At 41.0% G+C, this 121,977-nt stretch overlaps 2 protein-coding genes and 1 non-coding gene across 9 annotated transcripts in view; 1 reads left to right on the forward strand and 2 right to left on the reverse strand.

Moving 5' to 3' along the window:
• Ccnb2 (cyclin B2) overlaps nucleotides 1-6,498 on the reverse strand; it is a 16,402-nt gene extending 9,904 nt beyond the window's left edge. Inside the window, exons 1-3 of the mRNA XM_027411239.2 lie at nucleotides 6,344-6,498; nucleotides 3,802-3,930; nucleotides 3,600-3,713 (exon numbers count right to left, since the gene is read on the reverse strand). Coding sequence (XP_027267040.1) covers nucleotides 3,600-3,713; nucleotides 3,802-3,930; nucleotides 6,344-6,367 — 267 coding nt within the window. The 5' untranslated portion in view covers nucleotides 6,368-6,498. The remainder of the gene's footprint in view (nucleotides 1-3,599; nucleotides 3,714-3,801; nucleotides 3,931-6,343) is intronic.
• A 4,830-nt stretch (nucleotides 6,499-11,328) lies between these two features.
• On the reverse strand, nucleotides 11,329-84,439 carry Rnf111 (ring finger protein 111). 7 transcript variants are annotated; one of them, XM_027411234.2, is made up of 14 exons: nucleotides 84,229-84,439; nucleotides 56,466-57,358; nucleotides 40,305-40,431; nucleotides 37,316-37,479; nucleotides 36,138-36,332; nucleotides 30,719-31,038; nucleotides 27,384-27,636; nucleotides 23,870-24,218; nucleotides 21,520-21,672; nucleotides 19,833-19,959; nucleotides 18,527-18,619; nucleotides 17,087-17,182; nucleotides 15,580-15,707; nucleotides 11,329-12,983 (listed from the first exon to the last, which is right to left on the reverse strand). In XM_027411234.2, the coding sequence occupies exons 2-14, from the start codon at nucleotides 57,337-57,339 to the stop codon at nucleotides 12,866-12,868; spliced, it is 2,997 nt and encodes a 998-aa protein (XP_027267035.1). In that variant the 5' UTR covers nucleotides 57,340-57,358; nucleotides 84,229-84,439; the 3' UTR covers nucleotides 11,329-12,865. The 7 variants fall into 7 exon arrangements, with proteins under 7 accessions (XP_027267035.1, XP_027267033.1, XP_027267036.1 ...); XM_027411232.2 differs by having other exon boundaries at nucleotides 27,384-27,639; XM_027411235.2 differs by having other exon boundaries at nucleotides 15,580-15,683; nucleotides 27,384-27,639; nucleotides 84,229-84,437.
• A 16,649-nt stretch (nucleotides 84,440-101,088) lies between these two features.
• On the forward strand, nucleotides 101,089-101,195 carry LOC113835239. The gene has a single exon (XR_003484615.1). It is a non-coding gene; the product is annotated as a U6 spliceosomal RNA (small nuclear RNA).
• Nucleotides 101,196-121,977: the final 20,782 nt, after the last annotated feature.

Below are 121,977 nucleotides of genomic sequence, written 5' to 3' on the forward strand. Positions count from 1 at the left end.
AGGAAACCAGAAAGAGGGGAGCATTTCTTTCTTCTTTTTAAAAGCTCTTATTTTTCAATGCTGAGGACTGAACCCTGGGCCTCTTACATGCTAAGCACAGTTTCTACATCTGAGCTACTGCAATCTTGATTGATACAGATGCCTTTCTCTTTTGCTTCAGTTTTATGTAAAAGCCTAAATCATTTATTTGGTTATATAGTTTGAGATAAAGCCATTATGTCCTGGGGCTGGCCTTGAATTTTGATCCTGTTAGGATTACAGATGGTCACCACCATGACTAGTTCATACAGTGTTGGGCATTGACCCTAGGGCTTCGTGTATAAAAGCAAACACTACCAACTGAGCTACTTGCCTTGCCCCCGGAGCCTGAAATTCTTAAAGTCAATATTCAAAAATAAAACTACCATTAATATTTTACATAAATGCATGCTTTTAAGAGCAAATCTGAGGCAGGTGTGGTACGCACCTTTAATCCCAGCACTTGGAAGGTAGAGGCAGGTGGATCTCTGAGTTCCAGGACAGCCAGGGCTACACAGAAAACCCTGTCTTGAAACACCACCTCCAACCAAAAAAGAGCAAATCTGATTTTACACAGTACATAATGTTATAATCTGATTTTGTCACTTAATGTTCCAAACATTTCAACATCTTTAAATGCTATACTAATTCATATTTATGGCTGCATAGTATCTCATTAAATATATTGAATGGCTCTCCCAGTTAAGATCATTTCTGTCCCACAGATATTCATTGGCCAGGCATGATGGTGACACACGTCTATAATTCCAGCACTTGTGAGGCAATAGCAGGGAGAATACTGAGTTTGAGGTCTGCCTGAGCTACAGTGAAGGACCCTGAAAGAGGATGGAAGAGGGAGGACAGAGACAGCTCCTATAAGATGGTTCAGTGGGAGCTGAGTGGTGGTGGTGCACACCTTTAATCCCAGCACTCAGGAGGCAGAGGCAGGCGGATCTCTGTGAGTTTGAGACCAGCCTGGTCTACAAGCGCTAGTTCCAGGACAGCCTCCAAAGCCACAGAGAAACCCTGTTTCAAAAAACAAACAAACAAACAAAACAAACAAAAAACAACAAAAAAAAGATGGTTCAGTGGGTAAAGGCACTTGCTGCCATCCTAACCCTGGGACTCATATGAGAAAAGGAGAAAAGCAACTCTGTAAAGTTGTTCTGTGATCTCCAAATGCCCACATGCATGCATACACACACACACACACACACACACACACACACACACACACACACACACTAAATGCAACATTTTTAAAAAGTAAGGGGGAGCCTAGAGACGTGGCTCAGAGGGTAGACATTAGCCTAGTATGCTTGAGGTCCTAGGTTTGATCCTCAGCACCACAAAATGTGCATGGTAGTATTCATTGTGATCCCAGGACTTGCCAAGGCAGAGAGAAGTAAGAGGGTCAGAAGTTCAAGGTTACCCTAGGATACTCAGAGTTTGAGGCCAGCTTAGGCTACATGAGATCTTGCATCAAAACAGACACATGCACACAGAGGAGAGAGATAAAATCCAGACCCTAACGCCTACTATTACAACTGCAATTTTCTTCCCAACTTCATCTCCTGCTTCCTCAGACAAGCCTCTGACTAGCGTGGACCTGAAGACTCCTTGACCACAGGATTATGTCTGATTATATACAAGTCTATGCATCTTTGTGCCACGATGTTATTGCTGCCCTTTATCACTAAAAAGGCACTGTCTTTTGCTATTGCTATGATAAGACACCACGACCAAGGCAACTTACAGAAAAAAACATTAATTTGGGTCTCACAGTTACAGAGGGTTAGAGCCTATGACCATCATGTTAACAGGCAGGCAAGCATGGTGCTAGTAGCTGAGAATTTACATGTTGGTCCACAAACACAAGGCAAAGAGAGCTAAATGGGAATGGTGTGAACTTCTGCAATCTTAAGGCCCACCCCTAGTTACAAGCCTCCTTCAGCAAGGTCACACCTCCTAATCCTTCACAAACAGTTCCACCAACTGGGAACTAAGTATTCAAATATATGAGCCTATGGGGCCTGTCAAGTTTTTTCAGAATCAGCACTGAAGCTGGGGAGATGGCTCAGTTGGTAAAGTGCTGGTCCAAGTTTGATTCCCAGAATCCAAATCAGTATAAAAAAGAGCAGAAGGGCATTTGCTAGGGAGTCTGAGACACACAAATCTTAGCGGGCTTACTAGCCAGCCAGCATTGCCTACTGGGTGAGTTCCTACCCAGTGAGAGACCTTGTACGGAAGAAAAGGAAAATAAATAAATAAATAAATACATAAATAAATAAATAAATAAATAAATAAATAAATAAAAAAGTCAGGCGCAGGCCTTAAATACCAGCTCTCGAGAGGCAGAGGCAGGCAGATCTATGAACTCCAGGCTAGCTGGGGCTATATAGTGAGACTTTAAACTCAAAAAAAAAAAAAAAGGCCCATGCTACCTGAGAAACAGCATATAAGATTATCCTCTGTCCACACACACACACACACACACCTACCTCTGAGGACCAAGTAGCCTCAGAATCAGACCAAGTAGCCTCAGGACCACTGAATCCCTTAGAATCGGTGCCCTCCTTGAGGTGTCTTCGGCAGACTGAGGGATACATCAACCATCAGGTACTGCAATGCCTGAAGTCATTAGTGACATTTCCTAAGATTGCTAACTTTGTTTCTTGGAACATATGTCCCTCCTAGATATGTTTCCTGAGGCAAGAGATCTCTAGAACCTTAACACAACTGGATGTGGATAGTAATCGCTCAACCTAAGTATCTCTCCAATATGTGTGAAGTTTCACTTTGGAGTTTCAATCATGCCACAACACACACACACACACACACACACACACACACACACACACACACACACAGAGAGAGAGAGAGAGAGAGAGAGAGAGAGAGAGACAGAAAGACAGAGAGACAGAGACAGAGACAGAGAGATGAGAGAATGAAGTACTTATTGCTCTATCTTGGCACTCAGACAATGTCTTTCTCATAGTAATTATATATGAGAACATACATACACTTGAACTTACGGGAAACAGGTAAGCCACTGGATCCCATAGTATTCTTAAGTCCAGCTGAACTGCTCAGTTACAGAGACCACCATTAAGCAATGTAGAATTATGGGATTACTGCCTGGTGGTGGTATAGCACTCGGGAGGCAGAAACAGGTGGATCTCTGAGTTCAAGGCCAGCCACTGTCTACAAATCCAATTGTAGGACAGTCATGGCTACACAGAGAAATCCTCTCAAAACAACAAAAAGAATTATGGGATTACCTTATTTTTATGTGAGTTTCAGACTTCAGAGTGGTAGGCTTCCAGTTGTTAGAAAGGTCATTCCTACTATGTAGTATTTTAATAAAATCCACCAAGTTGCAGGCTGGAAAGAGGACTCAGTGGTTACCAGCACTGGCTGCTCTTCCAGAGGGCCCTGGTTTGTTCCCAGCACCCACATGCCAGCTTACAACCATCCCTAACTTCAGTTCAGGGGATCCTATGTCTTCTTTTTGCCCTTTAGGGCACCAGACTCAAAGTTGGTGCACAAACATGCATGCAGGCAAGTTCAGGGCCTCCTACCTTTGGAGCCAGTGTCTCCATTTGTACAGGTTTCACAGAGGCTGTAGGTTTTGGCTGTTTGTTGACATTTGTCACTTTGGTGGGCTGAACTGGTATTTTGGTGTTCTGAGGTTTCTATAAGGGAAAAGAACAGTGAGCAGGGTGACAACCAGTACAGCCTGTGTAGTGTGGCTCTCCATACATGCCACTCTGCCCTTCTTACCTTAGCCACTGGAGCTGCTCTGGTTCTAACTTTATTTCCAATTTCTTCTAAAACTGCCCGCCGGATAGTCACATGGCTCTTAGCTTTAGGATTAACTCCTGTGTCAATAGTCTTCAAATCACTGGACACCTTAAAACAAAACAAAAACAAAAACCCACAGCCCGACAACAAATAAGCACACAAACAAAAAAGTTTAAACAGAGAAAATGAAAAATACCTCCCTACCTAATGTAAGATACTCCAACTCAGAACTACCCTGGAAAAGGCGAATATACTGAAATCTATTTATAAAGGGGAAAGTGGGGCAGGCGATGGCTCTCACCAGTTAAGAGCATTGGCTGCTCCTGCAGTGGACAACTCCAGCATCCACAGGGCAGCTTACAACTGCCTGTAATGCCAGTTCCAGGGGATCTGACGCTCCTGAGAGTACTGCACATATATAGTACACTTTATTCATGCACATAAAATGAAAGCTTTTTTTTTTTTTTAAACCTTTTTGGTTTTTTGAGACAGGGTTTCTTTTTGTAACAGCCTTAGCTGTCCTGGAACTCTCTCTGTAGACCAGGCTAGCCTGGAACTCACAGAGATCGCCTGCCTCTGCCTCCCGAGTGGTGGGACTAAGGGCATGCTCTATCACTACCCAGGCAAAAGCTTAATTTTTGTTTGATTTGAAACAGTGTTTCTCTGTATAACTGCCCTGGCTGTCCTGGAACTCACTCTGCAGACCAGGCTGGTCTTGAACTCAGAGATCTGCCTATCTCTGCCTCCTGAGTGTGTGTCACCACATCTGGTGTGTGTGCACTGGTGTTTTGCATGCATTGGTATTTTGTCTGCATGTATGTCTGTGTCTAATCTTGGAATTACAAACAGTTGTGAAGTCCCATGTGGGTGCCAGGAATTGAACCCCAGTCCTCTGGAAGAGCAAAGAGTGCTTTCAACCACTGTGCCATCTCTCCAGCCCCCCAGAAGTTTAATTTTTTTAAGGGCAAAGATACATCTTAGGGAAATCTAAAAATGCTACTTGAAGTATCACCCTAAAATTAGGTAAATCACCCACTTACTTTACCTATATAACAAAGATCTCCCTAGTGATTTTATGCTTTGTTTTGCATATTCAAGCAGTCTTTAAGAGATGTCAAAGTTTCTTTCTTCTCAGTGATTATTTCTCATAAACACCTGTGTCTCTTGTTAAGAGTTCCTTGTAGGTTAAGTCATTTAGTAAGAAACCTCCCTTCACAGAGTATATCCATAATGATAAAGAACGTTGATGACAATAGCTAATAATAGGTCAGGTTGTTTAAAACTGTTGAGTCTCAGACCCACAGTAGCTTCCCTTATAATATCAAAGAATAAGAAATGGCACCTACAAAAACGGACCTTCAGAAAACAATTTTTGATAGCACAGACTCTCTCAAATTAAGGATACTTAGAATGAAAACAGGAAGCATAAAATAATTTTACCTCTTAAGTTTTAGAAGAGTTAGAATTGTATGAAAAAGAAAAAAAAAAAACTTAGTGTCAGTTGGCCATAATCGGCTTTAATAGAACACAGTTTAAAAAAAAAAAAAATCAACAAGACTTGCTATTCATAGCCCAAAGTTTACAGTGTTGTAGAAGTAATAAATATTTCATGAGAAAAACAGTTAATTCCCCGAGAGGCAGGTGGTCCCTAATTCTAAAATACCTCCCAACTGGGGGGGGGGGGGCGGTTGTTAAGCTGACTTATCAGGATAAGCCAGGCAAATCCGTAGCCTACCACAAGAGAAAGAGTTTAAGTATTAAATAACTTGAAAGGACCAACTAGACAAAAATTACATATTAGTAGGAGTTAGATCTACAAGACCTGATCCCTGACTGTATATTCATTATTGTTTAGATTTGGATTCAACAAGCCAAGATGTTAAATCTTTCTTGTCAGCACTCCACTGCTAATTTCAAAATGTGTTTGAAAGTTCAAGGTTTTATTAGTTAAAGCCTGGTAATGAAGACTACGTTTAAATTTATGTGGAAGAGGAATTGGCAGCTTTTGACTAGCCAGGACAACGGCGGCCAGCTGTGCCAGGGCCCTCTAGTTTTCAACAAAGGGAAAGTAGTCCAGGTACAATTCCAGCCTAAAAGCTAGTAATATTTCCATTCTCAAAAAACCAATTTGGACGTTCCTTCCACCATCTGCAATACTGAGGTCCAAGTTTTGTACTTTTCCTATTACACTTGGGTGGGTTTCTTGTTTTTATTCTGTTAGTGTTTTGTTTTTTTAAGAGGACAAACCCACATTTTCATGAACGTGGCCTGGAAGGGAGTGTGCAGACGCTAATGGTAAGTTCACACAAAGCAAACTGTGAAAAATATGAAAAGTAGAGCAATGGTACTGGACGGCTTCCCGGTTCCTCCTGGTCCTCATCCCCAGAGCAGCGCAGCGCAGCGCAGTGAGTGACAGGATAGGGACCCCAGGCCTTTGCTTTTAGACAGCTCTGTCCGGGCCGTACCGGCAGCCTCTCGGGCCGCCGGGAAGGGCAGGGCACCGTAGCCCGGGCGCACTCACCGTCGGGCGTCGGAGCAGCGCCATGAGGGCCGCGCTGGGACGTACGGACTCAGCGCTGCCACCTGAGTCCGTGGCGCCGTTGGGAGACTCAGGATCTCGCTGCTTCCCCACTCCACGGCCGGGTCGCCGATTCAAATACCGCGCCGCTCGCGCCCCATTGGGTAGCCGCTCGCACGGCGCGCTCTCCCCATTGGCTAGGCCGGGAGGCCTTTCTGCACCCTGATTGGCTGGATTCTATTTGCTTGTCATGGCAACCAGCGAGGCGGCAGGACTTTGTTGTTTCCTTGCCTACAGTTTTATTTTTAAATCCTAGTTCCTGAGATAAACAAAATAATTTTTCCTCCCACTGGAAAAGCTAATCTGAATTTTAACAAAAAACTTCACCTCCGGACAGATGTCTTTAGAAAGTATGTTCTGGGTGGGTAGAAGTGGGCTCTAGGTAACATCCTGGAAATGCTACTTCTGACCTTGCTTCCTCTTCCGGAAACCTCTACTTGGGAATTTGGATTGGGTTCGTCTGGGGAATAGAGCCTTCGTCTCCAGGTCGTTCAGGGCTACACGAAGACTGAGAATCGAACGTGTGCAACATTATAGCCTTCCTAAAACAACGGATCCCCAGCAGAGGCACGAATCAAACTAAAAGTGATTTGTGTGAGCCCCAGCACGCTGAAAGCAGCCGGACTCAGAAGTATTTGTCGAATGACAGGGTCATGTGTACAAGGTTTGAACAAGGAAACAAGGTGTAGCTCGAGTTGTGAACAGTGAGAGAAGAGGCTAAAGAACAGAATGTTATCCTGGGGGGAAGAAGGAGGTCAAGACAGAGAAAAAAGACTTCAGTGGGGAGCCCTTTCTCAGTAGTATGATGCATGTGCAAAGCTCTGAAGATATTTTCAGCACAGAGCAAAGAAAACAAAACAAAACAGAAGCCAGGCCAGGCGTTGGTGGCGCATGCCTTTAATCCCAGCACTCGGGAGACAGAGGCAGGTGGATCTCTGTGAGTTCGAAGCCAGCCTGGTCTTCAGATCGAGTGCCAGGATAGGCTCCAAAGCTACATAAAGAAACCCTGTCACGAAAAAACAAAACAAAAAGAAGCCAGGTAGTGCTAGTGCACACCTTTAATCCCAGAGGCAAAGGCAGTCGGATCTCTGTGAGTTCGAGGCTAGCTTGGTCTACAAAGTGAGTTCTAGGTCAGCCAGAACTACACACACAGAGATCCCTGTCTCGAAAAATAAAACAAAACAAACACAAAAAATGGTCTAGTGCCCAGATAGCAGAATGATGGGAGGACAGGCTCTATGTGACACTTGACTCACCCTCATCACTCTGTTGTTTTAATTCAAGTCTCTTCTGCTTGGGAAATAAAAAACACTGATTGGAGAGCCTTAAATAAGGATAACTGATCAGGATAGACCCCCCCCCCCCGACTTTTACCCAAATCCGTTGTAGCAGATCTGACATTTCCAATCTGAGTCTAAAGGCAGGAAGAACCAGTGTCTCTCCCACCTGGAAAACAGGCTGGTGAAATTGTCCCTCACTCTAAATTACACAAGGATGTGGAGAAATCAAAGGAACAGAAATAACTATTTATATTCTATTAATTTCTTTCTGTTAAATACCTGGTTCCGGAAATGCAAGTTTTGTGGCTGCTGACTCCTCTGGCCATCATGCTTGACATCAAAGATATCACAAACAGCCTTCTCTTCCTGCCAAGTTTTGGGTTGGGGAAGAAAATGTGCACAGTAGTTTGAACTATGGTTCATGCCTGTAATTCCAGCTTCTTGGGAGGGCTAAAACCCCTTAAGCTCATGATTTCAGTACTGGCTTGGCAACACAGTGAGCCCCCCCCCCTCAATGAAATGAGTCATTTTAAGAAAACAATGGGCTTTGCCTTAAATACTGTGATCAACTTTAAACAGGGTTTCATGTATCTCAGGTTGGCTTACAACTTTCTATGTAGAGGGTGACCATGAATTCTAATCCTCCTGCCTCTGCCTCCGGGATGGATTACTACTACACCTAGTTTACATGGCACAGGTCAGAACCCAGGGCTTCCTGAGTGCTAGGGACTGTACCATCTGAGCTACATGGATGGCCAGCCTCTACTGTGTTAGATTTAAAGTGGCCAAATTGTGTTGGGGGCCTTCAACACCCTCCCACACTCCCCCACCTTAGCTAGCCTTGATAATCTCTTGGCCAACAGGATGACAAAATAGATGGCACTTCAGCTCCAGACTTAAGTCTAAGGAGGCCTGGCAGTTTCAGGATTCCTAACCCCACTGTGTAAGAGTCTGTTCCAGCAGGGCGTTGGCGTTGCACGCCTTTAATCCCAGCACTCTGGAGGCAGAGGCAGGCAGATTTCTGTGAGTTCGAGGCCAGCCTGATCTCCAGAGTGCCAGGATAGGCTCCAAAGCTACACAGAGAAACCCTGTCTCAAAACAAAACAAAACAAAAAAAAAAAACAAAAAAAAAAAAAAAAAAAAAGAAAGAAAAAGTCTGTTCCAGTAGCACTCCCAAGTTGAATGCAGCCACAGGAAGGCCACAGTGATTCCATTATCCCTACTCAAATTGAGTGCTTGAATGATGGGGGATGTCCTTCTATGTACTGTGAATGTATGTTTCTCTTACTAGTTGGTGAATAAATGCTGATTGACCAGTAATCAGGCAGGAAGTATAGGTAGGGCTACCAGACTAGGAATGCTAGGTAGAGGAACACAGTTCTATTCTAGTTTAATAGAAATGTATTAAGAGAGAGCTAGCAAATAAGAAGCCTGAGCCATTGGCCAAACAGTTTATAATTAATATAAGCCCTTGTGTTTTTACTTGGAACTAAACAGCTGCAAGACCTGGTGGGAAAGAAACTCCCTCTTCATCTGAACCCACATATTGTGGTGGTTTGTTACAAAACACTAACATATACTTATTTGGGGTATTTCTATGACCTACAGTAGCCTTTTGTTTCAGGCCATCTATATGTTCTTGTTCTTCTCATAGGGCCACAATTTAGCAAATGAACATACTCTAGTGGTTGGGACATGGGATCTCTTTAAAATATGAATTCTCAATGTTGTCTTGGTATGTGATTTGAATGGAAAAACTGAGCACATTCGCATTTCCAGATGACTCTTGAGGGTATGTTTGTCCAACATGGAAGCAATAATCAGACGCAACTGGGAACACTGAGAAGTCCTGACACCAGCTAGAGGGAATGTTTACCTACAAAAGATAGTATGTCCAGAGCAAGGTCTTGGTAAGAAACCTACATTTAAAACACTATATACACAAAATGGCATGGCTCTGGCCAACAGGAAGCAACTGGAGAGGGTGCCCAATGGTCACCTCTATACACTCATGCATACCACCACATACCAAATATAATTTTGCAGCAGAGGACATCAATTCTCACCTTTGGCAGTAGCTGACTATGACATAGTATTAAACAGTGCCTCTGCACACTGCTGCTGTGCAGTGTGAGGCAAAAGACACATGGACTAGAATCTTCTGTGGCCATAGTCAAAAGGAAACTAATGCCCTTGTGAATGCCAAAGAGGATTGTTTCTGCTCATTTAGTGACTAGTTGCTTGGACACAATGAAGGAGAAATGTTAGCAGCATCTCATGATATTGTATTTGCTTTGAAAGACCAAACATTTTGGGATTAAAGCAATCATTTATATTATCTTTTTAAGATTTATTTTTATCACTGTGTTCTTCTATCTCTGTATGGTATAGTAGAAAATTCCAGCATTATAGAGGCAGAGAGCAGATGCATGTCTGTGGGTTTGAGGCCTGCCTGATCGGCATGAGTTCCAAGTCAGGGCTTATATAGTGAGACCCTGTCTCCAAATAAACAAACAAAAACCAAGAATGAATCAGTATCAATTATAAAACAGGGCAACAAGTATGTAGCTAAACCACATATAATGTGTGTGTGAGAGAAATCTAAGCTTTTATTATGTTCTGAAAAACACTAGAGGATCCCACAGCATGAAATTCTCTCCATTTTAACTTTTGAAAAAAATGTGTATGGCAGTGGTGGTGTATGCCTTTAATCCTAGCACTCAGTGGGCCAGCCTGGTCTACAGAGCAAGTTCCAGTATAGCCAAGCTTCACAGAGAAATCCTGTCTTCAAAAAAAACAAATAAAATATGCATGCATATATGTATGTATGTATGTATGTATGTATGTATGTATGTTCATGTAGGAATATACACAAGTATGGGTTCCTGCAGAGGCCAAAGGTGTGGAACTCAAGGCCCTCTGGAAGACAGTGTCCAATCTTAACTGCTGAGTCATCTCTCCACACACCCCTCCTCTTTTTTCACTTCTATGTTCTCATGGCCTTGTACAGACCTTGTACAGACTCTCTAATGACAGTCTTATATGCATTAGTACACTTTTTGGCTTTTCCCCAGTGAGGAGGCAGACCTGGGTAACTGTTCCACTCTTTCCTGACCTTCTATAATGTAGACTGGTAATTAAATATACTTTTTAAAAAAGATTTATTTATTATATATACAATGTTCTGCCTGCATGTATCCCTGCACGCCAGAAGAGGGCACCAAATCTCATTACAGATGGTTGTGAGTCACCACGTGGTTACTGGGAACTGAACTCAGGCCCTCTGGAAGAGCAGCCAATGCTCTTAACCGCTGAGCCATCTCTCCAGTCCTTAAATATACTTCTTTTGTCCTCTTTTTGCAGTGTCAGTCATGGAACTCAGGATGCCTGGAGTTTGGAAATGTTTCAACATCAGGCTACACTCTGGCTCACAAGTATACTTCTAACTCTATCAACCCTCCATCAGCACGTATACTCTGTAGACACATATTGACAATGAAATCACTCTATTGTGACATTGACTAATATAAAAGGCAAAACTGAATGAAACAAGCACCAGATAATGCAAATACCAGTTAGGTGGATCTCATCTGAACTCCAAAATGGCCAATGTAAACCATTTTATAAACACTAATTATGAAACACAAAGACAATAGAAATATAAGTTATTTATTAATCAATCCACTTACAAAGCAGGTGGCTTAATGCAAGCTTATTGACATCTTCACATATGATCCATGGGAACATGTCTTCCACATACAGACAGTGGTATTACTGACTGGATGCATTTGCAATCTTGGGCATATTAAGCATATTTAAACAAATAAAATTAGGCTATCCTGTATATGAAAGTATCTTGATAATATGCATCCTGAAGTGGATTAAAACTTCCTCCAAAGGAGAAATGTTAGTATGTTAACTTTTATTACTCTATATTATGTTGTAAATCTTAACTATAGAAATTAAAAATTTTTAATCAGTGATCGACTCTTGGTAATGTCTGAAGTGGGTGTCTATAACCATAGCCAACAGTAGCCTGACAATATAATCTGTGCCTCACAGTATCTGCAGATTTATTATTTTCAAGTTTAGAGAGAAATAAAACAAGAGACATGTAGATTCAGCTGACTTTATTTAAACTATAAAAAAATCCCTTAAAAGTGAACCTGGGAGGGACCCTTAGAAGTTCTATGAATGCATAGATACCTGCCAATGACTGAATCCTAAATCCTGACTGAATGATTTTATAAAATTAATAAGCAGATATCTTAATTATTCGTGCTTAGCAGAAGACCTAACAAAATTCTACATGTCTTTTTCAATTTCCCTATTTTTTTTAAATCTGCAAGTATATACAATCCAGCTAACTCAAATTAATATTTAGTGTTCATCAAAGCTGTTTCACAGCAGCAAAAACTGGATTAGGGAATAAAGTTCCAAATGGCATAGAGAAAGATAAATAGGGTCAGAACAGCAGTCTAAACATACGGCATCAATAGCATCTCTATCTTGCACTGTGCTGGAAGAAAGGATACACCAAGAAAATTCCTATTGATCACTCTGGTCATGTGAGTACCACCTGCATCTGATTGACATGGGTTGCATTCTGTTCCCAATATTAAAGGTGGTACTTAACTCAGAACTCCATATTGTAAATATACAGCAGCCATTTTGTCCTAATTTAATTAAGGAATGTCTTAATACACAATATTATCATTTTCTAGAGGATCTTTATACATTAAACTAAAGTACATGATTGATTAAATTAAAGGTTAGTAATGGATAAAAAAAAATTCATAATTCTCAAGGTACTATGTAAAAAAAAAAAACAAAAAGACCACAAAATACTACTTACTAAAGCAGCTAATCTTGCCTGCAAGTTTAGGGTCACAAGCCCATAATATGTGCAAAGAAATGCAATACAAGGAATCATGCAAAAATACAGTAAAATGATACAGGAAGAAATGTCAAATCTAGGAAAAAAAACCAAAAAGCTTTTATAAATACATCAAAATCAACTGTGTACATAAGTTGTAGGTCTAGCGGTAGCTGTACCATGTAGCAGAGTCAGCACTCCGAGTTCAAGGCTTCCAGATCTGCGCAGGTAAGTCATGCCATCTTTGGTTGACTGCAGTACCAGGAAGGATGGGAATGAGAGGGACAGCAAGAGTTCTAAAATATGGTGTCAACTTTCACTTGGCAGCTGGGCCTCGATGTCCACTCTACATATGGGGCACTTCTTATTGGTGATCAACCATTGATCAACACACACTTGGTGGAAAAGGTGCATACACGGGAGGCGCCTATCATTGATGAAGAAAACAAACAGCAAAAATTAATTTCATGACAATTCTATGGGGCATTGATTTGCAAATAAATGAAATAAAGTGTTTTGAAGTAACTAAGCAATTTTGTTACAAACACAGACTAGGGTTGGCAGGATGGCTCCATAGGCAAAGTAATTGCTAAAAGCCTGACAACCTGAACTCAGATCCTCAAAATCCACATAAAAAGCAGCATGCAGTAGCATGCCACATCTGTAATCCAGGATATGGGATGAATAGCCAGCTAGCCTGGTGCATACCACAGTGAACATAAATGGAGACCCTGTTTCAAACAAGATTTCTGTTTTAAAGATGAGGACCAACACTACAAGTTGTCCTCTGTGGTACTCCAATGTGCACACACACATCCCTATCTTCTCTATGAAGAATTGCTTATTATAAAATGGTACTTTAGACAACATAATATCTGAGTTACCAAGATAGATAATTGACATGTCTATGGAGGCAAACTATATGAAACTCTGAACTGTCAAATCAAGAATCACACTGGCAATTAGTTTTTGTCTTTTCCTTGAGCAGCCAAGGCACTGGAGATGAAAATACCCTGTTGTATGATGCTGCAAACACTTTTAAATATCAAATCATTATGATGCTTGTCAAGATTCTTTGAAACACATATTGTCTTGCAAAAGCTTTGGAGACTGCTGTAGCCATTGCTGTGCTGTAGAATTAAAGAATGCAGTAATATGTAACATTATCTCAACCCTGAGGATCTTTTACGTTAAGCTGAAGCACGTGCACGAGGTAAGGAATACTGTTTTCATAGGACAATCACCACACCTGGAAAATGTTCACTTCAGAATATCACACCAAGTTGCCAATCAAAACTGAAATAACACTAAACCTAAATTTAAGAGTAGGATGAAAGTTGCTGCTTAATAATATATCTACTTACTATGAAAAGCTGCTTTTCATAGCCCCATAGCCTAATATTTCCCACAGATAATACCTAGAAGTGCTCTCTTCCTTCATGGACACTGTCAGTAGCATTATAAAGAGACTGACACAATAGCTACATGCCTTCACTGGAAACAGAATGTTAAAAAAAAAAATTCACAGGTGCTGCAGAGATGGCTCAATAGTTAAAAGAGACCTGGCTGATCTTCCAGAGGACCATGATTAGATTCCCAGCACCCAGTTTCAGGGGATCCAATGCCTTCTTCTGGCCTCCTTGAACATCTGTATGTACATGATACACAAACTTATATGTAGGCAAAATACTCATACATATAAGAAAAGTAATAATACATTTTTAAGGACTTTAAAAAACCCCTTATCACATGGTGTAATGGACAATATGTATCTTTTTCCTCTCTCAGCCACTAGTTGAAGAGGTATGATGAGCCAAGGGGAGATTTACAGGTTTCAGGATGGCCAGGGCTACATAGAGAAATCCTATCTCAAAGAAAAACAAACAATTTTTGATAACAGTATCCTTAGAAACAAAAAAAATCACTACCCATAGCTGTTATGTCTGATATGATACTAAATTATTATTTTAAAAATCAAAATGGTTATGAATAGAGACTCCATGCCCTACGGATCTCTGGACTACCAATGCTGGCTAGAAGTTGACCTAGTACAGAGGACTCTGTTCAGTGCTTGAAGGCACAAAGGGGTATGTACAGGCAGCATCTGGTGTACTGCTCCCACATGTTCAGTTCTCTGACCCTAACTCCCACCCCAAACTCGTTTTTAACTAATTAAACTTTATTGCTTTTACTTAAAAAGAAAAAAAAAATCAAGATGTTAAACAGGGAACTGGAGGCATAAGCCTTTAAGCCTAGCACTCGGGAGGCAGAGGCAGGCAGATTTCTGTGAGTTTAAGGCCAGCCTGATCTACAGAGTGAGTTCCATGACAGGCTCCAAAGCTACAGAGAAATCGTATTTCCAAACATCCCCCCCTCAAAAAAAATCAAGATGGTAACAAACAATTATCTTAGAAATTATACAAAAAACAAAAAACAACAAAAAAGGCCTTCATATGATACTTGGTAAGGATGAGAACATTTGCCAAATCACAAAAATATGGTTATGTGGGCATAGGAGCACATGCCTGTAATCCCAGCACTTGGGAGGCAGAGGCAAATGGAGCTCTGTGAGTCTAAGGCCAGCCAGGGATATAAAACAAGACCCTGTCTCAGAAAACCCAAAAGAGGGGGAAAAAGTGTGGTCAACAGAATGCAGAGATGACCTTGACCCTATGTACTCTAGACACCAAAATCCTCTCAAACTCTCATTCCTGAAATACTTACAGAAGACGTTCCCCCATGCAGCCTCTAGTAGAGTTCACAGTACATGGCTTTGACCCTTTTATTCTTTTGCATACAGGGAACATAAGTAATAATCTTTATTTAGATTCCAAATTACTTTTAAATAATGCCCTTTTCAAACCTACTGATCGAACTACTTGTGAATCAATCATTTATCTGTGCAATCTGTGGTGTGGAGGCACAAAGCCATGGCTGTGCAATTAGACAAGGACTCTGGCACTGAGCCACAATCCAGTCCTGTCTATTTAAGAGTGGACTTTAAATAAGAAATATCTAGTTACCTCACATCTTCACCTTCCTCTAAAACAGACAAACAGATAGTACATTTTTCCTCTGTGTCTTCCTCAGTCCCTTCTTCCCCATCTTGTTTGCAGTGCAGTTTCCTCTGTGAGAACCAATCAGTTGTTACCTTATTAGCAGAGATGACATTATTGAACAACTTAGTAAAGTCTGTGTTTATTTAAAACAAACAAAAGCAGAACAAGACCACATATTCATATGTAAGTTATTTCCTATACAACACTGTCATGAATTAACAGATGAATTAAGTGACTACCAATTAATTATTGACTCCTGAAAGTCAATAATTTGAAAAGCAAAGTCACAATGGAACAGATTCTCTAGGCTAACCCCTATTACTGTTAATTCATGACGATGATAATCAGCAATAATTACTATTGGGAAACAGTTAAGTAAATTATTCCTCAAATGACTATTCCAAACATCTTTATAATTCCAATTATAGCATTTAGTTTAAACGAGATACATAGTTAGTGGTAATGCCTGACTAACACTCTTAGAATACATGAAAAATACCAACAGTAACTTCCACGTTCATTATTTCCTGTACAGCACTGAGCATTATCTGTTCACTATGAGCAACTATGAGCAACTTACTTTACACCTACTTTGGAATTTCCACATATAATACTACAGAAATATGAACTAAACATTGGTGAAAAAGAACTGCTAGGTGTTTTAGTTGTATTGGTTTTTCAAGGCAGGGTTCCAGCTGTGCTGGGACTCATTCTGTAGACCAGGCTGGCTTAGGAATTCACAAAGATATACCTGCCTCTGCCTCCCAAGTGCTAAGATTAAAGGTGTGTACCAGCACCAGCACCAGCCTTTGTTTTTTTTTTTTTTTTAAATCATTGTTTTTCTTATTATTGGTTTATTTTATAGCCCAAGGATGCCTAAAACTCACAGCAATCTCTGTGCCTCAGGTTCTCTATTGCTGGGAGCAGAGGTGTGGCCACTACATTACATGTAAAAGGATAGCTTAAAAATTGTAGATTACCATATGATAGAATTTTGCACAAGATACTAAAAAGAGGATGGAAGCTCAGCATGGCAGCCACATCTATAATGCCAGCACTGGAGGCTGAGGCAGAGGAAGCTCAAATGTTAAGGCTAGCCTAGGCTACACAATACTTTCTCACCAGACCCCCCCCCAAAAAAAGAGCTGAAAGCTAGTAAACAATAAAAAGATGATGCACAAAGCTTCCTATCTGTCACCTTTTAGGTTTCTTTTTCTATCTGGAAGGAAACAGTATACATGTATAAATATTATAAAAGTGAGTATTATAAAATACACTAAAGAATCTTGATGAACACATAAGAAATCTATGATTTCCCATCTGAAATGGAAGACCATAGTATGGGAAGAGATTTCAGAGAATATATTTTAGGTAATTGTTATCATGGGAATCACTTAAATACAGTTGCTATACCTTTACTCAACCAAGAGTTATAACATTCCATTTTATGCATTATTGTAGCAATCCTCACCTTTTTGTATTTATGTGGATATGTGCATCTTTCAATTGTCCCCTGGGATGCTCCACGATTGACATTTCCTAGTCTTTCTTCCAGATGAATCAGTTCCTGAAAGTGAAGAATAACTAGTATTAAAACCACAATGACTATTCTTTTCAGAGTATTGTCAATACTGTAAATGCAACAAACTTAGATATCCATAACCCTGTAATATAAATACTACGAATGCTGGTATTGCAGCACTATCCTGTAAATCAGGACATGACCATGTGGCATTGCTGAAGTCTAGATGTGCACATGGTGCAGAAACTGAATTCCTTCCATTTTATCAAGGAAATAAGAGCAATTCTAACTTATACCAACCACAAATGAGATCTTCAGCTGCACACAAACTGGCTTTCCTTTCTTTCTCCAAACTGCTTCTCTACAAGAAAGCTCAGTGAGAAAAACTACGATTTTCCTCCCATATCCAAATGGTTCTTTATTGGATGTTTAGACTGATTTGGTTTTTAAATTTTTTATTTTATTTTATAGGGTGTTTTGCCTGTAATATGTTTTTGTACTACATGCCTACCTGTTGTCTGTGGAGGCCAGAAGAGGGTATTGAATCCTCTAGAACCAGAGTTATAGACAGTTGTGATCCACCATGTGGCTACTGGGAACTGAACCTGGGTCCTCTAGGACAGACAGTGATATCAAGCCATCTCTTCAGCCCCCACCCCCTTTTTTGGTTTTTCAAGATAGGATCTCTTTGTATAGCTTTGGCTGTCCTGGAACTCGCTCTGTGGACCAGGCTGGCTTTGAACTCAGGGAGATCCACCTACTATGCCCCCCCACCCCATGCCAGAATTAAAAGGTGTGTGCCACCACCACCCTACTATTCAGTTCCCCCTTTTTTTGTGTTCTTATAAGACAGGACCTTACTATGCAAGGTCCTTACTATCCAGGACCTTACTATACTGGAACTCATTAGGTAGACCAGGCTTGCATAAAACTCACAGGGTTATGCCTGCCTTTGCATCTCAAGTCCTTGCTTAATAAAAAAATATATTCTTTGTTTGGTTTGGTTTTTTGAGACAGGGTTTCTCTGTATTGCTTTGGAGCCTATCCTGGAACTCCCTCTATAGATCAGGCTGGCTTCAAACTCACAGTGATCTGCCTGCTTCTGCCTCCCGAGTGCTAGGATTAAAGGTGTGCACCACCAACGCCTGGCTAAAAAATATATTCTTTTATGGTAGATATTCACACTCAGTTTCTTTAAACAGCTCATTTTTTACCTTAAGATACTGTTCATCAATCTTTGTGAAAGTCCCAGAAGCAATACCAGAAAATCAGACATTTGCTTTCTGATTCCCAGCCACAGTAGACATCTTATTTAACCATAAACACAAAATAAATTAACTCTGCACTAAAAATGCCATGGCAAATATCTTCATTTATTTTATTTCATACCTCAAAATTGCCCCTGAAAGGACCTCTGAATGATGTTCCATCCAGCCCTGAAGAAATGTAACGAATGTGAGGATAGCCTGCCATGTCAGGAACCTGTTTTTAATACAAGAGATAGATGAAGTCATTAAGATTTGTATTTTACTGCCAACACTGAAGATATTCAACCTCCAGTCACCTCATGTACTCAACTCAAAAGACAAACATGACTCCAACTACACATTCTATTAAGAGGGACAACTAGGTTCCCCTTAAAATACAAGCTCTCACCTCTGAAAGTATGTTCGGAAGAAACAAGGAAAACAGCTGTTTCATGAGGTAACAAAATTCAGAACTCTGAATATAGGATGTGGCAGAAATCACCGTCCTACTGAAGTAAACTGAGGTAGTCTGAGGCTAACTCTAGTTTCAAGGTCAGCATGGGCAACAGCAAAATACACTCTGCCCACCCCACCAGAAGAGCACTGAGCTGTCCCAGCTGGTACATCTGGAAACACAAGCTTTAGGTGGATTCCTAGTGCTTGTTGCTGTTTCACAGCTCTTGACCAGTATAAACCTCTGCAAATGCAGTGCCCCAAAGTCCAAACCTGCCTAGGACAAGGGCCAATGAGGACTCTGTGCAGTACCTCCTCTATAACACAGAATACGCCCTTTTCTTCTCACGTCTATAGTTAGCATTGTAGTGGTTTTTTTTGTTTTTTTTTTTTTTTTTTTTTTCAACACTGTAGCAACAAAATCTGCATCTGTCATTCAGAAGCAGCAATAGTATGATGGTATCAAGCCAGACCCAATCCAGTGATCGGGATTCATAGGTACGTGCCTCTTGGAGACAGCAGATCATGTTTATCTTTTTTTTTCCTTTTTAAGATTTTATTTATTTATTTGTTTGTTTGTTTATTATGTATACAGTCTTCTGCCTGCAAGCCAGCAGAGGGCACCAGATCTCATTCAAGGTGGTTGTGAGCCACCATATAGTTGCTGGGAATTGAACTCAGGACCTCTGGAAGAACAGTCAGTGCTCTTAACCACTGAGCCATCTCTCCAGCCCCCCATGTTTACCTTAGTGTGCAGAAAAGTCTGCTTCTCAGCATTTTGTATACCAAGAGTACATTTTACAATTCAAATTACAAACTGAGATTTTAATATATCTAATATCTATGAAAATAGTACAATATCTAATTAGGGGAATTATTCCTAAATTCTAGTAAAATGTCTACTATACCAAAATATTTTAATACAGTATTTAATTCAGAAAAGGAATGTTACTTTTAGAAGGCAAATGTATCAGAATTAAAAATTCCATTTTTACCATTAATGGAAGTGTTCCTAACTGTAGGTGATGAAGTCGAGGGGGGGCATGATAATGGGCCAAGTGAGGGTGCAGTGCGCCAGGTGTGTAGGTAGCTGCAGTCACTCCAGCTTCAATCCCCAGTTCCCTAAGAAAGAGGGAGAGCAGTTTAACTTTGTGTCTTCCTTACAGTCTCTTTATTGCCAACAGAAATGGAAAGCTGAAATTCAAAACTCCTGTAATGTTTAACTTACAAAGCTAAGGCACTTAGCCCTCTCCAAATTTTACTTATAATTTCAAGTATATTTCAGAAATAAATGTTCACAAAGCTTCATTTTGTGAGCACAAGCAGAAAAACATTCCAACTCAGTTTCACTTGGTCATAAACGCAAGACAGATGGAGTGGTTCGTAGGGTCCCTTCCAACCAAAGACCTGGCTCTCCTCAAGGAGCACACCAAGTAGAGCTGACTTTGTTGGGTCATCTGAATGTGACACATGCTCCCCAAGCCTGTGTTTGCTGGGTTCTTGGTATCAGTGACAATTAAAAGAGATTCTACACTTAAACACTTGAGCTATAACCCCCACTAGAAGAGTAGAAGTGGCAAGCTCCACTTGCTTACTCTCACTATGCTCTGCTGCAATGACTCAAGTGGATTAAAAAGAAAATGTAATGCAACCCATTTCATTTCTCCAGAACAAACTACATTTCTCTTTTCAATGGATACTGCAGGTGGGGCAAACATAACCATGACCAGGGAGGTGGATAAAGAAAATAGGCAAGCAGGGTCTCATCAGGAATCTGACAGTAGTGGCAGATACTCAAGAAAACAGAAAAATACTCTACTCCTTACTGTGGAATAATCCTTCTGAACACTGTGAAGATATGATGCCCTCGTTATTAATAAAAAATCTGACTGTTCAATGGCTAGGCAGAATTTTGGGGGCAGAGAGAATAGTAGGAAGAAGGTTGGAGTCACAGGAGAGACCAGGATGGGAAGTAAACAGATGAGGTAAAACGAGCCTTCGGGCAGCACATAGATTAATAGAAATAGGTTAATTTAAGTTATAGCAGTTAGCTAAAAGACAAACTAAGCTATCTATTAAATCTGTGTGGTTATTTGGGAGCAGCTGGCGGGATAGAAAAGATCGAAGTCTAGACGGAAAACTGCCTACAAAACTCCACTTCTTATCTATATATGGAATTTGTCAAGGTCAAAGTTGTAGTGAACTGAAGAGTGGGGCTAGGAAAGAGGCACATGGAGAACACAGGCTGTGGTCAACAGATGCAAACATTCACTTCAATAGGACTAAGTTCTGGGTTTCTACAGTGTTTCCACATGGTTGAGCGGGGAGCAATAAATAATCAAAACTGCTTAAAGGGAGATTTTAAATACCATCACAGAAAAATGATAAATATTGACCTATGGATATATTAATTAACCCAAGTTATCATTCTACAATGTCCTAGCCCAATGCAATTATTATCTGACACAAAAGTCAACAAAACCAACAGCTGTTTTCCTGCTTCAGGTGGCACTTGCCCCAGAACTCAGGGTACCGCTCTTTCTTTCCAGGCTTCATGCCCAGAGATAGCTCCTCCCAGCAGAACTGTCTCTCCACATAGTTGTTCTTTGTCATATGTACTCCACTAAAAGGGATTTCTCCCCAATTTTCCCAGAAGCTGCTTGAAATAAGTAAGGTACTGACCAGGCAGATCTCTCTGGAGCCTGGCGAGGATGCGAGGACATGGTTTGAGGCACATGAATATGATGCCCATGGCCATAGTTTGGGTGCATCCTATGTGGATGGGGTGGGGGACGTTCATGTGCCCGCCTGGAAACACAGAACACAAAAAGACCACTGGAAATAATTGAATAATTGGTTATTTCTTAATGTAGAAACAAATCCTGTTAATATTATGAAAAACTATAATCATGATGAAATTAATTCATACTAAGAAACATGTATTATAAAACTATTAAATAAAAAAAAGCACATGAAATTCTCTACACAAACTTACTGCTCATTTATTCTATCACCAATTAATATCTCAGAAACCAGGCATGGTGGTGGAAGCATTTAATCCCAGCATTTGGGAGCCAGAGTAAGTTCGGGCAAATCTGTTCTATGTAGTAAGCTGACGGCCAGCCAAAGCTACACAATAAGATCCTGCCTCAAAAACAAAAAGAAATTCCACAAAAAAGGTAATTGTGGCTTGAAACTTCTGTAGGATATATTTTAATTTGGAGAACAGAATGAAAACAAAACTTTAAAAAGTTAAAAAGAAAAAGACATGTTCAAACTAGTTAGTTACTTCACATAAACTTACAAAGCAGGATAATGGAAATTTTTATTTTGCCAGTCATTAAAAAAATGCAAAGCAGGGCGGTGGTGGCAGAGGCAGGCAGATCTTTATGAGTTCAAGGCCAGCCTGGTCTTCAAACAGACAGTCTCCAAACCTACAGGAAAACCTTGTCTTGAAAAATCCAAAAAAAAAAAAAAAAATCATTTCAGTAGATAAGAATATGAGGGCTTTTGTTTTGTTTCCCCCTTGGAGACAAGTCGAGAACTGTTTGCAGGAATCTGTTTTCTCATTCCACATGTCCACATGTAGCCTTGGGGATTGAACTCAAGTTGTCAGGCTTGGCAGCAAGCATCTTTACCCACTGAGACATCTTGCTGGTTCCATAGACATTTTCTATATAGGCTAACTATTAAACATCAAGCCTGTAGTCATATGATTTCTGAAAAAATTAACCAGCTAAGTCTTTATCATGCCAAAAGATGTGAGACAATGTAAATGAAAAAATTAAGCTGTCTTCTAATAAAACTTTATTTACAGAAACTGACAATCAGATGATTAAAATATCAAATCCTGAATTGTCAAAAGAAAAAGTTTACTTAGTCTTATTATAAACATGGGGAAACTACACTATTAGAAGGTTAATAAGACTTTGTTAAGACTGGATCTCCACTGGGTGTTGGTGGCTCACACCTAAAGGCGTGATTAAAATCCCTGGTCTACAAGGACTAGTTCCAGGACAGCCTCAAAAGCCACTGAGAAACCCTGTCTCCAAAATAACAAAAAAAAAAAAAAAAAAAAAAAAAAAAAAAGTGTGTGTGTGTGTGTGTGTGTGTGTGTGTGAGAGAGAGAGAGAGAGAGAGAGAGAGAGAGAGAGAGAGAGAGAGAGAGAGAGAGTGTCTCATGTGGCCCAAGATGGTCTTGAATAGAATTCCGATCCTCTTCTACTTTTCACCTCCCAAGAATGACACCATGCCTGGTCCTTATGCAATGCATGCTAGGGAAGCACCCTACCCTCTATGCCAATTTTTAAGACTTTTTGTTTGTTGGTTTTTTGAAACAGGGTTTCCCTGGGTAGCCATAGCTGTCCTGGAACTTGCTCTGTAGATCAGGCTGGACTTGAACTCATAGAGATCCACTTGCCTCTGCTCCCAAGTGCTGGGATTAAAGGCATCTGTCCCCATTGCCTGACCAGTTTTAGAAACTTCTATTGCTATTCTTTCCTCTTGTAAATAACATGATAAATCAAATTAGATATTGGACATCTTTCAATCTTGTTCTTCAGGATCAATGTTGGTATCAATCATTACGGAGAAACAGTTATTTGCTTGAAGACACACTGTCAACAGCTACAATGCAGAGTAGGACACAATAAAGTTATTTAATGGTTGATAACTCTCCAGCTGGAGATAAAGCTCAGCCAGTAATAGAACACTTCTCTAACAGGTGCAAGGTGCCATGGATTCAATGCCCATCATCAAAACAACAAAAAGGTAATGTCCTACTACACTAAGGATTTACAATTGCACTGCTTTGTTTTCCTGTGTCCACAACCCCTACTAGGTGTAAAGGTGTACATCTGTTACCTTAGCACTGTGTGGCTGAGGAAGGTGGTTTATGAATTAAAGGACAATCTGGTCTGTACAGTGAAACCTTGTTTCAAAACATGAAAGATTTCATATATAAAAGACCAATTTCATATATAAAAGACCAATGGAACATGAAGGAAAGCAAGCACAATTTCCTTAAACCTACGTTGGGTGCTGCATCATCCTTCTCCTCTGAACTTCCATCCTCTGCATCACTTCATGAGGGTGCAGTCTCTGGGCAGGAGGTGCCGGGGCTGGGATATGGTGTGAAATTGGCTGGTGAGCTGGAGGAAGATGCTGTGGGATGGGTGCAGCTGTACTGCCTAAATGAGTTGGGGGCGGGGGCGCCACAGGGTGAGATGCTGCATGTGAAGATATCTGAGAATGGAAAGCATGTACAGGATGAGGAATAACATAATCCACTTGAGGGGGAGGCTGAGTCTGAGGAGCAGCAGTTCCATGAGAGTGAGGGCAACCCGAGGCTTGATGGTGCAGCGTTCTTGTCAAGGATGCATCTGCAAGAAAAGTGTTTTCTGTCAATACATATAAATATACTTCATTCACAGTGTTACAACCTAAAACAACCTATTATGAGACTGTACCAAAATTTCTGGAAAAGCACCCCAATAAAAACTGGTAAACGCGATGGGCCCTGGCTGAGCAGGGTAGGCCTATGTGTGTGTGTGGCATACACCTTTAATCTCAGCAAAGGAGGCAGACCAGGCAGATCTCTGAATGAGTTCAAGGCTAGCCTCATCTACAGACCAGACCAGGCTACAAAGACAGACCCTGTTAAAAAACAAAAATCACCAGGCATTGGTGGCGCATGCCTTTAATCCCAGCACTCGATTGGTGGCGCATGCCTTTAATCCCAGCACTCGGGAGGCAGAGGCAGGCGGATCTCTGTGAGTTTGAGGCCAGCCTGGTCTCCAGAGCAAGTGCCAGGATAGGCTCCAAAGCTACACAGAGAAACCCTGTCTCGAAAAAACAAACAAACAAAAAAGGAACAGTACACATTCTTAACCACCACTCCAGCAACCTAAATTTTTTGTTTGTTTTTCAAGACAGGGTTTCTTTGCATGGGCCTGGCTGTGCTAGAACTTGCTCTGCAGACCAGGCTAACCTCTAACTCAGAGATCCACCTGCCTCTGATCCCTGAGTGCTAGGATTAAAGATGTGCACCACCAACACCTGCCTTAAACTTTTTAAGTAAATGTGAAGGGCTGGAGAGATGGTTCAGTGGCTGAGACATTACCTTTCCAGCACTACATTCACAAGTTTTACAAAGTCAAAAAGTTCTGTTTTAGAATGGGTCCACTTAACTCTTCAGAAAGCATTCTATGCTGCCATATAGGCCACCTACTCTTTATTCCCATTCCTTTTCAGTTACTTTTAAAAATTGTTTTGGTTTGATTTCTCATCACAAGGTCTCACTAGGTAGCCCAGACTGCCCTCAAACCTTGCAAGTGTTGGGATTACAGGCATGTGCCACCATATCCAGCAGTTTTTGTTCTTTTTGAAGCAAAGTTTTGCTCTGAAGCCCAGGCTGACCTTAACCTCTCAATTACCCTGCCTCTAAACTCTAAGTACTGGTTTTTCCAGCATGAACCACCATATCCATCTTCTTTTGGAAGTTTATGGATGTTCTTACCAAGTTAGAAAAATCTGTTTAAATATATAGACGCTTATCAATTATACATAAAATAAAATTTACAATAATTCCTTTTGAAATTGCTTCCTAAAAAGCTCTACTTGTCATAGAGAAGTTTCAAGCTGTGGAAGCACTAACCATGAACACCTAAAAAGACATTCAACCCCCCAAAACAGAGGCTGATAATATGCATTTGTAGAGACTGTCACACTGAAAATGAAATAAAATCCAAGGAAATGAAAAGGGGGGTACTAGAATCGCATGTGTTGTACATAAACTAAGCATACTAGAAATGCTTTTAAAGGGAAGTGGGGAAAGTAGTAACATACACATATGACAAATACAATCCCCAGAGGAAAAGCAGGCTGGAGCAGGGTAACCAAAACACCTCTCACATGGGAATACAATTCAAATTCCTATCTTCGCTCATAGAGCTCCCCCACTGACAAGTATAAACTGGTACAAATTTTTTGAGAGATATTTAACAATACTGACTTGAAAGTATATTTTTTTGGTTACAGAAAGACTCAATCAGCTACAAAACAACTTAAATATTTATCAAGAGGGCTGACAATATAATGGAATGTTCTGAAGGGTTTTAAAAATAAAATACAGGAGAGGAAGTGAAAAAAAACCACAAATACTCCTGAGGTTTTTTTGGGGTTTGGTTTTTGTTTTATTTTTCAAGACAGGGTTTCTCTGTGCAACAGCTCCAGCTGTCCTGAAACTCTACTTGTAGACCAAGCTGGCCTCAAAGTCACAGAGATTCACCTGCCTCTGCCTCGGAGTGCTAAGATTAAAGGTATACAACACCACTGCCCAGTTCTAAGCTCCAGTTTTGTGAGTTAATCATGGTGACAAAAAACCCCAATGTATTATTAAATCAAATAAAAATGCAGAACGTTATGTAATGAAATGGCTTATTGTTTTTTTAACTATTTACTTTTATGTTCACTGGTGTTTTGCCTACATGTATCTCTGTATGAAGGTGTCAGAAGCCCAGGACTAGAGTTACAGACAGGTGTGAGCTGCCACACGGGTACTGGGAATTGAACCTGGGTCTTCTGCAAGAGCAGCAAGTGTTCTTAACTGCTAAGCCATCTATCCATGCCTATGGCCCAAGGGTTTGTTTTTGTTGTTGTTTTTTAGGATTCATTTATTCATTATGTATACAGTGTTCTACCTGCATGTGTGCTTGCATGCCAGAAGAGGGCACCAGATCTCATTATAGACAGTTGTGAGACATCATGTGGTTGGTAGGAATTAAACTCAGGACCTCTGGAAGAACAGCCAGTGCTCTAATCCTCTTTGCCATCTCTCCAGCCCTCAAAGGTTTACTCGTAGCAGAAGTTATTATCAAAATGTTTGATAAGCTTCCATTTTATAATTAGATAAGACCTGTCAGGTGGTGGTGGTACACGCTTTTAATCACAGCACTTGGGAAGTAAAGGCAGGTAGATCTCTGTGACTTCGAGACCAGTCTGGTCTACAGAGTTAGTTCCAGGATGGCCAGAGCTGTTACACAGAGAAACCCTGCCTGGAAAAATCAATCAATCAATCATTAGCTAAGACGCAAAGGACTATGTTACATAGTCCAAGGATAGTTATCAATTTTAAGCTATCTAGTGGATTCCAATTTCCTTATAGCTACCATGCCTGGATCTGTTGTAGTTGCCCACACCAAATGACTATACAACTGTTTTTCCAAATGGCAAGCCATTCTGTCAAAGCCCTCTCTCAGAATTCTTTGAATAAAAACGGAGAATTCTTGAATAAAATTCCCTTTATTGTGCCTAGAAATACTACAAAACTTTCACATTTCTTCAGTTATTCCTAAATACTAAAGCCAAATCCCTCAAAATTTCCTGGCCTAAAAATATAAGGTGCCACTTTCAATAAATCTCAATTTCACAAATAGTTGTATGAGAAAAAAATCCCATTCTTAAGTCAAATAAAACTTATGAACTACTCTAATTCCATGGGGGGAATTACAATGCTCTTGTTTTTTTCCCATTAAATTCATACTTACAAGGAGGTGGCATATAATGCCGACATGATGAGAGAGAAGGCTGTGGAGGTGGCTGGGGCTGGGGCTGCGCAACCATGCTTGAACCATAGCCATCTATTGCTAATGGCTGAGTCGGGGCAGCAGCAGCCTGGTGGCCAAAGACTGCAGCTCGGGAAGAGGAGACAGGACAGCAGGGGTCAAAGGCAGATGCACCATGGAAACCCCCACTTCCATGAGTCCTGAGAGCACTGTTGCTCAGATCAACTGGCAATGCCTGCTGGGTAAAGAACAATTAAAGGTTACCTTTCTCAAGTGTCAAGAAAACATCATTTCTTGTCACTAGTTAAAAACATTTGATTCTTTTCCAGAAGACCTAGGTTCAATTCCCAGCACCCATAGTAGGTAACTCCAACTACCTGAAATCTAGTTCCAGGGGATCTGATGCCCTTTTCTGGCCTCCTGAAAACCTGCATGAATGTGGTGCATTGAAACAAGCAGGGTTATATAAACACACATAAAATAATCTGAAAAAATGTAAAGATTTATTTCTCTAACATTATGTACAACTGAGACCAGAAGAAAAAAGAGGGTTTGAAAGCAGACACGTTTTCCTCTGAAATTCTGATCAGGACTTCAGGACTCCTCAAACAGTATGCTATCACAGCACTGAAAACAGAATTCTAGTCATGATCTGTCTGTCTAAACTCTACATTTTTTTTTAATAACATTCAACTAAAATTCTAACAGTACCAAAACAAACAGCAGAGCATAGTGGCACACAGCTTTAAGTCTAGCTCTTAGGAGGCAGAGGCAGGAGGCTCTCTGTGAGTTAGAACCGAGCCTGATCTACACAGTGAGTTAGGAAAAGTTTACATTTTCTCTCCTCAAAGCATGTGACTTGAAAAGTCCAAAGTACACAGTAGGATAACTACGGTCAACAATGAGTATCTCAGAGTCTCCATGTTCTTTTCATGGAAATGATGACTGTGATAGACACGGAGGCTATTTTGTTGAACATCATGCATTTTAAACATATACCAAATTACTGGAATATATACAACTATGTGCTAGTCACTTAAAACCCTAAGTAAACACTGAGCATTAGTGGCACATGCCTTTAATCCCAGCACTCGGGAGCCAGAGGCAGGCAGAGCTCTGAGATCAAGGCCAGCCTAGTTTACAAAGCAGTTCCAGGATAGCCAAGGGTACACAAAGAAAGCCCCAACCCCACAAAAATCCTAAGTAAACACTTGGAACTTATTCTAAGAGCAAATTATAAAGCAAAAATTGCCTTCTTTTTTATTTTTTGGATTGTTAAGTAATTTAAGCACATTGACTACCAATTAGGTTCAGTACACTTATAGCTTTCTTTCCAAAGAAAGTAAAAGCCAGGTGTGGTTAATATACCTTTCACTCTAGCCCTCAGGCAAAGCCAACCTAGCCTACACACTGAAGATTTTATCTCAAAGAGTCACATGTGGCTAGAAAGATGTCTCAGCATGAAGGTTTATGTTTGATTTCTCCAGAAACCACATGACAAGCTAAGTGAACACCTATAACCTCAAGCCTGGGGAGCTAGAGAAGGTGATTCCTGGGACTCATCCCAATTAGCAGTCTGTTACACATAAGAAAACTGTGAGCTAAGCCACCCTTTCCTTTGAAACAGTGATTCTCACCTCCTAATGCTGCAACCCTTTAATACAGTTCCCTCATGTTGTGGTAACTCCAAACCACAAAACTATTTTCATTGCTACTTCATAAGTGTAATTCTGCTACTGTTAGACATCATAATATAAAAACCTGTGTTTTCCTGTAAAAGGGTCATCTACTAATGCTACACACACACACACACACCTTTACCTGCACAAGGGTCATGACACACAAGATGAGAACCATTGCTCTAAGGTGAACAGAATTGGCCAAAAACCAAAAGGAAACATTGTTTATATAAATGATCAGTTTCTTTTCTTTTCTTTTCTTTTTTTTTTTTTTTTGAGCAAGGTGTCTATTCCTAGATATCTCTCTCTCCCTCCTCCCTCCCTGCCTCCACCCCACCCCCCTCCTTTTTTGAGATAGCCCTGGCTGTCCTGGAACTCACTCTGTAGACCAGGCTGGCCTCAAACTCAGCCTGCCTCTACCTGAGTGCTAGGGTTATCTCTTAATCAGCTATATTTTTTATCAACTCAACAACAGAACATTCCATGATGAACTCATCTGTTAGCAGCTCTCTCATGAACAGGGAAGCTGGTGGAGCTACCTCACCATTGCCTACAACTTAAGTTAAGCCTACTCTTTTTTTTTTTTCAACTCCCATTGTAAGTAAGAGGAAGCTTTCCTTTATGGTAGGGCATTCCAAATACCTCCTTCCCAAGAGGCACAATGACTTCAGACAACCCTGAACTGTTACCAGAAGCAAAACATCTGAAATCTTGGTTGTATATTAAACTAACTCTTCAAATTCCCTCCTCGTGGCAGCAGCTAGCTTCACCTTTTTTTTTATTCATGCATTTTATGAATGTGTATTTATGAATGTCTTCATGCACACCAGAAGAAGGAATTGATCCCATTACAGATGGTTGTGAACCACCATGTGGTTGCTGGGAATTGAACTCAGGACCTCTGGAAGAGCAGTCAAGTGCCCTTAACCACTAAGCCATCTTTCCAGCTCCTAGCTTCATCTTTTAAAGAGAAGACTTCTCCATTATTTCTAAGTGGCCAGAACCCAAGTCAGCAAAATTAGAAAGGCAAAACTGAGTGCTTTATAAAAGGTCATGAAAGAACAGAAAGGTAGCCTTCCTCAGCTCCTCCTCTGCTTTGTTCAGCCAGTTACATTACGTCCCTGGAGTAACATCTTCTGGGTTTTTGTTTCTAATTGCATTTGGTATATGGGTGTGCGTGCATGTGTGTGTTTAAGTGCACACACGTGTAAGTCAAAGAAAATCTTAAAAGGATTGGCTCACTCTTTTCACTACATGGGTTCCAGGGACTGAACTAGGATCAGGACTGGTAACATGTACCTTTACTCACCACCTCCCATGACCCCAAAAGTGAACTTTACAATAAATACCATGTTCACTTTTTAGTACTATTGTCCTCCTTAATTGTTTACAATAATTTAAACCTTCTCTAAACCAAGAATTTAAAAATTCACAGTTCACCAAATTAGGCCCTTTCTGCATTCAAGAATATGGTTTAGTTTACAGACACATTCACTTTGACAGCACCACATACACTAAAACACATTGAGGTTTTCCACTCTTTCTGAAGGCAAAACAAGTCAAAAATAAATAAATAAATAAAATGGGGGGGGGTTAGGAAAGAGAGAAGAGAAGAAATTATTTGTGAAAACCACACACCTGGTCGTGGTAGCTGGAACCAGAGCTGCTATTTGCACCACAAGGAGCCTGTACTTGAGGAGGTCTTTCCACAGGACAAGCAGGATCACTGAAGGAAGGAGAAACTGGGACCGCTGGGTGGGGAGTATGGTGGTGGTGGTGATGATGCTGAAAATGGTGGCCATGCTGCTGAAAACAACTTGAGTGTGGATGTGCTAATGCATGGTGACTCTGTGATGTCCCTCCGCAAGGTGAGTGCTGGGGACAGCAGGAAGGTAGCCTTGGCATTGCAGGAGGGCCCGTTTCCGGGACAGCACTAGATGCAGTTCTTCTCGAGTCATCTTGAAACAGAAACAAATGGAAAGAATGATCAAATACCACTTTGAAAAAATAAGTACTGTATTAATCTGTAAATAAGAATTTAATGTGATAGTGGCTAGTGAGATTCGTAACAGACTTGTTGATTGAGTCTGCCCATCTGAGTTAGATGCCTGGGACCTACACGATGAAAGGAGAAAAATGACTACCTTAAGGTGTATCTGAACTGCAACACACACCACATACATACATACATACATACATACACACACACACACACACACACAATCAATTGAAGTAATTTTAAAATAAATGTGAATGTGATAATGCCAAACGTTTAACACACACAGTATGCAATGTTAATGTTGTGCAGTGTCTCCACTATGACTTTTCTGAAATTATAAATTCTTCAGGGGGTTCACATGTAGCATGTTGAGTAAGTCTGACAAGAGATTATCTTTTCTTAGTATTTGTTACCAATAAAATTTCAGAAATAACATGTGAATTCTTCCACTTTATGTGGAGGGACACGTGTCATATAGAATGTTAAATGAAGATCTGTCTCATGCCAGTGGAAAAAAAATACCTGACAACACAGTATCAACTCAATGACTATTTGCTGAACATATAAATAACAGCAGATGGGAAGCATAATTCAAACAAATGCACAGGCTACAAAAGTGAGCTGTGTTGAACATGATAAGGTGACTCCCGAATGGTCCAGGGGAGATGTGCAAGGATAGTTAGATATAAAGTTTAAAACAAGGAGAATGGTGCAAAAACCACAAAGTGAAAGTCAGCTTCCTGTTGATGGGTGAAAACAATGCAATTATAAAACAGGAAGGCCAAGGAAAGATCTGGGAAGAAGACAAGAAGATTGTCATCAGAAATATAGTGTATGTCTAGTCACTCTGAAAGAAGTCAGAAGCACGTTAAAGAAAGAATGGGCCAGACAGTAGGTGAAAGCAGTTGCCACTGAGCCTGATGTCCTGTGTTTAATTCCTGGACCCCATACTGCAGAGAGAATTGACTTCTCCAAGTTGCCACATGACCTCCACACTGCACACGCACACACAACACACACACTATAAAAAAGCAAATATTTTAATAATAAAGGAAAAACAGAGTGGAAACAACCCACATTAAGTATATAGACAACCCAGAGTACCTGTACATGTACTAGGAAATGAAACTGAAGATACCAAAGACAGAGAGAACACAATGTTATGGCTAAAGACAGATCACAGACTCAGGATTCTGAATAGACAGTGGGTTAGTAGTCGATCAGGCATTTGGAAAGAACTGCAGGCATAAACACACAAAGGCTTTTACAAAGACTAACAACAGGTGCTGTAGGAGCATATGCCTGAGGATTTTAATTCTTTAATTTCCTGCACATAGGGGATGAAAGCCCTGAGGAAAAGAGAGTTTTAGAAAATCGTGGAGGGGAAAGAGGACCAACGTGACACTGAGGTGGGTTATTACTGAAAGCTACTATGAGGTACTCAGCACTTGTGGAGGCAGCAGCCTTCATGGCACCTGGTCATTACCTGCACAATTTAGTAATTTGGATATGAGTGTAGTTAACTGGCTTAAATGACTCAAGGTTGAAAATCTATATAAAATAGGGAAATACATGACAGGTAGAAGCTGAACTAAAATTCCTATCAGGTTTCTGTAGAACAGTTTGGCCTGGGACAAGAATCTATCTCAAAGATGGCAGGCATAGTCTAACATTGTATGAAATGTTTTTTTTCCAATGTATGAAAGAATGAACTTTCAGAGACTATAGTGAAGTTAATACCTAAGAAATGAAACATTTAGAAAGTACTAAAATAAACAGTCATATATAATACATGAATAAAAGCTTTAGCCTATCGTGGTGGTGATGAACACCTTTAATCCCAGAGTTTAGGAGGCAAAGGCAGGCGGATCTCTTTGAGTTCAAGGCCAGCCTAATTATAAAGTGAGTTCTAGGACAGCCAAGGTTGTTGAGAAATCCTGCTTTTGAAAACCTAAACAAATAAATAAACTGAAACTCTAAGGTAATAATGAAATGTAGGTAGGAATATAACTACTAACACTACTGGAAGAGAAGAGAATGAAGAGTTGAAATCCTTACTACAAAGGTGCTAATGACCCCAATCAAGATATTTAATTTTTGCCCAGTGATAGGGGCGCACACCTTTGATCCCAGCGCTTGGGAAGCAGAGATAGGTGGATCTCTGTGAGTTCCAAGCCAACCTGGTCTACAAAGCATGTTCCAAGACAGCCAAGGCTGTTACATAGAGAAACTCTCTCTCTCTCTCAAAAAAAAAAAATAACTTTTGAGATTTTACATAAAGTGGGAAGTACAATGTCAACACCAAGGCATTTTAAACCATTAAATAGCATAAAATCACATAAGATAAAAGAAAAAAAATCACATAAGAGTGGCCAAAGCAATAGCTTAAGGGTTAAGAGCTCTGGCTGGTCTTCCAGAAGACCTAGGTACAGTTTCCAGTATCCACATGGTGGCTCACAACTGCCTATAACTCCAGTTCCAAGGGATCTAATGCCCTCTTCTGGCCTCCATGGGTACCAGGTAAACACATGGTAACAGGCATACTTGCAGGCAAAACACTCATACACATTTTTAAAAACATTGTTTCAATAAAAAAAATGAAATAAAATAAAATCATATAAAATACCAAGTGCCAAGAAAAAATATGCATTCAGCAGGGCGGTAGTGGCGCTCACCTTTAGTCCTAGCACTCAGGAGGCAGAGGCAGGAAGATCTTTGTGAGTTCCAGGACAGCCTTGTCTACAGAGCAACCCTTCTGGACAAACAAAGAGGACAGCCTCCAAAGCCACAGAGAAACAAACAAAACAAAAAAGAAGGAGAAGGAGAAAGAGAAGGAGAAAGAGAAGGAGGAGAAGAAGCAGCAGCAGCAGCAGCAGCCGCCGCCAATAAATTAAAGTACATTTTGCTTCTGCCTACATTTCTTTTCAGAGAACATGATTTGAAAGACGGCCTTGGGAAATCTCTCCATGGATAGTTTTTAATTCTCTCTTTAGTTTTCCAGAAAAGAAAGTCTTACTGAATCCAGACGTTAAGTAATTTTCCAATCTGCCCAATGAAAGTCACAGAGGTGTTATCAGAATTAAAAGCAAAATGTATTTTAGACCACAAAGTGCTTCCATTAAAAATGGTGATATAAGGGTCTGGAGAGATGGTTCAGAGATTAAGAGCACTGGCTGCTCTCCCAGAGGTCCTGAGTGAAATTCCCAGCAACCACATGGTGGCTCACAACCATCTCTAATGTGATCTGGCCTGCAGGTATACATGCAGACACAGACATTGTATAATTTATATATGTATATATATATATATATATATATATATATATATATATATATATATAATGAAAAAAAAAGACAAAAATATTTTTTAAAAAAATGGTGATATAAACTGGTTGGTGGTGGCGCATGCCTTTAATCCCAGCACTTGTGAGGCAGAGGTAGGCAGATCTCTGACTTCCAGACCAGCCTAGTCTACAAGGGCTAGTTCTGGGACAGGCTCCAAAGCTACACAAGAAAACCCTGCCTCGAAAAACTGAAGGAAAAAAAAGGAAGGAAGAAAGAAAGGAAGGAAGGAAGGAAGGAAGGAAGGAAGGAAGGAAGGAAGGAAACACGGTGATATAGGGCTCAGAGGTTAAGAGCACAGATTGCTCTTCCAGAGGTCCTGAGTGGTTCAATTCCCAGCAACCACATGGTGGCTCACAACCATCTATAATGAGATCTTGTGCCCTCTTCTAGCATGCAGGGATACATACAGACAGAACACTGTATACATAATAGATAAGCAAACCTTAAAAAAAAATGGTGATAGTCAATTTATGAGCTATATAGCAACTACTGATATGCCTTGTTATTAAGTTTCTGTCTGCACCACTGTCCATGACAGACATTAAGCTGCCTTAAGCTAGCAGGAGAAACATAACACAAAACATAAGAAATAATGTGACCAGAGCCGAAATACAAAAATCTTTAGTCTGGCTATGTAGCTAAGTGATAGAAAACACACTCAGCACATATGAAGGCCTGGGCTCAAGTCAAACAAACAAACGGAAGAAAGTTCTGACCGTGGGTCTTTCTTATCTATGATGCCATAAGAACAAGGGGCAACAAAAGCAGAATAAATGACATCAATGAAACCTTTAAAACTCCTATCCCCATCTTAATTAATTTCAAAATATGCTTAGGAGTGTAACTGGTGGGCCATAAAGGAACCTGAATCACTTCATGAGGAGCAGCCAGTGTTTTTCTCAGCAGCTGTACCTTTTTGCATTCTACCAGCATGCCACTAGAGTTCCAATTTCTCTACCTATGACCAATTCTGGTGACTGCTTCTGTTTTTTTTTCTTTTTAGATTAAGGACACCTGTGCAGTTGTGACATAACCATGTATCTCAACATGGTTTTAATTTCATTTATCAACAGTGATCCAGAGCATGGAATTCATTGTTCATTGGCCTTTGGAAAGTGTTCAAATCCTTTGTCTATTTTTAAATTAGGTTGTTGTGTTTTTATTATTTTAGAGTTCTTTATATTTTCTGGGCACTAGAACCCTTATCAGATAGGACTTACAAATAATATTTTTTACACTCTATGGACTGTCTTCCACTTTCCTGATATTACTTTGATACACAAAAGTTTTTAACTCGATGAAATCAACTTATCTACTTTCTGCTTTGCTGTCCATGAATTCACTATCAGCCACCTGGTTTCCCTCAAGTTCTCTTAGTTGAGTTAAAATATTTTGGTTATATACAACACATATATTTCAAGTATTAAGGGGCTTGAGAGATGGCTCAGTGGTTAAGAGTAGTGGCTGCTCTTCCAGAGGACCCGGGTTCTATTTTCAGCACCCACATGGCAGCTCACATCTGTCTGTAACTCCAGTACCAGAAGATCTTGTATCCTTACACCAATGCACATAAAATAAAGTATTAAAAAAAATTCAAGTATTAAATCATAGTGTAATTACAATACACAAAGATTTGCTCATAGGAAGTACCTCATGGTATAAGAATACACCTCTCAGCAACACTGCGAAAGAGTACCCCAACATTCTTACGTACCGCCCACAGAAGAACCAGCCGCACTATTGCTTGTAAGAGTAGCTGCAGTCTCTGATGCTGTGGAAGGCTGGCTACTGGCCACAGCTGAAGTAGCATCAGAGGCTTGCTCAGAGGTAGATGGATTTGAATTGTTAATGGAAGCGCTAGGAGTTTGTGATTCCATTCTAGCAGAAGTGGTTGGTACTACAGTAGGTTCTACAAAACACAAAACATCAATTTAGCATTTCACAGCAGATTAAAGATGGGCTTTATTTTAATTAGAATTAGCGATTTATTTTTCCTCTTGGAGACAGTCTCTTGCTATATATAGCTAGGCTGGTCTTAGAATTCCCCTTAGAATGTGCTTATAGGCACATTCTCCACACCTGGAAAAGTTAAAAAAATGTCACTATGATAATGACTAAAATAAAGAAACAAGCATTAAAAACAAACTTCCTAGTAAGTATAAGTAATGGTAAAGAACGATTTCATGAAACTTCACTGCAACATCAAACTGTCAGTGAAAGATAAGAACTATATTTAAAAACTGCAACATGTTCTTGTACAATCTAGTTAAATAGATGTTGAAGGTTTTCCAGTAGGACTAGGTGTGTACATCAGTGGTAAAGTGTATGCCTAGCAGGTACGAGGCCCTAGGTTTGATCCCTGAACCAAGAGAAAAAAGTTTCCAGAACCTACTAAGTTTTCTGGTCTATTGATTACAAAGAAGAGAGCAAAGTTCAAGTTCTGCTGCTGGGCCACATGGTCAGACTATCAAACCACAAACTGCACTCTCTGGCATAGCATAATCCCAAGACAGGCTGCCCAGCCAGAGCTTCTGATTTTATCACAATATGACAATGCTATGAACCACTCTCCATGTCCTCACCAGGAAAACTAAGATGATAACAGATTCTTGTGCAAAGAACCATTAGGACAAAATGTGACCATTTAGAATGCACGGTAACATCACCCTTTACACACAGCAACCATTTCACAACATTAGCTATGACTTTTAATATTTATGTTAATGCCTTTGTTTTTGAAAGTTTGTATAAATGTTAAGTGAACACAAATATGAAGATTTTAAGAGTAGTAACACTCATAAATACTTCCCAATACAAATTATGAATGAGGTAAATTTCAAACATCTAATATCAAATTTTCTTCATAGTACAACAGCTCTAACTCCGACTTACCATCTTCATCAACAGTGAGGTCCACAACTTCTGCTGCATTCTGCCTCAGGGGCTGTATAACAGTAGAGATCCTACTGCGGTTTCGAGGCTCCTGTGGCCGACCTGTATGTGAACTTGAACCTTGGCTCCAATGAGATCTGGAGTGGCCAAGGGTTGATCGAGACCTTAAATGATATCAACATCAAGTTGGTAAATATAAATGAAGGATGGATTTTTTTCAGTCACTCTAAAACTCCACAAGCTTTTCTGATAAAACACTTAAGTTCTTCATGCAAGACTTTTCCCAAGAAGGATAAAAACAATGTCAGGCACTCAATAAACTGCTGAATGAAGGCGTCACCAACCAGAGGACCAAAGCAGACATGAGATGTTGCTATCATATCAACCACTCAAGTATATAAAAAGACAGAACGCTGCTCTTGGTAACTACTGTTTTGAATATTTACTTGGATTGTAGGTAATATTACCATACTTTGTAAAGAATGTCCCAAGTTCTTCACTATAATAAAGGAACACACACAAATCTCAAATACTATACAGTCATGTCTGTATAATCATGTCCCAGGCTATGTTTGCAGAATTTAACTTTGGGAACCCTATCCCAAGTCAAACTTCTGGTCCTACCCTAACATAATACTTATAAATCTTTACCTTTTTCTGGCCATGCAGTCTTTTAACTGTTAAACAACACCACCAAAATTAAAGTGGCAACTTTCTTAGCCACTGTTTTCCAAGGAGCATGCTGCCAACTTGGAGATGTGGTCATTGCCATTGCCAGCTGTGTGGGGCATGAACCCACATCAAAGTCTCATGCTCTACCTACTTAGCTAGCCGGGTCTTTTTCCGCTTAGGCTGAGTCAGAAAACCTCTCTGCTCGTCTCTAGCAAAACAAAGACCACCCAAGAAAATGTTGATAACAAGAAGTCGTGCTTGTCTCTGTTCTTTTGCTTCTAAAATCCCTTTTTAAGCTTGACTAGTCGCGGTAAGGCAACTCGCTGTGCCTGGCAGCTTGTAGTGGCAGGTTCCCCTCTTCCTCTGTGAACCTCAGGGCATGGGTGATCCCACTCACTGACACCAAGTTCCGCCCACCACCACACCTTATGGTCCCAAGTAACACAGAGAGACTTATATTAGGTACAAGTCTGCTTGGCTAATGACTAGGATTTCTCATCTGCTAGCTCAGTCTTAATTATCATAAATCTATATATTTTATAAGACTTATCGGAAGCCAGCAGAAGCGTCCTGTCTTCCCGGACTCACATGGTGACCCTGTGCTTTCTCTACCTTTCTCAGAATCCTCCTTGACTCCTAGTCCCATCTATCTTGTTTTCCTATTGGCCAACAGTACTTTATTTATCAACCAATAAGACAACCATATACACAGAAGGACCTCCCCATCATAATACAGAGAAGTAAAGAGACAGCAGAGAAAGAGTTCCTGGAGTTGGCAGAGATAAAGACATTGGCTAGTCTATGAGTTTGTGAGTCATAAAAATCATTACCTGCTTGAACTCCTTTAAGCATTGAATCACAACCTTAAATACCTTAAATGAATGGCACTACACTCTTCTCAATCACTCGCAAGCATTTAGGATTTTATGTTTTTTAAGGATTCAAAATAATGATTAAAGAGTATTTAGGGATAGTGTGATAATATTCTTATCCTACCTAAGACTTCAAGAGAACAACTAAATCTATTTTTGAAAAACGAGGCAAATCATTGTGTATTGGTGGCACAAGTCTTTAACCGAAGCAGTTGGGAGGCAGAGGTAGGCAGATCTCTCCATGAGTTAGAGGACTTGGGTTGTTCTAGTGGCTCTCTGTAACTACAGTTTCAGGGGATCAAATGACATCTTCTGACCTTGATTGGCACAGCACATATACGATACACATACACACATGTAGACAAAACCCACACAAATAAATAACCTCTGCTTTTTTTTTTTTTTTTAATTCTTGAGGGAGGAGGGAGGGGAGGGAGGGAGGAGAGGAGAGGAGGGAGGGAGGGAGGGAGGAGGGAGGAGGGAAAGGAAACAACTTCCTGGTCATGAGAAGCCACATTCTAACGGGAAAGTAGCAAGTAGAAAATCATACACAATCCTCAAATGTACTTCTACAGGTACTCTAACATGAAAGTTAATATTCATCTACAGTCTAGTTTGGTGCATAAAACAAGCAACTCATTACAACTAATATCAATATTTATCATCATCTTAAGCACAGGGTAAGTAAAATATTAATTTTTTATATCAGGCAAGAGGCCATGGTGTCAGAAGTAATTCCAGCTATCTATCTAAACAAGTGAGATCTTTCTACCCACTTATTAGTTCAAAACTTAGCATGATCAAATGAAGAATGATATCATAAACATCCTTAAACTTGACTCCCATAACATAATAGTACAATTTTCATGCGTATCAATGAAGCAAGTGACAAGGGTTGTTTTTATATCAATAAGTGAATTCAGAATTATACCCAGTATTTATATATCACTCACAGCAAAACCTCATAGTTCATGAATTCTGACATTACAAATTAAACACCATTTTAAGAAATATTAAGTTAAGCCAGGCAGTGGTGATGCACAGCTTTGATCCCAGGTGGAATTCTGTGAGTTTGAGGCCAGCCTGATCTACAGAGTTAGTTCCAGGTCAGAGAGGGCTGTTATATAGAGAAACTCATTTTTAAACCACGCCCCAAAAAAAGGTTAAAAAAAAACAAAAAAAGTAAAACTGCTAGAGCAAGTGGGATGATGATAAAAATACTATATATCCCCTAAGATTCTAGCTCTGCTGGTCTGAGACAGAATGTTTGCAACAGTGAACTTTACTTTCTTCTCCAAGTGAATCTAATGTGCTCTGGCTTTAAAACTACTACTCTAGTACAATTATAATCAAATAGAGAATATGGAGTAACAGGTAGCAAATACGTTAAAGTATCTACATTTAAAAGTTCAAGTATACTATACAACTAGGAAATAAAACCTCACCGATAGCTTTCTCCAACTGTAACAATCTCCACTTCACTGTCAGTTGAGGTAACATTAATTTCTTCATTGGCAGTGACCTGGGGAGTGAAGGAAGCTTCTATCACCACAACATCTTCATCAATACTTCCTGAAAACAAAAAGCAAACCCATTTATGTAAGCTAACTACTAGGCAAAAGTTTTATTTTGACCTTGAAGACTATTAAATTATTATGAGAATAATGGAGTTATATATACAGCATCTCTTTTTTGTTGTTGAAGAGTCAACAGATGAGACTAAAGAGTCAAAAACTGTTACAACTTCAGAAATGTTAAGTGAAGAGAAAAAGACAGGGGAAGGAATAAAAGCACCTGGTAGTAGAGGGTACTTTGGGTGGGAATGAGTACCAAAGGTAAAGAGCATACGCTTAGGAACTGGAATCACACTGCAAGAGCTCTCACTCTGTGTTTGATGTGCCTTCTATAGTTCTAAAGGTCTCACTCAGGACAATGCACACAGCAGCAATGAATAACTCACAAGTAGAAAATGTTCATTTCTTACTCCCATGAAAATGAGAAACCTTACTATCCACACAGCCTATAGTTTTTAGCCAACATCTGTACTGGTAGGTGATTAAAATTAAGGCAGAGGGTGTTTTATTGTGACGGCTGAGACATGGAGTGTGGCTTTTTAAGAGTCATAGTCACTATGAGCAAGCTCATCTGCACTGGGTAGGATCAAACTGCTGTGGTCTCCTGCTCACCCTGCAATCCAAAAGCATCCCTCCCAACACCCCAGTTATCACCATTCTACTGTGTTTAAGAACTTGACTGTGTCAGATGACTCACGTAATTACATGGCAACATGTTTTTTTTAGATTTATTTATTTACTATGTATACAGTGTTCTGCATGCATGTATGCCAGCAGGTCAGAAGAGGGTACCAGATCTCATTATACAAAATCATGAGTCACCATGTGGTTGCTGGGAATAGAACTCAGAACCTCTGGAAGAGCTGCCAGTGCTCTTAACCTCTGAGCCATCTCTCCAGCCCATGGCACAGTATTTTGACTGTGCATGATCAGCTTATTTCACTTTACAAATAGCTAACAGAAATCAAGAACTGCCCACACAGAGAGATTTTTATCCAGTTGTTCATGACAACATATTCACAACAGCCAACTATGAGAAACAATTCAAATTTCATCAGCTGGGTAAGATAACTATGTATGAAAAAACTAACGAGGAGAAACTAACTGCTGGTCCATTTATTTATTTATTTATTTATTTATTTATTTATTTATTTTTGAGACAGGGTTTCTTTGTGTAGCTTTGGAGCCTATCCTGACACTCACTCTGTAGACCAGGCTGGCCTCCAACTCACAGAGATCCACCTGCCTCTGCCTCCTGAGTGCTGGGATTAAAGGCGTGCGCCATCAATGCCCGGCTCTGCTGATCCATTTATAAACCTTGAAACTTTATACTGAAGCAGACAGCACATAGGAAGGGCCACATATAGTTCGTTTATACAAAAAGCCCAAGCAAGGTAAACCATATTCGGCAAACAGATGAAAGGCTGCATGAGACTGAAGGGAAAGCAGAAACAGAAAGTAAAAACAGGAGGCAGATAAGAGTTCTGAAATTGCACTGTGGTCATAGTTTTACAGATTAAGATTACAAAAAAAAAAAAAAAAAATCCCAAACTGGGTGGTGGTGGCACACACCTTTAATCCCAACACTTGGGAGGCAGAGGTAAGAGGATCTCTATGAGTTCGAGGCCAGCCTGGTCTACAGAGCAAGTGCAAGAATAGGCTCCATAGCCACACTGAGAAACCCTGTCTCAAATACAAAACAAACAAAAAACAAAAAGAAAAAAAAAATCCCATAATTTAATCTGTATACTACCCCCAGAAAAACATGATGACCACATGTGTTCCCACTATTATCCACAGATAAGCAAACTGATTAAGTGCATTTGGAAGAATAAGCATAAAATATTGACAAAAATAGTAAAGATTCTATAATCAAAGAGTGTTCTTCTGCAGAAATACATGGACAAATGAAATTAAAAAAATCTCAGAGGAGCTGAAGAGATGGCTCTGCAGGTAAAGGCACTTTGATACCAAGACTGCTGTTCTGAGTTCTACCTGTGGGATCCACATAACGGAAGGAGAGAACTAACTTCCTCAAGTTGTCCTGTGACCTTGACACTCACAACCCACCCCCACACATACAATATAATAAATAAATTTAAAAAAATTCCAATAGTAAATCTAAATGCACAGGGAACATATGGCAATGATAACATCTCAAATCCATAGGGGGAAATGTTAAGGGTGATTGGGGACAGCTGGATAGCTACATAAATTCAGATCCCCTGAATCTATGTAAAAAGCTGAATGTGGCAGAGCATGCCTGTCACCATAGTACTGTAGGAACTGTAGAGAGAAGTCTTGGTGCTCAATGGTCAGCCAGCTTAGCCAAAAATATGAGCTGAAGTTTCAGTAAGAGACCAACTGTTTCAGTAAGTGAATAAATGAGTGAATGAATGGTTAAATATAAGAGAGGAACCAAACACACACACACACACACACACACACACACACACACCTTATAAGAAAGTCTCATATCCATAACTAACTGGAAACTCCAAAGTTTTAGTGGTATAAAACAGTAAGTTTAAAAAATAAAGAGGGGCCAGGTGTTGGTGGTGCACGCCTTTAATCCCAGCACTCAGGAGGCAGAGGCAGGTGGATCTCTGTGAGTTCGAGGCCAGCCTGGTCTCCAGAGCAAGTGCCAGGATAGGCTCCAAAGCTACACAGAGAAACTCTGTTTCGAAAAACCAATAATAATAATAATAATAATAATAATAATAACAACAACAACAACAATAGAGAGGGGTTGGAGAGATGTCTCGGTGGTTAAGATCACTGGCTGCTCTTACAGAGGATCTGTATCAATTTCCAGCATCCACATGATGGCTCACAGTCTGTAACTCTGGTTCTAGGAGATTCGATGCTCTTTTCTGGCCTCTGCAGACACTATATTACACACACAGTACATGACATATATGCAAGCAAAACATACACATAGCAGAATAAATGAAATGAGAATTCTCTAAAACAAAATAAATTAAAATGAGCAAAAATTAACAAGTAAATCAGTGGGTCAGGTATGGTTCATTGAGGAATCACAGAAATTAAACAATAAAATGAGCCCAAGTTTATTAGATTATCTTAAAATACCTGAATTTTGCTGCACATACTGGTACATGCCTTTAATCCCAGCACTTGGGAGGCAGAAGCAGGAGGATCTATGTGAGTTTGAGGCCAGCCTGGTCTACCAAGAGAGTTCCAGGACAGCCAGGGCTACACGGTGAGATCCTGCCTCAAAATAATTTAACAAACCTGAATTTCTTGACAAATACTACATGGATCAAAATATAGATAACAGCCTCACTATAAGTTAGGATAACTCAATCAATGTGCAATCAGGTTGCTATTAACCCAATTGACACTTCATTCTGGCTTTCAGTTTACAAGCAGAAATGTTAATAAACTTTAGAAGCCAATTAATAAATATACATCAAGAGAGAACTATTTCTCAGAATTCTGGTTAATCTGACACACGAGCTGATGATTGTAAAATATCATCCAACACTAAGTTCAACTAGTTTATTGTAGGTGAATTGACAAAAATAGTGAATAATGTAAAATTGCTGTCTCTTAGAGTTTAAAAGCACTATAAAATGCTCAAATTTCTATCAGGCACCACAACAAACCCACAAATGTTAATGCACACTGATATACCCAAGTATAAAACAACACTGACACTGACACTGACAAACAAAAGTAGTTAAAAATTGACATCCTGACCAAAATATACTTGACTTAGTTACTAGGCCTGGATTCAAAGTCAAATTTTTAAGCGCTCTAAGGCTTTTGCCAGTCACTAAATATGAGATGCTTTTAATAATGGCAGTATTCATATATGTCTAGGGAAAAAGAAAACTGTTTCCAAAAATTCAAGAAACTCAATTGAAAGAGTAGAATATTTTTTAGAAAAACAGAACTAAGTCCCATCAATATTTCAATTTCTTCTGAATTACAACCCATTCAAAAATGATTCTCCAAATGCACAGCTATAATCAGAAAAGCACAGGGAGGATTAAATGAGACACACTCGAAACTCTCAGAACTGCACTGTGGCATCATCCACTTTTGAGAGCAGAGGAACTGTACACAAATTCCTTGGACATTCTAGTACAGCACCTGGTAACATTTTAGTATATATAAACTATGGCACACTTTCAGATGTTATTCAGATATATTTACACAGGTGTATAAGCTTATGTAAGAAATATTCATCAGAAAGAGCTGGATGAATTATGATGGAACATTCAAGCAGAGGAACTGCACAACTGTTGAATAAGTAATTGTGCAGGCTAATCCAAAAAGTCCTTTATTATTTATCTCTCCATATTTTCTGTTGGAGAGAAACTATTAACAGTTATTACTTCTGGGCAATAAGAATGAACTCTCTAAGAAGGAAATTTATCTTGTGTTTTTTTGGTGCTTTTATAATTCTGTATCTTGTGCATTAAACTGCTATTTTATTTTACAGGTAGGGGTGTTTTGCCTGTGTGTATGTGTGCACTGTGCATGTAGTGCCTGCAGGGGCCAGAAGAGGGCATCTAATCCCATGGGACTATGTAGGGAGCTGCAGAATACCGCACCCAAAAGATGGCGCCGGTTTCCGCCCTCCGCCAGCCCGACGGCGAGCGCTCTGTGGTAAACAACTCCAAATTTGGTTAAGGTCATGTATCCTCTTAATTCTGCTTGGAGACAACCTATCCTGGCGCGCCACGTAGGGTTAGGTGATTGGTAGATGTAGACTATATCAGGCCCCGTCTCCCTCGACCCAGGGCCGCCGCCATTATACACTGTAAAAGCAAAGAGGTTCCCGATTAAACTGTGTTGAAGAAGATTCCTCGGTGTGGCGTCGTTCTTGCTGGTCAAGGGTGGACGCCGCAAGTGGTGGCCCATACGGGGAATTCAGAACTTCTCACAGTCGGGGCAGCGCCGGTAAGTTCCCAAGGTAAGTGGAACTGTAAAGTCCGAGGTGAATGCGGAGATAGGTCTCCAGTAAAGGAGCACCAAGGTCCTCAGGAAAGAGGAATTAGGTCTCCAGTAAAGGAGCACCAAAGCCCTTGGGGAAGAGGCAGTAAAGTCTCCGAAAAGGAGCAACACTGTTCGCAACAAAAGCGAACCGAAAGTAAAAAACCTCGCTTCTGCTTTAACTTGCAGAGTGAGAGTAAGTTAATGGACCCCGCTATTATAGTGGTGATTTGGCTGCTTTTTAACATCGCAGTGTGGGCTTTTGTTTTCTGGTGGTGTTATCCGACTTGCACACCTTCGGAGCGCGCTAACTAAGACAAAAGCACAATGGGATCGTCACAATCACATCCAATTTTTCTGGCTCTTCAAGAGCTGCTTCATTCTAAAAATTTAAGGTTAACTAAAGCCACATTACAGAGGTTCATGAATGAATGCGACACCATTGCAACCTGGTTCGCAGCCTCGGGCAATCTCACTGTGGATAGTTGGGATAAATTAGGGAAAGACCTGGATTTTGCCTGGGAGCAAGGAACGTTGAAGCCGAGTGTTCGCCCAGTTTGGCATCTGGTGCGCAGCTGTTTAGAGGACAAAGGGGGAAATAAGAAAGGTATAGCGAATGGACAGGCTGCCCTTGAAATGCTCCAAGAAGAAAGATCAGAACGGTCAGAAAGTGAGAAAACAAAGGAGAAACCGAAAAGGGATAAGAAGCGAGTCTATCCTTCTCTAGGAAGGTTGAGGAAGGAATTAAAAGAACCAGGAGAGGATTCAGAATCAGAGCAGGATATATGTGAGGATGAGGACATCATGGAGGAAGAGGAGGAAGAGATTATTGAGCTCATGGAAAAACATTCTTTATAAGTATCAGAAAAACAGCGTCCTAAAATGGTGACTGTAAAACAAGGGCACCGCCCTATCGCTCCTCCCCCCTACTGCTCGAAAGAGGAAGTAGGAGATCCTGGTTGCTCCACCTTCTGTCCGGAAGTGTGGCGTACGGTTCGTACTGAGCTTCGGGTTACTCGACCACTGGCTTATCCAGTTTTTACAGATGGTAACCAACAGAGATATCATGAACCAATAGACTTTAAAATAGTCAAAGCTCTGGCAGAATCGGTACGCACCTATGGGGTGACGGCAGCTTTTACAATTACCCAGGTAGAAGCACTCGGTCGCTTCTGTATGACACCCAGTGATTGGACGAATTTGGTAAGAGCTTGCTCATCACCAGGACAATATTTGGATCGGAGAGCTTTCCAAATTGAGTTTGCCAATGATCAAAGTGCGATTAATCATGCAGCTGGTGATCAATATTGGGATGTGGACATGCTTCTTGGTCAAGGACGTTTTGCACAGCAACAGACAGGATATCCTCCTCAAGTGTATGATCAGATTAATCAAATAGCCATTAGGGCTTGGAGGTCTCTGCCTAACAAAGGTGAGGTCAGTGGAAATCTTACAAAGATTTCCTACAAGGTCCTATGGAACCCTTTTCAGACTTTGTGGCAAGAATGGTAGAAGCTGCAGGAACAGTGTTTGGGGATCCAGATGCTGCTATGCCTTTGATCAAACAGCTGATTTATGAACAGTGTACAAAAGAGTGTAGGGTTGCAATAACTCCATATAAGGGTAAAGGCCTTGAAGTCTGGATGAAAGTCTGTAGGGAGTTAGGGGGTCAGCTGACTAATGCTGGCCTAGCAGCTGCTGTGATGCAATTAACTAAGAAAGGAGCTTGCTTTAAATGCGGCAAGCAAGGGCATTTGAGAAAGCAATGCCCCGAAGGAGGAAACACTAAAGTCAATAACTCTGCTCCGCGCCCTAAGCAACCTGGCTTATGTCCTAGATGTAGAAAAGGAAATCATTGGGCTAAGGATTGTAGATCAGTAAAAGACATCAGTGGACAGCCTCTTGTTCAGGGGTATGGAGGAGCCCATCCAAAAAACGGACGACGGGGCCCACGACCCCAGGGCCCACAAATATATGGGGCCATGGAGGATCAGAACCAGGAGCAGAGTCCCGAAACCTGGCCCTCTCTTCGTCATCCGAGGGACCGAGGAGAGCCACTACAGGCTCCTCGGGGCTGGACTTCCGCTCCACCACCAGACTCGTATTAACTCCCAGAATGGGGGTCCAGCTTGTTGATACTGATTTTAAGGGACCCCTTGAGCCTGGCACAGTAGGTTTGCTTATAGGAAGATCATCTGCAGCATTGAAAGGTTTACGAGTACATCCTGGAGTTATAGATCCTGATTACATGGGTGTAGTAAAGATCATGGTAGAATCTCCTAGAGGGATTACAGCCATTTCTCCTGGAGACAGGATAGCACAGCTACTGCTTTTGCCAAGTTTGCATGACAAGTTTCCAGCACAAGCCAGAGAGAGAGGAGAGGGAAACTTTGGCTCCACTGGATCAAACTTAACTTTCCTAGCTTTAGACCTTGATCAACGTCCAACCCTTGAGTTAATAGTGAATGGTAAGAAAATCTTAGGCTTACTAGATTCTGGAGCTGATAAGAGCATCATAGCCACTAAAGATTGGCCCTCTGGCTGGCCTATACAGGTTTCTTCTCAAACTTTACAAGGTTTAGGCTATGCTAAGGCTCCTGATATGAGTGCTAGACAATTGCCTTGGAAAGATCAGGAAGGGCATTCAGGGACCATGCAACCTTATGTGTTAGACTTACCAATTTCATTATGGGGAAGAGATTTGTTAAAGGATATGGGTTTTAAACTCACAAATGAATACTCAGAAACATCTCAAGGTATCATGAAACGAATGGGATACGTCCCAGGCCGAGGCCTCGGGAAACATCTGCAGGGTCGTACCAGTCCTATTATCCCACAACCAAGACCAAAGAATCTAGGTCTGGGTTTTTCCTAGGGGCCACTGAGGGAGGTATTCCTATTACCTGGAAAACAGAGGAGCCGGTATGGGTTCCTCAGTGGCCACTTTCCTCTGAAAAACTGGAAGCTGCTAAGACTCTAGTGCAGGAGCAGCTGGATCTGGGGCATATAAAAGCCTCTGTATCTCCATGGAATACTCCTATTTTTGTCATTAAGAAAAAATCTGGTAAATGGAGACTGCTTCACGATCTTAGAGCTATTAATCAGCAGATGCAAATTATGGGCCCTGTACAACGTGGTCTTCCACTTTTACTTCTTTACCTGCATCATGGCCTATCATCTCTATAGATATTAAAGATTGTTTCTTTTCCATACCTTTGTGTGCCAAAGACTCAGGGCATTTTGCTTTTACGCTGCCCTCTTGTAATCATGAACAACCTGATCTAAGGTATGAATGGATAGTGTTGCCACAGGGGATGGCCAATAGTCCTACTATGTGTCAGTTGTTTGTAGCAGAAGCAATTTCTCCTATGAGAGTCGACTTTCCAAAGATTAGATGTGTTCATTATATGGATGATATTTTATTGGCTGCTAAAGATGATAGAACACTCAATAAGGCATATACAAAATTGGTAAAATTGCTTGAGATGCATAATTTAGTCATAGCCTCAGAAAAGGTACAAAAAGACACTTTGTTAACTATCTAGGGGCTAAGATTCTCCCTCATACAATTATTCCACAAAAGATAGAGATTAGAAAAGATAATTTAAAAACTCTTAATGATTTTCAAAAGTTGTTGGGAGATATAAATTGGATAAGGTGTTATTTAAAATTACCTAATTATGAGTTGAAGCCATTGTATAATATTCTCAATGGTGATTCAGCGTTAGATTCACCTAGGCAGTTAACTGCTGAAGCCAGAGAAGCTTTAAAGAAAGTGGAGACAGAATTACAAAATGCCAGCCTTAAACGGCTAATAGAAAATATGGATATTCTTTTGTGTGTGCTTCCAACATTCTCCCAGCCTACAGCTTTGCTATGGCAAGATGGTCCGTTACTATGGATTTATTCTAAATCCTCCCCAGGAAAAACTATTGAATACTATCCTGCAGCGGTTGCTGACTTGGCTCAAAATGGGATACAGCAATGTATTCAATATTTTGGGAGACTACCAATTAAGATTATAATCCCTTATACTGCTCAACAAGTTAAGATACTTTGTGGAACTGTGGATGATTGGGCAATTCTTCGATGTGGATTTTCAGGAGAAATAGATAATCATTATCCAAAACACCCTCTAATGTCATTTTTTAAAGAACATCCAGTCATTTTTCCTAAAATGACTGCAGCAGCTCCTATTGCTGGAGCCACAAACATTTTCACTGATGGATCCAAGACGGGCTGTGGAGCCTATATGATAGAGCATCAGGATCCAGTGCAATTTCAATATCAGCCTGGCTCCCCCCAGATTATTGAATGTAAAATTGTTCTTGAAGTGTTTAGAAATTGCCCGTTCTCCTTTAATCTGATTTCTGATTCGGCATATGTTGTGAATGCTGTTAAGGCCCTGGAGGTTGCAGGACCTATCAAACCTAACAGTACAGTTTGCAAACTCTTACAGGAGTTGCAAAAGTTGATCTGGCATCGCAATCAGAAATTTTTTATACAACATATTAGAGCTCATACCAAATTGCCTGGACCTCTATCAAAAGGCAATGAGATCGTAGATCTCTGTACTAGAGGGGAATATGTATTTTTCACTTCCTCTATGGAACGAGCACAGCAATTTCACAAACAATTCCATGTATCTGCAAAAACTTTACAGCAAAGGTTTCAGCTATCTCGAGCAGAAGCTAGACAGATAGTATTGAATTGTCAACAGTGTATAACCTTTTTACACCCCCCTAGCCTGGGGGTCAATCCCAGAGGGCTATTGCCCTTGAAGATCTGGCAAATGGATGTAACTCATTTTTCAGGATTTGGAACTCTTAAATATATCCATGTGTCTGTGGATACCTGTTCAGGCATCATCCATGCCACCCCTATGAGTGGGGAAAAGGCTCGCAATGTCATTGGACATTGCCTTGAGGCGTGGGCTGCCTGGGGAAAACCTCAGCAATTAAAGACTGACAATGGTCCTGCTTATACAGCTCAATCTTTTACCTCCTTCTGTAAACAGATGGAAGTCCAATTAAACCATGGCCTGCCTTATAATCCCCAAGGACAAGGAATAGTTGAAAGAGCCCATCGCACATTGAAAGAATGTTTATTAAAACAAAAAGGGGGAATAGGCCATGGTAGAACACCAAAGGAACAACTATCTTTGGCTCTCTTTACTCTGAATTTTTAAAATTTGGATTCTCAAGGCCTTTCTGCTGCCGATAGGCACCAGACTCAGGCACCTGCTCAGAAGGGCTATGTAAAATGGAAAGATATCCTTACGGGTCTGTGGCATGGACTGGACCCAGTGTTAGCATGGGCGAGAGGTTCTGTTTGTGTTTTCCCTCAGGATCAGCAAGACCTGGTGTGGATTCCAGAGAGACTAACGAGGAGGTGCAACAAACAAGATGAAGCCTCCGATATTGATCCTGCTGCTGACCTTGACAACATCATGGCTGATCCAGGCCAGAGAACAAATCCTGTGGGCCATAGCGAAAGCATGGCCAATTCCCTTGCCTGTTCATAGCACATCTAAAGTTTTGCCTGTCTTCTTTTCCACTAGTTGTGAATTGGGCTTGCCTTGTGTCAATTTAGACCCTGACACTGCCCAGTATTTAGCCACTAATATTTCTCTCCATGGAGCATTATGCTTCTCCCTTCTTAATAATTCTAACCCATGCATTTGGTTGAAGAATGGTTCTATTGGCAATTGGCTTGATCCCCTTACTAATAACCAAATCTCGAGTGCTATGCTCACTGAAGCCCTGACTCAGTTTGGTACAGGCGCTAGTTCTGGCTCCGGCACTGGTACAAATGGGAACAAGGATGTAAATATCACTACATTTCTGATGCTGATGGAGGGGCTCCGACCCTCAAATTCAAGCTTTAGTCAAGAGAACTCCACTGCTCGACAAGTCTTGCCTTATTGTGCACCCAATCGAGGCTATCCTCCTCATTGGACGCCTTGTCAGAGTCCGGACCACAAACTTAAACAGATAGCTCCAGGTTTTGAATTTACTCCCCCTCTTGGCAAGTATCAGTATAACCTAACTCAGGGAGGTTCCCAAAGAACAGGCAGTAAAAATACCTGGCCATGGTTTCAATGGGTACTCTCCAACGAGCGTGGAGCATTTACTTCCCTTGAACCTTTTGCGGTTCTCCAGAATCTCTGCATAAGACTTCTTAATGTTTCTGGTACAAGGGATGAGAAGGGACCTTCTCTTAAGAATCTATCAATACATAAAACTTTGAATAATCTCACTGTTCCAGCTAGCCCAGTATGTTTGAAAGCTCCTTTTTTCTTTCTGCTCTCTAATGCTACTGATGTTACCAAAGAAGTGATCTCATGCAATTAGACTGATGTCTCCTGCATTGCTAGCCAATGTTGGAATGGTTCTGCTAATACAGCAGTAGTGATGAGGATTCCTATGTATGTTCCTATTCCGGTCAAAGTGGATACAGGAACGTTTCCCATTACGGAAATCATCAGAACCAAACGGGATTTTGGCATAACTGCAGCACTGGTTACTGCCATTACCCTTTCTGCAGCAGCGGCTACGACTGCCGCAGTTGCCATGGCTGCTCAGGTCCAATCAGCTGAGACAGTCAATGACATTGTGGAAGAAACAGCTACAACATTGACTACCTTGAGATCTATTGATGGCCACTTAAAAGCTGGCATTCTAACTGTGAACCAAAGAGTGGACCTGTTGCAGGAACAGGTGGATGATTTAGTAACCTTAACTTCCATAGGATGCATTCATTCCTTTTCTTCTTTGTGTATCACCTCCAGGATGGCCAACAATTTCACGGAGAACAGCAACCTGAGTTGGCAGCCGAGTGCCTACCTTCAGGGAAATTGGAGTCAACAGTTCAAGAACCTGACAGACACCCTGACACAACAGATTATTGCCGTGAATGCTACACGCCTGAGCCTGCCCACTGTTAATACCCTCTTAACTATCCTTAAGCGAGCCTTTAGTTTAGTTAAGGAATGGGCTGGAGTAGGGGTTATGTTTTCCATGATGCTGTTAGCCATTTTTGTTTGCCTGTGGTGCCTATGCAGGATCAGGAAGTCTCAAAAATCCTAAGCTGCTATGTTGGTACAGGCCTTTGCTGCTGTGGAAGCAGGACAGTCCCCTCAAGCATGGTTATCCATGCTGACAGACAAATAGATGTCTGTCTTGCCCTTGCTGAGTGAGTGATGCGTATCTGAATCAGTCATGCTCAATGACGGGCACCTACCCTCTTGCTGAGCGAATAAGCATACATGTGTTCCCTTCAACCTAAGACATGAGCCTGTGAGGGCGACACAGTGACTCTTTGACGGGTAAGATAGGGACACTGGGGTTGAACCTAAGACAGAGATGACTGAAATCTGACAACAGATAGATACTGCTACTCCTATAATATTAAAACAAAAAGGGGGAACTGTAGGGAGCTGCAGAATACCGCACCCAAAAGATGGCGCCGGTTTCCGCCCTCCGCCAGCCCGACGGCGAGCGCTCTGTGGTAAACAACTCCAAATTTGGTTAAGGTCATGTATCCTCTTAATTCTGCTTGGAGACAACTTATCCTGGCGCGCCACGTAGGGTTAGGTGATTGGTAGATGTAGACTATATCAGGCCCCGTCTCCCTCGACCCAGGGCCGCCGCCATTATACACTGTAAAAGCAAAGAGGTTCCCGATTAAACTGTGTTGAAGAAGATTCCTTGGTGTGGCGTCGTTCTTGTGGTCAAGGGTGGACGCCGCAGGACTAGAGTTATATACAATGTGAACCCATATGGGTGCTGGGAATTGAACCTAGATCCTCTATAAAAGCAATCAATGCTCTTAACCACTGAACTATCTCTCTGGGCCTTTTCATTCCTGGTTGGAAAACCAAACAGACAACAAAAACAAACACTAGTTTAAAATAAAATATTTCTCTAGAAACAAAAAAATGTCAGGGTTCATTTTAACTTTCAGGACTTATGCTTCCCCTGATAAATATTTGACGCTTCACATGTTTGCGTGCTTTTCTTTCTTTATATTGTATGAGTAGTCTATTTACATGTTTGCAAGTATGTGACTGATATCCAAAGAAAGCCAGAAGAGAGCATCGAATCCCCTGGAACTATAATTACAATATGGCTGTGAGTCTCTATATAGGTGCTTGGAATTGAACCCAGATCCTCATAAGAGCAGCCTGTGCTCTTAACTACTGAGCCCTGTCTCTCAGCCCCTAATGCTAATTTCTAAAAGCAATGTAGTTGATGTAATTAAATACTACCAAAAAAGTATATAAGTGCATCAATACTTACAGTGAGTATTAGCCAGGAAAAAGAGCTGAGCTCACTGGAGCTCACCTTCATTTCCTAAGACAAGTTCAACTGATAGTCACACCAAACATACTACCTCATGATTTCAAACAGACCCTGGTCTCTGCTGCTCCTTCTCCCAATGTTGGAGTCTTTACATTCTGACCACATGAGAGAAATGTGACCAAATGTAAAACAACCCTGCGTGTTTCCCTCTTTTCTGAGACATGAAGGAAGAAGCACCAAGCAACTCTGCAGCATCACATGAGCTCAGTGAACACTTCTCAAAACAACATTCAAGTAGACTGAAAAAACTGAAACATGAGGAAGAATAAATGCTGACTAAATAATACAGAGGAAGAAGCAAGAAAATGGAGGGAAAATGGCAGGTCTCAACAGTGAACTAGAAGCTTGAACCTTGGCCGAATGAACATCAACCATACAAAAAGGTAAAGTTCTATCACAACACTTGAAACTTCCTAGACTCCTTCAAGGCTCTCAGACCCCTGCAAGGCTCCCACAAGGCTGGGAGACAGCTCAGGGACCAAAGTGCTATGCAAGCAGAGGCAAGTTAGAGCCCCAGCACCATATTTAAAAAACAAAACCAAAAAGCAACCCTCAAGGATGAAACAATGGACATGCTGAACTGGGGGGGGGGGGAGCCCACAGGGCATCAAGCCTACACAAAGAACTGAGCTGTCTACGGGCAACTGAGTAAAGCTGGGAGCAGGAGAGGTACTCTTTCCCATGGAAAAGCACATCAATTGGTTGCCCACTGCCAAATGGCCAGCCCTGAAAATGGCCATACAAGTAACATTATCCAGACTGAATATGTCATATTTAGGAATATATATGCATGCAATAATAAAGAGGTCATGAATTTGAAGGACAACAGGGTTTAGAGGGAAGAAAGGAAAGGTAGAAATATATTAATCTAAATAAATAAGAGACACAGTCTTTAAGAAAAAATAAATTCCACTGACAGGCAGCAATGGCAAGAGAATTTGTCAAGGCCAGCCTAGCTGAATTACTAGCCCCAGATCTCAGCAAGAGCCTGTCTCAAAAAAATAGACACAAGACTCCCAAGAAACATCACTCAAGGTTGACCTGACCCCTCCAAACACATTTTCACCTCCTGAAAAACCTCTCTGGTTCCTCTAATTCCCTAATTTCAAGAAATTAACCTTAGTTCCAATCTTAGCTCAGATTTACCAATTCAAATGCTAGTTTAGCAGCTTTTTAAATTATAACTGCAAAAACAATACATTACCAGAATTGTTTGCATGCAAGAGTATACACCACATACTTATCTCCAGGGTGGCATGTGCATATTTATTCTACTTAAACCTAGTTTTTTCTATGCATGTGTTTGATGGAAAGGAGGTGAGGTTGAATAGGAGAACACATGGCACATAAGGAAATGATCATGCGCTCTGCTAAGCACTATCAGGGTTAAAGTGAGCCTTATCATTTCAAATACATGCTTGCTTAGAACATGTTAAAGACCTGGGTTCAAATATGCAAATGCTAATATGCTAAACCCAATATGCAAAAACTAAATAACAAAACTACTCACATTTCAACTTATTTTTGTTTTGTTCTTGGAGTCGGGCTTTTACTGTGTAGCCCAGGTTGTCCTGGAACTCCCAGAGATTCACCTGCCTCTGCTCCCAAGCACTGGGATTAAAGGTGTATACTCCCAAGAAACACTAACTTGAACTTATTTTTTTAGCAATGAAAAGGATGGTAAATTTAGTATGGTGGCACATTACACATTTGAAATCTCAGCACTGAGAAGTTAAAACACAAAGATCAAGAGTTCAAGGACACCCACAACAAGCAGACTGTCTCAAAAAGAAAAAGTGAACAGGAACACAGTAAAAGAAAAGTAAGATTAAGCAGACTTTATGGTGATTATAAATGTTCTTAATAGGATTGAACATGGGGGAAATAATATAATTACCTGTAAAGAAAAAAATCACAAAGGTGAAATATGTTAAAAGAAAAAATAAGGGCCATAAATCCATTTGTTTAAAAGTTAATCTAGCAGGTGGTACGCACCTTTAATCCTAGCATTTAGGAAGCAGAAGCAAGTTCCAGGACAATCAATGCTACACAGAAAAACCATGTCCGGGATGGGGGACGGGGACGGGGGGTGGGTGGGGGTGGGGGGGTGGAGTGGGGGGGGAGTTCAACTAATTATGAGACAGGTATTGTGACCACCACCTATAATCCCAGAACTCTGGAGGCAGAAGCAAGTGGATCTCTGTGAGTTCAAGGCTAGCTTGATCTACATATATACTAAATTCCAGGCCAGCCAGGACTACACAGTGAAATCCTGTTTCATAATCATCACCATCATTGTCATCTAGTTATAATTAAAATAGTTACTTAAAAAAGCAATTTACAAACATACAAAAAAATCAATTCTGACTCCATTTTTGTCACTAGAAATTCTTTTAGTAGCCTGGAGTTAGAGTCACAGTTCAACACAGTTGATAATTTATACTGGGTTTTTGTTTCGTTTCGTTGTTTTGGTTTTTCAAGACAAGGTTTCTCTGTCCTGAAACTAGCTCTTATAGACCAGGCTGGCTTCGAACTCGCAGAGATCTGCCTGCCTCTGCCTCTGCCTCCTGAGTGCTGATTAAAGGTGCGTGGCACCAATGCCCGCCAATAATTTATACTGTTTAAAAATAAGAGCTAAGAGAACTTGTTTGAGAACCTGGGTGCAAGCACAACAGCACATCACCAATAGCACCAGCCTTCTCACCTGAGGGGGCAGTGGGGTTACTGGGATTCTCGCTAGCAGATGCACACAGGTCCTCTTCTCCATCCGTTGAGGAACTGGAAGAGGAGTCGCTGCTGAGGTCATTCTCACTGGAGCTACTGGAGCTGGGAAGGAGCGCATACTTCCTCTGGGCCAACACCTCCCGCTTCTTCCTCTGTACCAGCAGCCTCTCCTTCTGCTTCTGTGTCCTCTGGGAGGAGCTGTTCTTCACTAATCTCTTTCTGCATGCAAGTCTCCTCAGTGCACTACCATGAAAACAAGGTCTTTTCATCAACAAGCCTGACACAGACTCTGCCTCAGTCCGAGGCCACTTTTGGGACCGTGAACTGTGACTTCTGCTTTTAGCACTCAGAACAGGCTGGGAATGTCTCACTGAGACTTCTTTGTCCTCATCTGAAGTCACAGTATCAGAGTCCCCAAAATGGAGACTAGATGAGGGAGAAGACAGACACTCACTGAAGGAAGAGTCATTCTCTTCATCACTTGGTGTCTCTAGATGTTGCCTCAGCCCTAGGATTCCCTGATTTTCTTTGACACAATTCTGTACATATGAGGGGCCAGCCTGTTGGCTTTTGCGCTTTTTCCTCACAACCCCACTTTTTTCTTGTTCTTGCTGGTTGCCATTCATGTCCTTCTCTTGTTTTGAATCATCACACAGGTGAGAGAATTCATTCCCCACTTTGCTGTTAATCATCTCCACTTCTGCAGGGAAGCTCTTGGTGGCCCCGAGGGGCTGTGGGTGCAGAAGGACCCCCTTCAGACTCTCCTGTGTTGTGGGCGCATCAGGAGGAGTCCCACTCTTCATAGCCACTTTTAGGGTGTAGAGCTCGTTATATTCAGGAGTCCATTGAGACATGGGAAACTTTAAGGAAGGCCTAGGAGACACAAGGCAGACATTGAAAAGACTCAGTACATCTGTGCTACACAAGTGACTAAAGCCTGCAGCAGCCGTAACATGACTAAGCTAAGCCAGCCTCTTGACTTTCTCATCGAACACTCTAGTACCTCTGCTTCTACCCTACTTTCAGAAACACAGTCAACTAGCACATAGTACTGGAACTTACAGTAACCAAAAGGACCTGGCAATATTCCTGCTAGCTTCCACAATATAGCGTATTTGGTCAAAGCCAAACACTTCCTTTAAGTTTACTTCATTAAACTAAAGAAGAGAATTAGAATTCAAAAGACTGCCTTCTGCAGTCAAAGGAAACCAGTCTGCTGAAATCATACAGCACCCCATGTGCACTGCAGTATTAACCACAACAGCCAAAGGATGGATGAAAAAAATGTAGTAGATACATGATAGAATGCCATTCACCCATTAAAAAAAAAAATGAAATCCTTTCATCTGTAATAACCTGGACAGAATTATAAACCATTACCCTGAGTGAAATAAGGCAGGCTGAAAAGCAAGTTCCACAAGACCTTACTCACATGTGGGATTGACAAAACTAATTCACAAAAGCTGAGAGCAGAATGAAGGTTACCAGAGGCTGGAGAATGGAGTGGAGAGGTGAGATAAGGGATGGCTGGTCAACAAGTACTAGTTAGTTATATACAAAGAACAAGTTTTGGTAACAGTGTGTAATAATGTAATTCCAGGTGATACTATATTGCACATTTCAAACACCTGGAGAAGATTTTGAAAGCTATAACCTAGAGAAAGATGTCTGTGAATGCACATTTATTAACCTGACTGCAACATTACACTATGTACAAACTTATCAAAACACAAAGTACTGAAAAATATGTACAATGTTTAAGCTCTTGTGTATCATTTAAAACAAACTTTAGGAAGGCTACAGTCCTCAGGATTTATAGGCAGCCAATGGATGCTGGGGGAGGTGGAGGCATTTATAATCCCTTACTCATATTCCTATTAGAAACACTATTGGAAGTTCACCATCACCACCAACAAAGATGTAAAAACAGAAGAGAGATGACTTGCAAAGAGGAAAGAGGTCAATGGGAGTGGTGTGGAATAAGAAAGACATGAGAGGGGAATTAGAGGTGAATACAATCAATACATGTACATGAATAAAAATGTACCCATAAGGCTAGTAAAAACCTAAAATTTTAATGTAATTTAAATTATAAGAAAAAACACAATAAAGTCATCAAACCACAACACTTTGGAGGCTGAAGCGGGGAGTACTACAATGACGAATGCAAAGCCAGTCACAACAAGACTCTATCTCAAGAGATTCCTCCAGCCCTGCACCCCTCCCCCGACTAAAAAAAAGAATTCCAAAGACATGTGTTGTTGAATACTGCCTTCAGGGCATAACATGGTCATTGCCCTCTTCAACTGTCAGCAGATCTGAGTGCCAGCAGACTGTACAAGATTGGGCCATGAACTTTCCCTCAAAGGAAAGGGTTCATGAGGCCCACCTCTTCCCAAGAGTTTTCAGATAACCACTGTTAAAGCAGAGGTTGTGAGTCACCCCACCAGTGATCTGCGAGCTATTAGCAGTTGCTAAGAGGAGGGGGCTTATAAGGCCACATCTTTCCCCAAGAACTGACAGGAAAGCTGGTGCAGGAAGACAGATTGCTATTGCAGTGTAGTCACTGCAACAGCTCCCCTAAGAAACCCCAGTTAAACATTGGTTCAACCAAGCCACAGCTTAACTGGATGTTTCTATTGTTGATGCTATTTGGGGTGAGTAGACATTTGTTCATTTATCTTCAGAAAAGTTCATGTCTTCCCTTTGATATTAACATGCTAAAATTGTTTAATAAATACTTCCTGTACATTTAGATGGTTTTTACATTAAATAATTAGCTAGTAGAAATACAGCTTCTTTCTCCTATGACTCCATTTATCTAATGAGACCCTAATTCCAACAGAAGTTTGACACAACTAGTAAATTTAGTGTCAGTACAGCAAGCCTAGAGCAAGGACCAAGATTCTGAAGATAACTGTTAAATCAGCAGCACAGCAGAAAATAAAACTTCCCACAACTGGTCTAAGTGTGCTTAGATCATCTCACCTCTGAAACTGAGCTGTTGAACAAAGGAACTTAATTTACTGCATCAACACCAACACAATTTTTAAATTTTTTATTATTCCTTGATGCATGTGTGTGGCACTTGTGCCACGGTGTAAATATGAAGTCCACAAGACAACTTTGTGGAGCTGGTTCTCTTCAGAGATCAAACTTGGGTGCCCCGGCCTGGATGTCAAGCACCTGAGCTTTCTTTCTGGCTCACAGTGTAATTTTGTACATAAAAGAAGGATGACCATGTAAAATTGTGAACATCACTCAAGATGGAACACTCGCTAGAAAAGTAGTTAGTCTGACAAGTGAAGCACTGTGTTAGAGCAGTATGAGAATCTAAGCAGGCGTAAACACGGTTTGTATGCTTTAGAAACAGTCTGGTTTGTATGCTTTAGAAACCAGTACCTTGCTCAGACTGTCTCCAACTGCCAGGATCAAGGGCATCTCCTCCCTCAGCTTCCAAGTTCATCACTTCCATCCATCAACAATTGTGACCACTTCCTAACTTCCAAAATGATAGAACTGTTTCTACACTAACAGACATTTTCAAACCATTTGTTTGTTTGAGACAGGGCTTCTCTGTGTAATTCTGTCTGTCCTGGATCTCCCTCTGTAAACCAGACTAGCCTACAACTCAGAGATCACCCTGTCTCTGCCTCCAACTGCTGGGATTGAAGGTGTGTGCCACCACCAAATAAAACAGGTATTTTATGTCAAGGGTTTCCATAAATAACAGATACGTAAATGCATAATTGCATAGGTTTTGTGCTCTATTTCACAGCTCTATTATCAGAACAGACCTCATGAAAGTAAGATTACAATGACCTTTCCCTAGAGAATGCCATTCAATCCTTTTCTTTCTTTTTTCTGTGTAACAGCCTTGGCTGTCCTGGAACTCACCCTGTAGTGCAGGCTGGCCTCTAGATTCTTTCTTTTCTTATAAGATTCTTACAAGGGCAGGCAATGATGTTTGCAAGCTCAGTCATTAAATCCTACCTAGAGTATAGCACAATGAGTGAAGGGAGGGGGGAGCACAGCAAGCAACAAATTTACAGTTGCTAGTCAGATCAAGACCATTGCAACAAAGTGCAAGAAAGAACACCTCAAAATAATGAGGCTTAAGCAAGTGTTAGCAAGAGGGAAGGAGTAGATGACATTGGTTACAGTAACAGGTACAAACTCATGTTAGAAAAGATGTAAGGATACTGAAACCAGCCATGCCTTGAGTCCCAGCACTTGAAGACAAAGGCAGGCAAATCTCTGTGGGTTTGAGACTGTCTCTGTGGGCACTAGACACATATTCGACACACATACACACATGCTAAGTACTCATATACATAAAAAATTAAGTAGCTTTTTAAAATTACAAAGACTATACAGGTAAAATTTAAATTAGGCTGCAGATGATCTAAGAATTAAGATTGTGAGAAACAGGGCTTCTGTGTCTCAAAATGCCCATGGTGTTAGCTGTTCAACTCTGTGACTCTACAGAAACCACCAACCCTGAATCTCAATGAGCTTTTTCTTCAACTCTGTGACTATGTGGAAACCAGCAACATTGGATCTCAAACAGTGAAAACTCCAAAGAAAATTATGAAGGCCCTTAGGCACCGGATAATTGTGGACCCCATAAATAACAGAAAACTTGGGATGTATCTTTTCAAAGTATCTGAGATTTATCCAGAAATCCAGCTCTCCCTGAACTTGAATCTCTAAGAAGACAGTCTTTTTCTTTTCCCATCACTTATGCCCCAAAGCCAAAACAATGAAATCTTTATCAGGTTTTAATCAATTTGGTCTTCCCAAAGAGTAAAATAGCAGGGAAGGCAAGGTGACCTATGCCTTTAATCTCAGAACTTGGCAGATAGGGGCAAGAGGATGTCTATGAGTTCAAGGGAGGCCAACCTGGTCTACATGATGAGTTCCAGGGCAGCCGGAACTACATACGAAACCCCTGTTTTTAAGTGAGAGGGAGGGAGGGAGGAGGAGGGAGGGAGGGAGGGAGGGAGGGGAGGAAGGAAGGAAGGAAGGATGGAAGGAAGACAAAAAACCAACCCCCCCCCAAAAATGGAGAGAGGATCAACCACATGTGGGATGAGGTGTCTGGTATGCTTTGTGTCAGTGACAGTTACTGCTTCCTAAATTGTCATGCAAATGTAAAATGCAAAATTAACATCCCATATTAACTCAGAGAGTCTCACTTAGGGGCTACAAATTTAAATCTATTTTGAACTAAGAAAAAAGGAAAGTTTGTGAGACAGAAATATAAGCTCTGCATGATTTTTATTTTGTGTGTATGTGTTTTGGTGATGTGTGTGCATTTTTTCGTATGTATGTGGAGGCTAAAAATCAACCTTAGGTGTCATCCCTCAGGAGCCGCCCACCTTGTTTTTTGAGACAGTCTCTGGAACTCAAAGATTAGGCTAGGTTGGCTGGCCAGCAAGCTCATCTATCTCTGCCTATCCAATACTGAAATTACAAATACATGCCACCATGTTCAGCTTTTTTGTTTTTGTATTTTTGAGACAGGATTTCTCTGTGTAGCCTTGCTGTCGATGAACTCAGAGATCTACCTATGTTTGCCTCTGAGTACTGGATTAAAGGAGTGAACCACCAAGACTGGCTGGCTTTATTTTGTTTTAGGGTCTCAGGCTGGTCACAATCTCACTATTTATACAAGAACAACCTTGAACTTCTAACCCTTTCTCCACCTCCAAGTCCATCTGTCACCACACCTGGTTTATGCAACAGTACCTGGAGTCAATAGACAGGGCTATTGGGGACAACACACAAGCACTCTATCAACTGAGCATATCCCAGACCTAAAGATACAGTTTTACACAACTATTAAACAGGATTTTTTTAAGTCATAAGAGATCTGATATTTTTCTATAAAAATTCTAGAGATAATCAGAAAATGAACTATATATACTAATGCTTTTGAGACAGAGTTTCTCTGTGTAACAGCCCTGGCTTTCCTCGAACTCACTCTGTAGACCAGGCTGGCCTAGAACTCACGGATATCCACCTGCCTCTGCCTCCTGAAAACTGGGATTAAAGGCATGTGCCACGAATGCCCAGCTACACTAATGCTTTTAAATATGGTTTTATACAAGTGAAAACATTATGTCCAAGGATACTATTTACTTGGGGTGATGCTTGAAATTTTTAATTCTCTTCTGAACTCAGTTACTTTAGAATTTGCCAGTTTGAGTATATTAAATCAAGTGCATGGCAGACCCACTGTTACTATCCAACGCTGTCACTACCACTGCTGACACTTGGAGACAGCTGTTCCCAGACATCAAAACTGTTTTAGCAAGAAACCTATTTTCCCAAAGGTATCACTCTGAACTCTTAACTATATTTTCAATGTGCTTAAAATCAAGTTTCTTAGATTTCTGACATCTAAGAATCTAATAATACAATTATGAAAAGGGGAGTGAGAACTTTGATAAATGTATTAGCAAATAACTAATTTGTAACCCCCAACAGCAAAAAAGAAATGACACCCAGAAAACTGCTATTAAATGCAGCTTTTTTTTTTTTTTTTTTTTTTTTTTTTTGACAAGGTCTCACCATGGAGTCAAGGCCGACTAGCCCTGGACTTGCTATCTTCCTGCCTGGGGCTACAAGCATGAGTGAGCATACCCAGCTGTGTCAAATTCTTGTTTTTCTTTTGGTTAGGACAAAAATGAAAACATAAAAACAGATTAATGATCTTGGCAACCTCCCCTAAAAATGCAATACAGTTATTATCAAAAGATTCATTTGGATCCTTGACCATGGTAATCAAGATGAAATATATAAACCATTACAGACAACTCAGAATTGCTCTAAGGATATTTTCTTTTTATTCACTAGATTTACTTAATTTTTACATGCGTAAGTGTTTGGAGTGTATTTTTGTCAATGTTCTTTTGTTGTGAAGGGAGGCCTTGACCACAGCAACTCTTACAAAGAAAAGCATTTACTTGGGGCTAGCTTACAGTTCAGAGGTTTAGTTCAGTCTTATCCTCCTGTAGGCAGACATGGTGCTGGAGAGGTAGCTGAACAATCTCCATCTCTACAAGCAGGCAGCAAGAAGTGAGCATTTGAAACTCTAAAGCCCACCCCCTCCCCCAAGCGACTCACTTCCTCCAACAAGGCCACACCTACTCCAACAAGGCCACAATTCCTAATCCTTGTCAAGTATCACCACTCCCTCATGACCAAACATTCAATCTATGAGCTCATGGGAGCCATTCTTATTAAAACCACCACAGCCTGAATGTACACGTCACACTCCATGTCTGCCAGACGCCAGTAGAGGTCAAACTAAACTAACAAATGGTTGTAATATACCATGTGGGTAATGGGGAAAGAACCTGGGTCCTTTGCAAGAACAAGTACTCTTAACCATTAAAGCAGTCTCCCTAAGTCCCAGAATATTGCTTTCATTGCAGAAACAGGGTAATATCAAAAACCATCTAGTAAAATTACACAACACTTGTCCCGGCACCTTTAATCCCAACACCTGGGAAGTAAAAGCAGGCAGACCTCTGTGAGTTAAGAGGCCAGCCTGGTCTACAGAGTGAGTTCCAGGACAGGCTCCAAAGCTAGAGAAACCCTGTCTTGAAAAACCAAAAATCAAAACTAAACAAAAACAAAAACATGCACTTGCTGAAATCACCAATTCTAGAAAGTCTACTCTGGTGAGGTTAAAGACTCAGGAGACTCTGATAAGCATAGCCACATTCCAAGAGCCAAAATCCACAAGAACTGCATAGCACTGACCCACAAAAAATTAACAGATGGAGTAGAGACAAATATAGGTCACAAGATATAATACTGAAAGAATTGTAAGTCAGAGAAGAAATGGAAACTGGCAAAGCTTGAAGGAGGATCCCTATCACTTTTGTTAGTCAGGCATCTTCATTGGCCGTCCTTGGGATTCTGGCAGGATATGTCCTCAGCTGCAGCCAATCACCTGTGCACATTTACTACCTTTCCCGTTTAAAAGGGCCCTACCTACCTCCCGTCTTTCTCTTCCTTTTCTCTCTGCTTCTCTGCCTGTCTTTCTGTGCCCCAAACACACCTCTCTTTTTTACTGTTCCTGTCCCCAGGACAGTCCCCCCCGCCCGTCCCTCCCCCCTTTTCCCATTCCCTTTCCCCTAATTAAAAAAAAGAAAAACCTTCACGTGAGCTCTGCCACATAGCGCCTTTTTTTCTCGTGCTGCTTTTTCAAAAAATTACAAATTTAACAATAAATAAGGAGAGGACAAATGCAGGCAGGCAAAAGGAAGAGGAAAGACCTTCTAAAGTTACATCATTACAATTACATTTTCAATGGCTCATATAGTAGCACAATGTGAAAAAAAGCCATCAAAAGAGGCCAACAATGGGGACAGAATAACAATTAAAAGGTCACTACTTCTATAAAGCAAGAACACACAAAAAAGGACAGGCGACACTAGGCCCTGAAACAGAATAATCATAAAATCCACGATCACCACAGTTCTGTTGACCTTTGCACAGGAAGCACCTCCTGCTGTCATCCAAGCTGAATTAGTATAACCTGCTTGGATCCCTGCCATTAAGGCCTAGTTTTCTCATTTCTAACAGTCTTTTTCTATATACTTACATGAACTCTTAAGAATACAAATCAGGCCGGGCAGTGGTGGCGCACTCGGGAGGCAGAGGCAGGTGGATCTCTGTGAGTTCGAGACCAGCCTGGTCTACAAGAGCTAGTTCCAAGACGGCCTCCAAAGCCACAGAGAAACCCTGTCTTGAAACCCCCCCCCAAAAAAAAAAAGAATACAAATCAGTCTGGGTGGTGGTGGCACATGCCTTTAGTCCCAGCACTCGGGAGGCAGGTGGATCTCTGTGAGCTCAAGGCCAGCCTGGTCTACAAAGCTAAACAGAGAAACTGACTGGAAAAATCAAACCAAAAAAAAAAAAAAAAAAAAAAAAACTAAATCAGATTGCATTCTATTCCCTCACTGGAAACTTTTCAGTGGTTTCTAAATGTTCCAAAAAATAAAACCCCAACTCTATAGTGACCTCCTGCTCTATCTCCAGCTTCTACTATCTTCCGCTCTCAGTCACTATCACAGGCAAACTGTCCTTTCTTTTTTACCTGTGACAAGCCTTTCAATCTCGGGCCTTTGTTCTTCTGCCCTTCACTGAGATCTTGGGTTAAATGTCCTATATTTGGAAGAGTTTTCCTGACTGTTCTATGGCAACAAGGAGTGTGTGCCTGGCGGGCTTCCAAACAAGGAAAAAGTAACTGATTAAGAGCTGCAAATCTAGCTGGGGGGTGGTGGTGCACAGCTTTAATCTCAGCACTCAGGAGGCAGAGGCTCACAGAGGTGGATCTCTGCAAGTTTGAGGCCAGCCTGGTCTACAGAGCAACCCTGTCTCGACAAACAAGAGCTGCAAATCTAAAATCTATCCCAGTGTCTGCCCAAATCACACAGGTCACTAACTGACTGTTCTTCACTGTCCTGCCAAATAACTGAGGGTGGCAAAGATAGTGGGGAACACATGGTTTACTCCATAGCACCCTGGTGACCTTGCTGCAACTGAACTGATTCCCCAATCCCTGCCCAGTGCCCTTCACTCAGAACCAGACTTCCACCTCAGTCTGACAGCTGTCTTCTCTGCCTCCCCCACCCCCAAATTTCCCATGCAAGTATTTCCCTTTGCAAAACCCACACAAGATACATGGTCAACAAAGTGAAAAAGCAACTCATGCAATGGGCAGGAAATGTTCCAAATCTTACCTGACAAGGGACTGATTTCCAGGACACATAGGAACTACAACCCAACAAAATCTGATTGTAAAATGGACAATCATCCTGACAGTCACCTCTTTGAAGCCAGAAAGCACAGAAGAACAAGCTCAATGACACTGCAAATGGAATGCCTTTAGAGTAGCAATTCCCCAAAGCCAAAATAACAAATGCTGGCAAGAATATGGAGAAACTGGAACATTTGTTCACTGCTGGTGGGACTATAGAATGGCAGCTGTGGAAAACAGTATGGCACTACCATGTAATCTAGTATTTCGGTTCTGGCAGAAATAGCCCAAGTATCTAGCAGACAACCAGATACACAACATGTTGACATACACACAAATGGGACAGCAGCAAGCCTTAAAAGGGAAATCATGAAACATGCTACAATATGAACAAACATTAAAACCCAATGCTAAGTCAAAAAAGCCCAACACACAAGGGCTAATACTGTGATTCCACTTACAGGAAGGCCTTAGACCAGTCAAATTCACTATGCTACTACATAAAATCTAATAGGGAATTTAATGTAATCCCATAGTACAAAATTCTTCCTGGAGAACACCCCACACACACACACACACAGACATAACCCTACTCACTCCAGATAGGGACTCCACAAAAGAACAAATTATGGATACCACCAAAGTCCAACTTGGTGAACCAATGAGTTTTAATGGGATTCCTTACAAGAATATGGGTGAGGAGTAAGTTACAGGAGCAGAAATGACTCACAGACAGCTGCATCACCAAAGCCCACCCCAGCATGAATGAAGTTCACAAAAGCTGGGAACCTAAGCACAGCCTATACAGGCAGCTCAACTGGTTAAGTGTCTTTTCCAGGCAGCTGGTTTGGTCTCAAGTCTTCTTTGAAGCTTTCGTCCTCTAAGAGTCTTCTTCGCCACTCAGGCCGTCTGAGGGACTGAGCTTTTACTGTTTACTCTGGCAGGGAGGGGCCCAGTGAATCTGGTCAGTTTCAGGAACTGCATGAATATAATGAGTTGTTCACATTCCTGCCTTAGAAGCTTCCCAGAAGGTTGGAATGTTTCAATCTCAGAAGAACCTGTTGTACAACAATGTACAGGCTATAATCTCATTATTAGTACTAGTCCATAATTTCCGAATTAATACTTTTTAGATATGCTAACCATTAAGAATAATCATTAAAATCCATTTCACAAAATCTGGTATCATTAAAAGCACAATAATTATTATTGTTGTGTTGGTTTAAAAAGGGTCAATAAAGCTGGGCAGTAGTTGGCACATGCCTGTGATCCCACCACTCAGGAGGCAGAGGCAGGCAAATCTTTGTAAGTTCAAGGCTAGCCTGGTCTACAGAGTGAGTACCAGGACATCCAGAGCTGTTACACAGAGAAACCTGTCTGAAAAATAGGCCTGTTGCTGATGGTGCATGCCTTTAATTCCATCGATCAGGAGGGAGAGGCAGATCTCTCCCAGTCTCATCTACAAAGCAAGTTCAGGCCAGCCAGGGCTACAGAGAACCCTGTCTCAAAAAAACAAAAGAAGTGAAAAATAGGCTCAGGGATTTCACTCAGTGGTAAAGAGCTTACCTAGCTCAAGGCCCTGGCTTCAGTTCCCAACGCTGAGAGAAAAGAAAGTTCAGAAAACGACATGTAAGGGAAACAATTTCAATACCCTTCAGGTAACTGTCTGCCAATGTCCAAAGCTTTAAATTTACAAACCACAGAGTTCTTTTATTTCACCTTCCAGCTCCTAAAACTAAACTGCAAGCTGCCTCCAGGTTTCTTTGGTAACTGGGAGGCAGTAAGCTGAACGCTGCTCTATTTTAAAGTAACAGAAGCAAACTTAAAAGTTATTGTTATTTTATACATTCATTATTATTGTTGTTATTGTTTTCTGAATGCTGGGATTACAGGTGTAAACCACCAGGCCCATCTTAATGTTTTTATAATATACAGAAAAATGCCTCACTTCACATGCCTATAATATATGCCTACAAGAAGTACACACAGAATTAAACCACATTGCTAAATAGCATCTTAAGTCAGCTCCTCTGTATGAATCCAGTATGTGTTGTGTCAGTACTGGGGACTGAACCCAGGCTTCAGGTATGCTAAGGGTCTGAGGTCTTTACAGCTGTGCATCTAACATCTTAACTTAAAAAAAAAAGTTCTTTATCAATAATGTAAATGAGTAAGTATTGCCATTTTTGCTCAATTATGATAAAGATCTTAGAATATAAATAACTACAATTAGTATGATTTACACATAGAGTACTTTATGTCATACAGGGTCATACTATGTAGCCTCAAACTCCCAATCCAACCTCAGATAACAGATGTGTGCCATCATGATCTGCTTACACAGAACTCTTCAAAGAGAACAAGCATTGAATGCCTCCTTGTCAGAAGTGAAAGCTACTGTTTGAAATAGGCAGTGTGAAGCAAAATTACAATAAGCAACAGTGAAAATGAAAATGTGTCTGTGCTCAGTCATTCAGATAAGCAACCATGTGCTAGAGATGTGGGTTGAGGGAAAAGCAAGATAGTGTTGACAAAAAAAAGGTGGGAGTGGTGGTGCATGTTTTCAATTCCATTACTCAGGAGGCAGAAACAGGCAGATCTATGAGTTTGAGGCCGGCCTGGTCTACAGAGTGAGTTCCAGGACAGCTAGTACTACACAGAGAAACTCTGTGCTGAACTTAAAAAAAAAAAAAAGAACAAGAAGGAAGGAAGGAAGGAAGAAAGAAAGAAAGGAAGGAAGGAAGGAAGGAAGGAAGGAAGGAAGGAAGGAAAAGAAAAGAAGAATCCTGTACTCTAAGAAGCTCACAATTTACTATCAAACAGAATCTGACTTTAATGAACCAAAATGCACAAAATCACATTCTGGAGGAACACAGAGGATGCAGCAAATACAGGCTCTGGTACCAACTTCATTTTATGGAGCCATGATACCCAAGTAAAACTAAAGGAAGGGACAGAGAACAGGCAGAGGACACTTGTGTCTAGCAACACAGAGAGGCAGGACCCTCAACTGCTGAGTTTTTCCGGCTTTGTTTTTTCAGTGGGGGGAGTCATTATCAAAGAATGAGAGCTCATGATGGCTCACATCATTTAGGCAGATCTAACTAATAACTAAGGAAATGAAAGGTGTAAGCTAGAAGGGAAGTCAGGACACCCAGGGAAAAAGCTCACCAATGAACAGGCAAACAACAGTTTTAGCTATTTCACCAGGTTAGCATGCAAGAGTAACTAATAATCTCTCCATCCACTTCCAGTTTCAGACTGCTGGAAACAAATAAGGGTTTCTATATTGTCATAACAGCCTGTTCATTTTTATTCTTTACCTTTCATTTTGAGAAAATCAAAAAGCAAATTAAAAAGAAGTTTCCAGTTTGGTCCCTAAGTGGGTACAAATCCTACAATCTAAGACAAACTAGCAAAGACTTAGGCAAGGAACTTTAAAATGGCAAAAAATGAGAAATCAAAAAAAATCTATTTTTTTTGTAAAATTCATTATTCTTCCTTCAACTGTTATGACAAAACAAAAAACAAACAAACAAAAAAACTGCTGTTCCAACCAAAACATTTCTTAAAACTATAGTTGCTATTTCAAATCAGGTTTTACAAAAGTGAACTCAACAATAAACCCATAGTACTGCTACAGGAAAATGGTTGACTTATGTCACTTCAAATTACTACTGGGAAATCTGTACATAAGCACACACTCTTATTAACATTCTATGATAATGCATTAAAAAGTTACTATACAGGGCACATAAATGCTTAAGTATGTTTATGTATCTTCTATCTAGCTTTTATGACATGAAAAAAATAAACATTATTCCACAAATGGCAGTAACCTAGGTAACTAAGTTACCAAAAAGACAAAACATGAGAATTAAGTCAGTTACTCTTTAAAGTAGGGAACGGGAAAAGAAAGAGACAGACTGAGAGATTTTTGTTGTTGTTGTTTTTCAAACAGGCTCACTTTTGTAGGTAAAGATGGCCTGTCCTGCTTCAGCCTCCTGGTATTGGGATTATAGGCTTGGGCCCTTCACCTGGCTCACAGTCTTATTAAGTTTTGGCATATGACGGGTCCTAGGATAATCTAAGTGTCCTTTAAAGAGGAAATTCAGAAACACAGTGGGAGAAGGGTGCAAACACACAAAAGACCATGGGAAGACACTGCAAGAAGGTTGCTAATTGGAAACCAAAGAGAAAAAGAGAGGTCTCAACAGAATAGCCAACTGCTTGATCCTGAACCTCGCAGTTGATATTCCTAAATCACAGTGAGAGACAGATGCTAGCACAAGGTTCAGACACATTACTCCTAATGTTTCTTATAATTCACTTTGGCAGCTCTGGTACCAGAGGACCTCAAAAGTGATCGACAGACCTCTACCATGATACATCCCAGTCTCTTTTATTTTTTTAATTTTTACACAGTATCTCCTCTTGGACTATCATCAAACTTGTGTTCCTTGTGCCTCAACCTCCAGAACAGCAGAAATTAATTACATTATACATGAAATAATAGTCCATTATTCCTTGAAGGCAGACAGACTATGATAAAGCTTTAAAAAAAAAAAGTATAGGATAAACCCCAAGTGACCACAATTGGAAAATAAGGCAAATAAAATTAAAATCAACCAGCAATGGAGTTTAAATGCATTGTAATCAATGGAAAAGAGGAAAGAGAAGGGAAGAAAACCGGAGCACCAAACAGTTGGAACAAACAGAAAGCAAGCAGCTGACAGACACTCTCAATGGCTTACAGTGGCACTAGAGGATGATGGATAACTTGACCTATGGTTTGGTGGTTGTCTAGCATGCCCAAAGCCCTGCTTCCATCCCCAGCACTACCAACAAAAGAAACAGCAGAGAACCTAGAAATACTTATAAATACTATCATATGATTTCCATCAAGAATAACAAGAAGGAATAATCTTTCCAACAAACATTGGTAAAACAACTAGAGAACAATGTGGAGACAAAATGAGTCTCCATACCTGCATCCCAAGAAAAACAAAATTTATCCTAACAGCTGCACCATAAAAACTTCCCAAGAAAGCAGGGTGGCGGTGGCGGTGGCGGTGGCGGTGCACACCTTTAATTCCAGCACTCGGGAGACAGAGGCAGGTGGATCTCTGTGAGTTTGAGGCCAGCCTGGTCTACAGGACAGGCTCCAAAAGCTACACAGAGAAACCCTGTATTGAAAAACCAAAAAAGGGAAGAAAAAAAAAAGGCTAAAAGTAAAAAGACATCCACCAAGAAGCCGCACGATCAAATACTCTGAAGTTCCTAATAGTTATATAGACATCTAACCTACCATCCAGTAACTCCATGCCAAGGTCTGAAAACATACAAAAAAGTTTGTATGTGGATGTTCCAAGTTTTATTCATGGTCAATTTTAGACAGAGCATAGATAAAATGAGATACTCATGTGTAGTAACACAGGAGAACCTCAGAACCTCTGCTAAGGGGAAGCAGACACACAGTATCTGTGTGACTCCATCTAAACGAACTTCTAGAGAGATGAGCTCAACCTAGGCACTTGAAACTATAGTGCAGGCCACTAGGGGCTAGGGAGTTACTTGGGAGTAATTCAGACTGGGGCAAATCCCTTGTGAAATCTCTCCTTTATTCACACTGCATATTCCAAGCAGACTGAGCTAAATACCAAGGAGATTTGTGAAGAAACACTCCTTTGTTTCTTTCTTTCTTTCTTTTTTTTTTTTTTTTTTGGAATAACAGGCACTCTGTGATCTACTATCACTGCTCAGTGTAGCGAAGTAACAGACAAAATTTTTTAAAAAAATGATGCATTTAACTGCAAGTAAAGTTTAAAGGCAAATAAATGTAAAATAAACAAATATCCAACAGTGGTTAATGAAATAAATTTGTGTTCATTTTATTTGTGTGGAGGGTTATTTGTTCATTTGTTTTTCAATTGTTTTTCAATTCTGTTCTGCAGCCCAAGCTAGCCACAAACTTGCATTTTTCAGGCTTCAATTTTGCAATGTTGATATTACAGGTGTGCACACTACCCCCAGCTAGAACTGTAGTATGGGGAATGCCTGCAATTTGTTTTCTTTCTGTTCACTGTGGTGGGGATAAAACTTGGGGGCCCTGTATGTGCTACGCAGGAGCTCTAGACTGATCTAAAGCCCAAGCCCTGCTAACTTGAAACAAACGTTAGCATAGTGATACGTGCCTGTAATCCCAACACTTGAGGTGGAAGGATTCCAAGTTTCAAGGACTACACAGGATGATACTGTCCATAACTAAATAAGTTAATAAAAGGGACTGGAGAGGTGGTTAAGAGCACTTCTTATTTTTGCAGAGGACCTGGGTTCAATTTCCAGCAACCACACTGGCTGCTCACAATGATTCCAGTTCCAGGGGACCCAATGCCCTCTTCTCAACTTCAAGGTCAGAAGCACACACTTGGTGCACATACATTACATACATAGATACATACAGGGAAAACACACATAAAATAAATAAATCTAATAATTTTTTTAGAAAAGAAGTGATTAAAAGGCTTGACTGATCATTAACAGATGACTAGAAATTTGAAGAAAAAAAACAGCAAATTAATAATAGACTCTGGGTGTTCACTGCACAACCCACTCATTGTCTTTTTTTGGGGGGGGGGTGTTGAGACTGCTTCTCTGTGGCTTTGGAAGCTGTCCTGGAACTCACTCTGTAGACCAGGGTGGCCTTGAACTCACAGAAATTCGCCTGCCTCTGCCTCCTGAGTGCTGGGATTAAAGGCATGCGCCACCACCCCACATCTAACCCACTATTTTCTATAGCATTTGCAATTGTTAATAAAACACTAGAAGAAAAATATGTGATGAATGAACACCAGACACAGAGCACCGAATGAATTACTGAACAAAGATAAGTAAGTGTCAAGCATCAGACCAGTGGTTGTCTAGAGATGGAGTCTATCTGGGGATGAAGGTAACTCAGGGTAAAGGAACATACAAAGGAACATTGCAGGGCAACGGGCCATTTTACCTCCTGACTGGCAATTCATTACATAGATGTATACATTTGCCAAAACTCACTGACCTATTAAGAGTGTGATTTGTACTGTTATCAATTCAATTGATTTTTAAAATCCACTATAATAAACCTACCACACACACACAGAAAAATACACAAAAATTAAGTTCCTTCCAGTTATCACCCGAAGAGTCATCAACCCTCCTCTCTTGCTGTAGAAAAGGCCATGCCCATGAGAAATAAAAACACACTTGACTCCTTGGAAAACAATATAAACACAATGAATTCCCAAAAAGTGAGGTTTCTGACTTGGTGACTCAAGCCCTACTGACTTAAGCCCTGCAGTCCCACTACCATGACATATCTTAGCAAGTTCTTAACCTCCCTCTATCTGAAGTTCTTCATGTTAAAATGGAAATACTTACCTCAAAAGACAGTTGTAAATAATATATGTACATGAAAGCTAAAAACACTGCTGTTTTTAAAGTTAACACCCAAATCGCTTTAGAACTCATCTAAGCAAAAGTACACAACCTTCTTTCCTCCAGTTTTTCCTCTCCTTTTCAGGGGTTGAGGGAAAAAAACAGGGGTTCAGTTCTCTAGATACCTCAAGTTAGTCTACCTCACTCAAGTGGTGAACCTCACAACCCTCCTCAAGAAAAGGCAAAAACAAGGAAAGCAGGTTGGCACACGCCTTTAGTCCCAGCACTCAGGAAGCAAAGGCAGACAGATCTCTGAGCTTGAGGCAAGCCTGATCTACAGAGGGAGTTCCAGGAGTGCTGGGACTACAATAGAGAAACCCCATCCCCAAAAAACAAAACAAAAATTAGAAAATTTACCAAAAAAAAAAAAGAAAGAAAGAAAGAAAGAAAGAAAAAGAAACAGCAGCATTGATCTGTTAAAGACTGGAGTTCCTGCTGATCACCAGGTTTATCTGTAGGTCAGACAGGTTCCTTGTGGTCTACATTCAAGGCTGGCCTTAGAAACTCCTGATCCATAGCTCACGGCTGCTGGTGCAAGGATTGGCTGCTGCGGGTGCATGGTTGCCAGACTTTAAGACAGGCATTGATTGGTGTGGACGTGCCTCTAGGGCACAGCAAACGTCTGCAAAATAGCTACCTGCTTGGCTGCTGGGCCCTGATAGCGACCAGGCAGAGGGGACAGTAAGGTGCAAGGCAAAGGCGCTTGACTCCTGACAAGAGAATACCCCAGAAAATGGCCACTTCATGGACAAGCCTGTCCATTATTCAAAAAATAGCCCTTACTTGGAATCCCAACAAGTGCAGCAATTGCCTTTACCACCGATACAGGGAAAGGAGAGAAGAATGAATGACATTTGTTGGACAAGATGATATTGAGATAATGATGCGAGTTCACAGGAGGCTGTGAAGCTGACCATTGGTGGACAAGGAGCATAAATACAAAGGTCTCATGGGGAGGGGAGTGCTACCTCTCACCCTCCATTGCTGAGGTTATAGAATATTTTTTGAAACAGTCCTTCAGTATTTCTTTATGAACTTTAGTTTAATACAAGTAGAAGAAATGGAGAGTCATCTTAGGAAATGTAAAATTTCTTGTGTGTGCACATCTAAAGAAATAAAAAGAATGTACTTCTGGGAGAGAAAAAAAAAAAAAAAAAAAAAAAAAAAAGGCCAGGCATGGTAATACACCCTTTTAGTCCCAGCATGCATGAAGGCAGGAGCAAGTAGATCTCTGCTTCAGGCCAGCCTAGTCTACAGAGTAAGTTCGAGACAGCCAGGGCTATTATACAGAAAAAAAAACCTTTTTGAAGGGGTGGAGGAGAGAGGCCCAAACTTTGAGCTGGTAAAGCTCCAAAATGAAGTTGCAGTAAATAAAAATCAAGCCAGAAAACTAATTAAAGAGCATGGTCCTGAGAATGTAAGACCCGCACAGAGAATGGTGATTTACCCACCTTTAAGCCCAGCACTTGGAAGACAGAGGCAGGTGTATCTCTGTGAGTTCAAGGTCAGTCTGGCCTACAGAACTAGTTTTCCAGGACAGGCTCCAGAAAACCCTGTCTCAAAAAACCAAACCAAAACAAAGAAAAGAAAAAGAAACCAAAAGACAACACACAGGATGGCTCGGCAGGTGAAGGTTCTTGCCACTCACCCTGATGACCTAAATTCAGTTCTCCAGACCTACATGGTAGAAGAAGCGGTGCCACTGTTCTGTTTCCTCCACACATATGCCATGTTGCATGTGTATGTACTGGCACATACACAAATAAACGTGATAGAAAGATTTTTAAAGATGCTTACAACTGGTTAATTCTCTGGAGCAGCAGTTTTTTTTTTGTTGTTTTTTTTTTTAAGCTCTTCCACACTGTAAGGATCCCAATTTTGATATACAGGTTTTATCTATTAATAAGCAACACATTCAAAAGTAAAACTGAGTACATCTGTAAAAGTAATAGTATCATACACTAAAAAATTAACACTTATAAATGTTTCCAAAATAATGAGAAAGAAATGCTATTTTCATGAATCTCTTTTCAAGACAGGGTCTGTGTAATGGTCTTGGCTATTTTGGAACGTCTCTGTAGGCCAGGCTGGCCTTGAACCCAAGAGATTAGCTTGCCTCAGCCTCCTGAGTGCTGGGATTAAAGGATCGAGCCACCACTGGCAGTTTCATGAATCTCTTAATGTCTGGCTTCGCAGCAGAAAGGCAACTCCTACATCTGCTTTAGTTTTTTAACCTATGAGGGGTTGTGCAGGCTGAAGAGATAGCTCAGTGGTTAAGAGCACCAACTGCTCTTCCAGACGACCAGAGGTTCAGTTCCCAGTACCCCCCCACCCAAAAAAAGAAAATCCAGTTCCATGTAATTACTTACTATAAAAAGGAAGAAGTGTTTTTAATACCTTTCTCAGGTAAGTGCAGTGACAAGGGTAGATAGCTGCAGTGTGAACTGTAGTAGTCAAACTTTTCATATAATCACACTGCAAGTTTGTTGCTTGCCAAATGCTATGGCTTATGCCAGTAATACTAAGAACTAGAAGTCTAAGGGAGAAGGATCAGCCTTAGCTACTTACACAAGTTCTAGGCCAGCCTGGGATACATAGAACATAGTGAGATCCTATCTCAAAATAAAAACAGAACTCTCAGAAAAAAAAACACACCAAAAACCTCACCTCCTCCGTCTTGCACTTCATACAAATCTTTTACCTGTTCGTGATTTTCTAATGTGTTACACTTGTCACTTAAAAAATACTGAATAATGCACACCTTGCAGAAATGAGTAATTTTGTGATATAAAACAGCACGCATGTAAGCACAGCAACGTTCACTTGTAATCCCCAATACTGAGGAGCCTAAGACAGGTAGGCAAACCTGAAGGCAGCCTGGGTGACTGAAAGAGAAAGGGCTGAGAATGTAGCTCTGTAACAGAGCTCACCCACCACTCACTAAGCCTGGTTCAGGCACCAGTACTGCCCAGCCCTGCTATAACTACATCACCACCTCTCAGTAAAATCCTGAGAAACTGCCAAGCTCATAATGAAGGGTCAGTTTTCTAAGTTTAAAAGTTGAATGAGATGTTCAGTTACTTGAAATGACATGCTCATTTCATTTATTAATCATACACATTCTTTTCCTCCAGACAAGCACCACATTTTGGTATGCAGAAGTGTGACCCAACCTAACATCCTTCCTATTTCATCACATGAAATGTTACAGAACATTTTTGACAGGGTTTCTCTGTATTGCTTTGGAGCTTGTCCTGGAACTTGCTCTGTAGACCAGGCTAGCCTGGAACTCACAGAGATCCACCTGCCTCTGCCTCTCATGTTCTGCAATTAAAGGTAGGTAGAATATTCTCAGGGTGCTAGACAGATGGCTCAGTGGTTAAGAGCTCTTCCTGCTCTTCTAGGGGACCTGGGTTCAATTTCTAGCACTCTTATAGCTGCTTACAACCATCTGTAACTCCAGTTCCAAAGGGTCTGATGCCTTCTTCTGGTCTCCGTAGGCACCAGGCAAACACATACTTACACAGACATGCATGCAGGCAAAGCACTCCTATACATAAAATAAAAACTAATTTTTAAAAATTTTAAAAAGAAAAAATTTAAATACAATACCATTTTTACAACATATGTGTAGCCATTATGAGTACAATGGTAACACAGCTGCCCACTTTCTTCACTGTGAGTACAGTGATGGCTAGTGTAGTTGTCCTCTGCTGTCATGTAAATACAATGATGGCTAGTGCAGTTGCCCATTGTCATTTACTTATACTAGTGCTGTTTTGTACCATTACTGCAAATGTCAACTACAGATAGCATTAATACAACAAATAAAAATTTATCACCACTGTGAAACAGCTTCAACCTGGCAGACTTTTTGAAGTATACTCAAGTCCTCACACACTTTTAACCACTTTCTAGACACATAAACAACTGTAAGAGCAGGGCCAGGTGTGATGGTGCAAACCTTTAATCCCAACACTTAAAGAGACAGAGGCAGCTGGGTCTTTCCGTAAGTTCAAGGACAGCCTGGTGTACATAGTTGATTCTAGGCTAGCCAGGCCTATAGAGAGACACTGTCACAGTATAAAAGAAAGAGTGAGAAACTACAGACATATTATCAGGTACTAGGATAATGGGGGTTGATGTACCTATTTTCAATCCACAGCCAGCATACAGGAGGAGAAAAGGCAAGAAATACGAATGCATACACAAGAAAGGACAGCTTTCCTTCTATTTCTTCCCCTGCAGAGCTATGATTCAAACCTAGGCTGTGTCAGGCAAAAGTCCTACCATTGAGCTCATTTGCATGCAGCCCCTAGAAAAATACTTATTTAATCTATTGATATGGGTTCTTTCCTTCTACTATGGGTCCAAAGATGGAATTCAGGTTGTGAGACTTGCACAGCAAGAACTTTTACCCATGGAGTCATCTCACCAGTCCCAGAAAAGTTTTGTTGTTGTTGTTGTTGTTGTTTTTGTTTGTTTGTTTTTTTGGTTTTTCAAGACAGGGTTTCTCAGTGTAGCTTTGGAGCCTATCCTGGCACTCGCTCTGGAGACCAGGCTGGCCTCCAACTCACAGAGATCCACCTGCCTCTGCCTCGAGAGTGCTGGAATTAAAGGCGTGCGACTCCAACACCCAGCAGAAAAGTTAATTTTTGAGAAAGAAATTGTTTCTTTTTTTTAAGCAGCAAAACTAATTGGTGAGTGACTCCGGATACTAATTTTTTTTTTAAGCTTTTGAAATTGATTTTTTAAGCCATGTTCAGACAGTGGTTGGTTCAAAAATAAACTCAAAATATTGCTTGGGTTGGGGGTTGGTGGTGCTCGCCTTTAATCCCAGCACTCGGAAGGCAGAGGTAGGCGGATCTCTGTGAGTTAGAGGCCAGCCTGGTCTCCAAAGCGAGTGCCAGGATAGGCTCTAAAGCTACACAGAGAAACCCTGTCTCGGAAAAACAAAAAACAAAAAACAAAAAAACAAACAAAAAAAATTGCTTGGAAAAATTAGGTAAATTAAAAAAATAAGGCTGGGCATGGTGCCACAACCTTTAATCCAAGCACTGGGGAGGCAGAGGTAGTTCTCTACAAATTCAAGGACAGCCTGGTCTACATAGTGAGTGACAGGCCACCAAGTCTACATAGTAAGACCTTGTCTCCAACAAAACAAAATTTAAGATAAGTAATAAAACAAATACCCATGTACAGGTGGTAGAATGGCTTGAAATATACCAAGAGGTTACAGGAACTGCCTATAATGTGGACACTCTCTAGTAATGCCTCAGTGCTGGGGAGGGGAAGACAGGTGAATCCCATAAGCTCTCCTAACAGCCAGTCTAGCCTAATGAATGACAGGCCAATGACAGACCCTGTTCCCTAACTCTACTCCAATCCCAGAAAAACCAAGGTGGACAGCATATGTTATGGTTATTCTTGGTTGTCAACTTGACTACATCTGTAATTAACTAAAACCCAAGAGTCTGGGTACACCTGTGAGAGGTTTTCCTTAAATTGAATCATTTGCAGTAGGAAGACCTACCTTTAATCCAGACCTTTTTTTTTTTTAAAAGATTTTATTTATTTATTATATATACAACATTCTGCTTCCATGTATATCTGCACACAAGAAGAGGGCACCGGATCTCATAACGGATGGTTGTGAGCCACCATGTGGTTGCTGGGAATTGAACTCAGGACCTCTGGAAGAGCAGATGGTGCTCTTAACCTCTGAGCCATCTCTTCAGCCCCTAATCCAGACCTTTTGAGATGGGAAGATCCACCTTTAATCTGGGGCCACAGCTTATGGTGGCAGCCTATATAAAGTCATGGGAAAAGGAAGCTTTTGTTCTTTGCCTGCTTGACCTCATTCTTGCTGGCAACTTTATTCCTTCACTGGCTTAAGAGCCTACTTCTTCTGGATTCCAGCATATACTGAAGTCTTCATACATCAGTATGAGCTGAGACATCCAATCTTGGGAACAACTGTCTGATTCCTGGATTTTCCATTGGTAGACATTTGTTGTTGGACTAACTGAACCACAGCCTGCCTGTAAGCCACTCTAATACACCCCCTTTCTATACTAAATAGATCCATTCAGTAAGTTCTGTTCCTCTTGAGAACCCTAAGTATCAACATTCAAGGTTGTCCTCTGCCCTCCATATATATGTACAGATAACACGACAGATGAGAACTCTACTATTGAACCAATCACGTCATGCCCCTTTTTCTTAGTGCTGGAGATTGAACTCAGGGCCTCGAAATTTTTAGACAAGCACCCATCCCTTTTCTCACTTATTCTTCAGTCTACATTTCTAAAGTCTATGGACATATTCCTTCATAAGTAAACAGTATCTTTATCTCATCTGAGATTATCTCTTAAAAAGTGGCTGTACCACCCACCTTTCAATCCATACAAGAAGCCCAATTGCATTCATTCTCTACTACATGGTCTTATTTTCTTCAAGGCACTTACCACTACCTATCCAATTTATCAGGTTGCCATTCAACAGAATATCTTACTTCACCCTTGCAGGCCAGTCAGTACCAATGTCTACAGCATCAGACATTCAATATATACTTCTAGAGAAAATCATATGTACAGCCTCTGTGTAAAATAACAACCCTGCTATGTGTTTTTATCATTTGCAACTTGCTTTTCATCTGATGGCAATTTCTAGTACCTATAGAAACCCGGGAAGTAACCTGGGAGATATAAGAGAGAGAACAGAGCACAAGGCAGTCAAACATAATTCTGGAATTTGCTGAATAACCACACATTTCTGAAAGAAAAATAAGTTATTTGGGACTTTTGTTTGTTAGGGTTTCTTTGTTGTGTTTTGGGGGGTTTTTTTGTCTTTTTTTTATTATTATTAAAAGCATATGCAGACAACACCACCTGGCTTGCATTTTTTGTATGTGTGTGATCTCTGTACATAATCCAGGCTGCCCTAGAATCCACTATAAAGACCAAGCTGCTCTCAAACTCACCTGCCTGTGCCTCCTGAGTGCTGCGTTTAAAGACATACACCAACATATCAGGTTCTCAGGACTGTTTTTAAAATGACATTAAGCCAGGTGTGCTAACATATGCCTTTGATGTCAGCACTCTCCAGGCAGAGGCATGTAGATCTCTAATGAGTTTAATGGTCTACCCTAGCAAGTTCCAGGCTAGCCAAGGCTACATAGTAAGAAGCTGTCTCAAAAACCAAAAACAGTAACAACCAAAAAGAAAAAGATGTTACCAGAAATAACTAAAAGTTCCATTTTTATAAACAATGTAGAAGCTCACACTACCCAACACCTAGAAGGCAAAAGAAGTCAGAGGGTCAGAAATTCAAATGACTAGTTGGGTGATGGTAGCACATACCTTTCAGGAAGCAGAAGCAGGCAGATCTAGGACTACACAGAGAAACCCTGTCTTAAAAAACCAAGAAGGGAGGAAGATCAAGATACTCTCTGGCTTTATAATGAGTTCAAAGTCAGCCTGAGATAACCTGAGAGGCTTGTCTCCAAAAAACAAAGAGGGGGAAACATTCATACTTAGAACTTTCAGACAATTGGTAAAGCTGAGCATAGCAGCTCATACTTGTAATCTCCATCACTTTGAAGACTGAAGCAAGAATTTGCCACGACTTCGAGGCCAGTCTGGGATATATAGAGAATCAGGTTATAGTAAGCCCCAATCTTAGGAAAACACAAAACAAACAAACAAAGCACGGAGTAATTTCTCCAATGGACAGCACTATGTGGAACAAATATGGCTTCATCATGGGTTAATGCATATGTATGTGTTTCATTTGCACCATGACAGCATTTACACTTCCCACAGAGTATTTCTTTCTGGAGATCTATGGAATCCAACAGTGAATACCAAAAGAACTAAAAATAGAAGCTATTAAATGTGGCACACACATACACCCAAAAACAGAGGCCAGAAATAAACAACATATATCAATCTTACACTAATTTTACTAATTGGGAAGGATATAGGCCAGGAAAGGTTAACAATACATTTTTTTTTTTTTTTTGGTTTTTTAAGACAAAAGATGGTTTTTGGTTTTTAAAAGATGACAAAAGAAACCCTGTGGCTTTGGAGGTTGTTCTGGAACTAGCTCTTGTAGACCAGGTTGGTCTCGAACTCACAGAGATCAGCCTGCCTCTGCCTCCCCAGTGCTGGGATTAAAGGCGTGAGCCACCACCACCCAGCCTTAATTACTATTTTTTTGTTCTGTCAGTCATATTAAAGTCCCAGCCCACCAGGTTAGGGTCAAAGCAGGGGGGCATACAAATAAGCCATAACTAAAGCATGATACCAAAGGCCTTCCTTAACATGACATATATAAAATAAACACTTAAAGCTCTAAACATTTTGATGCAATGAGCTTTCTAGTCCATATTTTCAAAAAAATACACAGATGTGCCTGCTGAATAACTTACTGTTCCTTTGCTTCATGCAAGTAAACTGCCGTCCTCTTGGGACATCAGTAGAAGCATAGAAGCATTTCTCAATTTCTCACAAACACGGAGCACCAAAGTGAAACTTGCTGAACGTAACCTCAGCTAACATACATTCTTCATTAAAAGAAAGTATTCTTATTATAGCATTCATGAAACACAAACTCTAGACCCAAGTACAATGGTAAAAACCTGCAGCCCCAGCTCCCTAGGAGGCTGAAGCAGGAAGATCCCTGAGTCTAGGAGCTGAAGGCCAACCAGTTCTAGTGACCAACAGACAGAGACCAATGGGAAAAGATGACAAAAGAAACCACACACATATGACACAGCCCTGACTAGCAAGAAAAGACTATTCTTACTAATATTCTTCAATGTCATTAGGGCCAGTTCACAAATATCCTCACTAATTTTTTCAAATACTACAGAGAATCTTAGGTGACATGCCAGCGGAATACAACAAAATATTTTGTTCATGGTTAAACCCTAAGAGAGTAGCAAAAGAGTTATACATACATTCGGGGTAGGTGTTCAAGACAGGGTCTCTCTACATAGTTAGGGCTATCCTAGAACTCACTATGTAGACCAGGCTAGACTTGAACTCACAAAGATCCCCCGGCCCCTGACTCTCATGAGCTGGGATTAAAAGTTTGAGCCATCACGCCCAGCACTCCCGCTACAAAAGTAGTAGTTAAAGCTAAATAATTTGTTTCTCTTCAGAGTAGAAGCTTCCTCAACCTGTGTCACAATGTAACAAAATACCATAGTTACCAGTTTCTACATAAATGTTTTTAACTGAAAGAAAAAGCAAAAACAAAGATCACATAGTAACAAACTATCAAAATATGGTTCCGGAGCTGGAGAAACCGTTTGGAGTCAAGAGTGTTTATTCTTGCAGAAGACCCCAACTTGGGGGTCCCAGCGCCTACACAGGGCAGTGCAAAGCCTCCCTTAAAACTCCAGCTCTAGAACATTAGATCCTCTTCTGGTCTCCACGGGCACCTGCACTCACATGCAGACCCACACACTGACATACACCCATATGAAGGATTTTTTAAATGTAGACCCCTATCCTAATGAAGCTAAGTAAAATCAGAACTATGGAAAGAATGTCTACGTAAACTCAAAACTCACGTGATAAACACAAACGGGCAAGGAGGTGGAACCTCAGCTCATCTTTTTCCCAGTCTGTTCCTTTCGGTTAAAGAGGTACCAAAAAGAAGAAAATTAAAGATAAAATGCCAAATGGAACAAAGTTTGGTTCAAGAGCTATCAGAACTTTTACAATGAAGTCTGTCAGCTGGCTCGCCGCTACTCAGGAGTTCTAAACTCACTCTGTACATAAATCAAGGAATAGGAAAGCTCTCAACAACACAATGGAGTCACCCCACACTACAGACATGAGCAAATTAAAAGAAGGCGCTATAACTTCCTGGTTGGTTTTGTTTTTTTTTAGACGCTAAAAAGTCACTCTTGCTTTAAGACATTATCTATAAAGCCCTATAATCTAGGAGATGTGGTGACAAACCTCTAGTTCTCAGTACAAAACCCGATGCTTTCACCGCACCGCTGCTGACTCCGATCAATTATCTAGGCAGGATAAAGAAAACATCTTTTTTTAATGACTAACCAGCCAGCTCCACACAATATCAGACGCGTCTGTCTTCTGCTCCACGGACTGCGCGTGCTCGCCCGCACCGGGCGGCTCCCGGCTTCGGCCCGGGTTACCTTCTTTACTCCATTGTCACCCCCACGCCTGGGCCTTCAGCCCCCGTCCTGCCGGCGGGCAGCGGCGACAGGGTGCGATCCCCTCACCCCCTCCCGCTTAGGAGGCTGTGGGTGTGTCCGCGGGCGGACTCTCGCCCGGACACAATGAGCCGCTCCGCGCCGCCCGGGACCCGCGGACATCCCCCTGCCGCTGACCCCGGCCGCCAGCCGCGGCCCTTCCTCTTTCTCCCCACAGCTCGGCCCCTCCCCCGCAGCGCGCAAGCGCCGCGGCGCCGCTCCCCTCCCCCGCACCCCCCTTTCCTCCGGCGTCCTCACCCGAGTCCGCAGCCCCCGTGCGGCCAGGTCCGGGGCTCGCTGGCGCGGGCCGGCAAACAGCGCTCGGCCAGGCGAGGCGAGGCTGAGGCGGCCCGGGTGGCTCTCCTCGGGAGGGCGTCTGTCAACGCCGCGGCCAAGCGTGCGGCTGAGCCCGGCTCGGCCCGACCCGGCTCGGAACGCCCGATCGTGGCCCACGCGCGCTCGCGACCCTGAACGGCCGGCGTTTCTACGCCGCGCAGTCCCGGCGCCCCGCCACCATCGCCGCCGCCGCAGCCTGGCTCGGCCCTCCCCGACTGCGCGAGCGCGACACCGGGGCCCTTTTACGACAGTTCGGAAAGCAAGCGCGCCGGACTCACGCCCTCTCACGTCCGTATGTCTGCGCGTGCGCGGACCTTCGCCTGCCGGGCTCGCCCCCCTTCGGCCCCCGGGCCCGCCCCCCTGCGTCCTAGCCTTTCCCCTTTTGCACTGGCTTTCTCTTACTGTTTGTTGGCCCTGTTGAGCTACGTTAAGAAGAAGCTCGTAGGGTTCATTTTCTTCGGTGATTTCGGGGTCAACAATACTTCAACATGATTCTGCCTACATCCTGGTTACTTTTTCTCTTCTAAATCTTACCGGCTGCACTTGCAGCGCTCTTAAAGCAAAAACGTGGTGTCTTTCCCAGCAAATGACACCCAAACTAGAGATCACATCTCGCTGTTCAAGTGAATTGTTTCCAAAATCAGTTCAAGGGTGGTATTAGATAGCCTGGAAGCTCTGGCTATACAATCTGAGAACACTTCTTAATTACCTCACAAAACAAGATGATTGCAATGTTTCATTGCGTGCCCTAGGAGGCAACACATAAGGACAGAGCGTGGCCTCTGCGGTCAATCAGGCAGACTTCTGGCCAGAAAGCTGATATATTAACACCTTTATAAATCTCAGTTTCCTCCTTTATTAACCAGGATAACTTTATATGCTTTAAAACCATCTTTAAGGTCAAATTTGGCGATTTATATAAACCTCCATATATTACCAATTAAGTGTTCAGTAGGCATTAATTCCCTCCTTAGACACAGGCTCTTCAATAATTTTATTCACTCATGTTCTCCATATTGAGTGAAGAAGGTGTTTTTAAATTATAAGCGAGGAATAATGAAAGAGCATTGGACCTGGATTTCCTCAGTCCCCCAATGGCTTCTCTCTAAAAGTAGGATGCCACCTGGACTATTGAGGCCGTTGACTCATGATGTCTCAAACCTCTGTTTTCATCTCTCTCCTTTTTTTCCTCTTTAAAGATTTGACTTGTATTCCTTAATTAAGGTAGACACACTTGCCACATACGACTCTTGAACACTTGAAATAAAGCGCTATTGACTTTGTATTGGCTACATCAATTTTAAGAACTACATTTCAAAACTGTGAAAAGTCCAATACTTTTTACTATGGATTGCATGTTAAAGTATATTTTTACTTCGCTTGGCTAAGTTCATGGATACAAAGATGGTCTGTGGTGTTTTTCACAACAAATGATTCCCAAATCATACATGATACTGAGTAAAAATCAGAACTGTCCATATTCAGCTGAATTGATTCTGAAATCAAGTCCAACATTCTATTAAATAGCCAGAGAGAGTTCTGGCCATTCATCACTGAAATATGCACATGCCAAGATACAGATGGGATGATTCCTTCTCACTCACCAATAACATCTGGAGATGTTTTTCATCATAACACTAAGGGGGTGGCTGTCTATTGAGCAGAAAAAAGGGATACAGCTAATACCACCTATTTGCACAGGATAGCCTTCAACAAAATTCTCTGTGCCAAAACTGTTTCTTTATTTGATTATTTTCTTTTTGTGGTGCTTGGAAATAAACCGAGGGCCCCATAAATGCTACCACAACCCCAGCCTGGGCCTAAAGTGTTATCACAGTTGAGAAACTCTGGATGTGGTAGCTTCAAAGAAAATGCCCCCCCATAATGGGAGGTATGGCCTGTTGAAGTAGGTGTTGTCTTATTGGAGGAAGTGTGCCACTGTGGAAGTCAGCTTTGAGGTCTCATATATGCTCAAACCACACCTAGTAAGATAGACCATTTCCTGTTGCACTCCAGTCAAGATATGGGACATTCAGCTACTTCTCCAGCACCATATCTTCCTGTTTGCCACCATGATGATAAGGGACTAAACCTCTGAAAATGTAAGGCACCCAAATTAAATGTTTTTCCTTTATAAGAGTTGCTGTGGTCATGGTGTCTCCTTACAACAATAGAAACCCTAAGACACTGGGTTAAAGAAAACACACTATTATCCAGGTGGTGGTGATGCACACCTTTAATCCCAGCCCTCGAGAGGTAGAGGCAGTCAGATCTCTGTGAGTTCAAGGCCAGCCTGGTTCACAGAGCAAGTTCCTGGATAGCCAGGACTGTTATACAGAGAAACCTTGGCTCAGAAAGCCAAAACAAACAAACCAACAAAAAATCTTTACTATCACTTCCAGTAATTCAAAATGTATGTTTTATTGCACAGTTACATATTTTGGACATAGCCATTGCATATACATCGTATCCAAAATAGCACCAAATAGAAACCTGAAGTTCATCTTTGGCTGTTATCTATCTTTCTCACTTACTACTTCTAGCTGAGTGACAAATCCTTCCAATTCTGCCTCTGACATATTTCAGACCTGCCCTTACCCTCTGCATATTTTTCACACATCTACACTTCTGGTATCTCTGAGGTTTGTTTAATAGACATTGATCAAACACTTGCTGTGTGCCAGACACTGCAAGTACTAAATACATCATCACTACCCAATTGCAGTGCTTTCATAGGATCCAGGAAGGGTGTTTTGTTGTTGTTTTGTTTTGTTTTGTTTTTATTTTTTGGTTTTTCGAGACAGAGTTTCTCTGTGTTGTTTTGGAAGATGTCCTGGAATTAGCAGAGCTTTCTGTGTTGTTTTGTAGCCCATCCTGAAATTAGCTCTGTAGATCAGGCTGGCCTCGAACTCACAGAGAACTGCCTGCCTCTGCCTCTGAGTGCTGGGATTAAAGGCATGCACCACCAACGCCCGGCTGCTTAGAGGGTGTTATAGTGCTATGAAAACAAGAAGAGGGAACATGACAGAGAAACCTGGATGAAGTAAGGTTTAGACCAAGTTTTACATGAGAAAGTGTGGCTAAATGAAGCAAATAGAGACCTTGGGGCAGAGAGAGTCACAAGCACTAAGATAGAGACTTCTGTGCCTGAAGCAGCACCAAGCAAATTTCCTCCTAAGATCTACTGACTGACTATCTTACTGGGAAGTAACCAACTCCCCAAACAGAGATAAGTGGGTTGAGGACATTTGAACTTTTTAAAATACTGATATGTTTAAAATAGTTAGAGGAAACAGATACCTGAAATGCTGGAATGTCTGCTATTTAAAGAGCTGAAAAATGAAAAGAAATTCCAAAGGAGATGAATGTATTAGGATGGAGGGACACTCAAGATATACAGGTAGTAAAATCAAAAGGAATTTAAACAATCAAGTGTGTGATCAAGGACTCATGAAGTGCCTGTTGTTTTGACAATAAGGAGATCTGTAAACATGACCAGTTTCATAAATTATCTTGATTTTAAAACAGAGCTTCTTTTTTTTTTCTTTTTTAAGATTTGTTTATTTAAGCCAGGCATTGGTGGTGCATGCCTTTAATCCCAGCACTCAGAGGCAGAAGCAGGCGGATCTCTGTGAGTTTAAGGCCAGCCTGGTCTACAAGAGCTAGTTCCAGGACAGCCTCCAAAGCCACAGAGAAACCCTGTCTCAAAAATAACCAAAAAAAAAAAAAAAAAAAAAAAAAAAAGAATGTATGTGGGGCCAGTGGAGGCACATGCCTTTAATCTCAGCACTGGGGAGGCAGAAGACATGTTTATTTTTATGTACACAGTGTTCTATCTGTATGTATGCCTGCAGGCCAGAAGAGGGCACCAGATCTCATTATAGGTGGTTGTGAGCCACCATGTGGTTGCTAGGAATTGAACTCAGGACCTCTGGAAGAGCAATCTGTGCTCTTAACCTCAGAGTCATCTCTCCAGCTCAGAACAGAACTCCTTGATAAAAAGCAGTTTTGACGCTCAGGATTATTTGACAAAATTGGATGTTGGTTTTGGTTGTTACAACTGGGGAAATTCGACGGATACCTAGTAAGAGGTGCTAAGCACTGAACAGTGGTCATGGTACCACCCACAGCAAAGAGTCACCTGGACTAAGATATCAGCATCTCAGCTGAGAATACCTAGTGTGCAAAGTACTGCACACTAGTTACACCAGAATTGGTACTATTTCATTAAATTAATAGTGAACGAAAGAGACAAATCTAGTATAGAGAGGGAAAAAAGAGCAAGGATTTAAATCCTTTTGGTATGTTGAAGGGGAAAATCAGAAAAAAAAAGGGAAGTGAAAATGGACCCATTAGTCCTTGGAGACCCATTAGTCCTTGGAGACTAATGGGTGCTCAGATACATAAAATTTGTCATTCTACTGAAGCAGGTGAGAGTGATAGGAAAAATGAAACTAGGTTTGTTTGCTTATGGAAGTAAATCAAGCCTGTCCATTGAATGATCTTGATTTCTCTATGAAACACATTTACCATTTACCAAGGTAGAAAGCTTGGAAGTGGCTGGGTGGATATTAGAACACAGCGATTAAAAACATCAGAATAAACTGGGTTGTGGTGGCACACACCTTTAAACCCAGCACTCAGAAGAAGAGGCAGGTGCATCTCTGTGAGTTTAAGGCCAGCCTGGTCTACAGAGTGAGTTCCAGGACAGTCACGGCTGTCAGATGCTTATAATCCTAGCTCTTGGGAGGCAGAGGCAGGCAGATATCTGATTTCAGGCTAGCCTGGTATATAGAGTGAGTTCCAGGACAGCCTGGGCTAGACAGAGAAATCCTGTCTCAAAAAACAAAACAACAAACAAACAAACAAACCTCCACACATCAGAATAGCCTCTGACAGGCTGGAGAGATGGCTCAAAGGTTAAGAGCACTGACTGATCTTCCAAAGGTCCTGAGTTGGGTTCCCAGCAACCACATGGTGGCTCACAACCATCCATTATGAGATCTGGTGCCCTCTTCTGGTGTGCAGATATACATGGAAGCAGAATGTTGTATACATAATAAATAAATAAAATCTTAAAAAAAAAAAAAACATTAGCCTCTGACATAGTGGCGGGGATGATGATGACAAACCAGAACAGGAGGCTCAGATCAGAAAATGCCTGGGACGGGGAGGTCAGGTGCTGCAGCCTAAGTCTTCAGCAGTAAAGGGATGATAAGGTAGGAGAGAGTTCACATCTGCAGTACACTAGCCGACTTCTGGTTCTCTGGGTCTTCCTCTATACTCCCATCAGTTCTCCACTAAATAACTGTCAGGGCATAGCAAAAACTGAGACCACAAACTGCTTAAAATCCTTTAATAACCCGTCATCAACTGCAGGTACTAAATTTGACAAATCCTTAATTTGACAAATAAAATTGTTGAAAGTCCAGATTCTCCAGTGTCTTTTCATGTCAGGTCTTACCATCCTGCCCCCATCCCTGTTTAGATTTCAGAGCTCTTCTTAAACTTCTTGTAACTCTTTTGGAACAAATCAAGTAAACAAAATGCACATCTTGGCATTCCTGTACCAGCCTTGGGTTTGCTCCCTGAGATCAACAACCTTTTCTTTGTACAGTCATGTTTGCCTGTTGGAGTGAAAGGAGTATCCCTTCTGCTACCCAAGGCTAACTCATTTGATCATTAACCATTTACCTCTATAGAAACTCATCTCCAGGAAGTTTTGCCTCTCTTTTTCAACTGACTCTTTCCCTTCAGCAAATCAAGAGGACTCAAGCTTTGCCCTACCCTGACTCCAAACCTGCTGATGCACACTTTTGTTTTCTAACACCCTATCTGTGTACCCACTGCTCCCTTGGTCTGGAAATGCCCTTCCTGCTCCTCCACACTGCCACTATACGTCATCTATTTCTGTCATCTTCCAAGCCCTCCTTCCTCTCTGAAGCACACCCTTGTTTTTCTCTGTCTTGTCAAGTCTCACTGGACTGGTTTCTCTCCCACTCCCTGCCCCCCCCAAGCTGCTTATTAAATAATCATTCTAAGACTTAATATTAATTATACTTGTTTGGCCAATGGCTCAGGCTTCTTACTGGCTAGCTCTACATATAAATTAACCCATTTTTATTAATCTGTGTATCACCACTTGGTCGTGGCTTACTGGTAATGTTCTGGCATTTACTCCCTTTGGTGTCTACATGGCTTCTTCTTAATTCTGCCTTCTTTCTCTCTGTAACTCTGTTTGGATTTTCTGTCTAGCTATATTCTGCCTGGCCATTGGTCAAAACACCTTTATTCATCAACCATATTCTCAGCATACAGAAGGGCATCCTACATCAATACCCAGAAGTAACAATTCCTTCTGCTGTAGTCTCTTCCATGTATGTTCATACTTTCCTCATTATAGTTTTTGTATATACTCACATATCTTCCAAAACACTAAACTAAAAGAAAATACCTTTCTTTGGCAGAAAGACAGCACTCAATAAGTATTTACTGAACTTTAATGAGAAACGAACTTTGGATTCTAGTGGTCAATTTTACCAGTAAGATACTGCAAATCTGTAATTTTGACCAAATCATTTGAAATCTCTGACAATTAATTGAAGTTATTTGATGCGTGTATATGTTTCTGTTATTAGTTGGTGAATAAAACACTGTGGCCAATTGAGGCAGGAAGATAGGTGGGACTAGGAGATGAGGAGAATTCTGGCAAGTGTAGGCAGAGGCAATCGCCATGTAGCAGGCAAAGGAGTTGCAGGGACGGCATTCTCCAGCAAGCCAAGACCACGTGGAAATAAATAGATTAGTAGTTATGGGTTAATAATTAAGACAGAGCTAGCCCTGTCTTAATAAGTTTATAACTATAACAGTTTATAACTATTATAGCATCAGTGTGTTTATTTGGGGCCAAACAGCTTTGGGAAACTCCAAAACAGTCTTTACCTGTGGAAAGGTCAGGATCACCCGTAAACACTTCAAGTCAAATCTGCTTGCTTTCTTTTCATTTATTATTTATTTATTTACTTATTTTTATGTGCATGGGTATTCGACCTGTTTGTATGTCCATGTAGCATGTGTATGCAGTGTCTGCAGAGTCCAGGAACTGGAGTTACAGATAGTTGTGAGCCATCATGTGGGTGCTGGGAATTGAACTCAGGACCTCTGGAAGAGCAGCCAGTACTCTCAACCACTGAGTCATCTCTCCAACCACCTAATCTGCATTCTTGAAACTGCCACAAAATGAAGCTTAACATCTTAGCCTGAGTTCATGGGCCAGAAGTAACTGATTCTATGTCTAATTTCAGGCAGGAATTTTAGGAGCTTGTTCTAAATATGGAAATACTGGGTTATGTGAGATGACTCAGTGTGTGTGTGGGGGGCCACTGGGGTTTGCCACTGGACCTGATAATGGGAGTTTCATCCCTGGAGCCCACATGGAGGGGGGGGTGCTGATTTCTGAGGGTCGTTCTCTGACCTCCACATGTGAATGCCTCCCCAAAATAAATGTAAAAATCATAATTAAAACTATTAATAAAAAAACATGGAGCTAGAATGATGGCTCAGTGGTTAAGAATACTTGCTGTTCTTCTTTCCAAAGGACCTGGGTCAATTCCCAGCACCAACATGGTGACTCACAACAATCTGTAATTCCAGTTCCATGGGACCTAATGCTCTCTTCTGGCCTCTGTGGGCAGCAAGCACACACATGGTACACAGACATACATGCAGACAAAACACCCATGCGCATACAAATAATTACCAAATTTAAAGTAAAAATAAAAATAAACAAAAAAATATAACAAAAATAAACATGGAAATACTGAGTCACTTGACATAAAGGAAAGAATAGTTTTTACAAATGAACAAAAACCAGAGAGGGGGGCAAAGACCTGATTCTTCAGAGGGACAGCAGAAAAGAGAGAGCAGAGCTTGTCTTGTAAAGGGACCTTTTGCCCCTGAGTAGAGCCAGGGTACTGCTTGCACTCTGCTAGGTCCCCAAGGGGCAGGGCCTATGTGTGCCTGGATGGTAACACTGGTGAAATCTTTGGTCAGGATGGGAAAGATCTCAAAAGAGCTTCTGAAAGTACCCAATGATTCACAACAAACTCCTTATGGGTGCACTGGAAACTGAAGCCGAGAAAAACATTATAGACCTCATAAGGGCAAGTTTAGCTAATGTGGTCCAGCTCCTCTGTGTGTACACACAGGTATGCATGTGGATCAATATGCATGTGTTCGGGTACATGTGTATTTAGGTGCTCATGGCGGCCAGAGCTCAACCTTGGAGGAGCCATCCTTCTTGTTTTTATAAATAGGGTCTCTCATTGATCCTGGGGCTCACCCATTAGGCTAGGCTGGCAGGTGCGTGAGTCCCTAGAGGGGTTTTCTTGTCTCTGTCTTCCCTATACTGGGATTACAGGCAATGCCACCACACCTGGATTTTAATAGGGGTGCTGGAGGTACCCCTCATATCTGCATGGCAAGCACTTTACTGAATGAGCTCTCTACCTGGGCCCTACAAGTTTGTTTATATAGAAATGCGATTTTATTTAGGTTACTTAATTGCAGAGACCTTGTAGCTCACGTAGAACTGCATAGTCTTTATTCTAAATAAAGGTAAATACAAAGGGACAGAGGCAAAGGTAATCAGCAGACACCGTTTTTCATCCTCTACTAGTAAATTGTATTAAGAAGCTACTTGGTGTAGTGATAACTTCAAGAGGGTAGCTTTGTTTTGTTTTTTTGAGACAGGGTCTCCCTATTACCTCTGGCTGTCCTGGAACTCCCCCTGTAGATCAGCCTGGCCTTGAACACTCAGAGATTCACCTGCCTCTGTCTCACAAGTACCGGAGTTAAAGGCTTGTGCCACCACACTCGACTCAAAACAGAATTTTAAAGAATATTTACTGTATTTTAGGTTTCTCTAATTGCACTGAATATGGCCTTCCAGATATTTGGATTCATTAGTAAATAATACTGTGTGGCCTGGCATCTGAAAGACCAACATTGCAATGGTCTAATGAAGTGATACAGGATGGTCCCATACACTTGTGACCCCAGCAGGCAAGAGATAGGGGCAAAAAGATTCTGATCAAGGCCAGCCTGGACTGCATAGTGAGACTCTGTCTCACTCACCCATGTTACCCGTCCTTCAGACAAAAAGCCTGCCTGGGACGTTGAAGATAAGCACTTGAAAGTTCATGCAGCCTCAGACATTTCTGGTTATTAAGCCAAGTTTTGTGTACAAATGAGGCCAGCTGGTTCCAGGAAAAGATTTTTTTAAGTAAAGCTGTCGAAAGCTGAAAGAGAAAGCCAGAGCCTCAGGATTGGTGATGAATGCCTAGAATTATGACAGAAGAGTCTCGGCAGACTGAAAACCATTTTCAGAGGTGGTTTAGTCTGTTGATCATTGTGGCTTTTCCTGGTCAATCAAAGGCAACACAGGCTTCTCTCAGAGCGTCAATTTTAGGTGGCTTTATGTACTTCTCCACACTCTGCAATGCTGTTTTAGAAATCCATAGTTTCTGAAGTGGTCCCCTCTGCTTGCTAGAAATAAGAAAGTTTCTGATTACTGAAAAATAAGACTCCATACACGGCAAAGGCCCTCTGAGTTCTAAAATTTCATGTTTACTAGTCGGGTTTATGTGAACCCTGTGAAGATTATAATTTCACATGTGATTGACATACTGCTTATTTTTTTTAAAATTCAGAACAGGAAGTAAAGATGCCCCTATTCATCTTCTTCTTATTCGTAGATCAGGTAAGGTTTTCCAAAAACATTAAAAGTTAATGCCTTAGTATTGATTTAATTATGTAAAGTACATCTTGACTAACTTGGGGCAATAGGACAAAGGAGAAAAAAAGTGAACTGTAGTATGTATTAAAGGAGTATTTTTTATGTAGTAAAAGGAGATTTTATAAAGGATTTGTGTGTGTGTTGTGCCCACGGAGGCCAGAGGCATCAGATGCATCTGGAGCTGGAGTAACCGGTGGTTATGAACCACTCCACATGGGTGCTGGAAAATGAATTCAGATTCTCTGTATGAGTAGTACACACTCTACCACTGGGCCATCTCCCCCAGACCCCTCAATAGGGACTTAAGGACTACTTAGTAGCTTGAATCTGAATGCCTCTAGCACTGAGTACTGCTGGTACTATGTTTGGAGGTGCTGGAGACAGGAACCCCAAGGTTTGGGAAGTGTTCTCTCAGTGAACAGCTGGCCCACAGAGCCTAAGTCACCATTATGCTAATGCTTCAGAAACTTGAAACGATTTAGAGATTTGAATTGATTTGAGATTTGAGTTGAGGTTTAGTCAAAGGATTAATGTTGATAATGCCAAACTCTGAAACTTATTCAATTATACAGGTTGATGTGGGACAGTGTTGAACTGGGAAATGGTGCCACCTACTGAAGCAAAGTTACTGAAGCCTCTCAACAACCAGTTCATATCGAAGAATGTGAAGTGTTTATTTTCTCAAAAATGTACATCTAAGGGCGTGTGAGATGACTCAGCAGGTAAAGGTGTTCAACACTAAAACCTATGACTTGAGTTCAAGCCCCTGAACCCACAGGGTGGAAGGCAAGGACCAGTACCTAAAAGTTGTCCTCTGACTTTCTCCATGTGTGTGGTATGGCTTCCCCTGTGAACATTTTTTAAAATGTACATCTAAAAGGATCTTCAAATATTCTTTGATTTAACTTAATCTTTCATTTTAGCCAAAGATAGAAGACTGTCCACATGTGTTTATCATCTCCAACATGACCCTGATGAAGGAATGTAAAAGGACCAACCTAACACAAGAAAATGGGATTAGGTCATGAGCAAGCCAGTTCCTCTGTCAAATGTCTGAAAGAGAAATCAGAGAACCATAGTGTAGTGGAAAAGGCAACAGCAGATCCCTGCCAGAGAGAGCTGGTAGCTGTATGCCTGGCTGGATCTGAGAGGATAGGGTCTCGGGCCAAGACAGCTCAAAGCACAAGACACACATGGTAAAGGCAGAGAGCAATTGTAAGTCTTTCTGTGGCAAGGACAGACCTCTCCACTTGTCTCTTCACCACACAAAAAGGATATGGTACCTGGGTCTTGAAATACTGGCTAAGAACAGGGGCAGGGAGTTGAGCAGAGAATCCAATTAAACTAGTTATGGAGAACTAGAGCAGCTGGTGTGACAAGCTGTGACAAATATTTCGAATTCTAGCACTCAGGGGCCCCACCTGCCCACACCTGCCTAGCAGTAAGTAGGTGGCATCCATTTGTGCAAACTTCAGGTTTGGTTTTTAAACTACAACACTTGCAAGTATTTATTGAAAGCTAAGAAATGCCAGTTTTGTGAGAAGGTTGTAACATGAAAGAGACACAGGTAAATATTTTTGGATGGTTAAGAAGGTGGACGTAAGTCAACAAACAGAAGGAAAATATTTTAAATTCTCAAATATATTCAGACATTTAAAATGCAGCAGTCTTAATTTTTTTGAAGCTTTGAAAAAAAGTATGTGTATTTATTTTGCCTGTGTGTATGTGTGCACCACATGTGTGCAGCATCCACAGAGGCCAGAAAGGAGTGGTGGATCGCCTGGAACTGGAGTTACAGCCAGTCGTGAGCTACCATGTTAGTGCTGGAAATTGAACCAGGGCCCTGTAGAAGAACAGTCAGGGCTCTTAGCAGCTGACTCATCTCTTGGCCCAACACTGAAGTCTTACAAGAGGGACAAAAGGTCATTAAGAAATAAAGATAGAATGCTTAGGCATTGAAATTATGAGTTCGGAGATTAAAATTCAGTACAAGGGTTTAAAGATAAAAAAAAAAAATCTTTCAAGAGGTTAAGAGGAAAAAAATCAACATAAAAGAAAAGGTAAAGCTGCAGCCTAGAGGCAAAATATCTAATAGGGGTTTCTTAAAGAAAAAATAGGGAAGAAGAAATTATGAGAAAAATATTTAAATTCCCAGAACCACAAAATAGTTCAGTTTTTTTTAAATGACTTACTCGGTTACCAGCTGAGAGACCTTTTGTCTACTGCAAATGTTGTTGCTGTAAATATTTACGAGCAGGTGTCTGTTTGAGTCCTTGCTCTTGGTCCTCTAGGGTATATATCTAGGAGTGGGGTTTGCTGGGTCAAATGGTCACTCTGTTAGGAGTTTTAGCTTTGTGAGGAGGTGTCAAGTTGTGTTTCACAACAGTTACACAATTACATTCCCAACAAACAATAAAGAGTGCTGTAGTATCTTCCCAACCAAAGCTTGTTTGTGTGTGTGTGTGTGTGTGTGTGTGTGTGTGTGTGTGTGTGTGTGTGTGTGTTTGAGATAGGGTTTATCTGTGTAGCTTTTAGATCTTGTCCTGGAATTCACTCTGTAGAACAGGCTGACCTCAAACTCACAGAGATCCTCCTGCCTCTGCCTCCCCAGGGATTAAAGACCTGTGCCACCACTTGCCTAATGTTTTTGTTTGTTTTTAGAGACAGAATCTATGTTTTCCAATCTGGCCTTGAGCGTGTGGGCTCATGTGGTCCTGTGTCAGTCTTCTAGATAGCTGGGCCACAGCTTGTCTTCTTGATAATGGTCATCCAAGTGGGGAGGTGAGGTGGTATATATCGTGGGCACACTGTTTTTTTCAGGGGGGCAAGGGAAGTTGCTTTCATTTTTTTAGTGAGTACCTTCAAAATTATCATAATCTTTTTTAAAGAAAAAACAAAACCTTCTGGGTGGTTGGTGGTGCAGTCCTTTAATCCCAGCACTCAAGAGGCAGAGGCAAGTGAATCTATTGAGTTTGAGGTCAGCCTGGTCTACAAAGAAAGTTTCAGGACAGCCAGGACTACACAGAGAAACCTTTTCTGGCATGGGGGTGGGTATCAAAACCTGGTAATGTGGGGCTGGACAGATGATTCAGCACTTAAGACACAGGTTCAATTCCCAGCACCCACATCTGAGGCCCTCTTCTTGGCATCTTTGGACACTGTCTGCTTGTGGTATATGTACATACACACAGGTAAAAACTCCTACACATAAAATAAAATAAGCAAAAATAAAAATAAAAATAGTAACCCTGATTTGTTACCTTTAGTGTCCTGGGCAAAGATCTATAAATGGCTTAGCAGTATTTACAACATGTATACCCTAACATGCTCAAGTCTTACCATCTCCTGTAATTCTGTAACTTCTAGCTCTCAGAGTATACTGTTTTGCACAACCCTGTTTTCATAATCAATATGATTTTGTAATTAATAACCTATGATTTAGATCTATTCTTACTTATTATCCCTCTTCAAACCCCCTGCTTCTTGAGATAAAGACTCTTTAAATTGGCCAGGCTGGTTTCAACCTTGCTCTGTAACCTAGGCAAGCTTTGACTTTACCATCCTCCTGCCACAGCTTCCTGAGTGGCTGAGATTACAGGACACCAGTCCCAGCTGTAATGATTATTTCTTTGAACTCCATTGCTTCCTATACCTCTGATTTTTCTTTTGGTTTGTTTCTTTTTTTTTTTTAAGATTTATTTATTTTATTTAATTATTTATTTATTTGTATATACTGTTCTGCTTGCATGTATGCCTGCAGGCCAGAAGAGGGCATCAGAACTCATTATAGAGGGTTGTGAGCTACTACCATGTGCTTGCTGGGAATTGAACTCAGGACCTCTGGAAGAGCAGCCTGTGCTCTTAACCACTGAGCCATCTCTTCAGTCCTCTGTTTTGTTTCTATTTTTATTTTTAAAAAAGTTCATAGTCAGGTATGGTGGTGTCTGCATTTAGTATCAACAATAGGGTGACAGAGGCAGGCAGATCACCACAAATTTGAGGCCAAGGTAGTCTACATAGTGAGTTCCGGGTCATTTAGGACTGAATAATGAGACCCTGCCTAAATAAGTAAATAAAGGAATAAATGAAGAAATAAAAACCTTTTTGTTGTTTTGTTTGTTTTGTTTTTAAAGACAGGGTTTCTTTGTGTGGCCTGGCTGTCCTGGAACTTGCTGGCCTCAAACTCACAGAAATCCACCTGCCTCTGCCTCCCAAGTGCACCACCATAACCAACAAATAAAATTGTCTATTGTGTGTGTGTGTATGATGGGAGGCTAGTGCATGTGCCACATTGGGCTTGTGGGCCAAGGGCCACCTTTGTGGGTGGTCACTTCTTTCCTTCCACCTTTATGTGGGTTCTGGGGATTAAACTTAGGTCACCAGGCTTGCATGCTCTCTGAACCACCTCACTGACTCACCTGATTTTTTTTCATGCAAGATTATTTCTTTTTTTTTCTGCATGATGAACACTTACAGGGCATCCTTTAAGCAGTTATCTGTTGGCAATATAGATCTTTTATTTTACTTGAAGCCTGTTGTCTTCTGTCCTTGAGATCAGTGGTGAGTTCAGTGGTAATGAGCTAATTTTTTTAATGGCTATGTTGAGCCTGTCTTGGTTCACTGAAGTTCTATTTTAATAGAACTTGAGTATTTATTCTTATCAATCCTTCCTTGACTCTGTAGAGTCTCTTGAGTCAATGGGCTACTAGAAATCATCTCTCTAAGACCAATCATTCTTCTTCACCTAGAACCTCAATGAAACTTGCTGTGCCTTATTGTGTTATTCTTCTTTATGGCTCTGTTGTGTGTGTATACATACATACATACATACATACATACATACTTTATTAAAATACTAACATTAATACAATAAATTATGTATAATGATTATACTATAAATTTTTGCTTATAATAACCAATATGTTAATAGAATTAATTAATTGTCATAAATAATATATCAATATACATTAATTATTTTTATTTTAGTACTTATTTATTTTTACATTTATTTTCATTGGTGTTTTGCCTACATGTCTATCTGTGTGAGGGTGTTACAGACAGTTGTGAGTTGCCATGTGGGTGCTGTGAATTGGACTGGGGTCTTCTGGAAGAGCAGTCAGTGCTCCTAACCACTGAGCCATCTCTACAGCCCCGAATTACTTTTGTTTTTTATTTTTATTTTATGTGCATTGGTGTTTTGCCTGTATTTATGTCCATGTGAGGGTATCCAATTTCCAGGAGCTGGAGTTATAAACAGTAGTGAACTGCCATGTGGGTGCTGGGAATTGAATCCGGGTCCTCTGAAAGAGCAGCCAGTGCTCTTAATCACTAAGCCATCTTCCCAACTATTTTCATTTTTTAAATTACTTATTGCTTCATTTTGGAATTTCATCCCATTCTCTTTGGTAGGGGATTAATCTACTAATGCCATTAAAAATGGTAATAACTTTTTTGTTTTGTTTTGAGACAGGGTTGTGTATCCCTGGCTGTCCTGGAACTCATTCTGTCGACCAGGCTGGCCTTAAACTCAGAGATCCACCTGCCTCTGCCTGCTGAGTGCCAGGAATAAAGGCATACACCATCACCAATTGTTGATTTCTAGAATTTTTGTGTGGCAAATATGCTGTGTCATTGTTTTAAAAGTACAGTTCATGGCTTCCTGCTAAATTTTTCAGTTTTTTTTCCTGTTCCCTAAACACAGTAATCATCATTGTTTTTCCAAGTCTGTGTCTGTAATTCCAGTTTCTGGAGTCTCTCGTCACTTGTTTTTCTGGATGATTCTGACTCCTCTCTGTGTGTCTCTTTTCTTGAGTTCAGGATACAGAGCTTGAAATGATACTAACTTCCTCCTCAAAGGATTCTGGTTATTATCTGCCAAGTGCTCAAAGAAGCAAGCAGTGGAGGACAGAGGTTCATGGTTTCTTCCATCACTGCCTGGCCTGAAGGACTGGGGTCCACACCCTCCCTCTCAGAATACAGTTCTTCATGCCCCTATGCAAAATCTGGTGTGGGTCACCATCCTTGGAGGGCTACTTGTATTCTAGCCTTCATTCCTGCAGCCCAGGAAGGCTTCTATAAGCAGTTAGTGACTCACTTATGTCTACAGGGTCTGCACAGAATACAGGAAAAACCTGCTTCCAAATGGCTCACTGTGGGCCCCAATTCTAGCTCATGTCTTGCTTCTAATTCCTCCAAAATTACAAGATGTTTCATGATTTTTAAATCTCCTTAGTTATCTGCAATGGGGATGGCAAGTGCCAATTATCTAGTCCAGATGTTCTGCCTGTACAGTCTTTTCCTAAGGAATTATGTATGCAACTTCACACATGTGCTGATATCTCAGTTTTATATCTTTGTCCTCATCTTTCTTTGAACACCAAATGTATCTGATCAACTGCCTATTCTTTATCTCCACCCTATTATTTCATGGGAACTCCCAGCCCAAAGAGACATACAATCAGATTTATATCTATGTGTCATTCAAGTCTTAAGTCCAAAGTTTTAGCCTATGCTTTAGTTTTTAGATGTATTCATTCATTTTTATGTGTGTGAGTACTTGCCTGCATTTGTGCCTGTGCACCATGTGTGTACCTGATGCCCACAAAGATCAAAAGAGGGTTTTAGATCCCCTGGAAGTAGAATGACAGATGGTTGTGATCTGCCATGTGGGTGCTAAGAAACAAACCCAGTAACACTGGCAAGAGCCAGCAGTCCTCTTAACTGTTGAGGACAGGCCTTTTTATTGTTGTTATTATTGTAGGCAGGATCTTATTGGGTACCGGGTATCCTAGGATGACCTGAAACTATATAGACCAGACTGGCCTTGAACCCAAAGATGGACATTCCTCTGCCTCCCAATTGCTGAGATTAAAGGAATGAGCCCCCCACACCTAGCAAAACAACAAAATTTAAATGAGAAATATGTATTATTGATTTTAGCTCTGCTATCGATAATTGACAGAATCGTTTTTTTAGCCAGTAAAGTTGTGCTTGATTTGGCAGCACATATATTAAAATTGGAACAATACTGAGAAGATTAGCATGACCTATATGCAAGGATGACACAAAAATTCATGAAGGGCTCCATTTTTAAAAACAAAAAACAAAACCAGCCCAGATGGTGGCTTTTTTGTTTTTGTTTTGTTTTGTTTTGCTTTCAAGATAGGGTTTTCTCTGTGTATCAGCCCTAGCTGTCCTGGAATTAGCTCTGTAGACTAGGCTGGCCTTGAACTCACAGAGATCCATCTGCTTCTGCCTCCTGAGTGTTGGCATTAAAGGCATGCATGTGGCCCCACAGCCTGGCCTGGTACTCGCCTTTAATCTCAACATTTGGGAGGCAGAGACATGCAGATCTCTGAGTTCTAGGCTGGCCTGATCTTCAAATTGAGTTACTGGACAGGCAGGGATACAAAGAGAAACCTGTCTAGAAAAACAACAAGAACAAACAAACCCAGGAAAAATTGACAATATTAATCAACCTCATACCCAGTAATAACACATTCTCACCAAGGCAGCACTGTACATTTACTAAATTATATTATACTCTGACACATAAAGCAAATGCTTATAAATCTAGAATGAATACATTCATGCAAAAACAGAAAAGATTAAATTAGATAACAGAAAAGTATTTAAAAACTCCCTTACAAATAACTGGAAGCTAATAAAAAACAACACTTTTAAAAACCTGGGTCAAGGAAAATAAGAAAAATATATTTTTAACTGAATAAAGATAAAACCACAACTATTAAAATTTGTGGAATACCATTAATGCAATGTTCTCAGGGAAAATTAAAGCATTAAATATATTTTCATTAAATATTTATATTGGGGGAAAAGGAAGTGAGTGACCTATGATGCTTCCATTAAACAGAAAGCAAGCATGGGTGGGGATGGGGTGGGGTGGGGTGGTGGTGGTGGTGGTGGTGGTGGTGGTGGTGGCAGGAAGCAGAAACCAGCGAACCTGGCAGCAAGCTCAGGGGCAGCAGGCTCCTGACAGGTTGTACACTCATAAGGATACCTTCGTGAAACATGAACTTGTTCAGAGGATTCGGGAGATGGCTAGGCAAAAACAAATATGAGGACCTGAATTTGGGTCCCCAGTAACCACTGAGAAGCTCAGTGCACATTTGTCACCTCAGCAACTGGAAGGATCCCTGTGGCTCCCAGTCTGGCCAATCAGTGAGCTCCAACTTCAGTGAGAAAGCCTTTCAGAAAAATAAGATGGACAGAGACTGAAGAAGACACCTGAGCACTGACCTTTGACCTGTGATTGAGCATCCCACCCTCCCACATGCATCTAAAAAGAAAACAAAAAAAATTTATTCAAGAAAATTATTTGCCTGAAAACCCAAAATCCCATCAAAGACACTTGTTAGGGTTACTACTGTTGTGACAAAATACCATGATCAAAGCAACTTAGGGAGGGAAAGGTTTATTTGGCTTATTCTTCCACATCACTGTTCATCATAGAAGGAGATCAGGACAAGAACAAGAACAGGGCGGGAACTAGGAATCTGAAGCTGATGCAGAGGCCATGGAGGAGTGCTGCTTACTGGCTTGCTCAACCTGGTTTCTTATAGAACCCAGCACCACCAGCCAAGGGTGGTCCAACCCACAATGGGCCCACTAATTAATAATATGCCTTTCAGGCTTGCCTACACCTCAGTGTTATAGAGGCATTTTCTCAACTGAGGTTTCCTCCTCTCTGATGACTATAGCTTGTGTCAAGTTGGCGTAAAACTAGCCAGCACAGAGACATTATTCAGTTGTGAAGTCTTTAGGTTCATCATGGCTGTGGTCATGTCAAATATTCCTTCTGATGATCTTCATAGCTTTTTAATATTATTGTGTATATGATGTGTGTTTGTGTCCAGTGTGGGTGTGGGGCTCAGAGAACAGTCTTTGGAAGTCAGCTTTTTCCTTCTGCTGTGGGTTCTGGGGACTGAATTCAGGTCATCAATCTTGCAGGGCAAGCTCTTTTACCCACTGGACAGTCATCAGCAGTTTTAAGGAATCCCAGTAAGAGGAAACCAAACAAACAAACTTTGGGTATGAAGGTCTCTCCTTGTGATCTCAATATATTTATTAAGTGCTGGGACTTGGACCATGGCCTTGTATATATTGGACAAGCTCTCTGCCACTAAGCTATACCGTAAGCCCTGAAGTTGGAATGTCAAGTGTTACGATAAATCTTTCTGCCACCCACTTGAGTTCTGCTTGATGCGTTAGGGCCCCAAATAATACACAGAGACTTCTATTAGGTACAAATGCTGCTTGGCCAATGACTAGGATTTCTCATCTGTTAGCTCAGTCTTAATTATCATAAATCTATATATTTTATAAGACTTATCTTATTTAGGATACCTTCCATTGGTGTCCTCATCCTGGGATCACATGGTGACTCTGGAGGAAGAGAAAGGGGGCCCACTTCCTTCTTGCCCTTGTTTATATATGAGTCTCCCTGCTATGTCACTTCCTGCAGGTCACCACTTCTTTACTACATTTCCCAGAATCCTCCTTGACTCCTAGTCCCCCCCAACTAGCTGTCTCATTGGCCAAACAGTACTTTATTCAACAATCAATAAGATGAACATACACAGAAGTACATTCCCCATCATCTCCTCTTTTCTGTCTAAATAAAAAGAAGGATAACTTATCTTTTATAATAACTGAAAAAACTATAACCATAACTATCTGTCTTCAACTCTATCAAAGACCACAGAAGGATAATATATAAACTCTAGAATTGACAGAGACATCTCTCTACCTGGACAGTCAACCAAAGTTCCTCTGTAACGTTGGGGCATCCATCTTCAGCCCATAGGCCATAGTGTGTTTGGCACACTTCTTCATTTCAACAGGAACCCTTCAAGTACTGTCTTGTTTTGTAAGTTCAGCAGTTACTTTCTTGTGGGTCCTGCATGTCCAGTTTATACAGAAACAAACAGTCCAGGCAAGAGCAGTTTCCTGCCCAAATAGCTAATCTTGCCATGTTGAAAGAAAACTCCATATTGAGTTTCTTCGATGCCCATCCTCCTTTCTGACATAATTGGTGTGTCAGGAGCAGTTGTGTCTCACTGCCAAGAAAAACCCCAAACCATTTAAATGCCATATTTCTGTAGGTCTTTGAAAGGTTTGAAGAATACCTATTCATCTCAAATATATCTCTGTGTATCTAGAAAACCTAAGTAACCTAATTATAAGTTCTGACTATTATAGGTGACTATATAACCTGTATTTAATTATGCATATCATTTTAAAAGATCTGTATAAACACAATATCTAAACAAGAGGAGACAAATACATATCACAAAATTGACCTTAAAGTTGTATCAATAAATGAAAAATCATACCAATGCAAAGTATTCATTCCTATATCCTATTCCCCTTTTTTCCTTTAAAAAGAGATTGACTATGCTCATTATCATTTATAACCAACCCCATTTAAATGAAAACAAACATTTATAAACAATATTTGGGAATTTGGGCATTGTTCATTCCAAACTGCTTCCTGCTGATTGAGGATGATGTCCGTACCATGGGGATCATGATAAAACACAGAAATCTGACCAAGTCCTTGTTTTTGTAGTTTGTAAGGCTGTATGTCTCAGCTGTTTTGGAAGTGGGATCAGTTGGGTCACTGCTTCAGGGGATCTTTCTTGATCAAACCATATTAGTCTGGAAGGAATCCACAGCTTTTCATTTTCTGTGGAAACACAAGCAAAAAACTTTTTTCCCAAGTAGCCTGTCCTTAGAATTAAATTTTGAAGTCAAAGCATTTTTAAAATGTATAAATTGGATTAATTTAGCAGCACCTATAATCAAATGTATTTTAGCAGCAGTAACTCTTTTCTCGGCAATCAATTTAAAGACAACAATATAGCATATAGTATCCAGACTCTGTGTATTTTTCATCTTTAGATGGCTTTTTATTACTCTATTTTTTTCTTTCTTTTGTTTCTTTTTACCTGAGAGAGGGTGGAAATCTGCCTGCCTCTGCTTTTGGAGTGCTGGGATTAAAGGTGTGTGCCACCACACGCAGCTACTCTATTTCCTCCTGTTACTTTTTCTCTCACAAGCCTACATATGTTTTTAAATGTAGTGTAAACCTTTAGAGGTTTTTCTTTATCTGAATCTTTATCATCTCCGGAGTGCAGAGTCCAACCCCCAAGAACGCCGTGACAACGAGAGCATATGGAAGCTGCTCTGATGCCTCTCAATGGCCCAACAGGGCAGGCTGTGGCAGCAGGTTTCCCTCTTCCTCTGGGAACCTTGGGGCACGGGGTCTTCCTGCTCACTGACACCATTCTGTTACAATAAATCTTTCCGCCACCCACTGGAGTCAAGTGAAAAATTATTTCCAAGGAAACAAAGGAAGACTACTTTTTGCAGAATTCTGAAATCTTCTCTATGTAGTCATAATAGGTTGCTGTATGCTTCTGGAGTGAGGCAAGAGAGCTATGACCCACTAGAATAATTGTCTAAGGTCTCTCTGACTTCAGTTCCCTGTTTGAATAATGAGAACACAGAGGACACCTTACAATAGAGCTATGTTATAATAAAGGCACAAAATGTCTTTTTGTCCCCCCCTGGTTCTGGGGACCAATCCCAGCGTCTCCTACATGCCAGGCAAGCATTCTATCATTGAGCTACATTCTCAGCCCAAGACATTTTTAGTCTAAGGTTTTTGTTACATTTACTTCTTTACTGGGGTCAAAAGTAGTAGCACAGTGAACTTGCAGAGGTCAGTGGACAACTTGTAGGAGTTGGTTGTCTCCTTCTTCCAATGGGGGTCTGTGGGATAGAACTCAAACTGTCAGGTTTGGTGGCAGTCACCTTTATTTACCTTTTAATATCTATCTATCTATCTATATTTAATTTTGAGACAGGGTCTCACTATGTAGCCATTGCCTGATTTGGAATTCACTATGTAGACCAGAGCAGCCTCAAACTCACAGAGATCAACTTGCCTCTCTGTCTGTCTTTCTCATTTATTTGAGACTGGAACTTGTGTTTCCCAGGTTAGCCTCACACTAGCTATGTACCCAAGGAAGACCTTGAACTTCTGATCTTCCAGCCTTTGTTTCTTGAGTACTGGGATTACTGGTATGAACTGCCATGTTCATGTTGGGGATAGAACCTAGGGCTTCATGCATACTAGACAAGCAGTCTAGTAGCTGAACTATACACCCTACTCAACCCAGCCCAAGGCATGGTTTCATGTCTCAGTAAACCCTGAGAAATATGTCACTAATATTGTTACAACAAACAAGGTCAGTTCTAGCTGAGATGGTAAGGTTACTTCAGTTACTGATGGCAGACTGCCCCCCACCGTGCCAATTGGAAAGACCTTATGATACATAGAGTGACTCTGGAAAGCCTAAGTCTCTGGACATCCATTGCCATATCAAAGTCTGTATCAGTCAGTCTCTAGACACCAAGAAGCAAGCAATAGAATACTAAAAACAGAGAAAGAATTTGGAAGTTTGAGCCCAATGTGGCCCAAACATAGCAGGAATCTTTCTCTGAGTTAACATAGCATGAAGAAGTGAAAGAAGAAAGCAAAGCCCATAGGGATAGCGACACCTATAAGATTTGCCTTCAGGTGGAGCAACTGGTCTGACCTAGTTGATGATCATGCATGTTTTAGGATGTGAATATGAACTAGCAGAGAAGGGCAACTACAGACAGCAAATATCAATGGGGTTCACTTCTGACAAAAGCTAAGGAGTAAGGGAGTTAGTTAGCAAGGCATCTTTTCTAGCCTTGTAAACTCTCTGTGGGGCGTAAACTGAAGAAGAGCAGCATCTCCCTTTGGAGTTTGTACTATGTGTTTATGTATCAAGAGTACTACTTATATATAACATGAGCTCTTCTGGGGAAACAAAAACAAAATTTTAATATTTTAGGTAGAGAATAAATAAGAGTAGAAGCCAGTGGAATGGCAAACAAAAATAAATAAATAAATAAATAAATAAATAAATAAATAAATAAATAAATATGAGAACCAGACCTGACTCTACAAGATCAGATGAACAGCTATGTAACATGAGTAATAAAAACCCAGAGGCAGATATTGGGATTCAAACTAAAGATCAGAGAAGCAAAGCAGCCAAGTCACCAGAGAATTCATACCTCTACCAATGGTGGGGAGATCCTATCCTCAACATTGCTGGAGACTAATTGCCTAAGCCTGAATGCCAGCCTGAATGTCTTGTATACCTCTCTAGTACTGGCATTAAAGGCATGAGCTCTGTTTCTCTTTTAGACTGATTTACTCTCATATAGCTCTGGGAGGCCTTGAACTCACAGAGATTCATCTGTCTCTGTCTCCTGAGTCCTGGGATTAAAGGTGTGTGCCACTACTGCCTGGCCTATATGGCTATGGCTAGCTTTCCACTCTGATCTCTAGGCAAGCTTTATTAGACCATAAACAATATATAGACACTGGCTCTGCTGTTTATGAATTTAAAGACAGAAAAGAAACAAATCTCTGGTGTCAGGAAGAAAACGGGAGATATCAGTACATATTAATACATTTTTTTTTTACTTTAGGTCCAAAAAGCTTTGCCAATAAAATTTAATAAAACATAAATGTTTTACATTAATTCTATATAAACTCTTTCTAGGAAATAAATGAGTGACTGCCTCGATTATATGTCCTGCAGCAGCCTAAAACCAAAACCAAAGATATGAAAAGAAAATTTTAGAGTAACATTCCTCATGAAGACACAAAAATCCTTAAGATTTTCAGGGGTAGCACTGGAGAGAGAGCTCATGGTCTGGAGTTCACATTTTCTAGAAGCCTAGGAATCTGACCAGTCCATTGTCACATCAAAGTCTATATCAGCCAGTCACAAGGCACCAAACAAGCAATACTAAATACAGAGAAAGAATTTGGAAGTTTGAGCCTAGTGTGGACCAAAGTTCAGTTTCAATCACCCGTGTCAGACGATTCACAATCTATAATTCCAGCTGCAGGGGATCCAATATCTATTCCTTTTTTTTTACTTCACAGGCACTTAAACTCAACATGTACAAACCCTTACACAGATACACATATACACATAATTTTAAAAAATCTCTAAAAAAGATTCTAACAAATGGAAACCAGTGATATACAAATAGATAATATTTGCTGGGTAGTGGTGGCACACGACTTTGATCCAAGCATTCGGGAGGCAGAGGCAGGAGAATCTCTGTGAGTTCAAAGCAAGCCTGGCCTACAAAGTCAGTTCCAGGACAGCCAGGACTGTTACACAGAGAAACTCTGTCTCAGGGGGAGAAAAGATAATGTATCATTACTAAGTGTGCTAATCACGGACCACATACTTAACTACATTTTAAAAAATGGTCCATTTAAGCCACTGTATCCTCATGTTGAAAAGTTTTATAATTATTTTAATAGCTTCAAAAATATTATTGGACAAAAATTCAGTAACCACTCATGATAACACAGCAAAGTGAGAGGCTAGAAAGATATCTCAGTGATCAAATGAACTTGTTGCTCTTGCAGAGGACCTGAGTTCAGTTCCCGGCACCCACATTGTGGCTCACAAGCATCTATAACTCCTGTTCTGATGCCCTCTTCTGGCTTCCAAAGATACCAGGCACACACAAGGTGCACAGACATACACTGGAGAAAACAACCACCCATACAATCTTAAAAGTTTTTTTTTTTTTTTTTTTTTTTTTTTTTTTTGTGAACTGCCGATTTCTGAACATGACATGGCTGTTGCACTCACAGACTCACAGCATCTGTGGTTACCTGTGATCACAACAGTAAAAATTCCAGCATGGATGGGGAAGGGACTGACGGTTCCCTCTTCTAGCTGAGGAACTATTGTCAGTTAATGACTGCTGAGAAAGGGTGAATCATTTTCTTTGTGGGGTGTGGCCACTCATAGATTGCCATTGCTCCAGTGGATGGCCCCACACTCGAGAATGAATTCGGACTCTGTGTGTTGTCTTGAAAACAGAGGAGGAAAAGCCGGGTGGTGGTGGCACATGCCTTTAATACCAGCACTCAGGAAGCAGAGGCAGGTAGATCTCTGTGAGTTTGACACCAGTTTGGTCTATAAGAGCTAGTTCCAGACAGCCTCCAAAGCCACAGAAACCCTGCCTCAACCCCTCTCCCCCCAAGAAAGAGGAGAAGGAGTCTTGGAGTTGGGAAAGGTCCAAGTAGAGTGGGGGAATGGATACAAGCAAAATATATTGGATGCAAGTATAAAATTCTCAAAGAATAAATAAAATATTTTAAAAGGTCTTCAGAAGCTGGAAAGACAGTATAGCAGTGTATTTAAGAACACTGGCTGTTTTTCCTGAGGACCCAGGTTCAGTTCCCTGCATACATATGGTGGCTCACAACCACTGGTAACTTCAGTTTCAAGGGATCTGGTGCCCTCTTCTGACCTCTGCTGGCACCAGGCATGTATGTGATGCACATACATACAGACAAAACACTCTTACACATAAAAATAAATATGTTTAAGTATAAAGGTCTTCAATTAAGAAAAGGTAGCCAGGTGATGGTGGTGCGCACCTTGAATTCCAACCCTTGGGAGGCAGAGGCATGTGAGTCTCTGTGAGTTTGAGGCTAGCCTGCTCTACAGAATGAGTTCTGGGACAGCCTCCAAAGTTACAGAGAAACTCTGTCTCGAAAAACCAAACCAAACCAAAACAAAACAAAAGAACTGAGGGCATATATTTACAAAAGACTTATACAAGCCTTTCTCATTCTCAGGCCATGCTGGCTGTTGTCCTAGGTTGGGAGTCATCTTGCACTTAAAGCAGAAAGATGGTGAGCACAAAGATGATGAAAAAGTCTTTGGCATCAATGAACTGTAGCTACTCTTTATAAAAAGCAGACAGTACATGCTGGGGTACAAGCTGACTCTCAAGACGGTCAGCTAGGGCAGAGTGCAACTGATTATTCTTGCCAACGGCCTTGCTTAGAGAAAAATCTAAAATAGAATACTATGTCATGTTGGCCAGAACTGGTGTCCTTCAGGACAGGGGCAATAATACTGAGCTGGGCACGGCATGTGGAAAATGCTACACAGTGTGCACACTGGCTGTCACTAGTCCAGCTGATTCTGATATTGGTAGAAGCATGCCAGAACAGACTGCAGGAAAATGGACCAGGAAAGCATTTCCTTAACAAAGCTTCCCCAAACAACAAACAAAACAACAATGACAAAAAAGACAAGTGCAAGAACTTTCATAGCCTTATTCTTCAGCTTATCTTACAACAGCCACAAACTGTGATTGGCCTAAATATCTATTGAGAGACAAGTGAATCATTAGCGGGTAAATTCAGACAATGTAACAACACACAACAGATTACAACGAGACAGACTATTGATACATGCACCAAAATCATTTTATACACTGTGGTGTGCAAGAGAGACCCCCAAAAGAGTAAATAGTATCCAAATCTCTCATAAATGTTAAAAACATAAGAATTAATGGAACAAGACATAACTCAGAAGAGTGGTTATCTGGGAGGAAGCAGTACTGACTGAAAAGATATATCATAGATTCTTCCTGATTGCTAAAAATGTTCTCTGTCTTGAGTTGGCAATGTCGAGCAGTGGGTCATTTGTACAACAGTTGTTTTGTAAGATTTTTTTGATCATCTAGGGGCTGGAGAAATGGCACAGTGGTTAATAATGGCTATTCTGTAGACGACCCAAGTTTGGTTCTCAGAACCCACATGGCAGCTCACAACAATGTTCCAAGGGATCCAATGCCTTCTTCTGGCCCCCAAGGACACTATACACACATTGTGCCAGATATACATGAAGGCAAATTGTCATACTTATAAAAACAAATAAAGCCGGGCGTTGGTGGCTCTCGCCTTTAATCCCAGCACTCGGGAGGCAGAGGCAGGCGGATCTCTGTGAGTTCGAGGCCAGCCTGGTCTCCAGATCGAGTGCCAGGATAGGCTCCAAAGCTACAAAGAGAAACCCTGTCTCAAAAAAAAAAAAACCAAATAAATATTGCAAAAAATTCTATCACCTAGTAAGTTTATAGTTATAAAAGTTTTTGTATATAGACTGTGATGTTCACATTTTGGAAAATTAACAGCATGTTTATTCAAATATGTCCCTATCAATAAGTAACAGATGAAAATATACATATATATGTATTTAATGATGTCTGTGTCACAGAAGAATGTATCATGAACATTTCCTTTGTTTGTGAGTGTTTTCTATCCCAAAATTGTTCTACAAACATCCAGATTTTTCCATAAGCAACTAATCTTATCTATTTCTGTTGCTACTGTGAACTGTGTATGGTAAACACAATCTGCCATGACTGAAAAGTCCCCAAAATTTCACTGAGTTAGTGCTGCAAAAATTTGCTGGGCAGTGGTGTCTCATGCCTTTAATCCCAGTACTTGGGAGGGCAGAGGCAGGAGGATCTCTATGAGTTTGAGGCCAGCCTGGTCTATAGAATGAGTTCCAGGACAGCTAAGGCTACACAGAGAAACCCTATTTTGAAAAAAAAAATTAATTCTCAGCCAGGCAGTGCTGGCATGCACCTTTAGTCCCAGCACTCAGCAAGCAGAGGCAGGCAGATCTCTGTGAGTTCAAGGCCAGCCTAGTCTACCGACTAAGTTCCAAGACAGCCAAGACAGCCAAACCCTGTGTCAAAAAACAAACAAACAAAATTAATTCTCAATGTGGGACCAGATTTTGTTCAGGTGAATCTCTGTCATCCTGTAACTGTACTACTTGGATTATGAAGTCTCCTAGTCCATACTAAAAGTGAGTCTGGAAGATTGCCCATGGAGCTTTTAAGGACCAGACATGAAAATCGCTTACATAAGTTCCACCCACTTTCCATTAGCTACACTGTTAGGGAGGTTTCAACCTAACTGCCTCAGCGCCAGGGAGAAAAGCACACATAGCTTTACTTTCCCTGCAGCCCTGCACAGGCCATGGTGGTGTAGCTCAGCTCAGCAAGTCTGGCAGGAGTAAGGCCCTGGGCTCTGTCTTCATCACCACAAAACGGTAACAAGAAAAATGAATGTAAAGTTAGTGGTGGACAACAGTAGAGCATCCCTTTAAATATATGGCAGCTACAGGAAAAAAGAAAGTGCAGATGGATGGAGAGGCCTCTTCAAATTCCCACACAGAGATAATTCATAATTTCCAGACTTCTATACAGAGAAGAAACATGCCACCCTCCTCTCCTTTAATGTGGCAATGCATATTTATTGTTCCTTTGTAAACTAGGATGACACCCATTGCATGAGCACTTACATTGGAACAGCTGCTTACCAGTGTGACTGACTTCTGTCTGAGAAGCTGGCCTGCGTGTGTACAAAGAATCAGATAGATTTATTATGAACCTGTTTTTCCAGTTGTGTTACTCTAATTATGTGGTTTAATTATGTATTACTCAAGTCTAAGAAATATAAGTTCCAAAAATTCAAAGAAAAGTCTTCACCCCTTTGAAGAGCCACTGCTAGGCCTGCTCCACTGAAACTTCAGGTAGGCTGGTCGAAGCCTTAGGAACAGAAACACCTGTTGGACTATGGCAGTAGAAGGACCTGCTCACACTGCAGCTGTGCTTGCCTCACCTTATGCCACTTCAGCTTTGAAGTAAAATCAAAGTCAACTGCTGGCCCATCATTCTGGTGCCCCTGGCCTGGACAGTATTCATTTCCTCGGATTACTTGGACTCCCGACCACCATGAAGAATAAAGGTAGGCCTTGAGGGACCATAGTTACTCTTCCTGTTGTACACACATGCACACACAGATACAGACACACACACACACACACACACACACACACACACACCACAGATGGAGAGAGAGGAGAGAGAGAGAGAGAGAGAGAGAGAGAGAGAGAGAGAGAGCTTTACAGCTTCTTATAGGTTTAATAATAATGGGTTGCTTGTGTGATCACTCACTGTTCGAACCTAAACAGGCCTTTTTTTTCTAAACTGGTTCCTTATACATTAGAAGATTAGTCAACATCTTTAAGTTTTAAATGAAAATATTCAAAGATGTGTCATCAGTGAAACAGAGTCAAAGTAGAAGCAGACACCATTCCTTCCCATGAAAGGGGAATAGAAATCTTAGCTGACATGTGTTGATATACAGCTTCCCACACAGATGGCAGTCCAGAAGAAAGGACAGTGGGTCCTGATATCAGGCAGAATTTTCCACAGACCTCACATTCCAGTAAGAATTTTCAGCAGTAATTATTATCCAGTCATATTTTCCAACTCAGACTCTTCTGTCTCCATTGCTAGATGAGAGAGTTTATATGAAAAGGGTTAGAATCAATTTTGAGATAGGTAAATATCAGACTATGAATACTAATTTTGTTTTATCTAGAAATAACTCCTGTACATTTATTCTTTAAAGTGTTTGCCATATTTAAAAAAATCTTAGTAAGTTCAAACAGGAAAGCATAAGAAAATGTGCCCATTTTAAATTTCTCAGAGATAGAAGTCTAAGTGGAGGCTCTGGAAGGCAGGTGGACATACAGACCCCAACCTGAGAGGTTTGGGTAAAGATGTGCATTTTCTTTTACTTGTTTGTTTTTGAGACAGGGTTTCTCTGTGTATCCCTGTCTGTCCTGAAACTAGCTCTGTAGACCAGGCTGGCTTCAAACTCACAGATACCCACCTGTATCAGCCTCTCGAGTGCTGGGATTAAAGGCGTGCACCACCACTGCCTGGCCCTACACGTGGGTTTTTCTAACTCCATGTGGATAGTGATTGTCAAAGTAAAGGCGGTGGTTAAGATCTCCCTCTACCATAATGGAAAGAGTACAAACTTCTATAAGTGAGAACTTTAATTTTACTAAAAACAAACACAATTTATTTAGTTATGCAATAAAAAACTGGAAGTAAAGCAGTGCACTGTTGGCATGGATGTATGATGCTAGAAAGCAACCGTCATCTTTCTCCTACACCATCTTTGTGCCCCCCACCATCTTGAAAGATCACAAGTACCCTTCCAGTTCTGTATGTGTGCTCTAGTAATAAAAAGGCAATATGATGACATTCAAGTCTTTCCTTTGACAGATGCCTTTTTTTTTTTTTTTTTTTTTTTTTTTTTGAGAAAGCGTTTCTCTGTAGTTTTGGAGCTTGTCCTGGAACTTGTTCTGTAGATCAGATTGGCCTGGAACTCACAGAGATTCTCCTGCCTCTGCCTCCTGAGTGCTGAGACTAAAGGCATGCACCACCATCACCCCACTTTTTTTCTTGCAGTGCTGAGTATTGAGCTTAGGCCATTCACATGCTGGGCAAGCACTCTACCACTGAGCCACTGAGTACCTGTTAGGTACTCTTAATGAGAAGAGAAAACGTTTGGACTTTCTGTCTACATATAGCTCATGGTCCTAAACTGTGGCACATGGCTCTCTTTAACTTCAGAGTAAAGAAATGAGTGTTTCATCTTTCCATATAGAAGAAAGCTAGAGAAAGAGGGATTAAATGTATTGACTTGACCTCTAGAGCCTTCTTCAGTACAACCCTGAGTACTAGAATGTCTGAAAGAAGGTAACAAGAAGGTGTTAACTTAGAAGAGAGTCTACAGATGAAACAGGGTGTTACAGTGCCAAATAGAAAAACTGGAGGATGCCAATATCGCTAAATTTGAGGGGAAGGAGTTTTAGACAGGAATTATCATCGAAAAACTGAGTGGGTGGTTGGCACTTTAAATACGTAAAAGCTTATGTTATATTTTAGTGCTCATCAGGTGACAGGAGAATTTAGAAAGGGCAAATGCAATGCAGTAGTAGGTACAGAAGCCATGTCAAGAGGAGTTCGGAGGAGTTGGAAATGTGAGGCAGAAACAGCAAATGCAGAGTAAATGTAGACAGCTCTTTTGGAATGCTCACTGTAAAAGGAAAGACAGGAACACAAAATCAGATTTAAAAACACTGTGTAGATGAGGATGAACTTCAATTTCTCATTCTAAGTGCTGGGATTATAGGCGTGTTCCTCCATGCCCCGTTTTAGACTTGAGATGCAGCCCAGAGTTTCACTCATGCTAGACAAGCATTCTACCAACTGAGCTACATCCTCATGCAAAAATAAAATAAAATTTGAATTTTCCTCCTTCTCACCCTCTGTCCTCTTCCTCCTCTTTTCTCTTCCCCCGCCCTTCTCCTCTTCCTTCCAGTGCTGGAGGTAGAACCCAGCTGTATCAGCCAGGTGATGATGGTGCATGTCTGATCCCAACACTGGGGAGGCAGAGGCAGAGGCAGGTGGATCTCTATGAGTCTGCAGACATATAGCGAGTTCCAGGACAGTCAGAGCTACACAGAGAAATCCTGTCTCGAAAAACAAAAGAAACCAAACATCAACAAAAGAGTTTCTATCCTTCTCCTACTCTGTGCTGTTTCTCTGTTCTTCTTTCCTCCCTTTCTTCTTTCTCCTTCTGCTTTGGTGCTGGGGTGGAACCCAGTGTCTCTTTCACACTAAGCAAGCCCTCTGTTCTTACTATATTTTGGATCCTTGTGGCTCCTAACTTTATACTCAACTCTGATACCATTTATTTTTTAAGAAAAATAAATGTCCTATATCCTTTTGCATCTCAGTTAATGATTCCCCCTTGATTTAATGACTAAGGCCTGTGGACTGTACTTCCGTAATCCATCCCTTCCTACTCCACCTCCCTCTGTACATACTAATAGCTCCCTAACTGGTCTTGCTGCCTTCTTTCTCAACACAGCATGCATGAGAATCCCCATGCTGCCTCTCTAGACATGTCTCATCATCTCTCCCTTGCAACACATGTGCAGTTTCCTGGCTGTGATACTTTTTCAAGACTCCTGTTTCCCTACATGCTGATTCTGCTGCCTTACCTCTTTACCATGTAGTTTTAAAACTCAGCTTTAAGGATATAGCATGCTCCTGAAACGGTTAAAACAAACAAACAAACAAATTACAACAGTCTGGAACTGTTTCATGTCCAGAAGCTCCTGCTTTTGGTGGGTAGTTATGAGAAACCTTCCATTAAGGCCACATCAAACTCATAGTTGGAAATGGATTGTCTGGGTGAACATGGTAACCCTGGCTGACCTGGACCTCAATATGTACAGCATGCAGGCCTAGATACTCACAGAAATCTGCCTGTCTCTGCCTCCCCAGTGCAGGGATTACAGACCTGTTCTTCCACACCTTTGTTTTGTTGTTGTTGTTGTTGTTGTGGTGGTGGTGTGTGTGTGTTTGGTTTTGGTTTTTTTGAGGGTTTCTCTGTACAGGCCAGACTGTTCTGGAATTGAATCTGTAGACCAAGCTAGCCTCGAACTCACGTAGATTCGACTGCCTCAGTCTCTTGAGTACTGGGATTAAAGGCATGCACCACTGCCTGGCTTTCTGCTATTTTTAAATATAATTAGTTGCTTAAAAAATCGCCAATATGGTATTCTTTCAGTCTTCTATGTAGGAAGCTATAGGTCCTATATGACTCAGAGTGGTCTAAGGCTTATGTCTGCTTGCATTACATTATTTATCAACTAAGTTATCAGTCAAAAGAAACATCTTATTCTATTTGTTGTCATTTTCTTTTTGTTTTCTGTTTCCCGAGACAGGATTTCAGTGCAGCTTTGGAGCCTGTCCTGGAACTTGCTTGTAGACCAGGCTAGCCTCTAACTCTTAGAGATCTGCCTGCCTGTGCCTCCCGAGTGCTGGGACTAAAGGCATGTGCCACACACACCCCAAACATCTCATTCTTTAGCACCCCGCTACTGTGTTGCTACTGTTTGTTACAAAGACACTTTGTATTAAAAGGTATAATGCTAAGTGCTTTTTGTTACTGATATTAAATGTTTACAAAGTTGGCAATTGGTAGCAACATTTGCCAAATACTACTAAGGAGGTGGGGTGGGGATTGGACAGATATCTCAGCAGTTAAGAGCACTTGCTGCTCTGGGAGGATTGGGGTTCAATTCCCAGCACTCACAACTGTTGTAACCCCAGTTCCAGGAGATCTAACATCCTCTTCAAGCCTCTGTAGGCACTAGACATGCACACAGTACACAGAAATGCATGTAAGCAAAACATCCATATACATAAAATAAAAATATAAAAAAGAAAACCTCACCCTAGATTCTACCTTCTTTAGGGCTGTTATATTAGAACCCATAATGTGTGCTCTCTCTGTCTCTGTCTCTGTCTCTGTCTCTGTCTCTGTCTCTGTCTCTCTTCCTTCCCTCCCTGCCTCCCTTTCTCCCCTTCTAAGATAGGGCTCATGTAACCCAGGCTAACCTCAAACATGCTACATAGCTGAGGATGACCTTCTATTTCTGAGCCTTATCTATACCGAATGAATACATCTCCAGCCCCCCCCCCCCAGCTCTATCTACCTGTGTCATGGTTCATTATTTATATTCTATCAAGTTACTTTCCCTTTTCATTTATTTCTAAGGGTTTGAATTCAAAGATTTCCATACACTAAGAACATGCTCCCCGGCGTTGATGGCACACGCCTTTAATCCCAGCACTCGGGAGGCAGAGGCAGGCGGATCTCTGTGAGTTCAAGGCCAGTCAGGTCTCCAGAGCGAGTGCCAGGATAGGCTCCAAAGCTACACAAAGAAACCCTGTCTCGAGAAAAAAAAATGCTCTACCAGTGAACTACCCCCTTCATGTAGCAATCATATTTCTGCTGTCCTTTATAGATTTATCTGTAAAGGTTATCTCAAAAATATACTTTAGTTTGTCCTTTTTTCAATCATATAAATTAAATGTCATAATCTGTGATCTTTTATATTTGGTTTCTTTTTAAAAGTTTTTAAATATTCATTTTTCATGTCTTTGCACATGTAAATGTCTATGTTGTGTGTGTCTATGCACATTCACATGTGTGTGGAAACATGAGGAAACAACAGGTTAAAGTCAGGTATCTTTTTATATTCCAAGTCGTTTGCACAGTCCCTGGACTTGGTTTCTTCCAACATCATTTTTGTTAAAGGTAACCATATTGTTGTAGGAAACTATAATTGCTTCATAATTGCATGACTATACCACAATCTGTTTATCCACTTTCCTGTTAATTGACTTTTGGGTGGCTTCTGAGGTGTGGCTTACCAATACTGCTGCTATGTGCACAGTCATGCGTTGCTTAACAACAGAGATATGATCTGAGAACTGTATCATTGAGTGATTTTGTCATTATGTGAACATCAGAGGGAGTACTTACACAAACCAGATGGCTATGGTGTCACTGGATAATAAGGCCTTTTTTAAAAAACAGCTTAAAAGAGATTTTATTTTTTTTAAAATCATGTGCATGTTTGTGTGTGCAAACAAGTGCAGGTGCTCATGGAGGTCAAAAGAGGGTGTCAGATCCTTGGGAACTAGAGTTACAAGCAGTTGTGAGCAGCCCAATGTAAGTGCAGGAAACTGAACTGGGTCTTCTGCCAGAATGGTACATACTCTTCCCCACTCAACCCCCTCTCCAGCCCTGGTCAGCGAAATCTTATGGGACCACCAAGGGCCAAAATGGTATGTGGCACATGACTATATTTGTTTTCCAATAGAACATACATTTAGAAGTAAATTTCTGGGTCAGAGAAACATGTAGTTCTCTCATTTTCTTAAGTAATTCCTAGGTGCTTGCTAGGATTCACCTATATTTTCTTTCAGCACTAATGAGTTCCAGCCATACCATTATCTGTGCATCTTTTTTTTTGTTTTTTGTTTTTTTTAGGATTTATTTATGTGTTATGTATGCAGTGTTCTGTCTGCATGTATGCCTGCCCACCTGAAGAGGGCACAGATCTCATTATAGATGGTTGTGAGCCCCCATGTGGTTGCTGGGAATTGAACTCAGGACCTCTGAAAGAGCAGCCAGTACTCTTAACCTCTGAGCCATCTCTCCAGCCCCTCCAACCATACCATTATCAATCATCTCCTATGTAGATATTACACTGGGATCTAAAGACAAGGCATCATTTTGAATATGCTGATTCTGATTTTCATGTACATTTTAATTATATGTATGCTTAAATTATATTTGATATAAATATATTTATCATATATACTTAAGTATGTTAATATAAACTTTGAATTTTCATTTTGATAAAGTGATTTTCCAAGTCTTGACCATTTTTTTTACTGAAGTTTAGAAGAAATTATCATTATTAATAAAAATAAAGAACCCAGAGACAGATACTGGGGTTCAAACTTCAAGATCAGAAAAGCAAAGCAGCTGGTCACTAGCTCTTACTCTACCTCAGACTAAAAGATCATCCTGTCTCCAGGAGCTCTCACCAAGCCTTAGACTGCTGCCTTTCCTCAGTGTGGCTGGCTTGGGATTCATTATGTGGCCCAGGTGAGCCTTGGTTCGTGGTGATTCTTTTGCCTCAGTGTAATTAAGAGAAAAGGAATCTATCTTTATATTAATGCTTTATGGAAACAGTTTGTTTAAAAAAAATCAGGTGCATGTTGCTGGAGAGATGGTTTAGGGGTTAAAGCATTGGCTGCTCTTGCAGAAGACCTGGGTTTGGTTCCCAGCACCCACATCAGTGCTCGCAGCCTTCTAATTCTAGTTGCAGGTGGATCTGCCACTCTTCTGACCTCTAAGAAGAGTGCTTGCATGTGGTATACAGACATACATACAAACAAGCAAGATACCCATATGTGTAAAATAAAAAATAAGTCTAAAAAAAAAAATCAAATTCTGGGCTGGAGAGATGGCTCAGAGGTTAAGAGCACCGACTGCTCTTCCAGAGATTCTGAGTTCAATTCCCAGCAACCACATGGTGGCTCACAACCATCCGTTATGAGACCTGGTGGCCTCTTCTGGTGTACATGGAAATAGAATGTTGTATACATAATAAATAAAATCTTTTAAAAAATCAAGTTCATGGACTTGTTTTGGTTTTCTCTATTTTGTCCCATTGGTCCATTTTCAGTATCTCTGTTAATATCACACTGTACAATACTAATATACATTGAACAAGTTCTGATTGTCATTTTTTTCCTTTCAACAGTTTTGGTAGCATGAGTGAGGCCTGAATTTTATTAAGAGCAAAAGAGAGCAACAGGAAGAGTGAGAGAGAGAGAGAAATTGGTTATTCTTAGACTTTGCATCCCATATAAAATCCAAATGAATTCCTCTGATCATACTACAAATAAAGAGGTTAGTATTTTGATTGGAATTATACTGAGTAAATATGTTTAGAATGAACTGATACCTCTACAATATTGAATGTTTTACATCTATGAATGTCTCTCCCTTTGTTTAGGTCTTCTTTAATTCTCCTGATATTGTTTCATGGTTTTCCATATAGTGACTCCCACAGGTTAGTCTTGTTACGAGACACTTGGCATTCTTTTTTATTATTATTAATTTATTTTTTACATTTCAATACCAGTTCCCCCTCACTCCTCTCCTTCTGCTCCCCCTCACTCTACATACAATGGCTGTCCTGGAACAACCTCTGTAGACCAGGCTGGTCTCAAACTCAGAGATCCACTGCCTCTGCCTCCCAAATATGGAGGTCAAAGGATTGTGCCACCACCGCCTGGCCATTTGTAATTTTCTACTGAAAAACATGCTCACCAATTTCCTAGTCTTATATTTATGATTGTCTGGTTCTAGAATTTCTACTTTTGGCTCAAATTTTAGTAACATTTGTAACTTTAAGTTCTTTGGCTCCCACCATCCTAAATTAGGTCTTAACTATGTAGATCAAGTTGTCCTTAAACTCACAGAGATCCTGGGCAGTGGTGGTGCACACCTTTAATCTCAGCACTTTGGAAGCAGAGGTGGGTGGATCTCTTTGAGATCAAGGCAGACTGGTCCATAGAGCAAGTTGCAGGACAGGCTCCAAAGCTACAGAGAAACCCTGTCTCAAAAAACAAACAAACAAACAAACAAAACACCCCACAATAAAACTCACAGAGAGCTGCTGGGGATTAAAGACATGTACCAACATCCAGCCTTTCTGTGGCCTTCTAAGTTTGGTTGCCTGCATCTTCACTCTCTGATCATTCTGTGTGCAGAACCAATGGTCTGTTCTGCTGTTTGTAATTTAATCTTTCTAGTTATAGGATCTTGCCTCCTTGTGATCATGACTGGATGCTAGACCTTATATAGGCTTTAGCATTTGTAGAAATATTTACCAGCAAAGGTAAAGTTTTATATCTTAATGTAAAAATAATTTAAATTTGCTCTATCCAAGTAGTAGTGGCACTAGTACTACAAATGACATGGGTACTGAGGACATGATGTTTTCAACATGATATAATGCTTAGATGCAGTCTGTCTTAGGGTTTATTGATGTGAAGAGACACTATAACCATGCAACTCTTATAAAGAAAAGTACTTAATTGGGACTTGCTTATAGTTTCAGAGATTCAGTCATTATCATCATGGTGGGGAGCATGGTGGCATGCAGGCAGACATGGTACTGGAGAGGTAGCTGACAGTCCTACATCTTCCAGGCAACAGGAAGTCGACTGAGACACTGGGCAGTATCCTGAGCATAGGAAACCTAAAAGCCCACCCCCACAATGATACACTTCCTCCAACAAGGTCATACCCACTCCAACAAAGCCCCACCTCCTAATACTGCCATTCCCTATGAGATTATGGGGGCCAATTACATTCAAATTACTACACATTCCTTGCAAGATTTCTTTGGTTCAAGTTCATCTTTGGTTCCAGATGTTAACACATTAGCATCTCAAAACAAAACTTGGGATGAGCTCTTTCCCTGGACAGTTCTTACAGTTTTCCCCTTCACTTTATGCCCTTAAAAACCACTTAAGAGCTGGGAGGTGGTGGCACATGCCTTTAATACCAATACTCAGGAGGCAGAGGCAGGTGGATCGCTGTGAGTTTGAGACCAGCCTGGTCTACAATAGCTAGTTCTAGGACAGCCTCCAAAGCC

Source organism: Cricetulus griseus, chromosome 4 (assembly GCF_003668045.3).
Source record: "Cricetulus griseus strain 17A/GY chromosome 4, alternate assembly CriGri-PICRH-1.0, whole genome shotgun sequence".
Classification (NCBI taxonomy): Eukaryota; Metazoa; Chordata; class Mammalia; order Rodentia; family Cricetidae; genus Cricetulus; species Cricetulus griseus.

Excerpts from the sequence above, each read along its gene's own strand:
- Rnf111 (XM_027411232.2), bottom strand. The coding sequence starts at position 57,339 with ATGTCTCAATGGACTCCTGAATATAACGAGCTCTACACCCTAAAAGTG. Across the intron at positions 40,432-56,465 it reads TAACCCCACTGCCCCCTCAG|GAAGTATTGATGAAGATGTT; the intron begins GTGAGAAGGCTG and ends TTTTGTTTTCAG. Across the intron at positions 36,333-37,315 it reads CCTCACTGTTGATGAAGATG|AACCTACTGTAGTACCAACC; the intron begins GTAAGTCGGAGT and ends TGTGTTTTGTAG.